The following is a 143,364-nucleotide window of genomic DNA, read 5'->3' as shown; positions in this document are numbered from 1 at the left end:
ATATTATTCTTCATTTTTGAGTAAACTGTCGGACTATACACATCTCTGTGTCCTGCGCCTCACTCTACCTTTCTCTATTCACCAACACCCTCACAGAATAACGCAACATCAAATGGAGTCAGCAGGTACAGCCAGCCCTCCTCTCCCAATGGAGGAGCGTGTTCAGCAGCATGCGACCATGTTACAGAGTCTGGGTACAGCCATGGATCGCGTGCTACAAACGATGGAACGATGGGAGAGAGTTGGTTTTCCGGTCAACCCATCAGCACCTCTCCAGCTCCCACAACAACCGACCCAGATGTCCACACCTCCTTCATCAGGATCTAGTGGGATTCGGCTCTCGCTCCCGGGAACGTATGATGGAACAGCTGCCGGGTGCCAGGGGTTCCTACTCCAGCTGGAACTCTACCTGGCTGCTATTCAGCCGGCCCACTCGGGACGCGAGAGAGTGAGCACCCTCATCTCTTGTCTGACTGGAAAAGCACTGGTCTGGGCCAACGCCATCTGGGGAAGAGAAGGCCCGACGTTGGACAACTACGAAGATTTCACCCGCCGCTTCCGGGCGGTTTCCGATGGGAGAGCGGCGGGGGAACGCTTGTTCCATTTAAGACAGGGAATGAGGAGCGCTCAAGAGTTCGCTCTGGACTTTAGAACTCTGGCCCTTCTTTCACCACTATATAAACCCGTTGATGAAAATTCAACTTTCTGTTCCGAGGACGTGAGGACAACGGTCCTACGTTAAAAGGGCTCAGATAATAACCTAACGATATTAGCATTGTGTTCAATGTGAAGGTGACGATCGACACGCCGAAAGGATGAATTTGGACTATACCAGCCAGAATATAGTACAAGCTTAAAAGTATGGCAACTTGGCATGAACTTTGAACTCTTATTCACCAAAGAAGTGATACCTCCTAGCCGTTGCGTTAGCAACAGCAGCTGTAAACGTGGGTTAGGAGAGGACGGACAGAGTATCCATTCTACCACGCTCCAGTTCACCACTAGACATTCTTCAGAGGGTAAGAGATTCATGCTGGACAACCCAGCCGTCCATCTACGACCAATCTACCGAAGCGCAGCTCAGAGTAAATATTTATTGCATTTTCCTTTTTCAAATGGCCGGTTATTTACAATGCATAAGATACTGTATTTACAATAGCATAGCTGCCTACGGCCCGATAGAGACACAAAATCTATTTGTGTCTCTATCGGGCCGTAGGCAAAATGTATGTATGATCCATTCTGTGTAGATGTAGTTCTGTGTGATTATTTAGGTATTTAGTAAATAAATAATGAAACCAAATTTTGTATTGCTGATTCAACTTGTTAGCCAGGGTTCTTGAAGATAACCAAGAATTTACAACTTTCAGATGAGACTGAAGAAAGTGACGATTAAATATTGACTGCTACTGATGTAAAAAGATTACTACTGTTAGTGTTCAAATACTGGAGAGTTGAGACCAAATCACGGACGCTGGACAGAGTGGATTTCAGTTGTAACAAAAGACAGTTTTAATGAGTCAGAGATATCTTGTCCCGCAGTTTTACGTGCACGGACCTAGTTCACATAACTCGGCAAGGAGCCAGGTGAAAAAGAGGCCTATACAATGGTTACACACATTTTTATACATAGAATAAAGTAGGTGGAGTCTTGTCGTTTCGGTCTTCTTGACTGGTCGGAGGGTTGGAGGCGGGCCTTGCTCTAGCCAGAGCGGGCCCCATTGGTGCACAGCAAAAGTTCTTTGCTCTTGGGACCGGCCAGTTAGAGGGAGATGAGATGTGTGTTTATATAAGGAAGAGGGGGTCAGTCTTCTGGCTGGGTGTATGTGTTCTTACGACGGAATGTCTTTGTTTATATGAGCTATGTGTATGAATATTTATATAACAAATCCCCCTCTTCACATCTATTAGACGTGAAAACTATAGCAGAAAGGTGGCGGTTGCAATCGTGGGTATACATAAGGTGGTGCTCCTAACCTTGTCTGATTTGCATGGTGGGTCTGTAGGTGTAGTGCTACGTTTGGGACGGGAGTGATTGGAGGGAGTGATATCAGGAAAGGAGTTAGGGACATGTGTAGGGGTTGGTGTATGTGATGTGGCAGGGTGAAATAGTTGTTCAATTAACCATGTGAAAGTCCTAGGGTTACTCCAAATATCAGTATGAATATCACAAATAAGGGACCAGATATCCCCAGCCTCACCCAGAGAGGGAGAAATTTCCCTCTAACTGGGCGAGGTTCCCTTCTCAGGGGAGGCGGAGTTTGATGCCGCATCACCTGAGGAAGGAGTGTCTTCATTTGGAATCGAATTTAGGCCGCTCAAATCAGCTCTGACTTCAGTCAGTGTTCTAGAAGGAATTGGGGCTGGGGTGCAATGTGTAAGGCGGTGCCAAGGTGTGCCTGATTTACCTTTGACCTGGACTGAGTGTGAAGTAACCTCCTTCACTTCGTACGGTCCAGTCCACCTGGGTTCCAGCCACTTTCTCTTGTGGACTGTAACCCTCACCCCGTCACCAACCTTTACCTTCAGTAGTGGCGTGTCCCCCGGCAGCTCCCCCTCCTGGACCTTGTGAACCTGGGTAGAGAGTGCTGCAGAGAGAACCGTCAGTTTTTTCACATAATTAGACATTACAATTTGTTGTACATCAAGGGCGGGCATATGACCTCCCTCCCTTGGTGGACCATGCATGACTCTACCAGTCATTATCCCATGAGGCACATACTTTAGCTATCTTAGCTTTTGCTTTTGGTTTGACGTTCCACCAGATTTTGGGATTGGGGCCTGTACACAGATCCAAATCTGTGGGTTATGCCAAATCTTTCTTCCACCTGTCTCAGGTGTTTGTTAAATGTGAGCCATTTGTCAAATTTGATTTGTCTTGGGATGCCATACCTGGGTATTAGTTTGGTTTGTAGCCACTTAAAAGACTGACCTAGCATCCTCCCCTTTTGTTAGTATTGCCTCTACCCATTTGGAGAACCTATCTACTATGACTAGGAGATAGAGTTTGCCTTTAGATACATTTTCGGGGCCCATGTCGGTGTAGTCTATCCTAATATCCTGAAAACATGCATTAGGTATTACGTATGAGCCCATTGGTGTTTGATATGGTTTCTTTGGGTTGTGTCTGTCACAACCATTGCATTCGTCACAAAATAAATCATCGTCATAAAATAAGTCAGTCATATTTTTTATGTGAGGGTGCCACCAGATGTGCGAGGCCTTTTTGGAGGGTCTTTAGTTTGCCTTCGTGTGTGGGGCCATGTGTTTCTCATAAAAGTTCTGGGTCCATCAGTGTGGCCTGCTTCATGGGCATGGGCTGAGTCTGTATAGATATTCAGTCTTTACTTTTCCTCTGATGAGGACCTGCGTCAATCCGATGATTTCAGCTAATTTGGCCGATGCTGGTTGAGGGATGATGGCTGATTGAAGGGTGACATCACGAGGTGAGCTGTTTTTTCAATAGCTTTTGCTACTGCAGCAACGTATCTGGAGCATGTTGACTGTCCTACCTCAATGTGGTCAAGTTTGAAGAGTAGTACATCAAGACCCTTCTCTCCCCCTCTTGTTTCTGGAATAGGACGGATGAGGTGAATCCTTCCCTTTCAGAAACATCCAAATGGAACTTGTTCTTGTAGTCAGGTGCAGTCAGAGCTGCTGCCGCTGATAGATCTGTTTTCAGGAATGCTATGGCTGTTGATGCTTCAGCCGTCCAGGCCAGGGGTGCATGGAGGTTCCTTGATCGTAGGATGACCGGTGCTGCCACCCCCTCTGGGCCACACCCAATGGTACAACACCTGATAGGTGGGGTCAGGTGCATCATGTCTTCGTCCCAGTCTGCAGTGTAGAGGCAGTCATCAGTTTCTGTTGCATTGAGTGTGCAATGGATCTCAGCTTGGGGAGTCTTATATGGGTGCAGAGTGTAGATTTGAGCTTTCAGTTGGTTGAACTTAAACTGGATGTGAGGGGTGGCAGGCCCTGTGGGTAGGCATTTTAGCCAGTACACTTCTTGGGCTTCAGACAGTGTGGTCATCGGCAGGAGTGGCATCCTCATCATTCTTACTGGGTGATCAGGTGTTGAAGTGGGAGGGTTGGTTGTAATCTTGCTGCTCCTGCTGCATGTGGCTAGATTCTGGGTGGTTGTATGCTGGCTGTTGCTGATGCATGGGTGTGGGTCCTGGTTGCTGATGTTGCAGAGGTGGGTTTCCCCCACTTCCTCTTGCTCTCCATTGCTGTTGCTGCGGGGAGAGTGGTTTCATGCAATCTCTGGCAAAATGACCGGTAATTCCGCAGTTAAAACACTGGTAATTTCCCCCTCTGTGTTGTCCAGTGTAGGGACCCCGTCGAGCCCATACTGGGTGTTGTTGTTGCAGGATATACTGCTGTGGGTGAGGGTATTGGGGTGGTGGGGCTGCCTGCTGTTGGATCATCTGAGAGACAGTCTGTGCCACGATTTGGGAGATGTCTGTTTTGGTTCCCGGCTCCTTCGTTTCTTCCGCCACCATCTGTTTCTTAGGTTTTTCTCCTTGTTGTGCTTCCTTCAATTGGAGTTTCAGGAGTTGTACCTGGAGGGACTGCACCTGGCTCTCAGCACCCCCTCTTTCCCTGTTGTGCTGGGTCACATGGTGGTGCACATGAGTGTTGAATTGGGTCAGAGGAAGTGCAAACAACCCTACCGTTCCTCTGAGTTTGGTTTTAACATCTCCTTCCACATACTGAGTGTGGTATCAGTGTGATCGAATGGTTCTTCGTGGACCGATCTCCATGTGGTCTTAGCCCTGTCCAGGTATGCTGCAGGTTGCTCACCTGGGTTGATTGTAAAGGAGGATAAGGTGGCATGGTTTCTTTCTGTAGGGTATGCTCTCCGTAGAACTTCCCATAATCTGGTACGGAAGTGGTCTATGGGCAGTGTTGGGGCCCGCCATCCAAGGTCAGCTGCTGTCATGAGGGCCTCCATGGTTCCGTGGTCGGTGGCTCTTGCTAGAAGTGCTTTCATGTCTCCTAGGCAGAGTTGCAGGCCTGACGTAAGTGTCTGCAGTTGAAGTAGCCACGCTGAAGCTCCTCCATGTAGGCTAGGCATCTGTCCCATCAGTGTTGTTAAATCAGTCATTTTCCAGGGCTGGTACTCCACAGTGTGTGCATCACCTGGTGTCGGTCGCAGGGGGTACTGTCCTGCCATCTCCTGCTCTCGCTCTCTTCTATCAGCAATTCTGGAGGACCGACGGAGTGTTTCGGACCCCATTGATTCGGTAACTTTGGTTACTGTTCCTCTCATTATGCCTTCCACACGGTAGGCTCCCTCTCTGTTGTTATCTTGGTTAGCTATTAGCTCCCTGAGTTCCTTAGCTCGAGCTATTGATGATTTCAGCAGCTCCTGCATCTTAGTCACGTTTGGAGCTCCCATCGGAGCTGGGGTAAGCACCATGTCAATTTCTTCTTCGTTTTCGATATCCATGTTCTGATGACAGTCCTCCCTATCCGTCTGATAGAAGTGGTTTGAATCTAATCTTGTTTGTAAGTGTCCTCTGGTTTCAGAGGTGAGAGAGTTCACAGAGGAGCATTGCGGCCTCCGTTCCTGGGGGGGGTCTCCTGCTCCTGGAATCCCAGTTTCGAACTGTTCACATACCATATGGCCAGCCGTTATCCCCAGGGTAATTTCCCCTTTTAACTCCCCTTGGTCTATTCTCAGAACTGGAGCCTGTATTGTGGGAGGTGCCCTGGGCAGGAATGGGTTGTGTGACGGGCTCCGGTGATTTTGTCCCTTTGAGTATGGCGGGGGCTGAACTGCCTCCATTGTCAATTGTGGATATAGTGAGGGAGAAACGGCCACAGGGGGAGCCGTGGGCAAGTTCTCAGGCGGAGCTTTAACATCCCCCGACGCCACAATAGCCACGCCCATCATGTCTGGTGTGTTTTTGGGCAGCACCCTCCTACTCTCCTGTATGGCCCATGTACCTATCTTGAGCTCCCCCTCTGCTCTCTCTCTCTCTCTTGTACCTACTTTTTTGAACCTGTGTATGTTGTTTCTCTCCGCCTCACTCGCTTTTGCATGCTCTACTGCGTCCTCTAATTCTGTCTGCATATCTTGGAGTTACCCCCCTGTAGGTGGTCCTCCGCTAAAATAACCTGCTTGTGTCCATCTTATCCGTAATCCTTTCCACACTTTCTCCACTTTCCCATACTGTTTTTTACCTCCCGCTCTATCAATCATACTCTGATCTAAATATTCATTGAATTTTAGTTTGGGCGTGGTAGCTGCAGACATTTTATCTAGTTCGTCTGATAATGTGTATACTGCGTTATTTAGGTATATTCAATCCTTACTATGTGGTGTTTATTTCTATCGTTGTATGCGTAGCCTGTCCCTGGTCGAGACAAAGGGGGTTATCAGTATGTGACGCCCGCCACGTGTGTATTTCACCGGTATTTTATTTGAATTTGTTCAGCGATTCGTTTAGGTATTTTCTATAAATGATTATGCGATTTCCTTTTGGAACAATATATCAGTGAATATATGCGGTTCTATAACAATTTTCAGAGTAATTCTAGCTCTTTAGGAAATATAGATAGAATGTCTAGACAACCAAGAGTTGTTCAGTGAATTATTTAAATACTTTCTGTAAACAATTCAGTAAATTCCTTTATGAACTTATATCAGTAAATTCGAGCGATTCTATAGCAATTGTCAGAATAATTATATATCTTTAGGAAATATGGATAGAATAGAAAAACCCAAAAATCAGTGTGTAGCTTTTAGCGTCTGTGAAACAAAGTCTGTACTAAGCTCGGCGGCTTATTTAAATACTTTCTAGAAACAATTCAGTAAGTTCCTTTATGAACTTATATCAGTAAATTCCAGCGATTCTATAGCAATTGTCAGAATAATTTTAAACTTTAGGCAATATCAACAGGAATGAAAAAAACGAAAATCAGTATTCCATTCGATACTAAGGTGGCTTTGTCTACCAGCACGTGTGCATAATAGCCCAGTTACGTATCCCAACCTACTCCGCGACAAACGTTTCTTTCAATTTAATTTCCCCCATCTCCAAATCATGGAATGTCAACTCTGGTTCATCTTATGTTTATTGTTTGATGTGCAATAGCCACATCATTCCCGATCTCTGTCTAGTGGAAGGCCAAACTTACATATCCTGTATCTACTCGACTACACCTCTTACAAAACCTATTAAATAATACACAGCTTTTTTAATAGGGCATTTTTCATGCAGATTCATTCAATCCAACCACACCTCCACAAGACCTATTCGATGTTATATGTATCAACAGGAGATTTTACTTGCAGATCCGGTTCATCTATCATTCAACTATAACCACACCTCCACAAGACCTTATTCGATAGTACAGAACGTATCAAAATAGGAAATTTTTACTTGCAGATTCGGTTCATCTATCATTAAACTATAACCACACCTCCACAAGACCTTACTTGCAGATTCGGTTCATCTATAACCACACCTCCACAAGACCTTACTTGCAGATTCGGTTCATCTATAACCACACCTCCACAAGACCTTACTTGCAGATTCGGTTCATCTATAACCACACCTCCACAAGACCTTACTTGCAGATTCGGTTCATCTATAATTCATTCATTCGTATGAAATTCTCATTGAATTTCCAACATCCATAATTGTGTCCATTACGTGTTAAAACACAGCCACTATTTAACGTCACCTCTATACACAACCCAATACATATATAATTAGGACAGTTTTCTATGCAGATTTCAGAACAAATAGGGTCCCTGGAGGAATTTAACACATTGGTCAATCACAATTCACACATTCCTATTAAAATAACTGAGTATAGGCCCATTAATAAGAATATATATCTATTTTTTTTTTTACAAAACAAGATATCTTTAATCAATGTCTTAGGTTCTTATGTAAAAAAATTTGGCACCGATTCATACTCACGCCCAGTACTTTCTGATCAAAATTTGGTTTAGACTATAATACAATATGCAGATTTCGATATAACGGGCTCTGCTCACCTTTATATAGAGCGCTCCGATCAGATTTCCTGAGGCAAGATGAATGGCTGGGGAAGTCACTCTTCCGTCTGATTTTTTTAGCCGTGATCAGTCTCGTCCTCTCACACTAACTTATAATAGATCGAATTCAAGAACAACCAAACTCTGCTACCAATTCTGTTAGTGTTCAAATACTGGAGAGTTGAGACCAAATCACGGACGCTGGACAGAGTGGATTTCAGTTGTAACAAAAGACAGTTTTAATGAGTCAGAGATATCTTGTCCCGCAGTTTTACGTGCACGGACCTAGTTCACATAACTCGGCAAGGAGCCAGGTGAAAAAGAGGCCTATACAATGGTTACACACATTTTTATACATAGAATAAAGTAGGTGGAGTCTTGTCGTTTCGGTCTTCTTGACTGGTCGGAGGGTTGGAGGCGGGCCTTGCTCTAGCCAGAGCGGGCCCCATTGGTGCACAGCAAAAGTTCTTTGCTCTTGGGACCGGCCAGTTAGAGGGAGATGAGATGTGTGTTTATATAAGGAAGAGGGGGTCAGTCTTCTGGCTGGGTGTATGTGTTCTTACGACGGAATGTCTTTGTTTATATGAGCTATGTGTATGAATATTTATATAACACTACCGTAATTTCCGGACTATAAGCCGCTACTTTCTTCCCACGCTTTGAACCTTGGCGGTTTATACAATGACGCAGCTAATTTATGGATTTTACCCGCTTTCACAAGATTCATGCCGCCAAAAAACTGAGCACCGTCACATAATGTGATGTAAATCGAGCGCGCTCAAACTTCCCATCTTTCTGATTACGGTAGTCATTTTGTCACCCTCATCATGGCAAAGACACAGTTGAAGGCTGTTGGAAAAGGAAATAGAGCTGCTGACAGCGTGGAGCATTGTCAAAAAATCCACTATCATCAACGGGTTTCGAAAGGCTGGACTGCTGCGTGTTGAAGAGGGCAGCGATCCAACATCAGATGAAACAATTCTGAAGCTATTCAACTCCGACACCGAAGGAGATGACTTCAGTGGTTTCAGTGCACAGGAGGAGGTAGATAGTGACCAATGACTTTCTTGGTAGGCTACTGTTTACTGCTATTTTTAAAATGTTTGTTACAAGCTGTATTTCGTTTAAAGGCTGTGTAAAGTTGATTTGTTTCAATGTACCGGTAGGCACCTGCGGCTTATAGACATGTGCATATTTATGTACAAAATACATATATTTTTTAAATTCAGTGGGTGCGGTTTATATTCAGGTGCGCTTAATAGTCCAGAAATTACGGTAGGTCTTTAAGAGTTTATTGAGAAGATAACAGCTCTATAAACATTATTTTGTGGTGCCCCGACTTTCTAGTTAATTCAAATCAAATCAAATCAAATTTATTTATATAGCCCTTCGTACATCAGCAAAGTGCTGTACAGAAACCCAGCCTAAAACCCCAAACAGCAAGCAATGCAGGTGTAGAAGCACGGTGGCTAGGAAAAACTCCCTAGAAAGGCCAAAACCTAGGAAGAAACCTAGAGAGGAACCAGGCTATGTGGGGTGGCCAGTCCTCTTCTGGCTGTGCCGGGTGGAGATTATAACAGAACATGGCCAAGATGTTCAAATGTTCATAAATGACCAGCATGGTCGAATAATAATAAGGCAGAACAGTTGAAACTGGAGCAGCAGCACGGTCAGGTGGACTGGGTACAGAAAGGAGTCATCATGTCAGGTAGTCCTGGGGCATGGTCCTAGGGCTCAGGTCAGTTGAAACTGGAGCAGCAGCACGGCCAGGTGGACTGGGGACAGCAAGGAGTCATCATGTCAGGTAGTCCTGGGGCATGGTCCTAGGGCTCAGGTCCTCCGAGAGAGAGAAAGAGAGAGAGAAGGAGAGAATTAGAGAACGCACACTTAGATTCACACAGGACACCGAATAGGACAGGAGAAGTACTCCAGATATAACAAACTGACCCTAGCCCCCCGACACATAAACTACTGCAGCATAAATACTGGAGGCTGAGACAGGAGGGGTCAGGAGACACTGTGGCCCCATCCGAGGACACCCCCGGACAGGGCCAAACAGGAAGGATATAACCCCACCCACTTTGCCAAAGCACAGCCCCCACACCACTAGAGGGATATCTTCAACCACCAACTTACCATCCTGAGACAAGGCTGAGTATAGCCCACAAAGACCTCCGCCACGGCACAACCCAGACAAATTAAATTTACCTGATAAGCTTAATCAGGTCATATTAATTACAGATAAATTATTTTATACAATAGCATGTCATATCACTTAATCCAGCATAGCGAAAGACACCACACTGGGGACTGAGACAGGGGTGTTGGGAGGCACTGTGGCCCTGTCCAATGTCAGCCCTGGACAGGACCAGCCAGGAAGGAGCTTACCCAATCACTCAGAGGCAGTGGTTGTGTGGCTAGCAGAGGCAGAGGTGTGCTTAGCAGATCCGAAAGAGAGGCATAACATTATTTGAATGAGAATTCAGTCCACTTGACAATTCAAACAGAATTCAGTATTCTTCATGCTGATGATTTGTACAACAGACAGATAGCAATAACGAGCAGATATATTAAAACATAATATGGAATGTAACACAGAAACAGATGATATGAATGAGGTGGTTTAAAATAATACAATTACTACAGCTGGCTAGCTCTATCCATGCTTTTCCTGTAAATGTTTATCTGATATTATAGCTAGCTCACTCAACGCTGGCTTTTGTCCTCTTCGCTGGTCTGCAGATGCATTACTACATGATCATGACTCTTTCATCTGTGTAGCAGTTAGCTCTCATCTCATCTGGGAACTGCATCAGCCAGATAAAGCAACTGCACATCTAATCTACTTCCCCATCCCATCTTGTCTTGATTCTACAGGGAGCTAGCCTGTTGTCCTTAAAACTTTATTAGCACGCTAGCTAACAGAGATCTCAACTTGCTAACTAGCAAAGTCAAGCAACTACACACCAAATATACATAGAGCCAACAGCTATTTTCTAAACAAATGTTAGTCTCTACCAAATGACAAGTACAGAGCTAGACCAAAAGTATTTCTCTGTTACACAACGTAAGAACCACTAACGACAGACTAGCCAGAAAGCTCTAATGCTAGCTAGCTAACGTTAGCTAACCAGCCATGTAATGTCAATAGATAAGAGGCTAGCTAGCTAGCATCAGCTTTGTAGCTGTTATGCTATGTGGAAACACTTTTTTAAATGATTCCCTTCATCTTCCTCACCAATGCCGTATTGTAGCTTTCAAATTCTGTGAATATCATTTAGCTAGCTAGTCATTTTTAAAATGTGCTTTCAGACCGGAACCCTGTGAAACATGAAAGCGCGTTCCAGAATGACAGCACCTCAGCTGATTGGTTGGAAGAAAAAGCCCTATCCATCAGAGCTTGTGTATTTCTCTGATGCTTGCTTGCATAATAGTTTTTTACAACTACAAAACATTTGGTTGAGGTTAAATTAGCTGAATTAGTGCCAAAACACTAGATTCACCAGTGCAAGTTTAGTAAATGAGTTGCATTCATTCTCAAATGTAGTTGCATGTTTGCATGCAAGCATTGTTATATTTATTCACACATCACCTTATGTGCTTGCAAGTGTTATTGCATTTATTATCAAAATATTTTTTGCAACTACAAGACTGATTATACAGGCGCAACTCATATTTTACATGTGCAAATCATACTTTAAATGCTTGTACACTTAAGGCACTATTTCACCTACATAAACTAGCTTGTCTAAACATCTTAGCTGGCCTGCAATAACTAAATGTACTGAATAAGACTTATATTCCTTTCAATCTTTTACCCAGATTTTAGCAGAGATGCAGACTAGCGTATTTAGTTTCTTTAAGGAAATAACCACCAGTCAGGAGGATACAGACAGCTCAAGAGATGTGTTTATAGATAGAGTATGTAGAAAAATAGGCAGATTTGTATTTACATAGAATTAAGCATAATTATTATGACTCTAGACTGCAAGATAAAGCTGTTTCAGGCGTTTGAAAAATGCAAAATTCGCCAACTCACATACTTTATGTCCCCTCAGATATTTGGGTTGTAGGACACCCCTGGTTGTGCCTCATTATTTGAAATATATCAATGTAGGAATGTGCAATCAGTAAACAAAAATACCTACAGATCATGAATCAACATGAGAACAATTAAAACAAAGAGATTCATATGAATCTCGTCATGACTTGTGTCGTGACGTTATATTAGTTCATATGACGACTGTTGCTCATCGAATGATTAAAAGTTTCTAATTGCGTGATTAACTGAATCAAGCAATTATTAACTCATTAACCTGGGGCACCATGGGAAAATACGTTTTTATTGAGTTTCTATTTTCCAAATTAACTCAAAGAATATCAGAATATTGATTTTACAATAGCCGCTAATTAATCAGTTACCTCTACTATCTCGTTCTGAACGTTGTATAATCCGGGAATCTGCACGGACCCGGGTCTTACCAATGAGTTCATACCACACCAATCTTAGTTTAATATTTATTTACTAGAAAGCTAAAATGATGATAAAAGATACACATACACAAGAAAACACATTCTAGGCTATTGATTAGAACTTAGTATAACAGGTCAACACACTATGGCGCTTGTTACCCAAAATGGGGATTTAAAAGAGAGAGAAAAAGAGAAAGTACACGAGAGAAATATACATTTGGGTGAATTTGTCAGCTATGCTTACTCTAACCCTAGCCTTGCCCCAAACTGCCGCTCTCATGGGTCAGAATATAATGATGTAATTACGTGGGGAAGGTCTCTGTGGAATCTCCGCGTGGACCGTTCAGGCTGCTCAATGACGTACTTCTTCAGACCGTCATTGTTCTAAACTCTTGACTACATTCACTACATTATATTCAATACTGGGAGCAACAGAGAAAATTCATACATGTACAGTAGCATAATAGTATTCGGATTAGTCAGTCCTGATTGAAATGTATACATAATTAGTCATCATTGATAAAAATTCCCTTAACACTAACTTCACATTTCATCTTTACCAAAACATTCTCTTTGATTTGGACTTTTTCCATACAACGTACAATGTATAAACATCAGATATATACTAGGTAAACTATTGACGTTACATTGTTTTCGTAATAACGTCATCTATTAACCTTTAATATCAAAACAAAAATGACTTATATTTTCATATTCCATCTATCGTCATGACCACCGTTGTGGCTGACGGAAACCATTGTTCCAAAGTCCCTTTATTTCATGTTTAATGTTCTGAGGCTGGTTCTCCATAGTAACAGGACAAAATTAATTTGTCTGTGGTCTAAGATTTACCAGGGGCGTGAGGGGTCATAAAACCCCCACATCTTCAGAGTCCTAGATCTCTCCTCCTCTGTTGGGGTTGAGAGATAATCTGTAGGGTTGTGGTCTCCTGTAACCTGACCTGATCAGGACAGTCAGACAATATTCTAGAGAGATTGAAGCCGTGAAACAAACATAATGACATTGCACATTAGCTTTGAATAGTGAACACAAATACCAGATTTCTGAGGACTATCACATCTCACCGAGAAAAAAAATGATAAACTCCACTGCATTGTCTGTTAATCAATAATGTATGTTATGTCCTTCATCCATCTAGATGGGTTCATTTGGAGAACAGTTTGGATGCTTATGATTTGACAGATTTATGATGCTAGGCAGTTCTTCGCCACCTGTTCAAACACCACACCTGCAATGATGTAATTTTATGTCATTATCAGATTGTAATCTGGATCTGTATTTCAGTTATTGTAATTTGTATCTATATTTCAGTTATCCATCACAATAATTGAGTGGCAAAGCATTATGTTTTCTTTCATCTGATATGGCTGCTGCTGTGTGAGTGAGTGACTATGATTGTGTGGTAAGAGTGTGTCTACTGTATGAGTGTGTGTGACTCAGAGGCACTAGCCAAAAGTGGTCCTGTATGGCTCAGTTTTGTAGAGCATGGCGCTTGCACTGCCAGAGTTCTAGGTTCGCTTCCCGCAGCCACCCAAACGTAAAAATGCATGTATGACTGTAAATTGCTTTGTATAAAAGCGTCTGCTAAATGGCATATATTCGTATAAGGAAACTGCATCTGGAAATATACAGTATGTAATAATGAGAGAAAGGAAGAAAGAATTTGTGATATAATGACAGACTTCTTGTAGTAGGAGGACAACGCACTAAGTGTGTTTTTGTATCAGAAACCTTTATATGGAATTTAATTTAATCTTGGCTATACTCTTGATAATCTTAGGTAGGCTTGACAATGAACAGCAGTTTTGTCTCTTCATATTCCACTGATTAGTAATTGGATCAAAACAATGTGCATTTTCATTTGCTTTTTAATTCATGGAATGTATGATGATGTCATGCGTTTTGTTGTTTTGTTTTTGTCAATTTTCAGACCAAATCATAGCTGCCAGTTAATTCAGTAGCACAGTCTCTCTCGCTCATTCATTTGTCACTCCAAAGTAATTATTTTTTGGTAAAGCATGATAAGATTGCAAGGTTGTTTCAAACAGTGTGTAATTTATTAAATGGAAAACAGAAAGCGTTATCAGACGGTAAGCTTATTAGTCTCTTATTTAGAGTGCCTTTTTGTCTCACGTGTGTGTGTGTGTGTGTCAGACCGAAGTGGGTGTGCATGTTGTTGGGAATTTTCAGATCCAGTTGTCAAGTGTAGAACCAGAGATGAGATCAGACAACAATGTAAAAGCAAAAGTTAAGATTTAATGTATGATAATGGAGAAAGTACATAGAACCAATATCTTTCAAGACAGCAGGGCTGAGTATACACAGCAGTCTACAGCATATTTTATTTGTCTCTGTCCCAAGACTGTAAATGTACCTTGCATTTATCACTGAAACCTATCAGTATTCTACAATGAAAGAGAAGACTGCTGCTGCCCCCAACAGACATCAAGGCAGTATTGCAGGAACGTTGTAGACCCCTGCTGAATCCTACGGAAGTCCAGAAAGGACATATGAATAAAAAAGCAATTCCCTTGTTATGTCGAGATCACATATTTATGTTCACTACATAATAAAGTTGTTTTGTTTAGATCACGAGAATTTTGACATGATCATGACATAACGAAATTTGTTTCTGTCAAGATTACGAAATAAACTCTATAAATAGGACTAGACGTATTGATGATAGATTGACAGTATGGCTGAGGCGGCAGAGCCCACGGTGGATCAGCACATGTGTTTTTATTGATTGCTACACTAAGGGATTCTACATTTCATGTTAACATCATGCTTTCATTCGTGTTTGGAGCTCATTATCAATCTATAAATTAGCCCTGAACGATCCCTGACAGGCAGCCCCGTCTCCCAGGATGTGTGCTACCCCAAAGACCAGTGCCAATTGCATGCAAGCAACAACACAACTAACTTGGCAAATATTGTAAGGTGCGAGCTAGCTAGTTAACTACATAGTCTTGTTATCCAAGCTGGTTGCTAGCTTGCATCTCTAATATGTGAATAATTTAAGGGACACTGATATTGACATTTACAGAGCGGGTGAGCTCGATTCCTGACAGGCCGATCAGATTCAATAGCAGCCTCAGATCAGTATTTACCTGGCTAAAAGAGAAGGAATATAATATCTATTGTTTACAGGAAACCCATTCAACAATTTTAGATTAAGTTTTGTGGAAAAAGGACTGAGGGATGAAGTATATTTCTCCCATGGGCAATGAAATTCAAAAGAGGTGATGGTTTTAATTAACAGTAATTTTGATCCAAATGTGCAAATTGTCCAAACAGATCATCAAGGGAGATGGATTATTTTAAATATGTTATTGGACAATAAACATTATTAACCTATATTATTAACCTATACGGTCCAAATAATGATGACCCAAGCTTCTTTGACAATATATATAAGAATGTATCAACTCTCTATCAACTCTTCAAGCAACACTAGACTTTAATACGGTCTTAAATACCTCTATGGACCGGAAAAGAAATCACACTACAAACTATCATCCTCAGGCACTTAAGGAAGTCATGAATGTCATGGATATATTGGAATTAGTGGATATATGGAGACTTAAATACCCTGATCTAGTAAGATATACATGGCGGAGGCTTAATCAAGCTAATCGTCTTGACTACTTTCTTATACCATTCTCCCTGGCACCAAAAGTTTAAAAAGTGTTGAATGCGGTCGGTTCATCACATAATTGGCATATATATTACTCTTACAGAATGTCCACGTGGGCGAGGATATTGGAAATTTAATCAAAGCCTACTAGATGATAAATTGGTTAGAGCTAGGACATGAGAATTTATAACAGACTTTTTCATACATAACATAGGTACAGCAGATCCCCTTATTGTATGGGACACTTTTAAGTGTGCCCTTAGAGGCCATTCAATTCAGTACTCATCTATAAAACAAAAGCAATTTAGATCAAAAGAGTCCATATTAACATAGGAAATTGATGGACCAACAGTACAGTTAGATAGCAATAAAAACGGTACTATAGAGGCACATAATAAGTTAGAGGAAAAACAAAAAGAAATGGAAGAACTTATTCAAGAAAGAGCCAGTGTAATATATTATAAAAATAAAGCGAACTGGATGGAATATGGGGGAAAATGCACCAAATTCTTTTTCAATCTTCAATATAGAAATGCTACCAACAAAATGTATTAAAAGTTGTTTCAAATTATGGAGTCGCATGATTCACATTATATTTTGAAAGAGGAAGTAAAGTACTTTAAGAATATGTTTTTGTTTCAGTCTCCTCCATCTCCACAAACTGAAACTAATTGTATGGATTTTTTTCCTAATAATAATGTAAAATTAACATCTGTACAGAAAGACTCATGTGAAGGCCAAATTACAGAGGAAGAACTTCTTGATGCAAATGGGGCCTTTAAGGATGGGAAAACTCCAGATCTGGATGGCATACCAGTGGAAGTATACAAAACTTTTTTTATATACTCAGAGGACCATTATTAGCATGTTTTAACCACTCCTATATAAATGGTAGATTATCAGACACGCAACAAGAAGATCTGATATCATTATTACTGAAACAGGACCCAAATGGTATACAGTGCCTTGCGAAAGTATTCGGCCCCCTTGAACTTTGCGACCTTTTGCCACATTCCAGGCTTCAAACATAAAGATATAAAACTGTATTTTTTTGTGAAGAATCAACAACAAGTGGGACACAATCATGAAGTGGAACGACATTTATTGGATATTTCAAACTTCTTTAACAAAATCAAAAACTGAAAAATTGGGCGTGCAAAATTATTCAGCCCCTTTACTTTCAGTGCAGCAAACTCTCTCCAGAAGTTCAGTGAGGATCTCTGAATGATCTAATGTTGACCTAAATGACTAATGATGATAAATACAATCCACCTGTGTGTAATCAAGTCTCCGTTTAAATGCACCTGCACTGTGATAGTCTCAGAGGTCCGTTAAAAGCGCAGAGAGCATCATGAAGAACAAGGAACACACCAGGCAGGTCCAAGATACTGTTGTGAAGAAGTTTAAAGCCGGATTTGGATACAAAAATATTTCCCAAGCTTTAAACATCCCAAGGAGCACTGTGCAAGCGATAATATTGAAATGGAAGGAGTATCAGACCACTGCAAATCTACCAAGACCTGGCCGTCCCTCTAAACTTTCAGCTCATACAAGGAGAAGACTGATCAGCCAAGAGGCCCATGATCACTCTGGATGAACTGCAGAGATCTACAGCTGAGGTGAGAGACTCTGTCCATAGGACAACAATCAGTCGTATATTGCACAAATCTGGCCTTTATGGAAGAGTGGCAAGAAGAAAGCCATTTCTTAAAGATATCCATAAAAAGTGTTGGTTAAAGTTTGCCACAAGCCACCTGGGAGACACACCAAACATGTGGAAGAAGGTGCTCTGGTCAGATGAAACCAAAATTGAACTTTTTGGCAACAATGCAAAACGTTATAGTTGGCGTAAAAGCGACACAGCTGAACACACCATCCCCACTGTCAAACATGGTGGTGGCAGCATCATGGTTTGGGCCTGCTTTTCTTCAGCAGGGACAGGGAAGATGGTTAAAATTGATGGGAAGATGGATGGAGCCAAATACAGGACCATTCTGGAAGAAAACCTGATGGAGTCTGCAAAAGACCTGAGACTGGGACGGAGATTTGTCTTCCAACAAGACAATGATCCAAAACATAAAGCAAAATCTACAATGGAATGGTTCAAAAATAAACATATCCAGGTGTTAGAATGGCCAAGTCAAAGTCCAGATCTGAATCCAATCGAGAATCTGTGGAAAGAACTGAAAACTGCTGTTCACAAATGCTCTCCATCCAACCTCACTGAGCTCGAGCTGTTTTGCAAGGAGGAATGGGAAAACATGTCAGTCTCTCGATGTGCAAAACTGATAGAGACATACCCCAAGCGACTTACAGCTGTAATCGCAGCAAAAGGTGGCGCTATAAAGTATTAACTTAAGGGGGCTGAATAATTTTGCACCCCCAATTTTCAGTTTTTGATTTGTTAAAAAAGTTTGAAATATCCAATAAATGTCGTTCCACTTCATGATTGTGTCCCACTTGTTGTTGATTCTTCACAAAAATAAGTACAGTTTTATATCTTTATGTTTGAAGCCTGAAATGTGGCAAAAAGTCAAAGTTCAAGGGGGCCGAATACTTTCGCAAGGCACTGTATATAAAACAATTGGAGACCTCTTACACTTCAGTGTTGTGATGCAAAAATCCTAGCAAAATGCTTGGCGCATAGAATTAAAACGTATTATTATATTATATATTTTATATTATTCATCCTAATCAGACAGGTTTTTTACATGGACGATACCTTGGAGATAATATAAGACAAGTACTGGAAACAATGAAATATCGGGGACACCAGGCCTGGTTTTCATAGCTGATTTTGAAGACTTTTGAGTACGACTGGAGTTTATATATAAATGCCTAGAATATTTTAATTTTGGGGAATCTCTTATAAAATGGGTTAAAATGATTTATATTAACCTTAGGTGTAAAATAGTAAATAATGGCTACATCTCAGAAAGTTTAAAACTATCTAGAGGAGTAAAACAAGGTTGTCTACTATCGGCATATCTATTTATTATTGCCATCGAAATGTTAGCTGTTAAAATTTGATTAAACAGTAATATTAAGGGATTATAAATCTGTGGCTTAAAAACTAAGGTGTCATTGTACGCTGATGTTTCATGTTTTCTTTTAAAACCACAATTAGAATTTCTCCACGGCCTCATAGAGGATCTAGATACTTTTGCTATCCTCTCTGGATTAAAACCAAATTATGATATTACGTATTAGATCACAAAAAAAATGCAAATTTTACATTACCATGTAGTTTACCAATTAAATGGTCTGACGGAGATGTGGACATACTCGGTATACAAATCTCAAAAGAAAGAAATGATCTCACTCCAATACATTTTTATAGAAATTTAGCAAAAATATATAAGATCTTGCTACCATGGAAAGGAAAATAACTGTTTATTTGTGGAAAAATCACCCTGATTAACTCTTTAGTCATATCACAGTTTACCTATTTGTTTATGGTTTTGCCTACACCTAGTGACCTGCTTTTAATATTATATGAACAAAAAATATTAAATTTGATTTGGAACGGCAAGCCAGACAAAATTAAAAGGGCCTATTTATATAACGAATATGAATTCGGAGGGCAGAAATGATTAAATATTAAAGCATTAGACCTCTCACTAAAGGGGTCAGTCATACAAAAGTTATTCTTAAATCCAAATTGGTTCTCTAGTAAATTGGTAAGAATGTCTCATCCTATGTTCAAGAAGGGCCTTTATCCCTTTATTCAGATTACACCTGCTCACTTTCGGTTGTTTGAAAAGGAAATAATCTCCAAAATATATATATTTTTTAAACAAGCCTTAGAAAGTTGGTTGCAAATTCAGTTTAATCCACCTGAAAAGACAAATAGGGAACAAATAAAACAACAAATACTGTGGTTAAACTCAAATATACTATTTTTTTTTTTAAATGTATTTTTCAAAGAATAAAAAAAAAAGGTATTTTAGTGAATGATATCATAAATAGGACTGGTGGAGTTATGTCACACATACAGCTAACACAGACATATGGAAATGTCTGCTCTACCCAAAGTTACAACCAAGTAATTGCATCCTGATTTATCAGCCTAGGTTACTTTTGACCCTGATTAGCCTAACAGGAATAGAGCCTACCCTCTCCGGATTATATGCATCAGCCTTTAAAGCTCTGACAGCTAATCTGCCTGCAAGGAGCCTTACCTATGAAACAGCCTACAAAGCAGCATACGGATTTATCAGCCTCTGAGGCTGACAGTTAATGTGATTATCCTGTCAGGAATGGAGTGACCCTTATAATTATACACATCAGTAATGCAAGCTAACAACCAACATAGATAACAAGCTAGTTTACAAGCTAGCTAGCCAACAAGACTACCTAGCTAACAATACTAGCCAAGTTAGCTGCTTTTGTTTCTTGTATGTGATTGGCTGTGGTCTTGGGGGTGGCACTCAGCCTGGGAGACAGGGCTACCTGTCAGGCATCGTTCAGGGCTTAAATGCCCCGCTTTGCAACGCAGCCACAGGGCTCCTTGATGAGGTGGTTATAATGCTTCTGAACAAATTAATGGATGATGCATGGTCATTTTGATTATCTCGTGATCTCAACAAAACAAATTTAGTTATGTAGTGATCATGAGATAAATAGGTCATGCCCTCAACATAACGAGGGAATATTTTTTAAAATTTAGAATGTCCTTTCAAAATTTCCGTAGAATCCGACATTCTCTCCACGTTCATTTTCGGCAACAACATGTGTGGCATTATACTACCACTAGATGGTATCAGCTGCCCAAAATGTTATCTAAGGGTTGTAGTCAAAAGTAGTTATTCAGTGCCTCTGTCCTCTGATTCTTCCTGTGCAAGGCCTTTCATATTCCCAGAATTCAGACAAAAACAAGAGAGTGTAGGAAGGGGGATATAGTTTCAGTTGTATGGCCTTTAGATTTCTTGCAGGTAGCTACAGTACATTGTTTATTATATTAAGATTTATAAACTGGGTGGTTCGAGCCCTGAATGCTGATTGGCTGACAGCTGTGGTATATCAAATTGTATACCACGGGTATGACAAAACATGTATTTTTACTGCTCTAATTACATTGGTTACCAGTTTATAAAAGAAGTAAGGCACCTCGGGTGCTTGTTGTATATTGTCAATATACCACGGCTAAGGGCCGTGCATAAGAACAGCCCTTACCCGTTGTATATTGGCCATATACCACACCCCCTCTGGCCTTATTGCTTAAATAACCAACAACAGTAACACTTTACTTGACAACCTGTGTCATAACACTGTCATGTAGACCTATTGTGACATATATAGCATTATTTTATGGCTGGTTATGACACCAACATAAGAGTGTCAAAACCCACAAAACCTACCAAGGTAGTTATTTTATGGCTGGTTATTACACCTACATAAGAGTGTCAAATACCACAAAACCTACCACACAAGGCAACACATTCCATTACACAATAGCCTACTTGTCAACAGTATGGTTATGTTATTTTAACATTTTCTGAAATTGACCATATTAAATTATAATTGTAATTGGGCACAAATTGATGACAGGCACATATCCCAATGCTCTGTTGCTGATGACTGGGATGAATGAAGGAGCAGATTTCAGGAGTAGTACAAGACACCCTCTTTGTGACTGAATGCTGACATGAGCATGTACTGCACGTGATAGACTTATCTGGTTTATATGATTATGATGGTCAAAATGCTTTTTGACAGTGTCATAAAGTGCATTTTCTGCAATTTATTTAAATTGTGATGAAGAAAAAAAACATGACTGTAAAGAATTCATTGCAACAACAACAACAAAGTACTTAAGAAACAAACTTTAAAACGAAAGGAAACTTCTTGGCAGGGAAGTTGTTTTATTTTTATATGTAGGTGCCATAACCAGCCATAACGCAATATATGTCACAACAGGTGTAAATATATGGGTGATGACAGTGCTATGACCATATTATTACAGGTTTTGACAAGTTATGTCAGCTGTTATGACATATTATGGCATGGATATGATGTTATGACGATGGGTGTCAAGTAAAGTGTTACCCAAAGTAGGACAATGTACTTAGAGAAGGACATGGGATGTTGGGACTGTGGGAGTGATGAGGACACATTCATTGCATTATGCTATGGGCACAATAACACAGTATTAGCAAGGGAACTAATACTAAGAATCTAATAAAAACATGAGATGTTCATAGCTGCTAGGAGAACAGGTAATCTAGGCACTGAAAGATCAATCTTCTCTCTGTTTTGATAGATTTGTTCAATGTCTCTCATATGGATTTCATGTAACGAAAACATGCACAGGGCAGACCACACACCAGTGGAGGATTTCACATCTAAGTACCATAGGGTTATCAGTAAACTCTCAAAATAATATCCAGGCCACTTCACCTGTGTTGGATCGAACTGTTGTTTTCTAATGCATGCTTTTAACCCTGCATTAACTGTGTCACAGGAGCCAAGCTTGTGAAAGTAATTTGGACAACATTCATTATAAATGCATGCTAGAGCAGATAGACATCTCTACAGCCCTGGGCCCCTTATTCAAGTGTAGGAGTGCTGATGTAGGATCAGGTCTCCCCTGTTCATGTAATCGTATTCATCATGATCTAAAAGACCAAATTGTTCCTAGATTAGCACTATGACGCTTTATGAATACAGGCCCTGGCACTGATCCTCTTTCACACAGCATCCATAAAGACAAACACATGCCTTGTCTTCTAAGACGTCGTATTACCAATGGATACAATAGCTCTAGTAAGATGTAAAGTATTCACAGAATATCTGAACTGTTCTTTATACAACAACCCCACACATGCTAGAGAAGAGCAAAGGTGATGACGTGTGGCACCATTATGGCTGACCAGTGAAACACTGGACAACTATGTGGTGAAACGAGGATGGGCTGATAAACCAGGATCTGGTGAGAGCACAGCACGGAAGTATGGTAATGACATCATATGACTAGTGATGATATCATAGGCTTGTAGTTGCAGTGACAAAGATTATTACGAAAATATATAGTATCACCTCTAATGACATAAAGATATATACCTCCTTGAGATAGATGCATCTACAATTTGATGGTAATAACATTATTACAGGCCGGTTGCATGATATCAGCTTCCCATTTCCTTTAAAGACTTACATGTGTTTGTGTGTATGCGTGCACGTTTATTTCTGTGTGTATGTGTATGTGAGAAACAGGCAGACTCCTCTAGTTCTCTGCCTCCCCAGATTAATATCAGGGCTGTACAAAGGGGCCCTCTATGCCACGCAGGACGACTCCCAGGACAATGAATCCACTGTCTGACAACACCATCGCTAACTCCTGTTAACTGATACATGTGCAAACCTCCCAGCTGAGATTACAGGGAATCTCATCCCCAAGTTGTACCTGTTCTTCCTGTGATAATAGTTATGACAACATTTATGATGATGGCGTGACCAAACCGTTCACTAGTGTAATTAATCAAATCGATTTGACAACAATACATAGACAATGTTTACTTTCTTTTTCACATGTATGACTTTTATTTTGTAGAAATAATAATGTGGAGGTTGAATAAAAGATGTACTGTGTTTTCTGTCAGAGATGACAAAAGAATTTGACTTTCCAGATAGACACATGAAAGCCTTTGTTATCGTCTCTATCTTACAATCTGCTCTGCTTGAACTTCAGCTACCTATTATGTTTAGACAAAATAATATATTTTTTTCTTAATTCAACAGCCATTCTGAAATCACAGTAGCTGTTGGAGAACGTGTGACTATAATAATTTTCTGCTCAGCAGCAGTAGCCTACACCTGAACAAAACATGAATTCAGAAAGTGTCAGTCTAGATCTCCCCTGTGTTGGTATCATCTCACAGCTCTGTAGTTTGATTTTAAATGTGTATTTTGCATACGTCTGTCAAAATGTTGAATAATGGTAGGCGTATACGAATAGCCCTATAGTTTATGTTTGACCTATTTTGAATAAAAAAGGTAGGAGGACCACGGACTACTGCGCATAGCGCACTATTTTACAGCAAATCCTTGTGATTCCGATTGGGCGGATTAATTCACGTGTCTATGGAGGCAGTGGCTTGTCACTCATTCTTTGAACGGTGTGCTGGCGCTGATCTTCTGCCGCTGCTACATCGATAATCAACCAATTTGCCATACGAAAAATAAATATCTAGCAATATGGGAATGTAATATTTTTGAAAATATTAAGAACAATATCAAAATATCAAGAACAACCACAACATTCTTCATTAAGACATTTGCGTGGTCTAATCAAGGAGTTGCGATGCTCCACGCAAAGGATATCCTCCTAGCCTTGCTTCTCGTGGGCTCTACAGGTAAGATAGTTAAGCTAATTTTACAGTTTTTCGTAATTACTTCTATTCAGGCCAGAGATTTGATAAAATACTCGAATCAGGAAAGTGTGCGTCCATGACAATCTGCATCCATTGAAGGACTGTGTACATGTCCCTCCTTCGACATCAGATGTCCCTCCTTTGTATCAGGTGAATGGATGTAAGATTGTCCAATTAAACGTTTTTCAGTGGGATGGTCTTTTCATGTAAATTGGCTGGCTAGCTGCTGCCATGTTGTTAACATATTCTGCCATGGTGTACACGAGTAAACATTTGCTTAGTTAATAATGCATTACTATATTTGATATATAGCTAGTTGTTTTTATCATATTCTGAGGGCAAATATAATTTTCACAAGTGTTAGCTAGCTAACCTTACCTACCTAGCCAGCATACCCATCAGCAAACCTGCTTATTCCATCAAGGCAATGCATTTAAATTATGTTACGACCATTGGCAAACACCTGTGATACGTTTAAGTTGCTCTCATTACATTAGGGTTTATCTTTTGTTGCCATATCACCAGTAATTGCATTAATATAGAATACAGTATGGATTTGTCTATTGAATGGATTGTTTGCAAAACAGTGCTTGCTTGCGTACATCAATGCGTTTGTTGCTACTAACTCCTCCTGGTCATCTCACCCAAACATCATGACTGTTTGCCAGCAACCTGAAATTTAGCTAACAATGTTTCTGAAATTGAGATTGAGCTACTTTCACAAGTGCAGCTACTTTCACTCGCTTGCAATTGTGTTAGCATCCATTCTACTATGGTCCAGGTCCACACCTAGGTGGTCCAGCCATATCATCACAGGGAAGGGAATTTGGAGGGGAATTATCGGCTCTATTGGGGAGAGGCATGCCACCCATGCGACTCATGGCTATTTAACAGTCGGATGGCCTTGAGATAGAAGCTGTTTTTTAGTCTCACGGTCTCAGCGTTGATGCACCTGTACTGACCTCGCCTTCAGGATGATAGAGGGGTGAATAGGTCGTGGCTCAGGTGGTTGCTGTCCTTGATGATCCTTTTGGCCTTCCTGTGACATTGATTGCTGCAAATCAATTACTTAAAAATCATACAAATGTGATTTTCTGGATTTTTGTTTTAGATTCCGTCTCTCACAGTTGAAGTGTACCTATGATAAAAAATTGTACTTTGTAAGTAGGAAAACCTGCAAAATCGGCAGTGTATCAAATACTTGTTCTCCCCCCTGTACGTAAATGCCAACAAAATAACTTTTTGGTCAGTGTGGTGTGTGTGACCTTTATTTAACTAGGGAAGTCAGTTAAGAACAATTTCTTATTTACAATGACGGCCCGGATGACACTGGGCCAATTGTGCGCTGCCCTATGGGACTCCCAATCACGGCCGAATGTGATACAACCTGGATTCAAACCAGGGACGTAGTGACGCCTCTTGCACTGAGATGCAGTGCTTTAGACCGCTGTGTCCATGTGTGTGTGTTAAATATTTAACTGTACTAGAATGCTTAAAAGGGCCGCTAAAATTTTAAATATCGGTATTGTTTTTTTTTGGCAAGGAAAATATCGGTATCGGACAAAAATGTCATATCGGTGCATCACTAGTTCAGACTAGAGGTCGACCGATTATGGTTTTTCAACGCCGATACCGATTATTGGATGGCCCCAAAAAAAAGCAGATACCGATTAATCAGCCGATTTTTTTTACATTTATTTGTAATAATGACAATTATAACAATACTGAATGAACACTTATTTTAACTTAATATAATACATCAATAAAAATCAATTTAGCCTCAAATAAATAATGAAACATGTTCAATTTGGTTTAAATAATGCAAAAACACAGTGTTGGAGAGGAAAGTAAAAGTGCAATATGTGCCATGTAAAAAAGCTAACGTTTAAGTTCCTTGCTCAGAACATGAGAACATATGAAAGCTGGTGTTCCTTTTAACATGAGTCTTCAATATTCCCAGGTAAGAAGTTTTAGGTTGTAGTTATAGTACTTATAGGACTATTTCTCTCTATACCATTTGTATTTCATATACCTTTGACTATTGGCTGTTCTTATAGGCACTTTAGTATTGCCAGTGTAACAGTATAGCTTCCGTCCCTATCCTCGCTCCTACCTGGGCTCGAACCAGGAACACATCGACAACAGCCACCCTCGAAGCAGCGTTACCTATGCAGAGCAAGGGGAACAACTACTCCAAGTTTCAGAGAGTGACGTTTGAAATGCTATTAGCGCGCTAACTAGCTAGCCATTTCACATCGGTTACACCATCCTAATCTCGGGAGTTGATAGGCTTGAAGTCATAAACAGCACAATGCTTGAAGCATTGCGAAGAGCTGTTGGCAGAACGCACAAAAGTGCTGTTTGAATTAATGCTTACGAGCCTACTGCTGCCTACCACCGCTCAGTCAGACTGCTCTATCAAATCATAGACTTAATTATAACATAATAACACACATAAATACGAGCCTTAGGTCATTAATATGGTAGAATCCGGAAACTATAATTTCGAAAACAAGACGTTTATTCTTTCAGTGAAATATGGAACCGTTCCGTATTTTATCTAACGGGTAGCATCCATAAGTCTAAATATACCTGTTACATTGCACAACCTTCAATGTTATGTCATAATTACGTAAAATTCTGGCAAATTAGGCGGCCCAAACTGTTGCATATACCCTGACTCTGCATGCAATGAACGCAAGAGAAGTGACAATTTCACCTGGTTAATATTGCCTGCTAACCTGGATTTCTTTTAGCTAAATTTGCAGAAATATATACTTCTGTGTATTGATTTTAAGAAAGGCATTGATGTTTATGGTTAGGTACACATTGGAGCAACAATACAAACCGCATCAATTATATGCAACACATACACGCTAGATAAACTAGTAATATCATCATCAACCAATATCATTAACTAGTGATTATGATTGATTGATTTTTTTCTTTACCTTTATTTAACTAGGCTAGTCAGTTAAGAACAAATTCTTATTTTCAATGACGGCCTAGGAACAGTGGGTTAACTGCCTTTTCAGGGGCAGAACGATAGATTTGTACCTTGTCAGCTCGGGGATTTGAATTTGTAACCTTTCAGTTACTAGTCCAATGCTCTAACCACTAGCCTACTCTGCCGCCCCATTGTTTTTTATAAGATAAGTTTAATGGTAGCTAGCAATTTACCTTGGCTTACTGCATTCGCATAACAGGCATTCTCCTTGTGGAGTGCAATGAGAGGCAGGTGGTTAGAGTGTTGGACTAGTAAACTGTAAGGATGCAAGATTGAATCTCCCAAGCTCACAAGGTAAAAATCTGTTGTTCTGCCCCTGAACGAGGCAGTTAACCCACTGTTCCTAGGCCGTCATTGAAAATAAGAATGTGTTCTTAACTGACTTGCCTAGTTCAATAAAGATTAAATAAAGGTGTAAAGAAAAAAAAAACAGCAATATCGGTGCCTAAAAATTCAGATTTCAAATTTTTATGAAAACTTGAAATCGGCCCTAATTAATCGGCCATTCCGATTAATCGGTCGACCTCTACACTCAAAGACATTCAGACACTTCTCCCGAAGCCACTCCTGTGTTGTCTTGGCTGTGTGCTTATGGTCATTGTCCTTTTGGAAGGTGAACCTTCGCCCCAGTCTGAGGTCCTGAGCGGTCTGGAGCAGGTTTTCATTAAGGATCTTTCTGTATTTTGCTCCATTCATCTTTTCCTCGATCCTGACTAGTCTCCCAGTCCCTGCTGCTGAAACACATCCCCACAGCATGATGCTGCCACCACCATGCTTCACCGTTGGGATGATGCCAGGTTTCCTCTAGACGTGACGCTTGGCATTCAAGCCAAAGAATTCAATCTTGGTTTCATCAGACCAGAGAATCTTGTTTCTCATGGTCTTAGAATCCTTTAGGTACCTTTTGGCAAACTCCAAGCGGGCTGTCATGTGCCTTCTACTGAGGAGTGCCTTCTGTCTCGCCACTCTACCATAGAGGCCTGATTGGTGGAGTGCTGCAGAGATCGTTGTCCTTCTGGAAGGTTATCCCATCTCCACAGAGGGACTCTGGAGCTCTGTCAGAGTGACCATCGGGTTCTTGGTCACCTCCCTGATCAAGGACCTTCTCCCCCGATTGCTCAGTTTGGCCGGGCGGCCAGCTCTAGGAAGAGTCTTGGTGGTTCCAAAATTCTTCCATTTAAGAATGATGGCGGCCACTGTCTTCTTGGAGACCTTCAATGCTGCAAACATTTTTTGGTAGCCTTCCGCAGATCTGTGCCTCGACTCAATCCTGTCTCGGAGCTCTACGGACAATTCCTCATGAATTGGTTTTTGCTCTGACATGCACTGTCAACTGTGGGACCTTATATAGACAGGCGTGTGCCTTTCCAAATAATTTCTATTCAATTGATTGGTGGACTCCAATCAAGTTGTAGAAACATCTCAAGGTTGATCAATTGAAACAGAATGCACCTGAGCTTAATTTCAAATCTCAAAACAATGGCTCTGAATACTTATGTAAATAAGGTATCTGTTTTTATTTGTAATAAATTAGCAAAACATGTATTTTCGCATTGTCATTATGGGGTGTTATGTGTAGATTGATGAGGAAAATGTTTAATTTTAGAATAAGGCTGTAATGTAAAAAAAATGTTTGGATGTCTACATACATATACAGGTTTTTGGAAATATACACACTAGAAACTGGTTCTATATAGTGCCAAATTAGGGTTATTGGGCTTGCAACCATAGCGGAACCCATTTATGTGCTATAGATAACCTTTTTTGAAGGATCTATAAAGATCCATGCTTATACGGTTCTTCATGGAACCTGTATGGTGCTATAAAGGTTCTATCCTAAGGTTCTATAAAGAACCATTTAAAAAAGTTTTGATGTAGCACCCATTATTATGGCTCTATGGAGAATGGTTCTATATCCTAGTCAAAAAATCCTTAGATAGTAGCTACTAAAACAATTGGATACCACGAAATTGGGGAGAAAAGGGGGTACAAAATTAATAAATAAATCCTTTCATGTTATAGGATTCCAATAAAATAGTCCAATAGAAAAATCCTGTAAGATTTTGGAACCAGTCCTATTGGATCCAGTGGGATTCTATGCTATTGGATTTTGTCTTATGGGTGTTATCCTGTAGAATTCCAATACAAGAATCCAATAGAATAATCCTATCAGATTTCGGAACCTATCCTATTGGACCAATTTTTCTATTGGATTCTTGTATTGGAATTATATAGGATAACACCCATTTAATGGGTTCAATTAAGAAAAATACTAATAAAATACCTATAAGATCCAAATGTATTACGTTTGATTTCCAAAAGGAAAAATGTGGTCCAATAGATTTCCAGTAGGATTCTGATACAGGTGACACAAAATCCTATAGGACTACAAGAATCCTATTGGAAAAATCACTAATCCTATTGGATTTTTTTGTAGAACCATACAGGGTTTTGTTAAAATTCCATAGTTTTTATATTTGTTTATTAACAAGTTGAATCAGGTTTGTTAGCTCTGGAATGGCTGGGGGAGGAGAGAATTGACAACTATTGACTTAGTCAACTGTTCTCAATTGACACAAGGCCATACCGTGAGTCTTTCACAAGACAGTCATATATAACATGTAATAGCGTAACACAGCAGCGTTCTTTGGATCAGGATGGTTCCACGTAGAACCATCACTCTTCAGTTTGAGTTTGCCATAAAATATCCTACAGTGGTTTTTCCATAAACGTAAATTGGGTATTTAGTGGGGTGAAATCTGTCCAAGTTAGTATACATATAGCCTTCCCAGTCTAATGATGGTGCACAGGTGCAGGAAACCAAGTGTTTCCCTACTTGATTACAAAACAAGGCCACTATTGTGTTGTGTTATCATAAAACATAGGTCTACGCTTCAATAAGTAGGCTACTTAGGTTGGACATCTGTGATTGCATCTCTCTTTGCATCTCACATAACATGATGTTTAAGATGTGCATACATGTAACTAGGTGTGCAAAGAATGCTTCATGAACATACTAGATCGTTACTGAAGGTTTTAGTGGTGATGCTCACTCAATTGCTAGCCTACACGCTGTGTGTGACTCATCTCTGTGATGTCACCTGATATGGTGACGAGTTGCGGTCCTCGAGCTCCAGCTGTGATGGAGGTTGCTGTGCCTGGTAATGCTGCGGTGTCATCATCATGGTAGCTTAGATAGAGGATGTAGCCTACCTGGTAATACCATGTCTTCTTTATCAGCTGTGATAAAAGGCTATTTTGGTTAAGGCTTATCTCCTGGCCATCTGTTGTTGTGATTGTGTTTGGTTTCATTCCTCCCAGGAGCAGAACACTGTGTTACCCCCCTGAGATCCTAAAGTAGCATGAGAAGGAGATGCTAATTGGCAATAAACCTTTGCTTATCATGTCAACAAGCAATGTTGTTGTTCCTCTTGATATATAAGCCATTTGAATATACATTTTGAATATTCTCAAATCCTGTTGACTTTACTTAATCGTAATGCTCCCTAAACTTGAAAGTAGACCTGGCCTATTGACTATTTTCTACGTCTGTTGATGGTTTTAATAGCAACCTGATATAAACTTAATAATTGGATAAATGTTGATTTTAGACCCATGAATTCTGCGTGGTTACATGGCTCGAGACTTCAAGCCCAGTGCTGCATTGTTGTTTTTTGTGAGCGCCGACAAAGGCATATATAGATGTCCTCAGGACCCTTTCAAACGTCAGAAATCAACGTCTCTTTCTTGTGACCAGCCTGTTTATACAGCCCAGCCTCGGCTATTTTAGGCGTATGGCAAGCTTTTTCAATAACCTTTGCGCTGCACACACCCTTGTTTGGTGAACCTGAATAGGCTTAGCTGATACAGAATGTGAGGCACAGATGTTCTTAACGCAGAAGGGCATGGAGAAGTGAACGTAGCTCTTCATCCGATGCGGGCAACCTGGGTATTCCTCAGAGACCAAACGAATGGAAGAGCGAATGGACTGGAAACCTTTCTGCGTGATGATCTAATGCAATTGCTCTGTTGCTCATTAGTAGAAGAAAAAAACATAGGATGTGAAGACGGAAACTGGAGAGAGAAGGTCGGAAAAGGCATGTCAGAGACAGCCAACACATAACCTAGCATCTGATTCATAATGCTGTTGGACTAATATCTCAATTTCGAGGTTTGTGGTTAGAAATATCAGCGGTATGGTAGTGAGGATATCAGGGCTGCACTTCTTGATGCTGGTTAGCCTACTCTCTATGAATGGTAACTTTGACTTCCAAGAAGTAATATCTCAAGGTATAATTTTGGCAGAGGCAGACACAGATGTTAGCTATGCCTCTCCATGGTCCATTTTAGTTCCTGCTGTGACTGTCTGCACAGTCTTATGAGTGGTGATTATGACAACAACCCTACAGCCAATCATGCAGGCCTAGGTCTATGCTTGTATTTCTGCTGGATCCTGTCATATGATGGTGTCGACCCCAGCCAATCATGTTAGTGGAGGTTTTTGCTGCAGGAGCAGTGTTTCAGTCTCAGTTGCCAGGTAATCATAGGGTAGTGTTCATTCAGATCAGATCATAGCTGATCACTTATCAGCATTATCTACTAAAGCTGTGTTTGTTTGTAAACCCACTGATATCAGGAGCAATTGCCTGTGCTCTTTCTTCATAGTGAACAGCATGGACATACCTGCAGTGAGCTTTCACCTAGGGGTCCTCCATTACAACCTGCTTTGAGAAGAATTGGCACATGTACAGAACATTACAACACACTTACTAGCCTACACTTAGTTGCTGGACTGCTATCTTTAGTTCAGCTGGTGTTTGAATAGCATATGTTGCTTAAGCTGTTTATGGGTGGGCTCCCTCCCAGATAAGCTGCTTGGCACCTTGGAGCTCTTAGCATGTACAGTGAAACTTCTATTTCAATGTGTGTTAAGTAAGGTTTAATATCCTATTTTATGTCTGTGTTACCAATCCAGCTTCATAACTGTATATTTGATGTGTTGTGGGCTAAGTAGTTGGATCAAGCCAAGAATCATGTTTGTCTTTTATCCTTAAAGCCCAGTTGGCATCCACATTTACTCAGACCTGTATGTGCAGCTGGCTGGCTGACTGACTGGCTGGCTGGCTGGCTGGCTGGCTGGCTGGCTGTCTGTCTGTCTGTGCGTTTCCGTGCATCTGAGGTGTGCATCTGGTGAGGCTGGCCAAATCATCCACAAGGAAATATTTCACAATGCAAGATGATGATGATTTCAGATTGACCACAAGACCAAACTGGGAACATGGGATGTTTCAATTCATCTTGGATGGACGAGCCACATGGATATGGATGGAGGATCTAGGAGGAATGTTTGGATGAAGGATCCAGTGAGACCAGAGTATGCACTGTTTGATATTCTGGGTAACCAGCAGAGCAGAGCCTCTCTCGGAGGCGTAGGATAGGACTGCTGCAGCCAACCTCAGCTTCCCCTTTGATGGTGAGTGGAGCAGACAGATCCAGGCCTCTGAGAGATGCTTGGCCCTAGGGGACTAAAAACATGACGTTACACATGCACACTAACACAGTGTTCTGTCTACACACAAAACAACACAGTGACTAGGGCTGTGACGGTCATGGAAGTTGGGATGACAGTTATTGGTCAGCCAAATGATCGTGGTCACTGTTATAACCATTAGATTTCTTTTTTAAAGACACATTTTCTCCTCTCCTTCGCTCCTGACTGCTTATGCTGGTGCTGCAGAGAGGGGGATGTTGCCTAGGCAACAAAATATTCATTTGCTACCTTGTTTAAGCAAGAAGCAATAAACTTTCATTGCGTTGTTGAGTCCATGTTACCGCAGAATCTGATATTATTTTTGACAATATTGCAATATAAATTTTGCGCTAGTCGGCTGTACCTGAACCAAAACTCCAGTATTTGTTTTCAGCTCTTTTATTTCCATGACTGATCAAAACTTGTTTTCTCATGGGTCTCTCTTGTCCCTCTGCAGAAGATATATGATAAGCAATATGTTTTGAACATCAAATCGCAAAAAAGTCACAGTATGGAATCGCAATACATATAAAAATGTGAGAATCATGAGAAACGTAATACATAATACTAACTATCGCGATAATATCGTATCGTGAGGTCCCTGGCAATTCCCAACCCTACCTCTCGGACACTATCAGAGGGACAACATCCGTCGCCCGTGGCTGTTGACTGCCACACAGTGCCTGCTGCTTTTGTCACTGATTAGAATACGACTTTATGCCCCTGCCCTTTTCATTAATAATATTGTACAACAAGTGTTGGTTTTCCATTCATCGGCAGCTATTAGAAATGCAGTTTCTTGTTATGCTGTTTTCTACATTTCTACATAGTTGTCTTGTTCCACAGTTTGCCCTCCAGGTTATAGGGAACATATATCAAAAGTTGGCTGACTTGGTCAACGTTTTGTCAAAGCAGCAGCTGGCTTACAGTACCTTGGCATTGGGAGATAATTTGGCATTAGATCAGGATTTCTAATAGCACTTGGCAATGGGGGGTAAACAACCTGTTTGAGTTGTTAAATTGGACAGTATTGTTATCTTGAGCATTTTATTTTTTTTATTTTACTAGGCAAGTCAGTTAAGAACAAATTCTTATTTTCAATGACGGCCTAGGAACAGTGGGTTAACTGCCTGTTCAGGGGCAGAACGACAGATTTTGTACCTTGTCAGCTCTGGGATTTGAACTTGCAACCTTTCGGTTACAAGTCCAATGCTCTAACCACTAGGCTACCCTGCCTTTGGGGTAGGGTCCACCACCAGCTCTTTCCTTTTGCGGCTTGTTTTGTTGAGAGCATCCCTTCCGGCCATGTTGCATAGTTGTATTGTAATGATGGTTGTTATAGAGGAGTAATTACAGAAGAATGTGTCATGATTAAGGACCCTATGTTCCAGTGTGGAGCTGGATTCACCCTCCACTGCATGTCCTAATCCTGGGGGCAACAGTTGTCTTCGGAACCTGACCAGCTCAACTCAACCTCCCCTGTCTGACTGACAGCCTCATAGGCAGGCCAGCTGAATGATGAGAACCACAAAGGTTAGACCATGATGATGAGGGGTAGCCTACTGTACACTCATGCTGGAAGGTGTACATTCATGCAGTACATTCATGCTGGAAGGTGTACATTCATGTTGGAAGGTGTACATTCATGCTGGAAGGTACATTCATGCTGGAAGGTGTACATTCATGCTGGAAGGTGTACATTCATGCTGTACATTCATGCTGAAAGGTGTACATTCATGCTGGAAGGTGTACATTCATGCTGGAAGGTACATTCATGCTGGAAGGTACATTCATGCTGGAAGGTGTACATTCATGCTGGAAGGTACATTCATGCTGGAAGGTACATTCATGCTGGAAGGTGTACATTCATGCTGTACATTCATGCTGGAAGGTGTACATTCATGCCGGAAGGTGTACATTCATGCCGTACATTCATGCTGGAAGGTGTACATTCATGCTGTACATTCATGCTGCAAGGTGTACATTCATGCTGTACATTCATGCTCTGACTGTCGGAGTCCAGTGACAGTCCAGTGACATCTCAAAGATTAAATACATTTTCTGGTACTTTGGCTACTAAGAAAGTATATTTTAAACCTCCCGCTTTGGCTTAATGTGTCAATGTGTAGTTCATACATCATAATCACTGAATTACTGTTTTACCTCAATTATACACTAAATCCCTAGTTTGAATGTGACTGTTTTCTTGAAGCTATGCCGTGCCATTTTCCCTACATTTACCCCCATGTGGGTCAGCCCCCTAGCAGTTCGAGTGACAGCTAGCAAGAGGCCTGCTCAGTTTATTCAACGAGGTTGCAGGACGTGCTCAACGGCTCAGTGGACACAGCAGATAGGGAGGGAGGGAGAGCAATGGCGTTGTGCACATATCTGCACATATGTGACATAGTACGCAATTTTTGGGGACCACTTTTGGCTCGTGAGTGATACCTTCATAACTCTTGGCTAAAAAGTATACAAAAGTACTGGAGAAAACCTTTAAGCCTACAACATCAGTTTCCCTTTGAGTCATCCAAAGATGTTCCACTAGGAGAGGGGAAGTCCAGTCCACATCTCAACATTTTTCAACAAAAACTTTCTCAGTTGCTTAGTTTCTCTCTGAGCTGACATAATAATGTGGGCTAATCTTCAGGTTGATGATGAGCTTTATGCATCATTTATTTGGTGCTAGGTAGAGGTGGGAATTGCCAGGGACCTCATGATATGATATAATCACGATACTTAGGTGCTGATACGTTATTCATTGCAATTTTCACTATTCTATATGTATTGTAGAGTTTTGATCAGTCGTGGAAATAAAAGTGCTGTAAACAAATTGGGTCCTTATTTAAAAAAGAAGATGGAGAACAAGCTATCGAGGAAAAATACTGGAGTGTTGGTGCAGGTACAGCTGACTACAGTCTTTGTGTTCATGCATCCATGCAGAATACGGTACATTTATTATTAAAACACTATGGAAGATAGTACTGCCAACCCAGCTGCCTGTACACAGGCAACATGAAGAATAGGGATCGTTCCCCCTCAGGTAGCAACATCCTACCCATCATCTAAAATTAAACTTTTAGTCAACCCTTGTCAATGTACATTTCCTTGCATATCGTATATATACTGTAAACTAGCCATGCTAAACATTTTCAGGGTTTTTCACAAGGCCTATGCTAAACCCTGATCATGTTTAGCATGACTAGTAAAAAGTGCATATTAAGTAAGGGAAAATAGTGTATTTGGGCAATGTTGGGCCCTAATAATTAGGGTTTATTAGAGCTGCTGGGGTCTGGGAAGGCCACAGACAGGACACTATCTCCAGAGGAGCGACAGTGTAGAGACTCTGCCCATCATTAAACATTAAAACGTAATTATCCTTCCACACGAGTCACTTCAGCTGAATCCTAAATGAGTGTAAAGCTTAATAACAAAATGCATTAACTTCTTGAGTGAAGGGGGCAGGATTTTCGTTTTTGGCTAAAAAACGTACCCAATTGAAACGGCCTATTTCTCAGGCCCAGAAACTATAATATGCATATAATTGTCAGATTAGGATAGAAAACACTCTAAAGTTTCCAAAACTGTCAAAATATTGTCTGTGAGTATAACAGAACTGATATTGCAGGTGAAAACCTGAGTAAAACCCAACAAGGAAGTGCTGTTTTTCCTGAAAGCTCTCTGTTCCATTGGATGCCTTGCCTCCATTTAAAGGGATATCAACTCCCTAAATTTTATCAGCATATCGATTGCGCAACCAGGGCTGGAAAAACCTTGGATCACTGCTATTCTAACTTCCGCGACGCATATAAGGCCCTGCCCCGCCCTCCTTTCGGAAAAGCTGACCACGACTCCATTTTGTTCATCCCTGCCTACAGACAGAAACTAAAACAAGAAGCTCCCGCGCTGAGGTCTGTTCAACGCTGGTCCGACCAATCTGACTCCACACTCCAAGACTGCTTCCATCACGTGGACTGGGATATGTTTCGTATTGCGTCAGACAACAACATTGACGAATACGCTGATTCAATGAGCGAGTTCATTAGAACGTGCGTTGAAGATGTCGTTCCCATAGCAACGATTAAAACATTCCCAAACCAGAAACCGTGGATTGATGGCAGCATTTGCGTGAAACTGAAAGCCCGAACCACTGCTTTTAATCAGGGAAAGGTGACCGGAAACATGACCGAATACAAACAGTGTAACTATTCCCTCCGCAAGGCAATCAAACAAGCTAAGTGTCAGTATAGAGACAAAGTAGAATCTCAATTCAACGGCTCAGACACAAGAGGTATGTGGCAGGGTCTACAGTCAATCACGGATTACAAAAAGAAAACTGTCCCCGTCACGGAGCAGGATGTCTTGCTCCCAGGCAGACTAAATAACTTTTTTGCCCGCTTTGAGGACAATACAGTGCCACTGACACGGCCCGCAACTAAAACATGCGGACTCTCCTTCACTGCAGCCGACGTGAGGAAAACATTTAAATGTGTCAACCCTCGCAAGGCTGCAGGCCCAGACGGCATCCCCAGCCGCGCACTCAGAGCATGCGCAGACCAGCTGGCTGGTGTGTTTACGGACATATTCAATCAATCCCTATCCCAGTCTGTTGTTCCCACATGCTTCAAGAGGGCCACCATTGTTCCTGTTCCCAAGAAAGCTAAGGTAACTGAGCTAAACGACTGCCCCGTAGCACTCACTTCCGTCATCATGAAGTGCTTTGAGAGACTAGTCAAGGACCATATCACCTCCACCCTACCTGACACCCTAGACCCACTCCAATTTGCTTACTGCCCAAATAGGTCCACAGACGATGCAATCTCAACCACACTGCACACTGCCCTAACCCATCTGGACAAGAGGAATACCTATGTGAGAATGCTGTTCATCGACTACAGCTCGGCATTTAACACCATAGTGCCCTCCAAGCTCGTCATCAAGCTCGAGACCCTGGGTCTCGACCCCGCCCTGTGCAACTGGGTACTGGACTTCCTGACGGGCCGCCCCCAGGTGGTGAGGGTAGGCAACAACATTACCACCCCGCTGATCCTCAACACTGGGGCCCCACAAGGGTGCGTTCTGAGCCCTCTCCTGTACTCCCTGTTCACCCACAACTGCGTGGCCACGCACGCCTCCAACTCAATCATCAAGTTTGCGGACGACACAACAGTGGTAGGCTTGATTACCAACAACGACGAGACGGCCTACAGGGAGGAGGTGAGGGCCCTCGGAGTGTGGTGTCAGGAAAATAACCTCACACTCAACGTCAACCAAACTAAGGAGATGATTGTGGACTTCAGGAAACAGCAGAGGGAACACCCCCCTATCCACATTGATGGAACAGTAGTGGAGAGGGTAGTAAGTTTTAAGTTCCTCGGCGTACACATTACAGACAAACTGAATTGGTCCACCCACACAGACAGCATCGTGAAGAAGGCGCAGCAGCGCCTCTTCAACCTCAGGAGGCTGAAGAAATTCGGCTTGTCACCAAAAGCACTCACAAACTTCTACAGATGCACAATCGAGAGCATCCTGTCGGGCTGTATCACCGCCTGGTACGGCAACTGCTCCGCCCACAACCTTAAAGGCTCTCCAGAGGGTAGTGAGGTCTGCACAACGCATCACCGGGGGCAAACTACCTGCCCTCCAGGACACCTACACCACCCGGCCATAAAGATCATCAAGGACAACAACCACCCGAGCCACTGCCTGTTCACCCCGCTATCATCCAGAAGGCGAGGTCAGTACAGGTGCATCAAAGCTGGGACCGAGAGACTGAAAAACAACTTCTATCTCAAGGCCATCAGACTGTTAAACAGCCACCACTAACATTGAGTGGCTGCTGCCAACACACTGACTCAACTCCAGCCACTTTAATAATGGGAATTGATGGGAAATGATGTAAAATATATCACTAGCCACTTTAAACAATGCTACCTAATATAATGTTTACATACCCTACATTATTCATCTCATATGTATATGTATATACTGTACTCTATATCATCTACTGCATCTTTATGTAATACATGTATCACTAGCCACTTTAACTATGCCACTTTGTTTACATACTCATCTCATATGTATATACTGCACTCAATACCATCTACTCTATCTTGCCTATGCCGCTCTGTACCATCACTCATTCATATATCTTTATGTACATATTCTTTATCCCCTTACACTTGTGTCTATAAGGTAGTAGTTTTGGAATTGTTAGCTAGATTACTTGTTGATTATTACTACATTGTCGGAACTAGAAGCACAAGCATTTCGCTACACTCGCATTAACATCTGCTAACCATGTGTATGTGACAAATAAAATTTGATTTGATTTGAACCATATTCCTTTTCCTATGGCTTCCTCAAGGTGTCAGTCTTTAGACATAGTTTCAGGCTTTTATTTTGAAAAATGAGCGAGAAAGATCACATCGTGGATAGCTGGGTGTTCGCAGAGTTTTGCTTGCACAACAGAGTGGGGCAGCCATTGTCTCTCCCTCTCCTATTGAAAAAGCTACAGTCCCGGTTGATATATTATCGATTATATATTTTAAAAACAACCTGAGGATTGATTATAAAAAAACGTTCGACATGTGTCTGTGGACATTACGGATACTATTTGAAATTTTCGTCTGCGATGTCATGACCGATTTCTGAACATAACGGGCAAAACAAATGGAGGTATTTTGGATAGAAAAATATATACTGTACTCTATATCATCTACTGCATCTTTATGTAATACATGTATCACTAGCCACTTTAACTATGCCACTTTGTTTACATACTCATCTCATATGTATATACTGCACTCAATACCATCTACTCTATCTTGCCTATGCCGCTCTGTACCATCACTCATTCATATATCTTTATGTACATATTCTTTATCCCCTTACACTTGTGTCTATAAGGTAGTAGTTTTGGAATTGTTAGCTAGATTACTTGTTGATTATTACTACATTGTCGGAACTAGAAGCACAAGCATTTCGCTACACTCGCATTAACATCTGCTAACCATGTGTATGTGACAAATAAAATTTGATTTGATTTGAACCATATTCCTTTTCCTATGGCTTCCTCAAGGTGTCAGTCTTTAGACATAGTTTCAGGCTTTTATTTTGAAAAATGAGCGAGAAAGATCACATCGTGGATAGCTGGGTGTTCGCAGAGTTTTGCTTGCACAACAGAGTGGGGCAGCCATTGTCTCTCCCTCTCCTATTGAAAAAGCTACAGTCCCGGTTGATATATTATCGATTATATATTTTAAAAACAACCTGAGGATTGATTATAAAAAAACGTTCGACATGTGTCTGTGGACATTACGGATACTATTTGAAATTTTCGTCTGCGATGTCATGACCGATTTCTGAACATAACGGGCAAAACAAATGGAGGTATTTTGGATAGAAAAATAATCTTTATGGAACAAAAGGAACATTTATTGTGCAACTGGGAGTCTCGTGAGTGCAAACATCCGAAGATCATCAAAGGTAAGCGATTTAATTTATTGCTTTTCTGACTTTCGTGACCAATCTACTTGGCTGCTAGTGTTTGTAATATTTTGTCTACTGAGAGAGATGTTCTTACATAAACGCTTGTTATGCTTTCGCCGAAAAGCTGTATTGAAATCTGACACGCCATGTGGATTAACAACAAGCAAAGCTGTGTTTTGCTATATTGCACTCATGAAAATGTAATGTTTGTAGTAATTTAATTTGAATTTGGCACGATGCAATTCAGCGGGTGTTGATGAAAATGATCCCACTAACTGCGTCAAGAAGTTTTTAACATTAAGCCTGGTGTCTTGGAGAGACTTGGCAACTAATAATCCTGAATGTTTTAGCAGGTCAACTCCTGATTTGACTCCATAATAGCAGTGAGATAAATGATTAGGCTAGGAAATAGTTTTTTTTAAATTACAGTAATTTATTCATAGTTTAATCATTCACACGTTTCAGTAAAACATTCTTCGGCATTTGGTCAAACCTCATCATGACATAACACAGCGCCACCATAGACCTTCAGGGTCCACTTTGCCCTATTTTGTTTCTAAAGCACAACCATGGCTGTTGTGTTCCCAATGAATAATGAATGACTAATGAAATGGGCATGGCCCTTCTCTCTCACCACCACCACCACTGTTTTCCTCTGTGCTTGACCACTCTGCAATGCTCAGGAGAAATACTGCTGTCACACTGAAACTGTAAGAAAGCCTTGTTGTTACTCACTGCTTGTTCATTTCTCATGCAAGCCAAGTGTGTGTATCAGCGTTTAATGCCCTTAAGAGAGTTGTGTAAAGCTAGGTGCCAGAGAATAACAAGGTCCCTCAAATAAATGGAATGTTACCTTGCAGCTGTACCTTGTGGCATTTCAGATTTGACCTTGCACACTCCATTAATGTTGAGGAGAAAGAACGGCTTTGAATAAATACAACTAACAAATGGAAAATATACTTTTTTCCTTCCGCACGAACATTGGATGTCCATTTGGATGCTGATGAAGTGTTCATATTTCTGATCCACACACACGTCTGGCTGCCTCAACCTTTCATTTGGCAGCTGAACCTCATGAATTATGAAGTGATGCTGGAAGCTCAGGGCAGCTAAATCAAAGGAGAAAGAGAAAGAGAGAGTGAGAGGGAGGGAGGCAGGGAGACAGAAATGGGGGAGAGGGAGAGATAGGGGAGAGAGATAGGAAGGAGAGAGAGCGATGGGGAGAGGGGATGCTCTTGTCTCAGAGGAGGATAAAGAAGTGGTAAGCCCTACACTGTTGTAGTAGCCTAGCCCTCAAAGTTGTTCCTAGCCAGCTAGCATGGAGTAGATCGATGGATCCAATCTTCTCAGACCTCTGATATCTGAACCAGAGTCTAGTATTCTAAACTAACATATGATGTTGTATATGCTTACAGTACTGTGGTTTGAGCGATACATTACACAGCATTTAATTCACAGGAAATGCACAGCATCTTTGAATGCCTTTTTAACTCTGAGAAATAGTTGTTTAGTTCTGGGTTGTGGGTTTTTGCTGTGTTGATGATAAACGCCTAAAGCATTTAAATCCTCATGCAAGAAGTGAAATGCCATCACTCTACTGAGTCATGCAGGGCCAATAAATGCTATCACTATCTTAAAGCTAAAGGCCAAAAATCTAACTTAACATTTACTTTACTTTCGTATGTAAATGTATTTGCTGGGTTCAACTCAAGTGTGAGTGCCCTGACAGGTATTTATAAGTTAATATTCAAGTCTAGAGTAGAGCATCAAAGCATCTATCCTATTAGTTATTCATGTTAGTAACACATCACACTGTTTGTTTCCATGCAGGCTTGTATGAACTGTAGTCCCCCAAAATAGAATAAAAAAGCTTTATCATGATGACCAAATGGATGTAACATTCTCTGTGACGACTAGGTTCCATAGACTTGAACTACAGCAGCCCAGTGGCTGAGATGATGTCTGAGAGGTTTTTAGTGTCACTGCTTGAGGGGCATTAAAGTAGGGTTCCCATTTTAAAATAGGTTTGCATGTACCCAGCTACTGTGGCCTGATTACAGATGATCTTTTTCAGAATTCTAGTTCCCTATTTAGCCCAAGTTTGTTTCTCTGTACAGCTGGCATATGTCTCTCTCTCTCTCTCTCTCTCTCTCTCTCTCTCTCTCTCTCTCTCTCTCTCTCTCTCTCTCTCTCTCTCTCTCTCTCTCTCTCTCTCTCTCTCTCTCTCTCTCTCTCTCTCTCTCTCTCTCTCTCTCTCTCTCTCTCTCTCTCTCTCTCTCTCTCTCTCTCTCTCTCTCTCTCTCTCTCTCTCTCTCTCTCTCTCTCTCTCTCTCTCTCTCTCTCTCTCTCTCTCTCTCTCTCTCTCTCTCTCTCTCTCTCTCTCTCTCTCAGCCTGAACGCACTCTTGCTCTCTTGGCCAACAGAAACAGGATGTGTCATGAACCCCATCGTTCTGCCTTTGCACGGATGCCACGGAGAGCAAGCGGGGCTGATGACAGCTGACAGCCAGGGCCATCTGAGGCCAATCAAACTATCTCACAGGCAGACAGTCACAGAGCAAGCGTCCACTGAGAGGGTCGCTGCCTTTTGTCTTAGATGAGTGGAGCTCAACACAGTGAGCCCTAGTGTTACTAAAGCACTCTGAGATATGCACTAAGTGGGAAAGTCTCCCACAATTTTGCAGAGTTTGCCCCTTTTTTTCTCCTTGCATCTTTTATCATGGAAGCAACTGCCTTCTGGGAGCTATAGGCTACAGTCACAAATGTGCCTCTTGGTCTGCAGCCAGTGTAGTAGGAAGCCCTTCCATTACGATCAATGGCCACCCGGAGATGTCTACATCCGCTGCCACTGGAGGTTCCTTGGTTTGTCAGGACCAACCCACATCCCCATCGAGACGCAGAGGGACAGGAAGTACCCACGTCAGTCCCTCCCTGGCCAGATCTAGCTGAGTACAGCAGTCACAGCACAGTGCTGTTCCTTCTGCCTTGCTGCCCAGACTAGTGCAAAGTGGAAACCTATTCTGCCTCACTGCCCAGACTAGTGTACAGTGGAAACCTATTCTGCCTCACTGCCCAGACTAGTGTATAGTGGAAACCTATTCTGCCTCACTGCCCAGACTAGTGTACAGTGGAAACCTATTCTGCCTCACTGCCCAGACTAGTGTACAGTGGAAACCTATTCTGACCGTACAGGGTCAACTTTCTGTTTCTTCGACCAGAGACTTGATCTGACAATTTAGTTAAAAATTGAATTAATAGTTAAAAATTGAATTAATTTAGTTAAAAATTGAAAAAAAAGGGAATATTGAATGATCCCAATGATCCATCGCATCTCCCAAAAACGTTTTCAAAATACATCTGTAAAATGATCATCTAGAAACTAAAGCTTTGGTTGTCTTCCTCTCAGTCTTCCATGTCTTCTCCCTGGACCTCCTCAACGTCCACCTCTTGAACATCAGACTTTGAGGCCTCATCTTCACTGTCACTTTCCAACCTGGTTGAGGATGGCTCATTGTCAGGCTCAAAAAGCCTCAAATTTGCCCGGATGGCCACCAACTTTTCAACCCTTGTATTGGTCAGCCTGTTGCGTGCTTTGGTGTGTGTGTTCCCAAACAAGGACCAGTTGCGCTCTGAGGTGGCTGATGTTGTAGGGATTTGGAGGATGATGGAGGCAACAGGGGAAAGAGCCTCAGATCCACAAAGTCCCTTCCACCAGATAGCTGATGAGATATGTTGGCACAACTGCCCTCATCCAGGCCAAGGTGGCGAGACACAGTAGTGATGACACCATAGGCCTTGTTGATCTCTGCACCAGACAGGATGCTCTTGCTAGCATATTTAGGGTCCACCATGTACGCTGCGGCGTGAATGGGCTTCAGGCAGAACTCTTTACGCTTTTTGATGTATTTCAGAACTGCAGTTTCCTCTGCGTGGAGCAACAGTGAAGTGGGCAGGGCGGTAAGGATTTATTCTCTTACATCTGCAAGCAGATTCTGAACATCAGACAGGATGGCATTTTCTCCCTCAATCCGTGCAATGGCTACTGTTATAGGTTTCAGGAGTTTCAGGCTGCTTACTACTCCCAAAATACATCATCCAGGAGGATTCTGTTGATGGGGCTGTACATATCGGCAGACTGTGATTTGGCCATTTCTTGGAGAGCCTCCTTCCCCTCCTGGAAACACCACCCCAACAGATGTTGCTGGGCAGCTTCAATGTGGTGCTTTTATTCTTCTCACTTTGCTTTGTGAGGTAGATTGCTGCTATAACTTGATGACCCTTCACATACCTAATCATTTCCTTAGTTCTCTTGTAGAGTGTATCCATTGTTATCAGTGCCATGATGTCCTTGAGGAGCAGATTCAATGCATGGGCAGCACAGCCAATGGGTGGGATGTGAGAGTAGGACTCTCCCACTTTAGACCAAGCAGCCTTCATGTTCGCAGCATTTTCTGTCAGCAGTGCAAATACCTTCTGTGGTCCAAGTTCAGTGATGACAGCCTTCAGCTCATCTGCAATGTAGAGACCGGTGTGTCTGTTGTCCCTTGTCTGTGCTCTTGTAGAATACTGGTTGAGGGGTGGAGATGATGTAGTTAATTATTCCTTGCTCACGAACATTCGACCACCCATCAGAGATGATTGCAATACAGTCTGCTTTCTCTATGATTTGCTTGACCTTCACTTGAACTCTGTTGAACTCTGCATCCAGCAAATGAGTAGATAAAGCATGCCTGGTTGGAGGGGTGTGTGCTAGGCGAAGAACATTCAGAAATCTCTTCCACTACACATTGCCTGTGAGCATCAGCGGTGAAGCAGTTATATACACAGCTCGAGCAAGACGTTCATCAGCATTTGTCTGACTATGTTCCTCCATTGAGTCAAAAAAACTTCTGATTTCAGGAGGACCATGAGCGGTTGCTATCGATAAGGAGTCTGATTCATAATTTTCTCCTCAAAGAGAAGTAGTGGGACTTTTGTCAGAGGATGCTTGTTGTGAGGGCGGAGGGAACTTTGTTGCATTCTTCACATATGATTTGGCACAGTATTTACAAATGTACACAGCTTTTCCTTCTACATTAGCTGCAGTGAAATGTCTCCACACATCAGATAGTGCCCATGGCATTTTCCTGTAAAGATGAGAAAAAAATGAGTAAGAAAAGCCCCAAAACAATTCCATGTACAGATAAATAGTTAACTTATCTAGAGTAGGGGGCAGCATTTGGAATTTTGGATGAAAAGCGTGCCCAAATTAAACTACCTTATACTCAGGATATGCATATAATTGGTAGATTTGGATAGAAAACTCTAAAGTTTCCAAAACTGTTAAAATAGTGTCTGTGACTATAACAGGACTGATTTGGCAGGCGAAAACCTGAGAAAAATCCATTCAGGAAGTAGGATATTTTTGTTTGTTTGTAGTTTTCTATTCAATGCTATTACAGTATCCATTGACTTAGGACTCAAAACGCAGTTCCTATGCCTTCCACTAGATGTCAAGAGTTTTTAGAAATTGTTTCAGGCTTGTATTCTGAAAAATGAGGGAGTAAGATCAGTCTGAATGAGTGGACCCTGCCGTGTCACAGGTTTTTCATGTGCGCGACCGAGAGAGTTCCTTTCTTGTTTACCTTTTATATTGACGATGTTATTGTCCGGTTGAAATAGTATCGGTTGAATTAAACATCGTTTGACTTTCTATGGACTTTACGGATAAAATTTGGATTTTCTGTCTGCCTGTTGTGACTGCGTTTGAGCCTGTTTACTGAAGAAAACTTGCGAACAAAACTCAGGTTTTTGGATATTACAAGAGACTTTATCAAAAGGAACATTTATTGAATAAAATAATGTCTTCTGAGTGCAACCATATGAAAATCATCAAAGGTAAGTGATTAATTTTATCTCTATTTCTGACTTGTGTAACTCTTCTACTTGGCTGGTTACTGTTTGTAATGATTTGTCTGCTGGGCTATTTTCTCAAATTATCGTAAGGTATGCTTTCTCCGTAAAGCATTTTTTAAATCTGACACCGTGGTTGGATTCACAAGAAGTTCATCTTTAAACCTATGTAAAATAGTTGTATCTTTTCTGAATTTTTATGAGTATTTCAGTATTTGAATTTCTCGCTCTGTAATCTCACTGGATGTTGGCCAGGTGGGACGCTAGCGTCCCACATACCCTAGAGGGTTTAAGCAGTTAGATTAAACAACTCCTTTGTAAGATAAATGTTTTGAAATGAAACATGCATGGAAACAGGTGAATTAACACTCATCAGTTAGCAGGCTCAAGTAAGCTAAAACCCACATGGTAGCAAAAACTAACTAGCAGAAATAGTTAACAAGTTAGAAATGATTTAAACACACTTTGCTGTAGGCTACTATTTGCTAGTTAACAAAAAATCATATACAGTGGGGAAAAAAAAGTATTTAGTCAGCCACCAATTGTGCAAGTTCTCCCACTTAAAAAGATGAGAGAGGCCTGTAATTTTCATTATAGGTACACTTCAACTATGACAGACAAAATTAGAAGAAAAATTGTAGGAATTTTAATGAATATATTTGCAAATCATGGTGGAAAATAAGTATTTGGTCAATAACAAAAGTTTCTCAATACTTTGTTATATATCCTTTGTTGGCAATGACAGAGGTCAAATGTTTTCTGTAAGTCTTCACAAGGTTTTCACACACTGTTGCTGGTATTTTGGCCCATTCCTCCATGCAGATCTCCTCTAGAGCAGTGATGTTTTGGGGCTGTTGCTGGGCAACACGTACTTTCAACTCCCTCCAAAGATTTTCTATGGGGTTGAGATCTGGAGACTGGCTAGGCCACTCCAGGACCTTGAAATGCTTCTTACGATGCCACTCCTTCGTTGCCCGCGCAGTGTGTTTGGAATTATTGTCATGCTGAAAGACCCAGCCACGTTTCATCTTCAATGCCCTTGCTGATGGAAGGAGGTTTTCACTCAAAATCTCACGATACATGGCCCCATTCATTCTTTCCTTTACATCATCAGTCGTCCTGGTCCCTTTGCATAAAAACAGCCCCAAAGCATGATGTTTCCACCCCCATGCTTCACAGTAGGTATGGTGTTCTTTGGATGCAACTCAGCATTCTTTGTCCTCCAAACACGACGAGTTGAGTTTTTACCAAAAAGTTATATTTTGGTTCCATCTGACCATATGACATTCTCCCAATCTTCTTCTGGATCATCCAAATGCTCTCTAGCAAACTTCAGATGGGCCTGGACATGTACTGGCTTAACCTGTTGGATCTCTAGGGGCGCTATTTCATTTTTGGATAAAAAACGTTCCCGTTTTTAGCGCGATATTTTGTCACGAAAAGATGCTTGACTATGCATATTCTTGACAGTTTTTGAAAGAAAACACTCTGAAGTTTCAGAATCTGCAAAGATATTGTCTGTAAGTGCCCCAGAACTCATTCTACAGGCGAAACCAAGATGATGCGTCAACCAGGAAATTAGCAGAATTTCTGAAGCTCTGTTTTCCATTGTCTCCTTATATGGCTGTGATTGCGCAAGGAATGAGCCTACACTTTCTGTCGTTCCCCCAAGGTCTTAGCAGCATTGTGACGTATTTGTAGGCATATCATTGGAAGATTGACCATAAGAGACTACATTTTCCAAGTGTCCGCCTGGTGTCCTGCGTGGAATTCGGTGCGCAATTGCCAGCTGCTTGTACTTTTCCATTTGATTGAGGGGAGAAACCATGCTTCCAAGAACGATATATCAATGAAGAGATATGTGAAAAACACCTTGAGGATTGATTCTAAACAACGTTTGCCATGTTTTCAGTCGATATTATGGAGTTAATTTGGAAAAAAGTTCGCGTTTTGAGGACTGAATTTTCGTTTTTTTTTGGTAGCCAAATGTGATGTATAAAACGGAGCTATTTCTAATACACAAAGAATCTTTTTGGAAAAACTTAGCATCTGCTATCTAACTGAGAGTATCCTCATTGAAAACATCAGAAGTTCTTCAAAGGTAAATGATTTTATTTGAAGGCTTTTATGTTTTTGTTGAAATGTTGCGTGCTGGATGCTAACGCTAATGCTAACGCTAAATGCTACGCTAGCTAGCTACTTTTACACAAATTATTGTTTTCCTATGGTTGAGAAGCATATTTTGAAAATCTGAGATGACAGTGTTGTTTACAAAAGGCTAAGCTTGAGAGATGGCATATTTATTTCATTTCATTTGCGATTTTCATGAATAGTTAACGTTGCGTTATGGTAATGAGCTTGAGTCTGTATTCCTGATACCGGATCCGGGATGGGGAGATCAGAGAGGTTAAGCAGGGGGACACGTCTGGCACTGCAGGATTTGAGTCCCTGGCGGCGTAGTGTGTTACTGATGGTAGGCTTTGTTACTTTGGCCCCAGCTCTCTGCAGGTCATTCACTAGGTCCCCCGTGTGGTTCTGGGATTTTTGCTCACCGTTCTTGTGATCATTTTGACCCCACGGGGTGAGATCTTGCGTGGAGCCCCAGATCGAGGGAGATTATCAGTGGTCTTGTATGTCTTCCATTTCCTAATAATTGCTCCCACAGTTGATTTCTTCAAACCAAGCTGCTTACCTATTGCAGATTCAGTCTTCCCAGCCTGGTGCAGGTCTACAATTTTGTTTCTGGTGTCCTTTGACAGCTCTTTGGTCTTGGCCATAATGGAGTTTGGAGTGTGACTGTTTGAGGTTGTGGACAGGTGTCTTTTATACTGATAACAAGTTCAAACAGGTGCCATTAATACAGGCAATGAGTGGAGGACAGAGGAGCCTCTTAAAGAAGAAGTTACAGGTCTGTGAGAGCCAGAAATCTTGCCTGTTTGTAGGTGACCAAATACTTATATTCCACCATAATTTGCAAATAAATTCATTAAAAATCCTACAATGTGATTTTCTGGATTTGTCTAATTTTGTCTGTTATAGTTGAAGTGTACCTATGATGAAAATTACAGGCCTCTCTCATCTTTTTAAGTGGGAGAGCTTGCACAATTGGTGGCTGACTAAATATTTTTTTTCCCCACTGTATGTGATATAAAATATATTCACAACACCCAGTATTGTAATCAAAACTTACCAGAAAACATGTAGTCCTTGGCTCAGACAGTGTAGTAGTGTAGGCTCAATAGCATCTCATTAGTGTGGAGAGCTTGAGAATCAGCTGTACATGTGATGGAAGAGTGCACTGTGCATGCCGGGGGTTGCAATTCCATTGAATTGGGGATAGTTTAACCAAAATATGCCACAAGATCTAGAATTGCCTTATGTGTATCCCACAAAAAAAGGTTCACTGTTATAAGCTAACGTTTTTGATGAATTTAAGCAAAATTCCCAGGCTTAACTTCCTATGGAAAATTTCCTATAAAAATTCTGGACATTTACAGAAAAGTTTCTGACCCTTTGCAACCCTAAGGGAGGATGCATTGTGTCTGTGATGTCGCTATTTATAAGTCTAGATGCATTTGGTCTTTATTAAATGCAATGAAAAACCCATGGCATCACAGCATGAATACATTTGAGGCAAATGCTTGAAACCAGAGCATATATTTATGGTTCTACTTGAGACTAGCTTATGTTGAGACTATCCTGCTGGGTAGATTCTCTTATGTATATGGAATATTGTCTAGATATGGGCCATTATTCAGCAACCGGACCCATGTGACATCCATTAGCCCAAAAGAAAAATGACCCTCCCAAGGCACCTCTCCTCTCCTGTATAGCAGCTGCCTGTCTGTGTAATGCAGTATGGTCATGATACATGGCACCATACTGGCAGGCTAAATGCCAAGATTTACTGAAGTACCATATAAGGACATTTCTGTACTGGTGCCCAGGTGCAATGCTGTGCCAATGTCGGAAGGCATTTAAAAGGATTCTCTCTTTGTGGCCCAGAGTCATGCTGACAGTTGCTGGGGATTCTAGGTTGGTCTTAAAAGGGTCTGTGAGGTGATTTTAGACTGCAGTTTGTTTGATGTGTGAGGACTCTGTATGAAGCTTCACATCAAAGTCAAAACAAAGTAGCAACCAAGAGAAATTGGGGAGGAAAAAACTGTTTAAATGAAAATCTTTTTACATGATGCGCTGGTTAGTTGTTGTTTTTCACAGCTGAATATGAAGACATGCTCTGAGAGCTGTTGTTTGATCGAGCCAATTACAATTGGGAAATATCACTTTTGAAATGGAACAGAACTTCAATTTCCAAACGTTGTGTTGGTGACTGAAGCCTCCTCATGTTTCTTTACCTTTTGATGTTCTTGTTTTTTAACATGCCACCCATGACTTTTTCCTTCCTTTCCCTCTTGCTGTAATGAGCTCAGAGTGTGTGCGTGCGTGTGTGCGCGTGCATACCGGGCATGCATGTGATCTCTGCTGTGGGCATCGTGTAATCCTCCTCCTCAGGCACATCATTTTCTTATTATGTTTGATCAGTTTATATTGGCTAGTTCCTACAATAAGCAGAGCAGACCCATACTTCTGCTTTGAATCCTAAGCCTGGCACAGTCTAATCCTGGGATAAAACCACCTCACAGACCTTCCCACTAAGACCTCCAATGTGTTAGTTGAGTCATCCCTCTGCTCTGTAGTAGACGCATTAGACTAATCAGTCAGTATTAGACTGAAGTGCAGCTCAAATGGCACCCTATTCCCTATGTAGTGTATTGCTTTTGAAAAGGGCCCATAGGGTTCTGGACAAAAATAGTGCAATATACAGGGAATAAGGTACCATATGGGATGCACCCTCAGACTTTTCAGTCAGTAAGTGGAGAGACAGTTGCAATTGATGTAGATCTGACTACAGACACAAGCTCAGTGGGACCTAGAGTGTAGCCAACAACTCTCTGGAGGGAAGCCTTGTTCCCATCACAGACTATTTTTAATCGCCCAGCTTCTGATTGGCCAGTAAGGTGTGTGTGGTTTATGTTGTGTGATGAGGTGCCTCTCTGCCATCTGTCGTCCTGCTCTCAGCCACACTAACAACAGACCACGCCTAGTCAGTCAGTCTCAGGCCTGCAGGGAGGGCAGGGCATCTTCTCGGGTTTCCTTTGTTACTGGTTACAGTCATTGTATTAAAAAGAGTGTAGAACAATTTAGTATTGTAACGTTCATCAATGGCAAGGTTTACGTAGCCTGAGTGACAGTCTGTTTGTGGTATCATGACAACCCCTGTCACTCAACATCATGCTATGTTTGGCTTGACAATAACATCAATGTACTGTAGTAAGCAAGAGCAGAACAATCTGGGACCAGGCCTATTATGCTTATTATTAGCCAACCTGAGGTTTGTTTGGCAGTGTATTACAAAGTCACGGTAGATGTCTTATTACAGTATATCTAATCCAGACAAGGAGAAACAAACCTCTTCTCAGGAGCACTGCATTCATCTTCAGGGTTACAGATGAAGTGGAGAGCAAGGTAGGCCATCAGTGCACTAACAACAGAGCAGGTCAATATGTCCCATGCTGCCATTTTGTACCTGCAAAGGGATTAGGAACCTTAACCCCAGCATGGCTTCACTGAATCTACTGTTGCATTCTAACCAGCAGATATGTAATCATTTTGCATTGCAGTCATTCTTATCCTATCCAGATCCAATTAGGGTTAAGTGCCTTGCTCAAGGGTATATTGACCAATTTTTCATCTAGTCAATTCAGGGATTTGAACCAGCAACCTCTCAAACCACTAGGCTACCTGCCACCCATACACAACACAGCAGATCTGTTGACCCTAGCTACCTACGATTAAAGGGATATTTCAGGATTTTGGCAATGAGGCCCTTTATGCAGTTTGCAGTCTCTGCATGCAGTTTGAAGGAAGTTGCTAACTAGTGCTAGTGCAATTGCTAACTAGCCTTAGCGCAATGACTGGAAGTCTATGGGTATCTGCTAGCATTCAGCATTGGCTCACAAAACTACTGCTAACTTCCTTCATACTGGACACAGAGACAAAAATTGGGCTGACTCTGGGAAAGTAGATAAAGGGCCTCATTGCCAAAATCCTCAAGTATCCCTTTAAAGGGGCAATCTGCAGTTGCTACATCCATTTTTGGACTTAAATGATTGATATGAACCCTAGGCTTGGACGGTATCCAGATGTTCATACTGTTTCTGTACCATACCGGGGTATACAGTATTACCGCAAGTATACACAAGGGCGCTATAAAAAAATTCAAAGAGTATTATCATTTTAATAAAAAAATGTACGCACAAAAAAATAGGTAATGGGGATCTTGATCCAGGAGGGGATTGAATGTCTCTGCTGTAACCAAGAAGCTTGATCTTGACATCTAGACTTAGTTAGCAACTGGGAAAACCTGAATTTGATATTTATTTGACATTTTAGATTTCTTATTGTTATACTTAACTTATAGTATAAGAAGTGGTGTAGCACGCACCCTCTGCATTTCAAAATACCTTCCTATATGGTAAAAATTGAATATGGCCCAAGCTTAATGTACACATTGATTCTTAAGAATGTACCTTATACATTGAGTATACTGCTCTTTCCGTGACATAGATTGACCAGGTGAATCCAGGTGAAAACTATGATCCCTTATTAATGTCACTTGTTAAATCCACTTCAATCAGCATAGATGAAGGGGAGTAGACAGGTTAAGAAGGATTTTCAAGCCTTGAGACAAGGATTGTGTATGTGTGCCATTTAGAGGGTGAATGGGCAAGACAGAAAATGTAAGCCTTTGAACAGGGTATGGTAGTAGGTACCAGGCACACCAGTTGTGTAAAGAACTGCAATGCTGCTGGGTTTTTCACGTTCAACAGTGTACTGTATTTTTTATCAAGGTGACTCTAGTGTCACTGGTGGCTAATCAGTCCGAGCTCAAGACATTTTTGAGGAGTATGACGAAGTGGCCCAAGAGCACACGTGGCATTAGCATAATGAGCTGTGGCGTGGATTATTGAGGGATGTCAAGGACAGGCTCGATTAACCCAGTGCAGGCAGAAGGCTAACAACAAGGTAACAAAGTACAAAATCACTAGAAGACATAGACATGAGCTGATTCATAGCACAGAATAGTGTAATAATCAATTGGTGTTAGCAGCAGGCTAACATGCTACAGTATCAAGTGGCATCATGTAATACAGTACATGTACAACAACACTAGGGTTGACCCCAATTAGTCAACTGATCAATTGTTTGGTCAATAGGCTTGTTGGTCGACCAAGATTTTTAGTTGAACAGTAGCCCCCCCAAAAAAAGAATTAAAAAAAATATATACAGTGGGGCAAAAAAGTATTTAGTCAGCCACCAATTGTGCAAGTTCTCCCACTTAAAAAGATGAGAGAGGCCTGTAATTTTCATCATAGGTGCACTTCAACTATGACAGACAAATGTTGTGGGGCTGTTGCTGGGCAACACAGACTTTCAACACCCTTCAAAGATTTTATATGGGGTTGAGATCTGGAGACTGGCTAGGCCACTCCAGGACCTTGAAATGCTTCTTACGAAGCCACTCCTTCGTTACCCGGGCGGTGTGTTTGGGATCATTGTCATGCTGAAAGACCCAGCCACGTTTCATCTTCAATGCCCTTGCTGATGGTAGGCTTTGTTACTTTGGTCCCAACTCTGTGCAGGTAAACCCTGTGTGGTTCTGGGATTTTTGCTCACCGTTCTTGTGATCATTTTGACCCCACGGGGTGAGATCTTGCGTGGAGCCCCAGATCGAGGGAGATTATCAGTGGTCTTGTATGTCTTCCATTTCCTAATAATTGCTCCCACAGTTGATTTCTTCAAACCAAGCTGCTTACCTATTGCAGATTCAGTCTTCCCAGCCTGGTGCAGGTCTACAATTTTGTTTCTGGTGTCCTTTGACAACTCTTTGGTCTTGGCCATAGTGGAGTTTGGAGTGTGACTGTTTGAGGTTGTGGACAGGTGTCTTTTATACTGATAACAAGTTCAAACAGGTGCCATTAATACAGGTAACGAGTGGAGGACAGAGGAGCCTCTTAAAGAAGAAGTTACAGGTCTGTGAGAGCCATAAATCTTGCTTGTTTGTAGGTGACCAAATACTTATTTTACACCATAATTTGCAAATAAATTAATTTAAAATCCTACAATGTGATTTTCTGGATTTTTTTTCTTCTAATTTTGTCTGTCATAGTTGACGTGTACCTATGATGAAATTTTTTTAAGTGGGAGAACTTGCACAATTGGTGGCTGACTAAATACTTTTTTGCCCCACTGTATATGGTATTGTGTAGAATGCAAACCCATACATCATCATCACAGCCAGCATGCTTCCTCCAATCAGTCTACATTATAGGGAGCATCAAGGAGCTTGCTGGCTACAGCACCAAGCCCTGTCCCTTCTGCTCCTGCCACAAGTGTTCATCTGCCCAAATATATTTGTGCAGGCATGGATGTGCCTGAGGGCCAAAAGTATATATATACATATACACACACACAGACATAGGCTATGGTCGTTCTCATACAAACAAACAGACCCTCACTCACAATGACTAGCTAACGTGTACTATCCATTTAATTACATCTTTATATATTGCAAATAAAATGTCAAAACAATCACAAATAATATTTTATATTAATTTCAAACAACGGCATTAGCATGAGAGCAACTTACCAGTCCAAAACAATGTCCTCTCCGTTCAAAAAATATGCCTCAGTTTCAGTCTTCAAAATGGAGTCTTCAAAAAGCAGATCTGTCTCACTTTCACAATTAATTTCTTCTAAAATTGTTTCTACATTCGTATATCTAGTCTTAGAATTAACTTTCCTTGACTTATTCGCCATGATGTTGGATAAATAAACAGCTGAAGATGCAAGTCACCGAAATACTGCTGTGCGTAATAAGCTTTGCTCCTTCACGGTTGAATTGGCAATGGCGAAAGAACGGTCCTTACGCCAGCGTTCAATGGAAAGGTTTGTCTTACAACAAAGAATCATGGGATATTGCCATTTACCTCTGCTCATTGGCTATCTACCCAGCTAGATTTCAAGACGATCAGTGGTCATTGGGTTAAAAGACAGTCAATCAACGAGACAGTGGTCATATAATTGGTGCACAATGGGCTCGTCACTTGTTGTCTTCCAATCGTTTTTTCCGGGTCAATACGTCCCGCAAAATGACCCATCAAGTTTGGTTGTGTTACAAACAAACAGTTGATTGCAAGGAAACCAAACATGACTGGATAAAGTCAGGGAAAGTCTGTCCATTTTACGTTGGATGTTACGTCGAAAATTGAATGACACGAAATTCAACGAGATAAGCGTTCACAAAATGTTTTGTGTTAGGCTATAAAAAATGGATTTAACCGAACAAAAGACCATTCATTGTTTAACAATGAGCCTTGGGATTGCAACCAGAGCAAGATCTTCAAAGGTAAATTATTTATTTCAATGCAATCTGTGATTTTGTTACGCAAGTGCTGGCTGAATAAGTAGTTTGATATGGGGGTCTGTGCTCAGATAATTGCAGCGTATTCTTTCGCAATAAATCATTTTTTAAATCTGACAACGCAGTTGGATTAGCAAGATTCTAGGCTTTCGAACTATGTGAGACATTTGTATTTTCATGAATGTTTAATATGACTATTTATGTAGCGATCACCGTATGTTGTCAAATTTAATCCCGCTAACGGGTTCGGATCCGGGATTCTATTTATAGACCTAAGCTCATTACCATAACGCAACGTTAACTATTCATGAAAATCGCAAATGAAATGAAATAAATATGCTATCTCTCAAGCTTAGCCTTTTGTTAACAACACTGTCATCTCAGATTTTCAAAATATGCTTTTCAACCATAGGAAAACAATAATTTGTGTAACAGTAGCTAGCTAGCGTAGCATTTAGCGTTAGCATTAGCGTTAGCATTTAGCAGGCAACTATCACAAAAACAAGTAAAGCCTTCAAATAAAATAACTTACCTTTGAAGAACTTCTGATGTTTTCAATGAGGAGACTCTCAGTTAGATAGCAGATGCTCAGTTTTTCCAAAAAGATTCTTTGTGTATTAGAAATAGCTCCGTTTTGTACATCACATTTGGGTACCAAAAAAAAAAAAAAAAAAAAAAAAAAAAAAAACGAAAATTCAGCCCTCAAAACGCGAACTTTTTTCCAAATTAACTCCATAATATCGACTGAAACATGGCAAACGTGGTTTAGAATCAATCCTCAAGGTGTTTTTCCACATATCTCTTCAATGATATATCCTTCCTGGAAGCCTGGTTTCTCCTTGCTCTCAAATGGAAAAATAATTGCACCTGGCTTTACGCTCCAATTTCGACGCAGGGACACCAGGCGGACACTTGGAAAATGTAGTCTCTTATGGTCAATCTTCCAATGATATGCCTACAAATACGTCACAATGCTGCTAACGCCTTGGGAGAACGACAGAAAGTGTAGGCTCATTCCTTGCGCAATCACAGCCATATAAGGAGACAATGGAAAACAGAGCTTCAGAAATCTGCTCATTTCCTGGTTGACGCATCATCTTGGTTTCGCCTGTAGAATGAGTTCTGGGGCACTTACAGACAATATCTTTGCAGATTCTGAAACTTCAGAGTGTTTTCTTTCAAAAACTGTCAAGAATATGCATAGTCGAGCATCTTTTCGTGACAAAATATCGCGCTTAAAACGGGAACGTTTTTTATCCAAAAATGAAATAGCGCCCCTAGAGATCAAAGAGGTTAAGGCTTGGTCGCAAATGGGTCTTCCAAATGGTCAATGACCCCAAGCATACTTCCAAGTTGTGGCAAAACAGCTTAAGGACAACAAAGTCAAGGTATTGGAGTGGCCATCACAAAAACCTGATCTCAATCCTATAGAACATTTGCGGGCAAATCTGAAAAAGTGCGAGCAAGGAGGCCCACAAACCTGACTCAGTTACACCAGCTCTGTCAGGAGGAATGGGCCAAAATTCACCAAATGTATTGTGGGAAGCTTGTGGAAGGCTACATGAAACGTTTGACCCAAGTTAAACAATTTAAAGGCAATGCTACCAAATACTAATTGAGTGTATGTACATTTCTGACCCACTGGGAATATGATGAAAGAAATTAAAGCTGAAATAAATAATTATCTCTTCTATTATTCTGACATTTCACTTTTTTAAACCTTTATTTAACTAGGCAAGTCAGAAACTTCTTGCTCCTACTTGAGACGCAGATGTCTCAAGTAGACACCTGGAAATGCAAATGCGCTACGCTAAATGCTAAATGTACTCGTTAAAACTCAAACGTTCATCAAAATTCACATGCAGGGTATTGAATTAAAGCTACACTCGTTGTGAACCTAGCCAACAAGTCAGATTTTTAAAATGCTTTTCGGCGAAAGCATGAGAAGCTATTATCTGATAGCATGCAACACCCCAAAATGCCTGAATGCGATGTAAACAAAGATTTAGCTTAGCCGGCGCTACACAAAACGCAGAAATAAAATATAAAACATTCATTACCTTTGACGAGCTTCTTTCTTGGCACTCCTATATGCCCCATAAACATCACTATTGGGTCTTTTTTTCGTTTAAATAGGTCCATATATACCCAAAATAGCTTTCTATGGAAGCTGTGTGATTCAGAAAAAAAACATTGTTTTAAAACGCTGCGTCATTTTTTTAAATTAAAAAAGTTGACGATAAACTTTCACAAAACACTTCGAAATACTTTTGTAATCCAACTTTAGGTATTAGTAAACGTTTATAATCTATCAAAATGATTACAGGGCGATGTATATTCAATAGCTCCTCGTCTTCAAATCAATGGCTGCCAATGTGCACATTCAAAACATCCTGGTGGAGACCGGAATAAATTGAATCCAGTTAGTTGGATTTACCAAGAAAAAAGTCCCTGGAAAATGACGACAATGGCGACATCGTGTGGAATCTGTAGGAATTGCATGCAGGTCGATAATTAATTTTGTGCCCTTTTAACAACCCATGTAAGTGACGCATGGAAATAATTGTTAGCTTTCAGAGAGCAGTTTTTCTTGCGCTTTTCGATGAAACACACGATCTGTTATAGTCACAGCCGTGATTTAACCAGTTTTAGAAACTTCAGAGTGTTTTCTATCCACACATACTAATCATATGCATATACTATATTCCTGGCATGAGTAGCAGGACGCTGAAAAGTTGCGCGATTTTTAACAGAATGTTCGAAAAAGGAAGGGGTAGACTTAAGAGGTTTTAAGAACAAATTCTTATTTTCAATGACGGCCTAGGAACAGTGGGTTAACTGCCTGTTCAGGGGCTGAACGACAGATTTGTACCTTGTCAGCTCGGGGATTTGCACTTGAAACCTTTCGGTTACTAGTCCAATGCTCTAACCACTAGGCTACCCTGCCGCCCCACATTCTTAAACTGAAGTGGTGATCCTAACTGACAGGAAATTTTTACTAGGATTAAATGTCAGGAATTGTGAAAAACTGAGTTTAAATGTACTTGGCTAAGGTGTAAACAACACAATGTAACTCCAAGTCAATCACACTTCTGTGAAATCAAACTGTCCACTTAGGAAGCAACACTGATTGACAATACATTTCACATGCTGTTGTGCAAATGGAATAGACAGATGGAAATTATAGGCAATTAGCAAGACACCACCAATAAAGGAGTGGTTCTGCAGGTGGTGACCACAGACCACTTCTCAGTTCCTATGCTTCCTGGCTGATGTTTTGGTCACTTTTGAATGCTGGCGGTGCTTTCACTCTAGTGGTAGCATGAGACGGAGTCTACAACCCACACAAGTGGCTCAGGTAGTGCAGCTCATCCAGGATGGCACATCAATGCGAGCTGTGGCAAGAAGGTTTGCTGTGTCTGTCAGCGTAGTGTCCAGAGCATGGAGGCGCTACCAGGAGACAGGCCAGTACATCAGGAGACGTGGAGGAGGCCGTAGAAGGGCAACAACCCAGCAGCAGGACCGCTACCTCCGCCTTTGTGCAAGGAGAAGCAGGAGGAGCACTGCCAGAGCCCTGCAAAATTACCTCCAGCAGGCCACAAATGTGCATGTGTCTGCTCAAATGGTCAGAAACGGACTCCATGAGGGTGGTATGAGGGCCCGACGTCCACAGGTGGGAGTTGTGCTTACAGCCCAACACCGTGCAGGACGTTTGGCATTTGCCAGAGAACACTAAGATTGGCAAATTCGCCACTGGTGCCCTGTGCTCTTCACAGATGAAAGCAGGTTCACACTGAGCATATGTGACAGACGTGACAGAGTCTGGAGACGCCGTGGAGAACGTTCTGCTGCCTGCAACATCCTCCAGCATGACCGGTTTGGCGGTGGGTCAGTCATGGTGTGGGGTGGCATTTCTTTGGGGGGCAGCACAGCCCTCCATGTGCTCGCTAGAGGTAGCCTGACTGCCATTAGGTACCGAGATGAGATCCTCAGACCCCTTGTGAGACCATATGCTGGTGCGGTTGGCCCTGGGTTCCTCCTAATGCAAGACAATGCTAGACCTCATGTGGCTGGAGTGTGTCAGCAGTTCCTGCAAGAGGAAGGCATTGATGCTATGGACTGGCCCGCCCGTTCCCCAGACCTGAATCCAATTGAGCACATCTGGGACATCATGTCTCGCTCCATCCACCAACGCCACGTTGCACCACAGACTGTCCAGGAGTTGGCGGATGCTTTAGTCCAGGTCTGGGAGGAGATCCCTCAGGAGACCATCCGCCACCTCATCAGGAGCATGCCCAGGCGTTGTAGGGAGGTCATACAGGCACGTGGAGGCCACACACACTACTGAGCCTCATTTTGACTTGTTTTAAGGACATTACATCAAAGTTGGATCAGCCTGTAGTGTGGTTTTCCACTTTAATTTTGAGTGTGACTCCAAATCCAGACCTCCATGGGTTGATCAATTTGATTTCCGTTGATAATTTTGTGTGATTTTGTTGTCAGCACATTCAACTATGTAAAGAAAAAGTAGGATGTGTTATTTTAGTGTTCCCTTTATTTTTTTGAGCAGTGTATTTACAATATCATATGGAGACAGAAACAAACTTTTTACCTTATCATGAGTAGACATAATTGAAAATGATTAAATCCTTCCAATAGAAAAAAAACACTTTCGTTAAAAATTGAACTTTAATTAATTGAGTCGACTCTTCATATGGGATGATTTCACTGAACAACGAAAGGGAATATTAAATGATCCCAATGATCCATCGCATTTTCCAAAAACATTTTCAAAATACATCTGTAAAATGATCATCTAGAAACTAATGCTTTGGTTGTCTTCCTCTCAGTCTTCCATGTCTTCTCCCTGGACCTCCTCAATGTCCACCTCTTGAACATCAGACTCTGAGGCCTCATCTTCACTGTCACTTTCCAACCTTGAGGATGGCTCGTTGTCAGGCTCAAAAAGCCTCAAATTTGCCCGGATGGCCACCAACTTTTCAACCCTTGTATTGGTCAGCCTGTTGCCTGCTTTGGTGTGTGTGTTCCCAAACAAGGACCAGTTGCGCTCTGAAGCGGCTGATGCTGGAGGGATTTGGAGGATGATGGAGGCAACAGGGGAAAGAGCCTCAGATCCACAAAGTCCCTTCCACCAAATGGCTGATGAGATATGTTGGCACAACTGCCCTCATCCAGACAAAGTAGTGATGACACCACAGGCCTTGTTGATCTCTGCACCAGACAGGATGCTCTTGCTAGCATATTTAGGGTCCACCATGTACGCTGCGGCGTGAATGGGCTTCAGGCAGAACTCTTTACGCTTTTTGATGTATTTCAGAACTGCAGTTTCCTCTGCGTGGAGCAACAGTGAAGTGGGCAGGGCGGTAAGGATTTATTCTCTTACATCTGCAAGCAGATTCTGAACATCAGACAGGATGGCATTCTCTCCCTCAACCCGTGCAATGGCTACTGCTATAGGTTTCAGGAGTTTCAGGCTGCTTACCACTCTCTCCCAAAATACATAATCCAGGAGGATCCTGTTGATGGGGCTGTCCATATCGGCAGACTGTGATTTGGCCATTTCTTGGAGAGACTCCTTCCTTCCTTCCTTCCCTTTCAGGAGACTGTCAAACTTGATGACAACGACACCCCAATGGGTGTTGCTGGGCAGCTTGAATGTGGTGCTCTTATTCTTCTCACTTTTCTTGGTGAGGTAGATTGCTGCTATAACTTGATGACCCTTCACCTACCAATCCATTTCCTTCGTTCTCTTGTAGAGTGTTGTAGAGTGTTGTAGAGTGTATCCATTTTTTTCAGTGCCATGATGTCCTTGAGGAGCAGATTCAATGCATGAGCAGCACAGCCAATGGGTGGGATGTGAGAGTAGGACTCCTCCACTTTCGACCAAGCAGCCTTCATGTTCGCAGCATTTTCTGTCACCAGTGCAAATACCTTCTGTGGTCCAAGGTTATTGATGACTGCCTTCAGCTCATCTGCAATGTAGAGACTGGTGTGTCTGTTGTCCCTTGTGTCTGTGTTCTTGTAGAATACTGGTTGAGGGGTGGAGATGATGTAGTTAATTATTCCTTGCTCACGAACATTCGACCACCCATCAGAGATGATTGCAATACAGTCTGCTTTCTCTATGATTTGCTTGACCTTCACTTGAACTCTGTTGAACTCTGCATCCAACAAATTAGTAGATAAAGCATGTCTGGTTGGAGGGGTGTATACTGGGCGAAGAACATTCAGAAATCTCTCTTTGCAAGTGGTCACCTGATGCTCCCAGAGAAATTCTTGTGTAAAATACAGAGGTAGCCATTATTCCAATCACTTCTACTGAGAAACCAATTGTCCCGGTTGATATATTATCGAATAGATATTTGAAAAACACCTTAAGGAATGATTATGAACAACGTTTGCCATGTTTCTGTCAATATTATGGAGCTAATTTGGAATATTTTTCGCCGTTGTCGTGACCGCAATTTCCGGTAGATTTCTCAGTCAAACGTGAAGAACAAACGGAGCTATTTCGCCTACAAAAATAATATTTTGGGAAAAAATGAACTTTGGCTATCTACCTGGGAGTCTTGTGAGTGAAAACATCCGAAGTTCATCAAAGGTAAACGATTTAATTTGATTGCTTTTCTGATTTTTGTGACAAGGTTGCCTTCTGCTAGCAAGGCATAATGCTATGCTAGGCTATCGATAAACTTACACAAATGCTTGTCTAGCTTTGGCTGTAAAGCATATTTTGAAAATCTGAGATGACAGGGTGATTAACAAAAGGCTAAGCTGTGTTCCAATATATTTCACTTGTGATTTTCATGAATAGGAAGATTTTCTAGGAAGATTTATGTCCATTGCATTATGTTAATTAGTGTCAGATGATGACAACGGTCCCGTTCACGGAATGTGGTGTCACTAGAGGTTAATCAAAATATGCCACAAGATCTAGAATTGCCTTATGTGTATCCCACAAAAAGATTCACTGTTATAATCTAACATTTTGATGAATTTATTTAACATTCCCTGTATTCCCAGGCATAATTAACCTCTCTGGGATATGTGGGTAGCGTCCCACCTGGCCAAAAGCCAATGAAAATGCAGAGCGCCAAATTCAAATAAATTACTATAAAAATCCCTGTAAGATACCAAATTAAAGCTACACTTGTGAATCCAGCCAACATGTCAGATTTCAAAAAGGTTTTTCGGCGAAAGCAAACGATGCTATTATCTGAGGATAGCACCTCCGTAAACAAAGAGAGAAGCATATTTCAACCCTGCAGGCACGACACAAAATGCAGAAATACAAATTATAAAACATGCCTTACCTTTGACGAGCTTCTTTTGTTGGCACTCCAGTATGTCCCATAAACATCACAAATGGTCCTTTTGTTCGATTAATTCTGTCCATATATATCCAAAATGTCAATTTATTTGGCGCATTTGATCCAGAAAAACACCGGTTCCAACTTGCGCAACGTGACAACAAAATATCTCAAAAGTTACCTGTAAACTTTGCCAAAACATTTCAAACTACTTTTGTAATAAAACTTTAGGTATTTTTTTATGTAAATAATCGATCAAATTGAAGACGGGATGATCTGTGTTCAATACAGGAGGAAAACAAACTGTAGCATGCTATCTGGTCACGCACCTCTATCTAACAGTGCACTTCTAGTTACCCTCGTTCAAGATGGCCGTACTTCTTCATTACACAAAGGAAAAACCTCAACCAATTTCTAAAGACCGTTGACATCCAGTGGAAGTGATAGGAACTGCAAGAAGGTCCCTTAGAAATCTGGATTCCCAATGAAAACCCATTGAAAAGAGAGTGACCTCAAACTCAACAAAAAAAATATCTGAATGGTTTGTCCTTGGGGTTTGGCCTGCTAAATAAGTTCTGTAATACTCACAGACATGATTAAAGCAGTTTTTAGAAACTTCCGAGTGTTTTCTATCCAATCAACTAATCTTCTGGGGGATGAGTAGCAGGCTGTTGAATTTTGGCATGCATTTCATCCGGATGTGAAAATACTGCCCTCTGTCACCAAGAAGTTAAGGATAGCACCGTTTTGTATCCATTTTCGCCTAAATGACATACCCAAATCTAACTGCCTGTAGTTCAGGCCCTGAAGCAAGGATATGCATATTATTGATACCATTTGAATGAAAGGAAACACTTTGAAGTTTGTGGAAATGTGAATTGAATGTATGAGAATATAACACAATAGATCTGGTAGAAGAAAATACAAAGAAAAAAACCATCCAGTCTTTTTCTTCCACCATCTTTGAAATGCAAGAGAAAGGTCAAAGTTGTAGCCATCACTCTGGTTGTAATTCCGATGTCCACAATATGGCAGCAGTGTATGTGCAAAGTTTCAGATGGATAACTTGAAATATGAGTGGACAACAAGACTTTTAGTGTGAAGTCCCCAGGTACATTTGGGCAAATCGTGAAGCAGACATTCACATTCATATTCCATTTTTCTGCAAGAATATCATCAAATCTGTATGCCTGGACTTTGATTTAGCTTTCCAAGTATTAGTAGCCATATTAAAAGTTCAACATTTGAAATACAACCAGTAACTTCATAACTCTGAATATCCTTATAATTTTTGTCCAAATTGAAAAGGCATACTGTCGTACAGTACATTTTACGACATATATATGGTTTCCGGATACTCCCGTAAAGCCCAGCTCATTGGCTATCTAGCTAGCTTTGTTTGACCCCAATTGGTGCTTATTTGACAAAGGTACAGTTGTTCAAGTGATGGCCGCCCATGTCATCGGCGTCCATGAAGGTGTCGCTCTCTGACTATAGGATATACTACACCCCTAATGAAATAGTGAAGTCTTGTTACCTTCTAGGATCTCTGAGGAATAGATACAAATGTCATTTGACCCGTTCAAACAACGTTTAGGATGAGATTATCACAGATTTATTTGTTTGCAAATTGATCAAGTGGAAATACAAAATCAATCGTGCGTGCTGTATGGACCTTTTTAGGATATGAAAAAGGATTTTATCTAACAAAACGACATGTTATCTCTGGGACCCTTTGCATGATAAATCAGAGCAAGATTTCAGAATGTAAGTACACATTTCACCTTCAGAGGTGAATTTATCAAACCTATCGCGTTGAAAAAAGTGTTTTGTTGTTAGGAGCTCTCCTCGAACAATAGCATGGCATTTTTCGCAGTAATACTGTAAATTGGACATTACAGTTATATTAATAACAAGAATTTAAGTTTTCAGATGATATAGGACACTTATGTACCAACATTTGTTGTTACTCTTAAATCTGCGATCTTGATATAATGCACTGCATGATTTACAACTGTCCCATTGACGGAACGCCAATTCTTAATTAACTTCCCATGGAACATTTCTGGAAAAATTCCTGGAAATTTACCAGAAAGTTTCCGACCCTTTGCAGGCCCATACTGTATAGGGCTATATAGAGTTTTTACCTGGTTAGGTCTCGTGTGTAGCTAGGAACAATTAAGACCCTGTAAAATTCTGCATGAAGATATATCCTAGACTGTACAAAACTGTCCTATCATTCCTTCGACAGCTCATTTAACGATTAGCTTTTTATTGTGTGTAAATCTAATGGAAGCTCTGTTTTAATGGCGGAAGAGATGAGCCCAATTTGAGATGATCAGAGGAAATATGAGGCCAGTGTGTGGTACTGTGGTACAGTGAGACTCAGTGTGCTTCCCAAATGGCATCATATTCCCTATTAAGTGCACTACTTTTGACCGGGACCCATAGGGCTCTATGGGGAGATTCTCTGATCCGCTCTGCCTGGGGTGAGACTATATCATTGGCCCTCAACCACTGGCAGAGGAAATGCAGCATCTCTGCCTCAGAGACGGGGTGTCAAATCTAAAATCTATATCAAACATTTATCTCTAGCAGTTGGCCATGAAGCGAACAGATATAACACATCAAATGACCTCATATTGCCGGGGTTGACGTGTGGTTATGAAGATTGATTACTGACTAAGTAGGATAAATACCCTGCTGTGGCTCAGTTGGGTTTTACTATGTTTGTCTTTCTCTCTCAAATTGCACCACAGAGAATGCACATGCCAGACAGGACACGTAGCCTCTGTTCCTGCTCCCTCTTCTCTCTCGTCTGAAATCCAAACACGGCAGATGGTTCTCCCTTTGATTTTGATTGCCAATCTGCTGACCTCCATCAAAATCAATGGCTGTGTTTGCAGTGGATGAGTCACAGTATTAATGATACACTGAGTTTACAAAATGTTAGGAACACCTGCTCTTTCCATGACAGACTGACCAGGTGAATCCACAACAGGTGAACGCTAAGATCTCTTATTGATGTCACTTGTTAAATCCACTTCAATCAGTGTAGATGAATGGGAGGAGACAGGTTAAATAAGGATTTTTAAGCCTTGAGACAGTTGAGACATGGATTGTGTATGTGTGCCATTCAAAGGGTGAATGGGCAACGCAAAATATATAAGTGCCTTTGAGCGGGGTATTGTAGTAGGTGCTGGGCTACCAGTTTTAATGTGTCAAGAACTGCAACGCTGCTGGGTTTTTAACGCTCAACAGTTTGCTGTGTGTAGCAAGAATGGTTCACCACCCTGTGGAACGCTTTCGACACCTTGTAAAGTCCATGCCCCAACGAATTGAGGCTGTTCAAATAGCAAAAGGGGGTGCAACTCAATGTTGTATTTAGCCAGAGTGCTCTGCTCTGATAGATCTGACCTTTAAGATGGTTCTCTTCAGTGCCTCATGTTCTTCTTCGCTCCTTGAATAAGGTATTATCTTTGCTCTACAGTTAACTACCTAAGTGGCATTTAATGATTCACCAATGACTGCTTGCAATCAATCATCTTTCACCACAATTGAAGCACTGAATAGGACTAATATAAAAGTATGGCAGAGAAGCAGCAGACTTGAACTTAACTTTTGTTCTAAGGCAGACTGTTCTGTTGTTCTAGGGCAGACTGTTTTGTTGTTCTAGGGCAGACTGTTCTGTTGTTCTAGGGCCATCATACACATGTTGTCTATCCCCACCAGACACGATCAGAACATGCAGGTTGAAATTTAAAAACAACTCTGAACCAACTATATTAATTTGGGGACAGGTCGAAACACATATGAAACATTCAAGGACATTTAGCTAGCTAGTTTGCTGTTGCTAGCTAATTTGTCCTGGGATATAAACATTGGGTTGTTTTACCTGAATCAAACAGGTTCTTTGAATAATTTTTACCCATTTTGAGTCACACAATCATGTGTTCTCTACTCCGACAATTAATCCACAGATAAAAGGGGAAACCTAGTTAGTTTCTAGTAATCTCTCCTGGTTCAGTCTTCTTCTTCTGTTGATTTTATATGGAGGTTGGCAACCACCTTTAAGGTGCATTACTGCAACCAACTGGACTGGACATCTTTCAATCAACCACGTGGGGATATGTTCCTAAAAACCAATGTGGAAATGAGCGAGGCAGTACTTGCAGCGTGTCTGGCTATGCAGACACTCATTGACACATGCGTGCAGTTTGGATGAAATGGTTGAATGACATGTATGCGTAGATTTATTAGGGCTGAACCCATTTAGTCGACTGGTAGATTGTTTAGTCTTTAGGCTGTTTTTCGCCCAAGATTTATTTAGTTTAGCAGTGGCAAATATACACTACTGGTCAAAAGTTTTAGAACACCTACTCATTGAAGGGGTTTCTTTATTTTTACTATTTTCTACATTGTAGAATAATAGTGAAGTCATCAAAATTATGAAATAACACATATGGAATCACATAGTAATCAAAAAAGTGTTAAACAAATCAAAATATGTTTTATGTTTGAGATTCTTCAAATAACCACCCTTTGCCTTGATGACAGCTTTGCACACTCTTGGCGTTCTCTCAATCAGCTTCACCTGAAATACTTTTCCAACAGTCTTGAAGGAGTTCCCACATATGCTGAGCACTTGTTGGCTGCTTTTCCTTCACTCTGCGATCCGACTCATCCCAAACCATCTCAATTTGGTTGAGGTCAGGTCATCTGATGCAGCACTTCATCACTCTCCTTCTTAGGAAAATAGCCCTTACACAGCCTGGAGGTGTGTTGGGTCATTGTCCTGTTGAAAAACAAATGATAGTCCCACTAAGCCCTAACCAGATGGGGTAGCGTATCGTTGCAGAATGCTGTGGTAGCAATGCTGGTTAAGTGTGCCTTGAATTCTAAATAAATCACAGACAGTGTTACCAGCAAAGCACCCCCACACCATAACACCTCCTCCTCCATGCTTTACGGTGAGAAATATACATGCAGAGATCAACCGTTCACCCACTTCACGTCTCACAAAGACACGGCGGTTGGAACCAAAAATCTCACATTTGGACGCATCAGACCAAAGGACACATTTACACCGGTCTAATGTCCATTGCTCGTGTTTCTTGGCCCAAGCAAGTCTTTTCTTCTTATTGGTGTCCTTTAGTAGTGGTTTCTTTGCAGCAATTTGACCATGAAGGCCTGATTCAAACAAAACACAGACATGAAACAGAAACAATATCACCTGGGGAAGGAACCAAAGGGAGTGACATATATAGGGCAGGTAATCTGGGAAGTGATGGAGTCCAGGTGAGTCTGATGATGCGCAGGTGCGCTTAACGATGGTGACAGGTGTGTGCCATAATGAGCAGCCTGGGACCTAGAGGCCGGAGAAGGATCACACGTGACACGTGGACTGACCAAGTTAATAGTTTATATAATGTTTCAAGTTCCTTGCAGACAGACCATGCGTAGCCAATTTGATTAATAGGATATGTATTTTTATCAGGATATTTTCTACCTGCTGGCAGCAAAGTTTTTATTTTATTTTTTGGCTTTATGTAGGATTTTTTTTACATATTCACAATGGCAATAGAAGTTACTTTTAGATTTGTATCATTTTCATTTAGATAGGATTTTGATTAACAACATGACATTGATTTTGAGATATGAAGACTATTATAAATTAAAAGAAACGATTCCACGAAAATTGTGCATATGAAAATCATAACTGGCACGCATATCAGTATAAATGGTACGATAACTTGGCACTCCAAATGGAAAAGGTTTCAGACCGCTGGTGTATCTTATTTATAGCAACTTCAGGAGCATAAAGGCAGGAGGAGGAGGGTCGGCAACAGGGTTTTTTCTTCTGTTTAGTCTATATTGATCTCTGATTCCTTTTTAGTAATTTTTGTCTTCATTTTTAATCGCAGTGCTTAAAGCATCGGGCAAGCTCAGTAGCCTACATATAGTTGATTTTATTCAAACACAGGGTGTGTCTATATATGGAAAAATACATGTTTTAAAATAGGTAGAAAGAACAGGCGACTCTTAGTCGGCCAATTCTTCTTTTTGTCTGGGACAGCTCTAAAAATTGATTTTGCAACACTCGCACATGCAACGCGGCCGGTGTGGTCAGCATCTAAGGCAGTCTGTGCTGTTGGTCTAATGCAGACTGTGCTGTTGGTCTAAGGCATACTGTTCTGTTGTTCTAAGGCATATTGTTCTGTTGTATTGCAGGCCGTTCTCTTGTTCTAAGGCAGCGTAGAGCATCAACAGCAGCCAAAGGGGAGAGTGTGTCATGCTCCACCCCATAATGAGTGCTCAAGTGCTCCACTGCATTCCCATTCCCTCCCCAGTTCCCTCCCTGCCCGCCTCAGTGTGTCTGTCTTTCTGTCTGGCTACATCTGAATCAGTGCTTCCCCTCCTATTGATCCTTTCTCTGGTGGACTCCCAGGCTGGCTTAGCCGACACACCTCAGCCTCCAGCTTCCCTGCCTGCCTGCTCAATGGACACCCAGAGAGCCATGTTTTGCTTCCCAAATGGTACCCTGTTTACTACATAGTGCACTACGTTTGACCAGAGCCATGGTCAAACGTAGTGCACTATGTAGGGACTAGGGTGCCATTTGGGACACAGGCATGAATGTGTGCCAGGGCTGGGGCTTTGGTCGCAGCAAGGCAGCTTGTAGCTGAGTGGTCATTGTCCTTTCTCTCCCTCTCTCTGTCTTTTTGTTACAGTCACCAGAGGTACAATCAAAACTGGTCAGTCTGTAGAGCCTGAATGGCTACCTTGTTGCTAGAGAGAAGGACAACTGCTGCGTGGGCTCGTTGTTTTGCCCATGTGAGTGTGTCGTGACTCGTGAAGAGGGAATGAAATGGAGGACCACGTTGATTAAAGGGATGATTCAGGATTTTGACAATAGAGTCAAATGAACTCGTTGATACCATTTATATGTCTGCGTGCAGTTTGAAAGAAGTTGCTGATTTGCGTTAGTGCAATTGCTACCTAGCGATAGCGCAGTGACAAAGTCTTTAGTAACTACTAGTATGCTAGCAGATACCATAAACTTCAAGTCATTGCGCTAACGCTAGTTAGCATTGGTTCGTGCTAGTTAGCAACTTCGTTCAACTACCACTAACTTTCTTCATACGGGGTGCAGAGACATAAATATGTTATATATTAGTTTATGGTAAAGACTGATAAAGTAGATACAGGGCTTCATAGACAAAATCCCGAAGTATCCCTTTAAGCCTCAGAATGACTCATCTTCTGTTGCCAGAACAGATTTGGTCATTTAAGGAGTTCACAGAAACATGATGACACATCTCAATTTCTGTAAAATGTCACAGAAAAGTCCATCTATATTTGTGAGATGCAGGTGCCACACAGACAGAATGAGAAAGCTGCAAACTGATTTTTCATCAGAACTTGAAGCCATTCCCTCCATAGTCCTACAGCTTCACTTCACGTCTTTTTAAGGCACAGCAAGCTCCCTCTTTTTGTAAAACACTGGTTTTTAATCCCACTGCACATTGTGCATCTGACAAAAGAAGACTGGGGGGGCTTGCTTCAGTTTTTGCTAGAGAGCACCCAGTTCCTAATCTAAAAGTGAACACTAAAATCAGGTAATAATATGGGCCTCTGAAGTTGGGAAGTTCAGAGAGTTGAGCTTCATTAATAGTAGTTCCCTGACTCCCTGTTCTGTGTTTAGCTGTAGCAGCCGGGGAGGATGGAAGAATAGGCTAGTTGGGGGATGGGATAGGAAGGTGGCGTTATGAGTCGGCAGATAGCCTAGCAGTTAAGAGAGTTGGGCCATTAACCAAAAGGCCGCTGGTTTGCATCCCTGAGCTGGCAAGGTGAAACAATCTGCTGTTATGCACTAGAGCAAGGCAGTTAACCCCCAACAACAACTACTCCCTGGGCACCGATGATGTGGATGTTGATTAAGGCAGCTGCCTCATTTCTAGTGAATGCATTCAGTTGTGCAACTGACTAGGTATTTCCTTTCAGGAGTTGTTTATCTCTATTGGAGGTCGACCGATTATGATTTTTCAACGCCGCCGATACCGATTATTGGAGGACCAAAAAAGCAGATACCGATTAATCGGCCGATTTAAAAAAAATATATATATATATATTTTTTTTAAGTATTTGTAATAATAACAATTACAACAATGCTGAATTAACACTTATTTTAACTTAATATAATACATCAATCAAATCAATTCAGCCTCAAGTAGATAATGAAACATGTTCAATTTGGTTTAAATAATGCAAATACAAAGTGTTGGAGAAGAACGTAAAAGTGCAATATGTGCTATGTAAGAAAGCTAACGTTTAAGTTCCTTTCTCAGAACATGGTGGTTCCTTTTAACATGAGTCTTCAATATTCCCAGGTAAGAAGTTTTTGGTTGTAGTTATTATAGGACTATTTCCCTCTATACCATTTGTATTTCATTAACCTTTGACTATTGGAAGTTCTTATAGGCACTTTAGTATTGCCAGTGTAACAGTATAGCTTCTGTCACTCTCCTCGCTCCTCCCTGGGCTCGAACCAGCAACACAACGACAACTGCCACCACATCGAAGCGTTACCCATGCAGAGCAAGGGAAACAACCAACCCAAGGCTCAGAGCGAATTAAGTTTGAAACGCTATTAGCGCGCGCTAACTAGCCAGCCATTTCACTTCGGTCACACCAGCCTCATTTCGGGAGTTGATAGGTTTGAAGTCATAAACAGTGCAATGCTTGATGCACAACAAAGAGCTGCTGGCAAAACGCACGAAAGTACTGTTTGAATTAATATTTACGCCCCTGCTTCTGCCTACCACCACTCAGTCAGATACTTAGATACTTGTATGCTTGTATGCTCAGTCAGATTATATGCAACACAGGACACGCTAGATAATATCTAGTAATATCATCAACCATGTGTAGTTAATAACTAGTGATTATGATTGATTGTTTTTTATAAGATAAGTTTAATGCTAGCTAGCAACTTACCTTGGCTTACTGCATTTGCTTAACAGGCAGTCAGTCTCCTTGTGGAGTGCAACGAGAGAGAGGCAGGTCATTATTGCGTTGGTTAACTGTTGGTTAAATAGTTAACTGTAAGGTTGCAAGATTGGTTCCCCGAGCTGACAAGGTGAAAATCTGTCTTTCTGCCGCTGAACGAAGCAGTTAACCCACAGTTCCTAGGCCGTCATTGAAAATAAGAATGTGTTCTTAACTGACTTGCCTAGTTAAATAAAGATTAAATAAAGGTGTAAAAATATATATATATATATATATATATATATATATATATAAAAATCGTCAAATCGGCGCCCAAAAATACCGATTTCCGATTGTTATGAAAACTTGAAATCGTCCCTAATTAATCGGCCATTCCGATTAATCGGTCGACCTCTAATCTCTATCTCTCTCTATCTCTCTTGCCTGCCTAGCCTACTTTAACTGCATTTTCCTCTGGCCCTATCCTCTGGCCCTGTCCTGGCCTGAATTCAGCCTACTAAATGCTGTCTCATTACAGAAGAGCTCAGCGTGCCATGATGGGCCACAGACGCTCTGCTCTCTTCCTACTCTCGCCCTGTTCTCTCCCTGCTCTATGCCTCCCTAGGCTTTTGTTGCGCTGTGCACAGCTGCTGCAGATGCTGAGGGGCACTCACACTAAATTGTCTGATTATGGGTGAATCTCATTGGCTACAGGCAGCAGCTCACAGGGCAGGCATCGCCCATGAGCTGCTTATTGAGTCACGGCTAATCTTCAACAATGAGGAGAAAAATAACCTGGCAATTTTTCGGAGACTGAGGCTAGCTCAGATTTCTGTCTGTTTATTTGAACCTGGTCCGGCTCATGATATACACTGCTCATAATGTACATATAGTATTCAGAAAGTATTCACACTCCTTGACTTTTTTCACATTGTCTTGGAAATTCTACACATGGGATACTTGCAGTCAATCTTAAATTAATAATTGTTCATTAACAGCAAACTGGAGAGGTCACAATCAAACGTAGCCATGGATTACAGGTTAGTTCCACCGGGGCAGTCACGTTAGTTATCTTATATACTTACACAGACAACTTATATTTGCATGAACATTCTTCATGAACCAAAATCAACATTTTGGTTCATGCATGTGACAGACCTATACCTCACAAGGCTTCTTTTCTCCAAGCTGAGACCTTGAAACTGAGATACAGTGCCTTGCGAAAGTATTCGGCCCCCTTGAACTTTGCGACCTTTTGCCACATTTCAGGCTTCAAACATAAAGATATAAAACTGTATTTTTTTGTGAAGAATCAACAACAAGTGGGACACAATCATGAAGTGGAACGACATTTCTTGGATATTTCAAACTTTTTTAACAAATCAAAAACTGAAAAATTGGGTGTGCAAAATTATTCAGCCCCTTTACTTTCAGTGCAGCAAACTCTCTCCAGAAGTTCAGTGAGGATCTCTGAATGATCCAATGTTGACCTAAATGACTAATGATGATAAATACAATCCACCTGTGTGTAATCAAGTCTCCGTATAAATGCACCTGCACTGTGATAGTCTCAGAGGTCCGTTAAAAGCGCAGAGAGCATCATGAAGAACAAGGAACACACCAGGCAGGTCCGAGATACTGTTGTGAAGAAGTTTAAAGCCGTATTTGGATACAAAATGATTTCCCAAGCTTTAAACATCCAAAGGAGCACTGTGCAAGCGATAATATTGAAATGTAAGGAGTATCAGACCACTGCAAATCTACCAAGACCTGGCCGTCCCTCTAAACTTTCAGCTCATACAAGGAGAAGACTGATCAGAGATGCAGCCAAGAGGCCCATGATCACTCTGGATGAACTGCAGAGATCTACAGCTGAGGTGGGAGACTCTGTCCATAGGACAACAATCAGTCGTATATTGCACAAATCTGGCCTTTATGGAAGAGTGGCAAGAAGAAAGCCATTTCTTAAAGATATCCATAAAAAGTGTTGTTTAAAGTTTGCCATAAGCCACCTGGGAGACACACCAAACATGTGGAAGAAGGTGCTCTGGTCAGATGAAACCAAAATTGAACTTTTTGGCAACAATGCAAAACGTTATGTTTGGCGTAAAAGCAACACAGCTGAACACACCATCCCCACTGTCAAACATGGTGGTGGCAGCATCATGGTTTGGGCCTGCTTTTCTTCAGCAGGGACAGGGAAGATGGTTAAAATTGATGGGAAGATGGATGGAGCCAAAAACAGGATCATTCTGGAAGAAAACCTGATGGAGTCTGCAAAAGACCTGAGACTGGGACGGAGATTTGTCTTCCAACAAGACAATGATCCAAAACATAAAGCAAAATCTACAATGGAATGGTTCAAAAATAAACATATCCAGGTGTTAGAATGGCCAAGTCAAAGTCCAGACCTGAATCCAATCGAGAATCTGTGGAAAGAACTGAAAACTGCTGTTCACAAATGCTCTCCATCCAACCTCACTGAGCTCGAGCTGTTTTGCAAGGAGGAATGGGAAAAAATGTCAGTCTCTCGATGTGCAAAACTGATAGAGACATACCCCAAGCGACTTACAGCTGTAATCGCAGCAAAAGGTGGCGCTACAAAGTATTAACTTAAGGGGGCTGAATAATTTTGCACGCCCAATTTTTCAGTTTTTGATTTGTTAAAAAAGTTTGAAATATCCAATAAATGTCGTTCCACTTCATGATTGTGTCCCACTTGTTGTTGATTCTTCACAAAAAAATACAGTTTTATATCTTTATGTTTGAAGCCTGAAATGTGGCAAAAGGTCGCAAAGTTCAAGGGGGCCGAATACTTTCGCAAGGCACTGTATTCTTTCATTCTCAAAACAAGGTTGTGTGCGTACTGCCAAATTGCAGATACGGATAGTGAGGACTCGTTCAATCAGTCACTTGCATGAACACAGAAATCAGTTATTAGAAAGGCACAAACATAACATTTTTCATCACAACATTTTGTTGCGTTACAGCCTGAATTTAAAATGGATTCAATTGAGATGTTTTTTCACTGGCCTACACAATACCCCATAATGTCAAAGTGGAATTATGTTTTTAGAAATTTTTACAAATTTATAAACATTTAAAGGCTGAAATGTCTTGAGTCAATAAGTATTCAACCTCTTTGTTAAGCTTAAATAAGTTCAGGAGTAAAAATGTATAAATAAGTTCAGGAGTAAAAATGTAATATAATACACTATTATTGCATTAGTCCATGCAATGTATTATGTCACATGCGCCGAATACAACAGTTGTAGGTTTTACAGTGACATGCTTACTTACAAGCCCTGAAACAACAAACTGTAATATCTTCTGTTTCACCGAGTCGTGGCTGAACGACGACATGAATAACATACAGTTGGCGGGTTTTACGCTGCATCGGAAAGATAGGACAGCCACCTCCAGTAAGACAAGGGGTGGTGGTCTGTGTATATTTGTAAACAACAGCTGGTGCACAAAATCTAATAGTAAGGAAGTCTCAAGGTTTTGCTTGCCTGAGGTAGAGTATCTCATGATAAGCTGTAGACCACACTATTTACCAAGATAGTTTTCATCTATATTCTTCGTAGCAGTCTATTTACCACCACAAACTGATGCTGGCAGTAAGACCGCACTCAATGAGCTGTACACGGCCATAAGCAAACAGGAAAACGCTCAACCAGAAGCTGCGCTTCTAGTGTCCGGGAAAACCAGAGGGAAAACAACTCTAGACCACCTTTACTCCACACACAGAGACACATACAAAGCCCACCCTCCATTTAGCAAATCTGACCATAATTCTATTTTCCTGATTCCGGCAGACAAGCAAAAACTAAAGCAGGAAGCACCAGTGACTCGGTCAATAAAGAAGTGGTCAGATGAAGCAGATGCTATTCTACAGGACTGTTTTTCTAGCAAAGACTGGAATATGTTCTGCGATTCCTCTGATGGCATTGAGGAGTACACCACATCAGTCATTGGCTTCATCAATAAGTGCATGGATGACGTCGTTCCCACAGTGACTGTGCGTACATACTGTACCCCAACCAGAAGCCATGGATTACAGGCAACATCCGCACTAGGCTAAAGGCTAGAGCTGCCGCTTTCAAGGTGCGGTACTCTAACCCGGAAGCTTATAAGAAATCCCGCTATGCCCTCCGACGAACAATCAAACAGGCAAAGCGTCAATACAGGACTAAGATCGAATCGTACTGCCACATCCGACAGACTACAAAGGGAAGCACAGCCAAGAGCTGCCCAGTGACACGAGCCTACCAGACGAGCTAAACTTTTTCAATGCTCGCTTCAAGGCAAATAACATTGAAACATGCATGAGAGCACCAGTTGTTTCAGACGACTGTGTGATCACGCTGTGTGATCCGCAGCCGATGTGAGAAAGACCTTGAAACAGGTCAACATTCACAAGGCCGCAGTGCCAGAAAGATTACCAGGATGTGTACTGCTATAATGCGCTGACCAACTGGCAAGTGTCTTCACTGACATTTTCAACCTCTCCCGGTCCGAGTCTGTAATACCAACATGTTTTAAGCAGACCACCATAGTCCCTGTGACCAAGAACACTAAGGTAACCTGCCTAAATGACTACCGACCCGTAGCACTCACGTCTGTAGTCATGAAGTGCTTTGAAAGGCTGGTCATGGCTCACAACACCATTATCCCAGAAACCCTAGCCCCACACCAATTTGCATTCTGCCATAACAAATCCACAGATGATGCAATCTCTATTTCACGCCACACTATATCCCACATGGACAAAAGGAACAGCTATGTGAGAATGCTATTCACTGACTACAACTCAGCGTTCAACACCATAGTGCCCTCAAAGCTCATCAATAAGCTAAGGACCCTGGGACTAAACACCTCCCACTGCAACTGGATCCTGGATTCCTGACGGACCACCCCCAGGTGGTTTTTTTATTTATTTCACCTATATTTAACCAGGTAGGCTAGTTGAGAACAAGTTCACATTTACAACTGCGACCTGGCCAAGATAAAGCATAGCAGTGTGAACAGACAACAACACAGAGTTACACATGGAGTAAACAATAAACAAGTCAATAGCACAGAAGAAAAAAAGAAAGAAAAAAAAGAGTCTATATACATTGTGTGCAAAAGGCATGAGGAGGTAGGCAAATAATTACAATTTAGCAGATTAACACTGGAGTGATAAATGATCAGATGGTCATGTGCAGGTAGAGATACTGGTGTGCAAAAGAGCAGAAAAGTAAATAAATAAAAACAGTAAGGGGATGAGGTAGATAAATTGGGTGGGCTATTTACCGATGGATTATGTACAGCTGCAGCGATCGGTTAGCTGCTCAGATAGCAGATGTTTAAAGTTGGTGAAGGAGATAAAAGTCTCCAACTTCAACGATTTTTGCAATTCGTTCCAGTCACAGGCAGCAGAGAACTGGAAGGAAAGTCGTCCAAATGAGGTGTTGGCTTTAGGGATGATCAGTGAGATACACCTGCTGGAGCGCGTGCTACGGGTGGGTGTTGCCATCGTGACCAGTGAACTGAGATAAGGCAGAGCTTTACCTAGCATGGACTTGTAGATGACCTGTAACCAGTGGGTCTGGCGACGAATATGTAGCGAGGGCCAGCCGACTAGAGCATACAGGTCGCAGTGGTGGGTGGTATAAGGTGCTTTAGTAACAAAACTGATGGCACTGTGATAAACTGCATCCAGTTTGCTGAGTAGAGTATTGGAAGCTATTTTGTAGATGACATCGCCGAAGTGGAGGATCGGTAGGATAGTCAGTTTTTCTAGGGTAAGTTTGGCGGCGTGAGTGAAGGAGGCTTTGTTGCGAAATAGAAAGCCGACTCTAGATTTGATTTTAGATTGGAGATGTTTGATATGAGTCAGGAAGGAGAGTTTACAGTCTAGCCAGACACCTAGGTACTTATAGATGTCCACATATTCTAGGTCGGAACCATCCAGAGTGGTGATGCTAGTTGGGCGTGCGGGTGCAGGCAGCGAATGGTTGAAAAGCATGTAGTTTTACTAGCATTTAAGAGCAGTTGGAGGCCACGGAAGGAGTGTTGTATGGCATTGAAGCTCGTTTGGAGGTTAGATAGCACAGTGTCCAAGCAAGGGCCAGAAGTATACAGAATGGTGTCGTCTGCGTAGAGGTGGATCAGGGAATCGCCCGCAACAAGAGCAACATCATTGATATATACAGAGAAAAGAGTCGGCCCGAGAATTGAACCCTGTGGCACCCCCATAGAAACTGCCAGAGGACCGGACAACATGCCCTCCGATTTGACACACTGAACTCTATCTGCAAAGTAGTTGGTGAACCACGCAAGGCTTTCATTAGAAAAACCGAGGCTACTGAGTCTGCCGATAAGAATATGGTGATTGACAGAGTCGAAAGCCTTGGCCAGGTCGATGAAGACGGCTGCACAGTACTGTCTTTTATCGATGGCGGTTATGATATCGTTTAGTACCTTGAGCGTGGTAAGGGTAGGTAACAACACATCCTCCACCCTGATCATCAACACGAGGGCTCCTCAGGGGTGCATGCTCAGTCCCCTCCTGTACTCCTTGTTCACTAATGACTGCATGGCCAGGCACGACTCCAACACCATCAACACCAACGATGAGACAGCCTATAGGGAGGAGGTCAGAGACCTGGCTGTGTGGTGCCAGGATAACAACCTCTCCCTCAACGTGAACAAGACAAAGGAGATGATTGTGGACTACAAGATAAAGAAGACTGAGCATGCCCCCATTCTCAGCGATGGGGCTGTAGTGGAGCAGGTTGAGAGCTTCAAGTTCCTTAGTGTCCACATCACCAACAAACTATCATGGTCCAAACACATCACTACAAGCTGACCATAAACAGTAGAACTGGATTTAGCCTATTTGGGATGAAACATAGAATATATTGGGGATTTTACTGAGAAGGAATGGCAATACAAATCAAATAGACACTCCTAAACATAGATAGGGATCAAAATTGTCCACTTTGGGGCAGAGCAGTGCATGGTTTTGATGCTATTTTCCTTATTCTAATGCACTGTTACATAACCTATAAAAATGCTGCCCTGTTATGTGTTTCAAGTGTTGTTTTTATGCTCTATTTCACTTACATGCAACATCTGGCTGCAACTGCAAACAAAATTTGTGGTCTGCTGATGATTGTAGTAGAAAATAATGACTCTGAATTTTGTATTTTCTTGTGTAAATATAATATTCATTATATTATATAATATTTATTATATTAATTTTTTATGAAAATTGATTTACTGTTAACAAATAACGTCTTCCTGGAATGAGCAGGCTGGGAAGCCTTGGGCTGTGACTTTTAGCTGTAATAGAATATGGGATGCATTTGTTCTCTATGTAGAGAATATTCCTGTTTACAGCCTACATTTTGGCATGAAGCATTTCTCTCTCTCTCTAATTTTCAAGAATGACTTGTCATATTTGATATTTTGATTTTGTTTATCTTGTTAAGATATCATCCTAAACGTTATCCTCAAATAGTAACCAGACACAGTAGATAATCCAAGTAAGCAGTTGCACTACAATAGCATGTAACCAATCGCTGTCTTTGACTGACTACCTTGCTTTGATGGATTATACACACAGTAATGCCTAGGGCTGTGATGGTCATGGAATTTTGGAATAAGTGGTCAGCCAAATTAAAGTGTCACCGTAATAACCGTTCGAATAGGAAAATGTTTTATAAACTCAGCAAAAAAAGAAAAGTCCTCTCTGTCAACTGCGTTTATTTTCAGAAAACTTGTGTAAATATTTGCATGAACACAACAAGATTCATCAAATGATACATAAACTGAACAAGTGGTGGCATTGTCATGCTGGAGGGTCATGTCAGGAGGAGCCTGCAGGAAGGGTACCACATGAGGGAGGAGGATGTCTTCCCTGTAACGCACAGCGTTGAGATTTCCTGCAATGACAACAAGCTCAGTCCAATGATTCTGTGACACACCGCCCCAGACCATGATGGACCCTCCACCTCCAAATCGATCCCGCTCCAGAGTACAGGCCTCGGTGTAACGCTCATTCCTTCAACAATAAACGCGAATCCGACCATCAACCCTGGTGAGACAAAACCGCAACTTGTCAGTAAAGAGCACTTTTTGCAAGTCCTGTCTGGTGTAGTGGCGGTGGGTTTGTGACCCATAAGCTATGTTGTTGCTGATGATATTTGGTGAGGACCTGCCTTACAACATGCCTACAAGCCCTCAGTCCAGCTTCTCTCAGCCTATTGCGGACAGTCTGAGCACTGATGCAGGGATTGTGCATTCCTGGTGTAAATCGGGCAGTTGTTGGAGCTATCCTGTACCTGTCCCGCAGGTGTGCTGTTCGGATATACTGATCCTGTGCAGGTGTTGTTACACTTGGTCTGCCACTGCAAGGACGATCCGATGTCCGTCCTGTCTCCATGTAGCGCTGTCGTAGGCGTCTCACAGTACGGACATTGCAATTTATTGTCCTGGCCACATCTGCAGTCCTCATGCCTCCTAGCAGCATGCCTAAGACGCCCAGGGTCCCTGCTCATCTGCGTGTCTTTCTTTTGGTGTTTTTCAGAGTCAGTAGAAAGGCCTCTTTAGTGTCCTAAATTTTCATAACTATGACCTTAATTGCCTATCATCTGTAAGCGTCTTAACGACCGTTCCTTAGGTGCATGTTCGTTAATTTTTAAATTGAACCTTTATTTAGCTACACAAGTCAGTTAAGAACAAATTCTTATTTACAATGACAGCCTAGGAACAGTGGGTTAACTGCCTTATTCAGGTGCAGAACTAGAGATTTTTAACTTGTCAGCTCGGGGATTCGATCTAGCAACCTTTCAGTTACTGGCCCAACGCTCTATCCACTAGGCTACACAGTATGTATATACATATACCTATATTTACCGTTCAAGTCGGATGTTTACATACACCTTAGCCAAATACATTTAAACTCAGTTTTTCACAATTCCTGACATTTAGTCGTAGTAAAAATTCCCTGTCTTAAGTGGATCACCACTTCAGCTTAAGAATGTGAAAGAATGTGAAATGTCAGAATAATAGTAGAGAGAATGATTTATTTCATCTTTAATTTCTTTCATCACATTCCCAGTGGGTCAGAAGTTTACATACTAACAAATACTAACAAATACTTAGCATTGTTTAACTGGTGTCAAACGTTTCGGGTAGCCTTCCACAAGTTGGGGGAATTATGGCCAATTCCTCCTGACAGAGCTGGTGTAACTGAGTCAGGTTTGTATTAGAGGTCGACCGATTAATCGGAATGGGCGAGTAATTCGGGCCGATAACAAGTTTTCATAACAATTGGAAATCGGTATTTTTGGGCGCCAATTTTTTTTTATTTCTATTTTTTTTAATATACCTTTATTTAACTAGGCAAGTCAGTTAAGAACACGTTCTTATTTTCAATGACGGCCTAGGAACGGTGGGTTAACTGCCTTGTTCAGGGGCAGAACGACAGATTTTCACCTTGTCAGCTCGGGGGATTCAATCTTGCAACCTTACAGTTAACTAGTCCAACGCTCTAACCACCTGCCTCTCATTGCACTCCACGAGGAGCCTGCCTGTTACGCGAATGCAGTAGAAGCCAAGGTAAGTTGCTAGCTAGCATTAAACTTATCTTATAAAAAACAATCAATCAATCATAATCACTAGTTAACTACACATGGTTGATGATATTCCTAGTTTATCTAGCATGTCCTGCATTGCATATAATCGATGCAACGCTGGGGGATGATTTAACAAAAGCGCATTTGCGAAAAAAGCACAATCGTTGGACTTTCTTAAAATCAATACACAGAAGTATATATTTTTAAACCTGCATATTTAGCTAAAAGAAATCCAGGTTAGCAGGCAATATTAACCAGGTGAAATTGTGTAATTTCTCTTGCGTTCATTGCACGCAGAGGGAGGGTATATGCAACAGTTTGGGCAGCCTGACTCATTGCGAACTAATTTGCCAGAATTTTACGTAATTATGACATAACGTTGAAAGTTGTGCAATGTAACAAGAATTTTTAGACTTAGGGATGCCACCCATTAGATAAAATACAGAACGGTTCCGTATTTCACTGAAATAATACATTTCGAAATTATAGTTTCCGGATTCGACTATATTAATGACCAAAGGCTCATATTTCTGTGTGTTATTATGTTATAATTAAGTCTATGATTTGATAGAGCAGTCTGACTGAGCGATGGCAGGCAGCAGCAGGCTCGTAAGCATTCATTCAAACAGCACTTTAGTGCGTTTTGCCAGCAGCTTTTCGCAAGCACAGCGCTGTTTATGACTTCAAGCCTATCAGACTAATGGCTCGTGTAACCGATGTGAAATAGCTAGCTAGCTAGCTAGCTGGGTGTGCACTAATAGCGTTTCAAAAGTCACTCGCTCTGAGACTTGGAGTAGTTATTCCCCTTGCTCTGCAAGGGCCGTGGCTTTTGTGGAGCGATGGGTAACGCTGCTTCGAGTGTGGCTGTTGTCGGTGTGTTCCTGGTTCGAGCCCAGGTAGGGGCGAGGAGAGGGATGGAAGCTATACTGTTACACTGCCAATACTATAGTGCCTATAAGAACATCCAATAGTCAAAGGTATATGAAATACAAATTGTATAGAGAGAAATAGTCCTATTAATACTATATTAACTACAACCTAAAACCTCTTACCATGGAATATTTAAGTCTCATGTTAAAAGGAACCACCAACTTTCAAATGTTCTCATGTTCTGAGCAAGGACCTCAAACTTTTTTACATGGCACATATTGCACGTTTACTTCTCCAAGATTTTGTTTTTGCATTATTTAAAACAAATTGAACATGTTTCATTATTTATTTGAGGCTAAATTGCTTTTTATTGATGTAGTATATTAAGTTAAAATAAGTGTTCATTCAGTATTGTTGTAATTGTCATTATTACAAATAAAAAATCATCCGATTTAATCGGTATTGGCTTTTTTGGTCCTCCAATAATCGGTATCGGCGTTGAAAAATCATAATCGGTCGACCTCTAGTTTGTAGGCCTCCTTGCTCGCACACGCTTTTTCAGTTCTGCCCACAAATTGTCTATGGGATTGAGGTCAGGGCTTTGTGATGGCCACTCCAATACCTTGACTTTGTTGTCATTAAGCCATTTTGCCACAACTTTGGAAGTATGCTTGGGGTCATTGTCCATTTGGAAACCATTTGCGACCAAGCTTTAACTTCCTGACCTATGTCTTGAGATGTTGCTTTAATATATGCACATAATTTCCCCTTCCTCATGTTGCCATCTTTTTTGTGAAGTGCACCAGTCCCTCCTGCAGCAAAGTACCACCACAACATGATGCTGCCACCCCCGTGCTTCACGGTTGGGATGGTGTCCTTCGGCTTGCCAGCCTCCCCCTTTTTCCTCCAAACATAACAATGGTAATTATGGCCAAACAGTGCTATTTTTGTTTAATCAGACCAGGGGACATTTCTCCAAAAAGTACGATCTTTGTCCCCATGTGCAGTTCCAAACCGTAGTCTGGCTTTTTTATGGCGGTTTTGGAGCAGTGGCTTCTTCCTTGCTGAGCGGCCTTTCATAACCTGAAAGGTTATATAGGACTCGTTTTACTGTGGATATATATATACTTTTGTACCTGTTTCCTCCAGCATCTTCACAAGGTCATTTGCTGTTGTTCTGGGATTGATTTGCACTTTCGCACCAAACGCGTCTCTTTCCTGAGCGGTATGATGGTTGCGTGGTCCCATGGTGTTTATACTTGTGTACTATTGTTTGTACAGATGAACGTGGTACCTTCAGGCATTTGGAAATTGCTCCCAAGAATGACTTGTGGAGGTCTACAATTTTTCTGAGGTCTTGGCTGATTTCTTTGGATTTTTCCATGATGTCAAGCAAAGAGGCACTGAGTTTGAAGGTAGGCCTTTAAATACATTTGCAGGTACACCTCCAATTGACTCAAATTATGTCAATTAGCCTATCAGAAGCTTCTATAGCCATGACATAATTTTCTGGAATTTTCCAAGCTGTTTAAAGGCATAGTCAATTTAGTGTATGAAAACTTCTGACTCATTGGAATTGTGATACAGTGAATTATAAGTGAAATAATCTGTCTGTAAACAATTATTGAAAAAATTACTTGTGCCATGCACAATGTAGATGTCGTAACCGACTTGCCAAAACTATAGTTTGTTAACAAAAGATGTGTGGAATGGTTGAAAAACGAGTTTTAATGACTAAACTTCAAACTTTAATGTAAACTTCAACTGTGTACAGTGCCAGTCAAAACCTTGGACACACCTCTTCATTCCAGGGTTTTTCTTTATTTTTTAAACTATTTTCTACATTGTAGAATCAGAGTGAAAACATCAAAACTATGACAACACGCTGGTTGACTTGAAAACATACAAGACGAACTGGCACAGAGAGTCAGGAGACACAGTGATAAATACACTGGGGAACATCAGCGACACCTGAAGGGTGTGGAGACAATCACATGAACAGGTGAAACTGATCAGGGCGTAACACCAAAAAGTGTATAGTATGTGTGAGAACACCTTCAAGACTGTTGGAAAAGCATTCCAGGTGAAGCTGGTTGAGAGGATTCCAGCTGTCGTCAAGGGGTGGCTGCTTTGAAGAATCTAAAAGATATTTTGAATTGTGTATCACTGTTTTGGTTACTACATGACTCCATATAGTATGTGTTGTTTCATATTTTAGATGTCTTCGCTATTATTCTACAATGTAGAAAATAGTAAAAATAAAGAAAAACCCTTGAATGAGTCGGTGTGTCCAAACTTTGGACTGGCATTGTATATTTATTTTATTTAAGACACACATATCCTCCTCTACTTTCTCTTCCCCTCTGACTGCATGTGCTGCTGCTGCAAGGAGGGAGGCGTTGCCTAGGCAAAGTTACATCACCTTGTGGACTCCACGTTACAGCAGAAACGGACTCAACTGCACATATGCCCAGCCGTCCAGTCTTTAGTCAGCTGTCGGTTACTCGGTTATACGATAATTGTGCCAGCCCTAGTAATGCTTCTTATATTAAAAACCCAGTAATATGTTCCATCCTGCCTTCTGTTGTTTCACTTCTGTTCTTGGCTAAGTGTAATACACAAATGAAATGCCCTGGCTGTGTTTTGACCATAGAAGATATGGATGCCTGTGATTTGATCTGAAGGGCACAGTATGGCTTGACAACTCCAGCTGAGCCTCAAATAATACATACAATATTTCACTTAAATCATGTGATTCCTAAGCGTATCGCACCCAGGTTACATGTTCTTCAGTGTGATAGACCAGTGTGTTTTCTCCTGATCAACTTGTTCAGATGTTGGACCATGAATCAACCCTGTGCCCCATGATGTTCACTGTATGACTGTGTGTGACTGTGTTTGAGTGTGTGCAGTATCTACTAACACCCTGGCCATGTTAATGTTAATTCACCTCCTTGGAGGCCGTGCCCTTGAATCCAATCAGACAGAGCCATGGAGTGAAAGGGAGGAGTGAAGGTTGATGAGAAGAGCAAGCAGGGAAACATGTTTCCATAGCAACTGGTAGCAGTGAGTATAACTGTGTTAGAGAGGCATGAGCAGCAAGCAAATTCCCATCCACTGGCTCCCTCCCTAACTGACCCTTTTTGATGTAGCCAACTAACTGCACTGTCAGATTAGCTTTGGGAGGCTAATGTTTATTTTAAACCTGTGAGAGATCAGTGCAGTGGTTTGATTATTTTGTTAAAAAATGAAACCATTTGTAAAATTCTGTAGAGTTCACTTCAAACACTAGCGATATTGTTTCTTTGCTGGTTTGCAGTGACAAATGAAAGTCAGTAGCTACAAGCTTATATAACACTGAGTTGTTTGCTGCACAGCTAAGTAACATAATTGCCCCAAAAAACTGTTGAATGGATCATCATCCACACAATTTCAATTGGTGTCTTGTTAATTGATTTGTTTGAAAAGCCACCCAGAGGGAGGTTTCATCCTCCTCGCCCTGCTGCTTTGTGATGAGTTGTGTCCCAAATGGCACCCTGTTCCCTATATAGTGCACTACCTTTGACCCGAGCCCAATGGGTGCCATTTGGAACGCAGCCATGGAGTTCTGTGGATTAGAGTTTGTTTGCCAGACCAGTCCTACAGACTGAAGATACTGTCCGGTGAATCTGTCTGTCCCTGTCCCTGACCTGTATGTGTAAAAGGAGGCAGTGAGGCACATAGATAATATGATTAAACCCAGAGCACACACCGCTAGTGGAACAGGACGGGAGGAGAGCTCAGTGCAGAATCGTAATAACAACATAACTAGGGCCTGTATTCATGAAGCGTCTCAGAGTAGTAGTGCTGAATCTGATCTGGGATTAGTTTTTGTCACGTGTGCTACCTCTCTGGCCTCTAGGTCACCAGGCTGCACGTTAAGGCGCACACCTGTCACCATCATTATGCGCATTAGCGGAATATGACACCTGGACTCCATCACCTCCTTGATTACCTGCCCTTTTTATGTCACTCCCCTGCGACATACTTTCCCCAGGTGTCATTGTTTCTGTTTCTTGTCTGTGCGTTGTTCGTGGTTCTTGTTTTGGTTTATGTTGTGGTTTTCCATTAAAACACTCACTCCCTGAACTTGCTTCCTGATTCTCAGCGCACACCGTTACAGAATGACGCCTCACCAAAGGGAAGCATCAGGGAGTTTTTTTGTATATATTTCATTATATTTCAATCTCTTTTTTTCATTTTGGAATTAAATATACAATGCAACCCGCTTCACCCAATGTGGTACGAATCTGCTATTCTTTTAGACCTTATAACTGGAACCTCCATCAGAAGCTAGCCAGCTAATTAGCTACTAGCTATTTAGTCATTGTTAGCCACTGCTAGCTGTCTTTACCTTTAGCTCAGACTCTAGCTGCTTTAGCCCGGATAATACCTGCCAGTCTGCACAGCGCGATATCAGTCTTGAGCATTTTGGACTGCTTTTTTCCCCCACTACATCACCGGATTCCTGCCGCAAGCTCTGGACCATTACACCGGATCCTCGCAGCTAGCTAGTTGCTACCGAGTGGCTATTGTGGCTAACGCCCTTGCACCAGTTATCCTCAAGCTAGGCCCATCCCTCGGCTAGCAAACGAAGTACACCAACTACAATACCTCTCTTGCCAATTGGCCTGGACCCTTTGTCGACACGGAGCCCTGCCGATCCATCACTGCTGGTCTACTGACATAGTTCGGTTGATGTGCTCTCAACCGGCCTCTGCGTTGTGGATGTTGGTGATGATCCATCTGCTAGCCCCGGCCCGCTAGCTTCCTGAACGCCGTGTCTCCCGCTCGCCTAGCATAGTAATCGACTACCGAACGGCTCCCTGTTTCATCTATTGCTGCTCATTGGACCCTATGATCACTCGGCTACACAGCTGATGCCTGCTGGACTGTTCATTAACACGGTATTTTGTTTCTGTCGGCCCCAGCCTCGTACTCAGGCCCTGTGTATAGCTAACTGACCTTCTCTGCCCATTAATCTTGATTTAACCGTTGTTGTTGTCCTAGCTGTTTACCCGTTGTCCCAATCAACACCTGTGATTGCTTTATGCCTTTCTCTAATGTCAATATGCCTTGTATACTGTTTAGGGCAGCTCTCATTGTTTTATTTTACTGCGGAGCCCCTAGTCCTGCTCAACATGCCTCAGATAGCCCCCTTGTCCCACCCACTACACATGCGGAGACCGTACCTAGCTTAACTGGCACCTCCAGAGATGCAACCTCTCTCATTGTCACTCAATGCCTAGGTTTACCCCCCACTGTACTCACACCCTACCATACCCTTGTCTGTACACAATGCCCTGACTCCGCGCCCAGAAATCTGCTCCTTTTATTCTCTGTTCCCAAAGCACTAGACGACCAGTTCTTATAGCCTTTAGCCGTACCCTCATCCTACTCCTCTGTTCCTCTGGTGATGTGAAGGTTAACCCACGCCCTGTGTGTCCCCAGGCGCTCTCATTTGTTGACTTCTGCAACCGTAAAAGCCTTCGGTTCATGCATGTTAACATTAGAACCCTCCTCCCTAAGTTTGCTTTATTCACTGCTTTAGCACACTCTGCCAACTCTGATGTATTACCCGTGTCTGAATCCTGGCTTAGGAAGGCCACCAAAAATTCTGAAATGTACATCCCCAATTACATCATTTTCCGTCAAGACGGAACTGCAAAAGGGGGCGGAATTGCAATCTACTGTAGAGATTGACAGAACTCTGCAGGCTTACTATCCATGTCTATGCCCAAACAGTTCAAAATCCATCTCTCCAGAAATAAATCCCTCACTGAATTGATTGCCTCCCATCTATCGTCAGAGTTCGTACTGCTAGGTAGGTGACCTAAATTGGGATATGCTCAACACCCCAGCCGTCCTACAATCTAAGCTAGATGCCCTCAATCTCACACAAATTATCAAGGAACCTACCTGGTACAACCCCAAATCCGTAAACATGGGCACCCTCATAGATATCATCCTGACCAGCTTGCCATCTAAATACAGCTCTGCTGTTTTTAACCAGGATCTCAGAGATCATTGCCTCATTGCCTGCGTCCGTTATGGGTCTGTGGTCAAACCCCCACCCCTCATCACTGTCAAACGCTCCCTAAAACACTTCAGCAAGCAGGCCTTTCTAATCGACTTGGCACGGATATCCTGGAAGGATACTGACCTCATCCCGTCAGTAGAGGATGCCTGGTTGTTCTATAAAAGTGCTTTCCTCACCATCTTAAATAAGCATGCCCCATTCAATAAAAATAAAAAACAAGAACAGATATAGCCCTTGGTTCTCTCCAGACTTGACTGCCCTAGACCAGCACAAAAACACCCTGTGGCCTACTGCACTAGCTTCGACTAGCCAACGCGATTTGCAACTTTTCAGGGAAGTTAGGAACCAATACACATAGTCCGTTAGGAAAGCAAAGGCAATCTTTTTCAAACAGAAATTTACATCCTGCAGCACTAATTCCAAAAAGTTTTGGGGCACTAAAGTCCATGGAGAATAAGAGTATCTCCTCCCAGCTGCCCACTGCACTGAGACTAGAAAACACTGTCACCACTGATACATCCACGATAATTGAGAATTATAATAAGCATTTCACTACGGCTGGCCATGCTTTCCACCTGGCTACCCCAACCCCGGCCAACAGCTCTGCACCCCCCGCAGAAACTTAGCCCAAGCCTGCTTCTCCTTCACCCAAATCCAGACAGCTGATGTTCTGGAAGAGCGGTAAAATCTGGATCCCAACAAATCAGTTGGGCTATACAATCTGGACCCTCTCGTTTGTCCCTCCCCAAAAAATATATTTAAAAAAGAAAAGTGAAATAATTATCCCGCGACCCAACTGAACCCCTGCTGTGACCCGCAAGTGAGTCCTGACACACAGTTTGGAAACCACTGGCCTAGACTTTCTTCCTAGTACTAAATACTGAAGTTTATGGGCCTCTCAAAGAGGACAAACACCATGGTAATCATTAGATCATTTCCATTCTCTATAGGTTATATTTATATTATATACACACACACACACACAAACAGGATGCCACCATCCTATGCTGCTGCTAAGTAACAGAGGGATCCGTAAGGGAATGTGGGATCTTGGAGCGGGGCATCAAGGAACTTGCCCTTGAGAAATAGAAAGAGGAAAGAAACCCTTGGGCTACTTTACTCCCTCCTCAGTTCCTAGTATGAAGGAGGGACACTGTGCCAGTGAATTGATCAGCCACTGCTGCAGAAACCTTTTGCAGAGCTCATTGTTTCAGTATAACAGGATACAAAGTAATATATTTATTAATTTTCTGATATAAACTAATCCCTCCTCTTTCTAATATAGGATGGAAATGCATGTAGGGCTTATTAGGAATGGAGATGCATTTTTTCATAGAGCCCTACATTATTACAGACTGCCAGCTGTAAACTATGGGCTGTATGATCAGGCTGGATCCAAATGTGTCAATCCCCATAGCTATTGTGATATGTCACACTGCCAAGTCATCTTGTGTTGGGATTCTTCCCATGTTACTGTTTTACAGTGTCTCTGTTCTGTACCTGAAAAAAGCTCTTACTGTACTTTGCCTAGATTTCCCTGAAGGCTATGAAGCTTAGCCAAGCCATCACTGTTAACAATCTACTACATCTCCACATTCTCAGAGTCTGTGGACATGGGTCAATAGAACAAGTCTTAATTTGTTGTCTGGGAGAGCAGGACTAGAATTGTTGATGATAGGCTAGATCTCCAAAAATGTGTATGCTACCCATGGGTTTGTATACTAGATTACATTATGAACACAGTTATATCCATAACAATGCTAATCGGTTATACATGTCTCAAAGATCACGCACTCCTTTTTCCTCACTCCTCTCTCCTTACTACTCTCTCCTCACTCTTCTCTCCTTACTACTCTCTCCTTACTACTCTCTCCTTACTACTCTCCTCACTCCTCTCTCCTTACTACTCTCTCCTCACTCCTCTCTCCTCACTCCTCTCTCCTTACTACTCTCTCCTCACTCCTTTCTCCTTACTACTCTCTCCTCACTCCTCTCTCCTTACTACTCTCTCCTCACTCCTCTCTCCTTACTACTCTCTCCTCACTCCTCTCTCCTCACTCCTCTCTCCTTACTACTCTCTCCTCACTCCTCTCTCCTTACTACTCTCTCCTCACTCCTCTCTCCTCACTACTCTCTCCTCACTACTCTCTCCTCACTACTCTCTCCTCACTCCTCTCTCCTTACTACTCTCTCCTCACTCCTCTCTCCTCACTCCTCTCTCCTTACTACTCTCTGCTTACTACTCTCTCCTCACTCCTCTCTCCTCACTACTCTCTCCTTACTACTCTCTCCTCACTCCTCTCTCCTTACTACTCTCTCCTCACTCCTCCTTCTCATCACGCCTCTCTCTCCATCTCTCTCTCTTTTCCCCTCTATTTCTCTCTCTGATGGGAAAGGCTCTCCTGATTTACAGCGATGAAAGGCTTTTCAATTTGAAGGAAATCTTAGATCAGCCAGGCAGACAGTATTTTCAGTGCAGTCAGTGAGGACTCACTGGGATGGTTTTATCTTTTTAATCATCCATTTCTTGGTATGGCCCTAATACAAGCCTCTTGTTTTATATGGAAGGGGGGTTCCTATTAAAGGGATAGTTTGGGATTTTGGCGATGAGGCCCTTTATCTACTTCCCCAGAGTCAGATGAACTTGTGGATACCATTTTTATGGATGTGCGTAGTTTGAAGGAAGTTGCTAACTAGCATTAGCACAATGACTGGAGGTCTGTAGACTTTAATTTATTTGAACTGTTGGTAGGAAAACAATTAGTATGCCCTCAATTCAGCGATCTCTATGTAGTGGAGCTACTGTAAACTGAGAACTCAAATCAAATTTTATTTGTCACATACACATGGTTAGCAGATGCTAATGCGAGTGTAGCGAAATGCTTGTGCTTCTAGGTCCGACAATGCAGTAATAACCCACGAGTAATCTAACCTAACAATTCCACAACAACTACATTATACACACAAGTGTAAAGGGATGAAGAATATGTACATAAAGATATATGAATGAGTGATGGTACAGAACGGCATAGGCAAGATGCAGTAGATGGTATAGAGTACAGTATATACTAATGAGATGAGTAATGTAGGGTATGTAAACATAAAAGTGGCATTGTTTAAAGTGGCTAGTGATACATGTATTACATAAAGATGGCAAGATGCAGTAGATGTTATAGAGTACAGTATATACATATAAGATGAGTAATGTAGGGTATGTAAACATTGTATTAAGTGGCATTGTTTAAAGTGGCTAGTGATACATTTTTGTCCTTGATGATCTTTATGGCCTTCCTGTGACATCGGGTGGTGTAGGTGTACTGGAGGGCAGGTAGTTTGCCCCCGGTGATGCGTTGTGCAGACCTCACTACCCTCTGGAGAGCCTTACGGTTGTGGGCGGAGAAGTTGCCGTACCAGGCGGGTGATACAGCCCGACAGGATGCTCTCGATTGTGCATCTGTAGAAGTTTGTGAGTGCTTTTGGTGACAAGCCAAATTTCTTCAGCCTCCTGGGGTTGAAGAGGCGCTGCTGCACCTTCTTCACCACGCTGTCTGTGTGGGTGAACCAATTCAGTTTGTCCGTGATGTGTACACCGAGGAACTTAAAACTTACTACCCTCTCCACTACTGTCCCGTCGATGTGGATAGGGGGGTGCTTATTAGAGTTTGCAGTTTAGAAGTATTTAAATGTGTGAGAAATCACAACTCTGGGTAGACGACAGCAGTGTTTCTGTACATCTATTAGTGCGATGGGGAATTGGGGGTGGTACTATGTGCAGTGTAGTGGTACTATGTGCAGTGTAGTGTTGCACGTTATACCAGTACCACGGTAATATCACAATACTAAAACATCATGATACTTATAATACCAACATTTTAGAATACCATAGTACTGTTTCTACTGATCTAAAGAACCTGCTGGTGCCTGTTATAAAATGTTTATAAAGTCAGTTTTGTTTATAAATTCCGTTGAATTTAAGCAACAGCCACTAGTTTATTATATGCGCAGGCTCAATAATATCCACTTCAATTTTATTTGCATATCATGTCATGTGTGGCAGCTGTAATCAGCCAGCTGCATTCCCTACCAGCCCTCACTCACCTGCATCTCTCTGTCCGGTCTTCATGCACATCTATTCCTCCATCATTTCCAAAAAAAGTAATTTAGCGTGAAGGCAAGCAGGGATACAGACCCAGATGAGTCTTCTGTTGTTGGAATTATACATGTTACATTGCTCGGTCTGCGCATTGCTCCAATGTTGATACATTCAATCTCCTATTATAGGATCACAGGCCAGTCTGAGTAGACTTTGCAAGTTCACTGTCATGCAGCCTCTAAGTGCCAGAGAGGGAAAATGGAGCACCAATTTGATATAATTTCACAAACCATGTCGCGGGCCATTTTAAACTAATCCTGGGTTGCTAATTATTGGTTTGATAATAAAACAACGTTGTTCAGTAATGTCACCTAGCTAGCTAACAACCTGGTAACTTGACAATAGGTTTAGGAAAATGTGATTGGCACAGGAAGAAAGGAAAAAAGTCTGCTACTCATGAGATGTGCTTCAACCGTAGGATTCATACAGGCCAAATGTAAGCCTAAACTATATAAAATATACATTTATTTCTGGTGCTTCTTAAATTCTGTTTGGTGCCTAACATTTTAAAATTTGGGAGCAGTGTGTATATGTGTGGGAGAGGGAGTGGTGTATGTGTGTGTGTGTGAGTGTGTTTGAGACAGAGAGTGTAAGGAAGTGAGGAAGAGTGTATGTGTGTCTGTGTTAACTCAAGAGTAAAGAAGGTTTAATGCAGTGTTTTTCCCCTTACTGACAGTGTTTTCTCCTTACTGCCACAATGACATGCAGATCATTATGCAGTGTTTTCTTCTTACTGCCACAATGACATGCAGATCATTATGCAGTGTTCCCCCCTTACTGCCACAATGACATGCAGATCATTATGCAGTGTTTTCTTCTTACTGCCATATTGACATGCAGATCATTATGCAGTGTTCCCCCCTTACTGCCACAATGACATGCAGATCATTATGCAGTTTTCCCCCTTACTGCCACAATGACATGCAGATCATTATGCAGTGTTTTCTTCTTACTGCCACAATGACATGCAGATCATTATGCAGTGTTCCCCCCTTACTGCCACAATGACATGCAGATCATTATGCAGTGTTCCCCCCTTACTGCCACAATGACATGCAGATCATTATGCAGTGTTCCCCCCTTACTGCCACAATGACATGCAGATCATTATGCAGTTTTCCACCTTACTGCCACAATGACATGCAGATCATTATGCAGTGTTTTCTTCTTACTGCCACAATGACATGCAGATCATTATGCAGTGTTTTCTTCTTACTGCCACAATGACATGCAGATCATTATGCAGTGTTTTCTTCTTACTGCCATATTGACATGCAGATCATTATGCAGTGTTCCCCCCTTACTGCCACAATGACATGCAGATCATTATGCAGTTTTCCCCCTTACTGCCACAATGACATGCAGATCATTATGCAGTGTTTTCTTCTTACTGCCATATTGACATGCAGATCATTATGCAGTGTTCCCCCCTTACTGCCACATTGACATGCAGATCATTATGCAGTGTTCCCCCCTTACTGCCACAATGACATGCAGATCATTATGCAGTTTTCCCCCTTACTGCCACAATGACATGCAGATCATTATGCAGTGTTTTCTTCTTACTGCCACAATGACATGCAGATCATTATGCAGTGTTTTCTTCTTACTGCCATATTGACATGCAGATCATTATGCAGTGTTCCCCCCTTACTGCCACAATGACATGCAGATCATTATGCAGTGTTCCCCCCTTACTGGCACAATGACATGCAGATCATTATGCAGTTTTCCCCCTTACTGCCACAATGACATGCAGATCATTATGCAGTGTTTTCTTCTTACTGCCACAATGACATGCAGATCATTATGCAGTGTTTTCTTCTTACTGCCATATTGACATGCAGATCATTATGCAGTGTTCCCCCCTTACTGCCACAATGACATGCAGATCATTATGCAGTGTTCCCCCCTTACTGCCACAATGACATGCAGATCATTATGCAGTTTTCCCCCTTACTGCCACAATGACATGCAGATCATTATGCAGTGTTTTACCCTTACTGGCACAATGACACGCAGATCATTATGCAGTGTTTTCCCCTTACTGCCACAATGACATGCAGATCATTATGCAGTGTTTTCTTCTTACTGCCATATTGACATGCAGATCATTATGCAGTGTTCCCCCCTTACTGGCACAATGACATGCAGATCATTATGCAGTTTTCCCCCTTACTGCCACAATGACATGCAGATCATTATGCAGTGTTTTACCCTTACTGGCACAATGACATGCAGATCATTATGCAGTGTTCCCCCCTTACTGCCACAATGACATGCAGATCATTATGCAGTGTTCCCCCCTTACTGCCACATTGACATGCAGATCATTATGCAGTGTTTTCCCCTTACTGCCACAATGACATGCAGATCATTATGCAGTTTTCCCCCTTACTGCCACAATGACATGCAGATCATTATGCAGTGTTTTACCCTTACTGGCACAATGACACGCAGATCATTATGCAGTGTTTTCCCCTTACTGCCACATTGACATGCAGATCATGTCACGCCCTGACCATAGTTTGCTTTGTATATTTGTTTGGTCAGGGTGTGATCTGAGGGGGCATTCTATGTTGTATGTCTAGTTTGTCTGTTTCTGTGTTTGGCCTGATATGGAGGCAGGTGTTAGTCATTGTCTCTGATTGGGAACCATATTTAGGTAGCCTGTTTTGTCAATGTGGGTGATTGTCTATGTTAGTTGCTTGTGTCAGCACATTTTGTATATAGCTTCACGGTCGTTATTAGTTTATTGTTTTGTATAGTAATGGGAATCAGCAGCGATGTCAGGATTTCTGGACATGGGAGCGAGATCTGGACTGTGTCACTACTTGGGAGGAGATAGACAGGTGGGCGGTCGACCCAGGGAGAGTGCCGGAGGCCGCCTGGGATTCTCTGGAGCAGTGTGAGGAGGTATACCGGCGAATGGAGTCAGCACTGCGGCGCGGTAGGAAGCCCGAGAGGAAGCCCCAAAAATTTATTGGAGGGGGCAGACAGGGAGTGTGGCGAAACAAGGTAGGAGACCTGCGCCAACTTCCTGTGCTAACCGGAGAGCGAGAGAGACCGGGCAGGCACCGTGTTATTCTGTGGAGCGCACGGTGTCCCCGGTGCGGGTGCATAGCCCTGTGCGGTACATTCCAGCTCCTCGTATCGGCCCGGGCTAGAGTGGGCATCGAGCCAGGTGCCATGAAGCCGACTCTACGCATCTGGTCTCCAGTGCGTCTCCTTGGGCCGGCTTACATGTCTCCCGTCTGTCCAGAGCTGCTAGAGTCTCCCGTCTCTCCGGAGCTGCTAGAGTCTCCCGTCTCTCCGGAGCTGCTAGAGTCTCCCGTCTGTCCGGAGCTGCTAGAGTCTCCCGTCTGTCCGGAGCTGCTAGAGTCTCCCGTCTGTCCGGAGCTGCTAGAGTCTCCCGTCTGTCCGGAGCTGCTAGAGTCTCCCGTCTGTCCGGAGCTGCTAGAGTCTCCCGTCTGTCCGGAGCTGCTAGAGTCTCCCGTCTGTCCGGAGCTGCTAGAGTCTCCCGTCTGTCCGGAGCTGCTAGAGTCTCCCGTCTGTCCGGAGCTGCTAGAGTCTCCCGTATGTCTGGAGCTGCTAGAGTCTCCCGTCTGTCCGGAGCTGCCAGAGCCGCCAGTCAGCCAGGAGCTGCCAGAGCCGCCAATCAGCCAGAGCCGCCAGTCAGCCAGGGGCTGCCAGAGCCGCCAGTCAGCCAGGGGCTGCCAGAGCCGCCAGCCAGCCAGGGGCTGCCAGAGCCGCCAGCCAGCCAGGGGCTGTCAGAGCCGCCAGCCAGCCAGGAGCTACCCTTCAGTCCTGAGCTACCCTTCAGTCCTGAGCTACCCTTCAGTCCTGAGCTCACCCTCAGACCCTCAGTCCGGAGCTCACCCTCAGTCTGCCCCTCAGTCCGGAGCTGCCCCTCAGTCCGGAGCTGCCCCTCAGTCCAGTGGGGCCCTTTAGTAGGGTTGCCAGTCCTAGGTTGGAGGCGAGTGTCGCCGTTCCTAGGAGGCCACAGAAGCGGACTAAGACTATGGTGGAGTGGGGTCCATGTCCAGCTTCAGAGCCGCCACCGCGGACAGATGCCCACCCAGACCCTCCCCTATAGGTTCAGGTTTTGCGGCCGGAGTCCGCACCTTGGGGAGGGGTACTGTCACGCCCTAACCATAGTTTGCTTTGTATGTTTATAGGTTTTGTTTGGTCAGGGTGTGATCTGAGTGGGCATTCTATGTTGTATGTCTAGTTTGTCTGTTTCTGTGTTTAGCCTGATATGATTCTCAATCATAGGCAGGTGTTAGTCGTTGTCTCTGATTGGGAACCATATTTAGGTAGCCTGTTTTGTCATTGTGGGTTGTGTGAGATTGTCTATGTTAGTTGCTTGTGTCAGCACATTGCGTATATAGCTTCACGGTCGTTGTTCATTTATTGTTTTGTTCAGTTTACTTCGTGTTTTCGTCATCCATTAAAATGAAGCATTCACACCACGCTGCGCTTTGGTCCGCTTCTTACGACGATCGTGACAGATCATTATGCAGTGTTTTCTACTTACTGCCACAATGACATGCATATCATTATGCTGTGTTTTTCCCCTTACTGCCACAGTTACATGCAGATCATTATGCAGTGTTTTCTCCTTACTTCCACAATGACATACAGATCATTATGCAGTGTTTTACCCTTACTGGCACAATGACATGCAGATCATTATGCAGTGTGTTCCCCTTACTGCCACAATGACATGCAGATCATTATGCAGTGTTTTCCCCTTGCTGCCACAATGACATGCAGATCATTATGCAGTGTTCTCCTTTTTGCCACAATGACATGCAGATCATTATGCAATGCGTTCCCCTTACTGCCACAATGACATGCAGATCATTATGCATTTTCCCCCTTCCTGCCACAATGACATGCAGATCATTATGCAGTGTTTTACCCTTACTGCCACAATGACATGCAGATCATTATGCAGTTTTTTCTCCCTTACTACCACAATGACATGCAGATCATTATGCAGTGTTTTACCCTTACTGGCACAATGACATGCAGATCATTATGCAGTTTTCCCCCTTACTGCCACATTGACATGCAGATCATTATCCAGTGTTTTCTCCTTACTGCCACAATGACATGCAGATCATTATCCAGTGTTTTCTCCTTACTGCCAGAATGACATGCAGATCACTATGCTTTTCCCCCCTTACTGCCACAATGACATGCAGATCATTATGCAGTGTTTTTCCCCTTACTGCCACAATGACATGCAGATCTTTATCCAGTGTTTTTCCCCTTACTGCCACAGTGACATGCAGATCATTTTGCATTTACTGTATATTCCTTCCTCCAGTCAAATCACAGGTAGGCCTTTACAAACATGAGCAAATCAGCTATTCTCTGCAGTATTCTATTGTCTACTGAATAATGTGAAGTTAAATTCAATGTGTTGTATTCAATGTGAATTTCAGCGATAGGTTTTTTAGTAGCACATGCATAGAACGTTTAGAAAATGGGAAACGCGTCCTCGGGACGGGGCAAACAGGACGCTACGCCGCTGATCCGCCTCCCTTCGTGGTATCGCTAAACTACTCGGTATCGGGATATTTGGCCTGGTATCGTATCATTTTTTAAATGTTGGTATCGTGACAGCACTAGTGCTATGTGGAGGAAAAATATTTTGGGACTCTCATTATTCTGTCGTCGCCGTGTGTTTGCCATGTAGTCCATGCATCAGGAGACGAAAAGTGTTGTCATGCATGAATAATCTTAACAGTTGCTTTTAGTAGATTGATAATGTTGAGGCAGAGCGCTATCATGCTATTTCCATGTTGGCAGTTTGGACAAGCTTCTCTGCTCCACTCCAGTGGTATTTCCTTACAGTAGTGAAAGGGAGGGAAGCTGCTAATGGATTATTGAGCATACACATAACCATTGGCAGTATCCATAACCAAAACTATACACTGCCCTGTTGTGAAGGGGATGAATTTCTTGCAAGTGTCAAGGCCGTCGTCGGAATGAGACCAAGGTGCAGCGTGGTCAGCGTACATTTTATTTTATTTGTAATGTCGCCAACAAAAACAAGAAAACAAAACGACGTGAAGCTTACAATGGCATTAGTGCCCCTAACAAAGACAATTTCCTACAAAGACAAAAGGGAAAAAGGCTGCCTAAGTATGATTCCCAATCAGAGAGACAACAATAGACAGCTGTCCCTGATTGAGAACCATACCCGGACAAAACATAGAAATACAAAATCATAGAAACCAGAACATAGAATACCCACCCCAATCACACCCTGACCAAACCAAATAGAGACATAAAAAGGTTCTCTAAGGTCAGGGCGTGACAGCAAGTGGACTTTTTGTTTTTGTTTAAATCACATGGAGTTATTGTATCACACTGTAGGCTGACAGGCATCATTGATTTCTTGGAGCAAAAAAACCGAACATATTTTTTTCAGACTCCAGTGGTTACCTTCTTTAGGTTAAAGTCTGCTGTGTTGTTGATCATTGCTGCTGGGCTGACCTTATTTCTATACAAAAACAATGCTAGCAAAACAGAGAGGAGATATGCTTGTCTGGGCCATTCATAATGGGACTCACTGGCACTGCTGAAGCAGTCCATCTCTTGTGTTCTCTCTCTCTCTCTCTCTCTCTCTCTCTCTCTCTCTCTCTCACACACACACCCCTCCATCTCTTGTTCTCGCCCTCTCTCTCTCTCACACACACCTCTCCATCTCTTGTTCTCTTGTTCTCTCTCTCTCGCTCTCTCTCTCTCTCTCTCTCTCTCACACACACACCCCTCCATCTCTTGTTCTCTCTCTCTCTCACTCCCCCCCTCTCTCACACTTTCTTATCCCTGTCTTTCTCTCTCTCTCTTTCTCAACCCATTTCTATCTCTCTCTTTCTCAACCCGTTCTCTCTCTCTCTGTGTGGGTTTGTGAAATAACATGTATCTACTGGCCACTGTGCTCAGGGATTGACTGTATACTGTATTTGGATCTAGTCTTAAAGCCCCCTATCTACTGTAAACTATAAATTGCTCTCCTCTTTCAATCTTTCATTGGTTTCAAGTTCCCATGGTCAGAGCAGGCTTTATGATAACTTACAGTATCTAGAGCCTATCTTTTGTCATGTATTAGAGACTGATCCCATCTCTCTCAGAAATCTGATTCTTCCCTTGTGGGGTGCCTCAGCAAATTGACTCCCCCTAATCCAGTCTACTGCAGCCTAGACAGCCTGACAGTCAGTTCCTTAATATCACCCATCTGGTAATAATACCCTCCGCAATTAGGCTTATTTACATTTCAAAAGCAAGCTAATCTTGCATGCACAAATGGATAACCTCCATGATACCTACCTACCGTTGTTTTTGTTTTGATGGGACATTCCGTGCTATGTGCTTATACTGGATGACCTAATCTTACTGAACATCTGTAGCTAATACTCTGCTGGTCATATGAAGCTCAGATGTTTGCACACAGAGATACAGTATGTATCACAAGGGCAAGGATTACGTGTCTCACTCTCCATCAGAAACCAACCGGACATGCATAGTTAATCTACTGCTTGGTACTTGAGGTTAGTTTTGCTTGGTTTATGACGTTTATGCTTGCCCTATATTGGAAATGACTACTTCCAGAACTCGCTATTCTTGGCGGTGGAGACCCCATTATAGCCATGCATCTTCCATATGGGCTGGCACAGACAGAGGCTCCTCAGAGAAAACTAGCTAATGCAGGAGCCCTTTTGATAGGTCAGGGCTGAGTCCCAAATGGCAGCCTATTCCCTATATAGTGCACTACTGTTGAACAGGGCCCATAGGGAATAGGGGGCTATTTGGGACGCAGACATGGTCTCATATTGGCCCTCTCACCAGGCTCCTCACAGCATCACTCGTGATAACCAGACAAAAGGCTGGTGAATGAGCCTGGTCTCGGAGGGCTGTCTTCTCCAGTCAGAAGTGGGTGGTGCTGATGGTGTGTGGGAGAAAGCTGAACGTATGAATCTATCCTGTGAAGTGGAATGAAGACAGACATTTGTTATGAGTATACTTTCTGGTGTGATGCTGTTTATTTCCAAACAGCTCTATGTAAATTTGATTTTGATCAAATCAAATGTATTTATATAGGCCTTCTTACGTCAGCTGATATATCAAAGTGCTGTACAGAAAGCCAGCCTAAAAACCCAAACAGCAAGCAATACAGGTGTAGAAGCACGGTGGCTAGGAAAAACTCCCTAGAAAGGCCAAAACCTAGGGAGAACCTACAGAGGAACCAGGCTATGAGGGGTGGCCAGAGAGAATTAGAGAGAGCATACTTAAATTCACACAGGACACCAGATAAGACAGGAGAAATACTCCAGATATAACAGACTGACCCTAGCCCCCCGACACAAACTACTGCAGCATAAATACTGGAGGCTGAGACAGGAGGGGTCAGGAGACACTGTGGCCCCATCTGACGAATCCCTGGACAGGGCCAAACAGGCAGGATATAAACCCACCCACTTTGCCAAAGCACAGCCCCCACACAAGTAGAGGGATATCTTCAACCACCAACTTACCACCCTGAGACAAGGCCGAGTATAGCCCACAAAGATCTCCGCCACGGCACAACCCAAGGGGGGGCGCCAACCCGGACAGGAAGACCACGTCAATGACTCAACCCATTCAAGTGACGCACCCCTCCTAGGGACGGCATGGAAGAGCACCAGTAAGCCAGTGACTCAGCCCCTGTAATAGGGTTAGAGGCAGAGAATTCCAGTGGAGAGAGGGGAACCGGCCAGGCAGAGACAGCAAGGGCGGTTCGTTTTTCCAGTGCCTTTCCGTTTACCTTCACACTCCTGGGCCAGACTACACTCAATCATAGGACCTACTGAAGAGATGAGTCTTCAATAAAGACTTGAAGGTTGAGACCGAGTCTGTCTCTCACATGGGTAGGCAGACCATTCCATAAAAATGGAGCTCTATAGGAGAAAGCCCCGCCTCTAGCTGTTTGCTTAGAAATTCTAGGGACAATTAGGAGACCTGCGTCTTGTGACCGTAGCGTACGTGTAGGTATGTACGGCAGGACCAAGTCAGAGAGATAGGTAGGAGCAAGCCCATGTAATACTTTGTAGGTTAGCAGTAAAACCTTGAAATCAGCCCTTGCCTTAACAGGAAGCCAGTGTAGGCAGGCTAGCACTCTAGTAATATGATCAGAATTTTTTGGTTCAAGTCAGGATTCTAGCAGCCGTATTTAGCACTAACTGAAGTTTATTTAGTGCTTTATCCGGGTCGCAGGAAAGTAGAGCATTGCAGTAGTCTAACCTAGAAGTGACAAAAGCATGGATACATTTTTCTGCATCATTTTTGGACAGAAAATGTCTGATTTTTACAATGTAACGTAAATGGAAAAAAGCTGTCCTTGAAACAGTCTTGATATGTTTGTCAAAAGAGAGATCAGGGTCCAGAGTAACGCAGAGGTCTTTCACAGTTTTATTTGAGACGACTGTACAACCATCAAGATTAATTTTCAGATTCAACAGAAGATCTCTTTGTTTCTTGGGACCTAGAACAAACATCTCCGAGTTTAAAAGTAGCAAAACAAAAATTGTCAGAGATTAAAAGCCTGACAGCCATCCATTTCCTTATGTCTGAAACACAGGCTTCCAGCGAGGGCACTCTTGGGGCTTCACCGTGTTTCATTGAAATGTACATCCGGTGTCATCCGCATAGCAGTAAAAGTTAACATTATGTTTTCGAATGACATCCCCAAGAGGTAAAATATATAGTGAAAACAATAGTAGTCCTAAAACGGAACCTCGAGGAACACAGAAATGTACAGTTGTTTTGTCAGAGGACAAACCATTCACAGAGACAAACTGATATCTTTCTGACAGATAAGATCTAAACCAGGCCATAACTTGTCCGTGTAGACCAATTTGGGTTTCCAATCTCTCCAAGAGAATGTGGGGATATATGGTATCAAAAGCAGCACTAAGGTCTAGGAGCACGTGGACAGATGCAGAGCCTCGGTCTGATGCCATTAAAAGGTAATTTACCACCTTCACAAGTGCATTCTCAGTGCTATGATGGGGTCTAAAACCAGACTGAAACATTTAGTATACATTGTTTGTCTTCTGGAAGGCAGTGAGTTGCTGCACAATAGCTTTTTCAAAAGAAAAGCACAGCTATCCTCGGCGTAAGGCGATCGTTCTCCTGTATATTAGGAGTACAGCGACTGCAATTAGATGGCATCATGTTAATGTTACTACTTAGCTTCGGCTGGTGGAGGTCCTGACGAGTGAAGAAGTGAAGAAGTTGAATGAAAAAACATTTGAGTGAGGGAAAAACTAAAAATATAAATGGTAATTAAAAAGTAAAAAACGTAAAGTTGTCAGGTAGCAAAGTAAGGTTAGCAACACAACGCACAGCAGAACGTCAACAAGTCTGTAAAACACACATTTTTATGTGTCTTAAGTTATTCTTCCAAGTGTGTGAATTACCCATGGGATTCATCATAATTAAAGCTGCGTTATAAGTAGGGTGTTTTCCCCATAGAATTGATATGAAGTTGATTGGCACAAGGTTCTTCCAAGGGTAGGCTACACAGTTTGTGTAACCATTTTGCTTTTATGCTGCTTGTTGTCTTAACGATTCCACGATACTTTGTGATAACTAGCCCAATCTGATGATGTATGGTTCTTCGCTATCTAGAGGTCTATAAATCTGAAATCAGAGCTGAGTTGACAGTGTTACAAATTAGAAGTGCCATTTCCAGAATGTTATTTCTCTGGGTTGATGAATTTGGATTATATGGTTGGTAGATAACATCTCACATCAATCACCTCTGATGCAATCAGATATTTTATAGGAAATGTCCAACAAATACAGATTGATATCCAGGCTGTATCACATCCGGACGTGATTGGGAGACCCATAGGGCGGCGCACAATTGGCCCAGCGTCGTCCAGGTTTGTAAATAATAATTTGTTCTTAACTGACTTGCCTAGTTAAATAAAGGTTAAAAAAATGATGAAATATGCCGCAGTCCTACAGTAAGGGGTTTGCCCACTCTTCTTAGCACATTACTATCACTAGGGAGATGGTTGATCTGTATTCCCTTGTCTTTAATAAAGCCTTGTTCACACTACAGGCCTTAATGCTCAAATCAGTTTTGTTTTTCAAATCTGTTCTGGTATTCTGACTGTTCAAACAGCAAGTTACAAGTGACTAAATCGGATTTATGTGTTCAGACTGACATGGCTACTGTCACGTTCTGACCATCGTTCGTGTGTGTTTTCCTTGTTTTAGTGTTGGTCAGGACGTGAACTGGGTGGGCATTCTATGTTGGATGTCTTGTTTGTCTATTTCTACGTCTGGCCTGATATGGTTCTCAATCAGAGGCAGGTGTTAGTCATTGTCTCTGATTGGGAACCATATTTAGGTAGCCTGGGTTTCACTGTGTGTTTGTGGGTGATTGTCCTTAGTGTCCTGATGTCATTGTTCTGTGTTAGGTTTCACAAGTATAGGCTGTTTCGGTTTTCGTTAAGTTTATTGTTTTGGTAGTGTTTGTGTTTAGTTTGTTTCTTCATTAAACATGGATTGCAATAGACACGCTGCATTTTGGTCCGACTCTCCTTCACATACAGAAAACCGTTACAGAATCACCCACCACCAACGGACAGGCAGCAACAGCAGCGTAAAGAGGAATGGACATGGGAGGACGTTTTGGATGGCAAGGGCTGTTACACTTGGGAGGAGATACTGGCTGGAAGAGATCGCCTCCCATGGGAACAGGTGGAGGCACTTAGGAGAGCAGAGGCAGCCGGAGAGAGGAGCCGGCGATATGAGGGAACACGGCTGGCAAGGAAGCCCGAGAGGCAGCCCCAAAAATTTCTTGGGGGGGGGGGGATAACAGGGAGTATGGCTACGCCAGGTAGGAGACCTGCGCAAACTCCCTGTGCTTACCGGGGGGCTAGAGAGACCGGACAGGCACCGTGTTATGCAGTGGTGCGCACGGTGTCTCCAGTGCGGGTGCATAGCCCGGTGCGGTATATTCCAGCTCTGCGTGTCGGCCGGGCTAGATTGAGCGTCGAGCCTAATGCCATGAAGCCGGCTCTACGCAGCTGGTCCCCAGTGCGTCTCCTTGGGCCGGCTTACATGGCACCAGCCTTGCGCTCGGTGTCTCCGGTTCGCCTGCATAGCCCAGTGCGGGCTATTCCACCTCGCCGCACTGGCAGGGCGACCGTGAGCATTCAACCAGGTAAGGTTGGGCAGGCTCGGTGCTCAAGAGCTCCAGTGCGCCTGCACGGTCCGGTCTTTCCAGTACCACCTCCACACCCCAGCCCTCCGGTAGCAGCTCCCCGCACCAGGCTTCCTGTGCGTGTCCTTGGCCCAGTACCACCAGTGCCAGCACCACGCATCAGGCCTACAGTGCGCCTCGCCTGTCCAGCGCTGTCGGAGCCCTCCTCTCCAGCGCTGTCGGAGTCTCCCGCCTGTTTAGCGCTGTCAGAGCTTTCCGCCTCTACAGCGCTGCCGGAGTCTCCCGCCTGTTCAGAACTGCCAGTCTGCAAGGAGCTGCCAGTCTGCAAGGAGCTGCCAGTCTGCAAGGAGCTGCCAGTCTGCAAGGAGCTGCCAGTCTGCAAGGAGCTGCCAGTCTGCAAGGAGCTGCCAGTCTGCAAGGAGCTGCCAGAGCTGCCAGTCAGCATGGAGCAGCCAGGGCCGCCAGTCAGCATGGAGCAGCCAGGGCCGCCAGTCAGCATGGAGCAGCCAGGGCCGCCAGTCAGCATGGAGCAGCCAGGGCCGCCAGTCAGCATGGAGCAGCCAGGGCCGCCAGTCAGCATGGAGCAGCCAGGGCCGCCAGTCAGCATGGAGCAGCCAGGGCCGCCAGTCAGCATAGAGCAGCCAGGGCCGCCAGTCAGCATGGAGCAGCCAGGGCCGCCAGTCAGCATGGAGCAGCCAGTCAGCATGGAGCAGCCAGAGCAGCCAGTCAGCATGGAGCAGCCAGTCAGCATGGAGCAGCCAGAGCTGCCAGTCAGCATGGAGCAGCCAGTCAGCATGGAGCAGCCAGAGCTGCCAGTCAACCAGACTCTTCCAGATCTGCCAGACAACCAGACTCTTCCAGATCTGCCAGTCTACCAGACTCTTCCAGATCTGCCAGTCTACCAGACTCTTCCAGATCTGCCAGTCTACCAGACTCTTCCAGATCTGCCGGTCTACCAGACTCTTCCAGATCTGCCAGTCTACCAGACTCTTCCAGATCCGCCAGTCGACCAGACTCTTCCAGATCCGCCAGTCGACCAGACTCTTCCAGATCCGCCAGTCGACCAGACTCTTCCAGATCCGCCAGTCGACCAGACTCTTCCAGATCCGCCAGTCGACCAGACTCTTCCAGATCCGCCAGTCGACCAGACTCTTCCAGATCCGCCAGTCGACCAGACTCTTCCAGATCCGCCAGTCGACCAGACTCTTCCAGATCCGCCAGTCGACCAGACTCTTCCAGATCCGCCAGTCGACCAGACTCTTCCAGATCCGCCAGTCGACCAGACTCTTCCAGATCCGCCAGTCGACCAGACTCTTCCAGATCCTCCAGTCGACCAGACTCTTCCAGATCCTCCAGTCGACCAGACTCTTCCAGATCCTCCAGTCGACCAGACTCTTCCAGATCCGCCAGTCGACCAGACTCTTCCAGATCCGCCAGTCGACCAGACTCTTCCAGATCCGCCAGTCGACCAGACTCTTCCAGATCCGCCAGTCGACCAGACTCTTCCAGATCCGCCAGTCGACCAGACTCTTCCAGATCCGCCAGTCGACCAGACTCTTCCAGATCCGCCAGTCGACCAGACTCTTCCAGATCCGCCAGTCGACCAGACTCTTCCAGATCCGCCAGTCGACCAGACTCTTCCAGATCCGCCAGTCGGCCAGACTCTTCCAGATCCGCCAGTCGGCCAGACTCTTCCAGATCCGCCAGTCGGCCAGACTCTTCCAGATCCGCCAGTCGGCCAGGATCTTCCAGATCCGCCAGTCGGCCAGGATCTTCCAGATCCGCCAGTCGGCCAGGATCTTCCAGATCCGCCAGTCGGCCAGGATCTTCCAGATCCGCCAGTCGGCCAGGATCTTCCAGATCCGCCAGTCGGCCAGGATCTTCCAGATCCGCCAGTCGGCCAGGATCTTCCAGATCCGCCAGTCGGCCAGGATCTTCCAGATCCGCCAGTCGGCCAGGATCTTCCAGATCCGCCAGTCGGCCAGGATCTTCCAGATCCGCCAGTCGGCCAGGATCTTCCAGATCCGCCAGTCGGCCAGGATCTTCCAGATCCGCCAGTCGGCCAGGATCTTCCAGATCCGCCAGTCGGCCAGGATCTTCCAGATCCGCCAGTCGGCCAGGATCTTCCAGATCCGCCAGCCGGCCAGGATCTTCCAGATCCGCCAGCCGGCCAGGATCTTCCAGATCCGCCAGCCGGCCAGGATCTTCCAGATCCGCCAGCCGGCCAGGATCTGCCGGATCCAACTACCTGCCTGAGCTTCCTCTCAGTGCTGAGCTTCCTCTCAGTGCTGAGCTTCCTCTCAGTGCTGAGCTTCCTCTCAGTGCTGAGCTACCCATCAGTCCCGAGCTACCTCTGTCCCGAGCTGTCTCTTAGGAGGGTCACCTATCTAGGGACGCTAAGGAGGTGGACAAAGACTATTATGGAGTGGGGTCCACGTCCAGCGCCAGAGCCGCCACCGCGGACAGATGCCCACCCACACCCTCCCCTATAGGTTTAAGTTGTGCGTCCGGAGTCCGCACCTTGGAGGGGGGGTACTGTCACGTTCTGACCATCGTTCGTGTGTGTTTTCCTTGTTTTAGTGTTGGTCAGGACGTGAACTGGGTGGGCATTCTATGTTGGATGTCTTGTTTGTCTATTTCTATGTCTGGCCTGATATGGTTCTCAATCAGAGGCAGGTGTTAGTCATTGTCTCTGATTGGGAACCATATTTAGGTAGCCTGGGTTTCACTGTGTGTTTGTGGGTGATTGTCCTTAGTGTCCTGATGTCATTGTTCTGTGTTAGGTTTCACAAGTATAGGCTGTTTCGGTTTTCGTTAAGTTTATTGTTTTGGTAGTGTTTGTGTTTAGTTCGTTTCTTTATTAAACATGGATTGCAATAGACACGCTGCATTTTGGTCCGACTCTCCTTCACATACAGAAAACCGTTACAGCTACGCTAGTTGACATAGTAGTGGCGAGTTTGTGTGCACTCAGAAGTTGTAGTGTAGCATCTAGCAAGCTAAGGTGACAACAATGCCTGCCATGGAAGTCTCCCTGTTGCTTTGAATGTTCAAAATCATAGTGTAAGAACATTTTTAAAGCCTCAAAGATACTCCAACTTTCAAAACGAGTCGGTTTTGGTTAGCCACAGCAGTTAACTAGCTTACTAGGTAGCTGTTTAGCCTGCCATTACATTCCCTCATTGTTTGTAAACAATTAACAAGCTAGTTAGCTACCACATGTTCTTGTCAAATTGTCAACAGTGTAGCTACAAAGCAACAAGATATACCAAATAACAGTCTAGATATCACTTAAGGGCAGATAAATCAGATATGACCATTCAGACACGACCATTCAGACACAGGTCACTTGGCCAGGAATCTGATTTATATCTAATTTCAAACCACCTAGGAAGGTGGTTTGAAACATCTGATTCCATGTGCTTTTTGCCTATTTAGACTGCAGGAAAAATATGAGATTCTAATAAGAAAATGGATTTGAGTCACTTCAAACTACCTCTGTGAACAAGGCTTTACTCTGCAGGTGTCAGCCAAGTGCATAGTCTTACCGTGGTCTTACCAGTCAATAAAATAAAGTCTCAATCGATCTGCCAGAGGTGCTTCTCTGAGGCCTGAGCCATGGCTTGGAATAGATTTCTGTGTTGAAACGATTGATTTTGTTTCTCCCCCTTGGCTCCTCCACTGTCAATAAGAGCAGTAGAACTTACCTACCTGCATGCTAACTTACCTACCTACCTGCATGCTGAGATGGAGGCTACTGTATCACCTTAGGCATGGACAAAGTACTTTCTCTCTCTCTGCAGCCAGTTCTCTCTTTGCTGTGTTTTGTTTACCATTTTATGTTTTCTACTGGTTCATCCGAGCATGGTGTACAGTAGGATGTTGCTGGTGTGGAGGCGTGGAGGCGTCCAGGCCAGCCTCCCAAATGGCACCCTATTCCCTATATAGTGCACTACTTTTGACCAGAGCTACTAGCCCTGGTCAAAAGGTGCTATCTAGAACCTAAAAGGGTTCTTCGGCTGTTCCCATAGGAGAACCCTTTTTGGTTACAGGTAGAACAGCGCTGCAGACATAAGCTTTAATATCATATGTCATTAATGAAATGTTCTCTCTACACATACACATGCACACACACACACGCACACAGGCACACACACACACACACACACACACACACACACACAAACTTAACACTGCTTTCATGTTCTCCTCTGTCCCTATTTTGTTCTCTTTTCAGTTTGTCTGGAAGTGGAGATCACTCCCACCCAGGGAGAGATCAGTGTCGGAGAGTCCAAGTTCTTTCTGTGTGAAAGTAAGCTTGCCCCTCTATCATTATACTGTAGTAGACTACTGCCTCTTGGAAATGTTTGGATCCCATTGTGCAGTACTGATTATACACTGTGACCTTTTGTGTCCTGTCCTGATATGCTGTGTGTAGACCACAGTTGTCAAGCCACTAGACAGGAACAAGGTAGCTGTAACCTTCTCTAGGATAACGGAGTACTAATACCTAATAAGGTGTATAGGTTGTTTCCTAGGTTGATAGCCTTCTATTTGGCTCTTTATTTGTCTCATTTAGAGATTCAACATTGTGATAGCGAAATGTTTAATCCTAATGATTCTAGTTAGATACAAAAACAAACACATGTCTCATGTCTCTGTGCAGTTGTTGGGGTAGCAAAGGAGATTGACTGGTATTCTCCGAGCGGGGAGAGGATAGAGCCCAACAAACCAGAGATCACCGTAACCCGAAACGACGAGTCCTCGTCCACACTCACGCTCTACAAGGCCGGGGTGGACAGCGCTGGGACCTACAAGTGTCTGGCCACCAACGGAGACCAGTCAGCAGAAGCCACCGTCAACGTCAAGTTCTACCGTAAACTGCTCCTCCTTCTTTATTCTCTAGGGATGTGTCCAAAGGGGCAACCTAATCCCTCCCTATAAGGTTCACTACTTTTGACCAGAGTCCCATTGGCCCTGGTCTAAAGTAGTGTATTATTTAGGGAATAGGGTGCCATTTGGTACGCAGGCTAGATGTCCAGTTCAAAACCAGTGTGTGTTTGTATTATGACATAGTATAAAAACTCATAGGGATGTCCTGATCACAGAGCGTTAAATTGTTATATTAAGAACCCTAAGCTGAAATGTTCTTAACCTTCAGTATAGTTATGAAGGAAAAGCTCTAACTTTTTATTGAGGGCTTGAGGGACAAATATCTTTATTTTCTGTTTTTCAGCTGGAGATGGATTTTTCATCAGTTCAATAAACCCCTCCAAAGCCCATTAAGACCAGGCCTAATGTCTGTTGTGCATGTCTTTTGACTAATGGTTTCTATAGCTAAACACTGCCAAGCATCAGCAGTCCATCATCTAAACCCTTTATGGTTTCCCACTAGGCACAACATGCTAATGTGTTTAGAATAAAGGCAGTTAAGAGGCTGAGGTGTAGGGGGAAACAGTTAAATGAACCCATTGCTACGTCTCAAATAGCACCCTATTCTCTATGTAAGTGCACCCTATGGGCCCTGGTCAAAGCTAGTACACCACGTAGGGAATAGGGTGCCATTTGAGACACCCCCATTATGTTCTTCATGGTTTTAAATGGTTGACTAACATTCTTGTATTTTGTCTTGTAGAAAGGATCACCTTCAAGAACGCCCCCTCCCCCCAAGAGTTCAATGAAGGGGACAACGCCAACATTGTCTGTGACGTCATCAGCTCCCCTCCCCCCACCATCATCTGGAAACACAAAGGAGTGAAGATTCAGATGGAGAAGGATGGTGAGATAGATGCCATTTAGCCTGGAGTAGGGTTGCACAATTCCAGTAACTCACAGGTGGAAAACCTGTGAATTTTGGTAAAGTTATCAGAATTGTATAATGCTAAAGGGTTCCTATATTTTTGCTGTTTCCTTTTTCCACCCCCCCCTCCCCCCCCCACACACTCTTTGACTGTCAGCCTTGTCACCCGTTGTTACTCAACCATGTCAGAAAAGTCCCTATCCAGCTGTCAGACAATGTTCCATTTGAGCAATTCTTTGACAAATGTTATAACTGGTGGGTATGAAACTGTTTAAACACTTTAATTAAAGAATTTACATAGAAAGTGAGATTTTGAGTTAAGGGGTCTCCGTCTGAAAAGCCCTTTCTTATCCCTCAATCGGAATACTCATACATTACAATTTAATTCTGATTTGATCCTCCTCTCAGTCCGCTTTAAGATCCTGCACAACAACCACCTGCAGATCCGAGGCATCAAGAAGACAGACGAGGGGTCGTACACCTGCGAGGGCCGCCTCATGGCCCGGGGAGAGATTGACCTCAAGATCATTAGGGTCATCGTCAACGGTCAGCCCACTTCTTCTTCCCGCTCTATTCCCTTGTCACTTTATTCATGGTTTTGACACCATTTTGTGGTGTTAAGCCATCTATCAACATCCTAGACAGAAGATGACTGTGGGCTGGATTTCAGCTGTAATAACTTGGTCTCAGGTGTGTTAATGTCCCTCCCTCAGTGCTCCCTACCATCCGGGTGTGGCAGTCTGAGGTGAATGCCACAGCAGGCGTGGGCCAGTCTGCCATGTTGACCTGTGCTGCTGATGGATACCCAGAGCCCATGGTGACCTGGGCACGGTAAGACTGGAGCACATACTCTCTCTTACGCGCACACGCACACACTCAAGGCTGGTAGACTGATATACCACTAACCAGTGTTTTGCAGATGTCCATCTAACCATGGAACTCATAGGCTACCAACAGTCCCCTGCCCTTGGTTTTCTGTTGGCAGTGTAGTGTATTTCTCTCACCTTCTTAGAAGAGTTAGAGGAGCTGTTTCCCTTGTTGCTAGGTGAGGGAAAGGACTGGTGTGAACTCCATGTGACACTTGTCTTTGGGGTTGAGTCTTAGGTAAATGGGGAAGAGCTATTTTAACTCATCAGTCAAGGTGATAAGCTTTGAGCCTAGGAGTCATTGTCAGTGCCAATAAATAAATGGCTCTCCGGTATAGACTATAGAGATCATGATTGAAGACTGGTTTAAAAATATTAATTGTCATTAAATCGGAAATAGCGATTCAATGTCACACTGAAACATTACTTTGATAAACAATGAATTGAGATAATTTGAATGAAGTCTGTTTGACCTACTTCACAGAGGGAAAAATACTTATTTATTTATTAGATAAAAATTCTCATCAAGCGTAGTTAGCAGCATACTTATTTTAGTTGTGTTGTCAAATCCGATTCTCTTCGTTTCACAAAAGCTGATTGTAATCAGAATAGTGTGTGTGTGTGTGCGCGTGTGTGTGTGTGTGTGTGCGCGTGTGTGTGTGTGCGTGCGTGTGTGTGTGTGTGTGTGTGTGTGTGTGTGTGTGTGTGTTCCCTTTCTCTCCCCCAGAGCCGGTGTTCTTCTGGAGTCAGGAGACAAGTACAGCTTTAATAAGGACGGTTCAGAGATGACCATCATGGAGGTAGCCAAGCTGGATGAGGGAGAGTACACCTGCATCGCTAAGAACAAGGCTGGGGAGAGCGAACAGGAAGTCAGCCTTAGAGTGTTTGGTGAGGGACTCCTCTCACTTGGTGCTGACAGATGATTGACTATGTGACGGGTTTGTGATGGTTAATCATGGTTTGTCTATATTTATTCACAGTGGGAGGATTTTAACATTGGATTATTTTGGGGGTTATGTTGTGATTATAACTTTAGGTTTTAAGTACTATCATCAGATCTGGCAGGTGATTGATGTCACTATGGGATTGCATACTGTGAATGTAGCTATACTGTAGGTCATACAGGTGAGTGTCACTGCAGGTTGGTTATAATGGCTCTGTGTGTGTCTGCCTTTGCTACAGTGAAACCTAAGATCACCTTCCTGCTGAACCAGAGCACGTCTGAGATGGCTGAGCAAGTGACTCTGACCTGTGAGGCGTCAGGGGACCCCACCCCCACCATCAACTGGAGCTTTGGCCTGCGCCCCTTCACTGAGGGAGAGCAGGTATAGTAGAGGCAGCCCATAGAGAGAGGCCAGCCTGGGGCTGTGTCCCCACTGCAGAGGGACACTCAGGGGATGTGTTTCACTTAAACATGGCAAGGCTCCCTTAGCCAGGTTCATCTCTGCTGATTAAGTATGACCCCAAAGCTGCAGCTAGCTAATAGAAGTTCATATTACTACCTAGTAGCTACCTAGTTACCATCCCACCTTAGACGTCGTCCCTATAGCAGCTTAGGCCTATTTCCCTATACATGTAGCAGCTTAGACCTATTTCCCTATACATGTAGCAGCTTAGGCCTACTTCCCTATACATGTAGCAGCTTAGACCTATGTCCCTATAGCAGCTTAGGCCTATTTCCCTATACATGTAGCAGCTTAGACCTATGTCCCTATAGCAGCTTAGACCTATGTCCCTATAGCAGCTTAGACCTATGTCCCTATAGCAGCTTAGACCTATGTTCCCTATACCAGCTTAGACCTATGTCCCTATAGCAGCTTAGACCTATGTCCCTATAGCAGCTTAGACCTATGTCCATATAGCAGCTTAGACCTATGTTCCCTATAGCAGTTTAGACCTATGTCCCTATAGCAGCTTAGACCTATGTCCCAATAGCAGCTTAGACCTATGTCCCAATAGCAGCTTAGACCTATGTCCCAATAGCAGCTTAGACCTATGTCCCTATAGCAGCTTAGATCTATGTCCCAATAGCAGCTTAGACCTATGTCCCAATAGCAACTTAGACCTATGTCCCTATAGCAGCTTAGACCTATGTCCCAATAGCAGCTTAGACCTATGTCCCAATAGCAGCTTAGACCTATTTTCCTATAGCAGTTTAGACCTATGTCCCTATAGCAGCTTAGACCTATATCCCAATAGCAGCTTAGACCTATGTCCTTACAGCAGCTTAGACCTATGTTCCCTATAGCAGCTTAGACCTATGTCCCTATAGCAGCCTCTGCTAGTCCCCTGCAGATTGCTACATACAGTCATCTATGGATCTTGTATTTTCATACAATGCCACATAGTCCATATACGGTGCCTTCGGAAAGTATTCAGACCCTTTGACTTTTCCCACATTTTGTTAATTTACAGCCTTATTCTAAAATTGATTACATTTTTCGCTCATCATTCCACACAAAATATCCCATAATAACAAAGCAAAAACAGTTTTTTAGAAATGTTTGCTAATTTATAGAAAAAAACGGAAATATTACCTTTACATAAGTATTCAGACCTTTTACTAAGTACTTTGTTGAAGCACCTTTAGCAGCGATTACAACCTCGAGTCTTCTTGGGTATGACACTACAAGCTTGGCACACCTGTATTTAGGGAGTTTCTCCCATTCTTTGCAGATCCTCTCAAGCTCTGTCAGGTTGGATGTGTGAGCGTCGCTGCACAGCTATTTTCAGGTGTCTCCACAGCTATTTTCAGGTCTCTCCAGAGATGTTTGATCAGGTTTAAGTCTGGGCTCTGGCTGGGCCACTCAAGGACATTCAGAGACTTGTCCCAAGCCACTCCTGTGTTGTCTTGGCTGTGTGCTTAGGGTCGTTATCCTGTTGGAAGGTGAACCTTTGCCCCAGTCTGAGGTCCTGAGAGCTCTGGAGCAGGTTTCCATCAAGGATCTCTCTGTACTTTGCTCTGTTCATCTTTGCCTCGATCCTGACTAGTCTCCGAGTCCCTGCCGCTGAAAAACATCCCCACAGCATGATTCTGCCACCACCATGCTTCACCATAGGGATGGAGTAAGGTTTCCTCCAGAGGTGACGCTTGGCTTTCAGGCCAAAAAGTTAAATCTTGGTTTCATCAGACCAGAGAATCTTGTTTCTCATGGTCTGTGAGTCTTTAGGTGCCTTTTGTCAAACTCCAAGGGGCTGTCATGTGCCTTTTACTGAGAAGTAAATAACAATAAAGGTCTGATTGGTGGAGTGCTGCAGAGATGGTTGTCCTTCTGGAAGGTTCTCCCATCTCCACAGAAGAACTCTAGAGCTCTGTCAGAGTGACCATTGGGTTCTTGGTCACCTCCCTGACCAAGGCCCTTCTCCCCCGATTGCTCAGTTTGGCCAGGCAGCCAGCTCTAGGAAGAGTCTTGGTGGTTCCAAACTTCTTCCTTTTAAGGATGGAGGCCACTGTGTTCTTGGGGACCTTTAATGCTACAGAAATGTTTTGATACCCTTTCCTAGATCTGTGCCTCAACACAATCCTTTCTCGGCTCTCTACGGACAATTCCTTCGACCTCTTGGCTTGGTTTTTGCTTTGACATGCACTGTCTACTGTGAGACCTTATATAGACAGGTGTGTGCCTTTACAAATCATGTTCAATCAATTGAATTTACCACAGCTGGACTCCAATCAAGTTGTAGAAACATCTCAAGGATGGTCAATGAAAACAGGATGCACCTGAGCTCAATTTCAAGTCTCATAGCAAGGGTCTGAATACTTGTGCAAATAAGGTATTTCTGTTTTAAAAAAATCTAAAAACCTGTTTTTGCTTTGTCATTATGTGTGTAGATTTTTGAGGATCCTTTAAAAAAAGTTATTTTAGGATAAGGCTGTAACTTAACAAAATGTGGAAAAAGTCAAGGGGTCTGAATACTTTCCGAAGGCACTGTAGCTACTTCCCTGTAGTACCAATGATCTCATCTAGTCCAATAGACAGGTAATGGGTGGGGCCATTTAATCAGAGACACGCTGTAGGTACCTGTACAGGATAGGAGGAGTGCGGATAGGCGGAGCCCACGGGAAGGTCCGTTTACTTCGCTACATTCTCTCCCCTGCAGGCACATCTAAACAGGATCTATCAGGTATGAAATCCGTGTGGCACAGAAATGGAACAAAATCAGTTGATAGAACAAATTGCGTATGGGGTATGAGATTCGACAAAAACCCTGATAGGATCAAATAAGTATTTTTATGGAATTTTCTTGTCTGCTCTTCAGGCAATATTCCTTGAAAATCCTCAAGCTATGATATTATCAGGGTTTATGAAATCGATTCAAAACTGGCATGTTTTCCAAATATAGCCTGACTTTTTCGTTGCACGGGTCCTTACATAAGAGTGGTTCTGGGTGTTTGAACTTTGGGGGTTTCCTCTGCCTTGTCAACTGAGGTCAAAAGAGAAAACGGTTACCGTAATGACCTTAAAAAGAGAACCTCCTCATTTCTGTGTTGCCATTCCCGGTCCGATCATCTCCGTCTCTATGCATCGGGGCAGCTCCGTGCCATACTGCTGCTCAGTCTGTGTCCCTCTCTGTCCTCTCATGTAGACGATCTGTCTCATTGCATATCTGTCATCAATCATTCTGTCAAGGTTGAAGCCAAAAGCAAAATGCCTGAGTTTGCACCTGTGTTGTACTGGTATAGCCATCTCTCCATGGTGGTGGGTGAAGAAATGATTAGCAGCCTGCATTGAATTATCATTAGGAACATATTTAAAAACAGGAGCATTAAGGTGTGGCCTTCACAGCTGTGGCCTGGCACTGTGGGTCTTGTGGGCAATGGTCCCGGAGGGAATGTCTTCTTTACAAGACGCCAGGATAGCGTGATTTGGAAAATGGCTGCTAATTGTTTTTGAACCTGGCTGTCCCACATCTCTGCCGTGCTAGCAACACTTATCATAGCGGCTGTGGTTCAAATAGGTTGGTAGACAGGTGAAAGGGGAAGCTAATGATCAACTCTCACATGAAATATGTGCCACAGTCATCTATCCAGCTATTATGGTGAATTGTTCATATAGGCCTATTATTTTAAATCCGTGTTGTTGTATTTGCTTATTGACTATCAGCATGACAATTGTGGTTTTGTTTTTCCTGTGTGGAATTGGTGTTGAGGGATATTTGTGAGAAACGTGTCTGTGTTACAAGTGTGTGCATGTGCATGCTGTGGTGTGCTATTCACTAGTGTGTCATGCTACATATATCTTTGCCACCTCTCTCAGTGCTTTAACGTCCTTTACATTGCAGTCTGCTGACTGTTGTACTCATAGACATGGTGTAAAGAGGTGCTGGATTACCATTATCCCTGTTGACATGGCGTTAAAGTTTATTATTCCCTCAGATAGCTTCCACTCATCCACTCGAGTCTGACTGTTGTCTTAGGTAATGTACAGTGCCTTGCGAAAGTATTCGGCCCCCTTGAACTTTGCGACCTTTTGCCACATTTCAGGCTTCAAACATAAAGATATAAAACTGTATTTTTTTGTGAAGAATCAACAACAAGTGAGACACAATCATGAAGTGGAACGACATTTATTGGATATTTCAAACTTTTTTAACAAATCAAACACTGGAAAATTGGGCGTGCAAAATTATTCAGCCCCCTTAAGTTAATACTTTGTAGCGCCACCTTTTGCTGCGATTATAGCTGTAAGTCGCTTGGGGTATGTCTCTATCAGTTTTGCACATCGAGAGACTGAAATTTTCCCATTCCTCCTTGCAAAAAAGCTCGAGCTCAGTGAGGTTGGATGGAGAGCATTTGTGAACAGCAGTTTTCAGTTCTTTCCACAGATTCTCGATTGGATTCAGGTCTGGACTTTGACTTGGCCATTCTAACACCTGGATATGTTTATTTTTGAACCATTCCATTGTAGATTTTGCTTTATGTTTTGGATCGTCGTCTTGTTGGAAGACAAATCTCCGTCCCAGTCTCAGGTCTTTTGCAGACTCCATCAGGTTTTCTTCCAGAATGGTCCTGTATTTGGCACCATCCATCTTCCCATCATTTTTAACCATCTTCCCTGTCCCTGCTGAAGAAAAGCAGGCCCAAACCATGATGCTGCCACCACCATGTTTGACAGTGGGGATGGTGTGTTCAGCTGTGTTGCTTTTACGCCAAACATAACGTTTTGTATTGTTGCCAAAAAGTTCAATTTTGGTTTCATCTGACCAGAGCACCTTCTTCCACATGTTTGGTGTGTCTCCCAGGTGGCTTGTGGCAAACTTTAAACAACACTTTTTATGGATATTTTTAAGAAATGGCTTTCTTCTTGCCACTCTTCCATAAAGGCCAGATTTGTGCAATATACGACTGATTGTTGTCCTATGGACAGAGTCTCCCACCTCAGCTGTAGATCTCTGCAGTTCATCCAGAGTGATCATGGGCCTCTTGGCTGCATCTCTGATCAGTCTTCTCCTTGTATGAGCTGAAAGTTTAGAGGGACGGCCAGGTCTTGGTAGATTTGCAGTGGTCTGATACTCCTTCCATTTCAATATTATCGCTTGCACAGTGCTCCTTGGGATGTTTAAAGCTTGGGAAATCTTTTTGTATCCAAATCCAGCTTTAAACTTCTTCACAACAGTATCTCGGACCTGCCTGGTGTGTTCCTTGTTCTTCATGATGCTCTCTGCGCTTTTAACGGACCTCTGAGACTATCACAGTGCAGATGCATTTATACGGAGACTTGATTACACACAGGTGGATTGTATTTATCATCATTAGTCATTTAGGTCAACATTGGATCATTCAGAGCTCCTCACTGAACTTCTGGAGAGAGTTTGCTGAACTGAAAGTAAAGGGGCTGAATAATTTTGCACGCCCAATTTTTCAGTTTTTGATTTGTTAAAAAAGTTTGAAATATCCAATAAATGTCGTTCCACTTCATGATTGTGTCCCACTTGTTGTTGATTCTTCACAAAAAAATACAGTTTTATATCTTTATGTTTGAAGCCTGAAATGTGGCAAAAGGTCGCAAAGTTCAAGGGGGCCCGAATACTTTCGCAAGGCACTGTATGTATTGACTAATAACTATAGCCTAAGAGGCTTTACTTTATAAAGTTAATGTTTTATTTTTTATTCTACACAGCATATTCTCTCCTTACACATTTACGATAGTGATGGCAGACAAATTCACATCGTCACGTTTGTATATCTACATAGACATTGAAATGGCAGTTGAGATGATCAGATTGGCAAAAGGTTTGAACCCATAGAATAGCCTAAATGTGGGTCACACATGCCATGGTAACGTTGTCTTCCAAGAAGATACTGTATGTTTTAGCTATTACATAAACAAGTTTAACCCAGCTTACTGTTCTATTCTAGTGCTCTCATACTCATTTGTTTTGGAATTACGTCGTTGTTTCAACCCCCTTATTTGAAAGCACTTGTTGTAACAATTGTTAATAGCTCAAATGTAATTGAAGTGTTTATGCATGATTTGGATATTATCTCTCAAACTGAAAGGCTGGGTTATATGAATATACAGTATATTAAACATTATACTTGATTTACAAAGTTTGCAGGCTGCAATTATCTGAGAACATTCAGGCTCTGGAAAGGAGGAGCAAACTCCCTTGAAAATGTGTTTCTTCAAAGCTCATTAGAGCTCAAACTTGGTACAGATGACCAGATATTGAATATTTCAGATTACTGTGTATTAAATCTTACTGGAGCTGCCTAATTTATGATAATGCGCTCCATGGAAACACAATGAGATCGGTCTGGTATTCAGATAGTTGAGAGTTGTAAAGAGAGTAGGAAAGTAGCTATTAACTCTTGGGAATGAGCATTTGAAGGTGAAATGTTCTGAATGATCAGAGAGCTCAATCATGTGGTGCTGCTGTTGGTTGCTGTTGGCTGCTGCACTATAACATGATTGGTTCAGGGAGCGTAGTTGAAAAAGAAGAATGCTTTCAATCCAAGGGCCTGCTTTACTAAGCACTGGTACAGTAGGGTGAGACTGTAGAGAGGCTGTTGTTCTCTAGCTACACTTCTAACACAACGCTCATTTATGTGCCTGTCTGGTCAGTGGTGGTACAATGTGGTTCTCTGGACATTCAGTGGCAGTTTGTTCTTATGGTATGACAGTTGGAATGCTGCTAGCCAGGATAAATGATGGAGAGCTTCTTAACTGATCCCAGTCAGGATGGGGAAAAAACACTTCCCCAGCCCAGTCCTGTAACCATACCCTACTGTAGGGCTGTTTATGACTATAGAGAGGATGCCTTTTGTGTGGTGCCGGGTGAGATAGTTATGTGAGTGTTTCTTCTGTAGAATCTCCTCTACAACAGTGCCTCTCTTCCTCCCCCCTCCCCCACCTTCAGTGATGTGATCATACATCACAGCTGAGAGAGAGACGCTCGCTGCTCACTGCTTACCCAGGGGATGAGGAGCGCTGCTTGGAAATTAGATTTGTCTTGGGGGGATGTTATTTAGTGCTGGTTTGCACTAAACTGATTAGATGCTATGGTGTTTACAGCTCTCACCATCAGCTAGTAATTTGCTTTTGGTCCATATCCCATTGTTTAAACAAACATAAAACATGGGTCTGACAATGATATGTGTCAACTCAATTCCATACCTCACAGTTCTGTGTCAGACCAGCCACGACCAGGGGTGCTGTTAGTTATGCGTCCTGTAATAATGAGCAGCAGCACCGGTATTACGGAGCTAATTGAGCAGCAGCTCCTCCTCTGCGCTGTGGGGTCTGGAGCCAAACTGTTTTTCTGACATAGGTGTTAAATGGGCCTGTCTTGCTGTGTGTGTCTCTCCTGTCTCGCCACACCCCAGTGGACCGTAAAGAATAGTGATATCATATTACCAACACACTCACTATCTACATTAGCCTCATACCATGGCTCAATATACAGTACATGCAAAGATGTTCATCTGGACCCTCCCTACTTAGGATGAGTCTTCACTCAGTGTCTTTAACTTGACATACTGTATTGTTGGTCTGGTTTATTCATGTGTGTGGTTCTGCCCTGCAGTGTGAGTAAAGCTTTCCCTGTGTTAACTAGTCTCTTGATGTGTGTGTTGTGTTTCTCTATGACAGGCAGTGAGTCTACAGTGGTATAGGCTAGCCCGTATTAAAGATAGATGCCAGAATAGAAGCCAGATGAATTCACTCATTATTCACTCATTATTCACTCATCTGTGAGTGATTGGAAGGCGTCCAGCTCTAAATGAGAGAGGATGGTCTGGAAGGAATGTTAAGATTGACTGTATTAATAATGAATTGAGTTCTGGGCCTTTTTGCCTGCAGTACGTTTCAGCAGATGGGACACTTGGTTGTTTTCTACGTCTGATGGAAAGCTGTTTACCATTTTGCTTGTCGTCTGGCTTCCATACTCCTTTCCATTCATCACTACGCCGTCGTCCATTATCAATCATCTCTCCTTCATGCCTCTTGTTTCTCCTTAACATTAGGAAACCCATAAAGCATGTTCTATTACAGTACCTGAATGGCAGAATTCAGAGAAAAGTAAAAACTTTTTTAATCACGTTTGATTATGTTTTGTCGTGCTGAATTGTGTGTTAAGTTTTGTGTTGATTATATAACTTCATATTACATGTGGATTCATCATGATTGATAATCATAAACAATTCTTAATAATTAGATTTTGAAGATGATATATGGAGAAATGTTGTATGATTTGTTTCTTCCAGCATCCCTCCATGCTAGCTCCAATGTAGTGTATATTATTTACACATGAACATGTACCCAGCAGGCTAAACTGGTTGAAATGATGTCATTACACCATTTTAGCCCGCTGGCTAGGCTTTTTCTGGTTTGATGCTGAGTAGTTTAATACAACTGAGGAGTGTGAAGGTTGATGAGTCTAATTGTTTTAACGTTTTAGCGTTAGCCCTTTTCACTGGACTACAGCAGGTAAACGTTTGGGTATATGGGCAGTGTTGTTGAGTTGCATGCTCGTCTAGTGTTGTTTGTCCTAGCTGTGAGGTACTGGATGAGGATTCCTGTCTATGGATTGCTTTGCTTTTTGTTGTTTTATTCTGTCTGTGTCCTCTACAGGCCTCTTGGACTCGGCCCGAACAACACAAGGTATAGCTTCTATACTATACCCAATACCCATCACAATCTACCAAATACCATGCCCATGTATCCTCTTTCACCATATTGATTTTCTGCTTTACAGTTCTCTTCAACACTGTTTTCTATTGCTGCCGTAGTCATGGAAACTGATGGAGAAACTCTTATCAGTCCTCTTTGGTTTATTAGTATGGCTTCACTCAGCCTGAAAAATTGTCCTTGAAACCTGTAGCCAGGTATCAGACAACTGGTGAAGGATGTTTGTTCTCATTCTTTCCAGGGAATAAGATCTAGGGTACACCAATGATCGAGCTGAGCTAAAATTGCTTGATGTTTCCAATAGGCAACACCACCCTGCATTATTAATAAACTCTCTGTTGTTGAAACCCATAGTTATGAAACTTTAATGAATCTATGTTCTCACGTTGCATATGAACAGAAGGAGATGCTCTCCCTTTGGACACAGATTGAGATTGTGTATCATGGTCTGGTCTGCCATGTGGTTGTCCAGTCTTTGGCCACGATGATGAGTTGTTGTTGACCCTCTTTGACCTCACAGTACAACCCAAAAATGGAATGTTCTATCTACACTACACCAATATCTTATTAATGTACCTGGCACGTGGACTACATCGCTTCACCAAGAACCACAATAAGACCTGCCTGTACATAAGGGGTGGCATATGTGAGTGCAGCACAAGGCTGGCGGGACACTGTCACACTCTCTGGCCACCCTTTCAGCTCTGATGTAATTATCCTTGTCAGTGTTTGGAGAAGGTGGGGGATGGAGGGAGGAGGTGGAGGAGGCGGGTGGGGTTGGAATGAAAAGCGGACTGACTGCCTTGCCTGTGTTATGTAAGCATTTCCTCAGGCATACTTAATGCCCCAGACATGCTGCTTCTGTTGAATTTGAATACAGAACTAATGAGCACTATTCTTCTCTTAGTTAGTTTCCCAAATCACATATAGTAGACTATTTTTGACTAGTGCCTATAGGGCTCTGGTCAAAAGTAGTTCACTATGTAGGGAATAGGGTGCCTTTTGAGCCACTGCCTTAGTTAGTTTGTCCCCCAGACTGGTCCCTACTGTAGCTAATTGAACAACACAGAGGCATTCATGGGATGGTTCACATACAATGTGTGGGTGTTGAACTTCAAAGCCATGCAAAATAAAATGCAGAGGTCGCCAGGAGTCCAGCTCTTCTACGACACCTAAAATGAGTTTAACAGTGGTTTGGACTGGCGTGAGAGTTCCAGACCCAGACTGTTCAGTGTCAACAACAACATCAAGAGTAGCAGACCCAGACTGTTCAGTGTCAACAACAACATCAAGAGTAGCAGACCCAGACTGTTCAGTGTCAACAACAACATCAAGAGTAGCAGACCCAGACTGTTCAGTGTCAACAACAACATCAAGAGTAGCAGACCCAGACTGTTCAGTGTCAACAACAACATCAAGAGTAGCAGACCCAGACTGTTCAGTGTCAACAACAAGAGTTCCAGACCCAGACTGTTCAGTGTCAACAACAAGAGTTCCAGACCCAGACTGTTCAGTGTCAACAACAAGAGTTCCAGACCCAGACTGTTCAGTGTCAACAACAACATCAAGAGTAGCAGACCCAGACTGTTCAGTGTCAACAACAAGAGTTCCAGACCCAGACTGTTCAGTGTCAACAACAACATCAAGAGTTCCAGACCCAGACTGTTCAGTGTCAACAACAACATCAAGAGTTCCAGACCCAGACTGTTCAGTGTCAACAACAAGAGTTCCAGACCCAGACTGTTCAGTGTCAACAACAAGAGTAGCAGACCGAGACTGTTCAGTGTCAACAACAACATCAAGAGTTCCAGGCCCAGACTGTTCAGTGTCAACAACAAGAGTTCCAGACCCAGACTGTTCAGTGTCAACATCAAGAGTAGCCGACCCCGACGCTAAAGGTTACGTACATGGCTGTTTATTTAGACCTTGTGAATCTGGTGTTAATGAAGTCAGGTAGTGTATCTTGAGACAAACGTCAATCCTGTTAGCTATTAGCAGGGTTTCTGCTATAGTTTTAATTGGCAAGGTCTTGAATGTATTGGCACACTGTGTTCTTGTCCTCTTCCCTATGTCACATGCGTTGGTTCTACTTCTGAAGCTGGAGTCTTAACCACCATTTCATTTAGTCAGCATGGTGTTGCTCTAGTTTAGAATTACAGAGACCATTCACAGTTGGCACTCCACTGACTAGGTAGCTAGTTAATTCTATGGAATAGAAGCACCTCAATGAGTTGATGTACTGTACATTCATTTCATGGATCAACGTGTGGTCTAGAATGCCTCCCCTATAATATGTATACAGTAGATGTATAAACTGTACATCAGACAGTATGTTGCTGTTGGGAAAGTAAACAAATAATTCAATACTAAACAATTCAACACTGAATTTCACACGATAATGTGATCCACACAGCAGGCTGTGTGTAAAAATGCAAGCTAGGCATGTTATCCTGTCCACAGGAACCATTACTATACACCAGTAGCGTTTAACAGGCTGAGACCTAAATAGCCTGCTGTAACTGATTTCAGCCTCCTCACTCTACAGCCATTGTGTGAAAAGCTCTTGATGGCTCCATCCATACTGCTTCTTCTACCATTAGTGATGTGCTCTGCTACTGTACACATCTCTACTGTACAATACAGAGGGTTTTGATCTTTACTCTATCTCTGTCTCTCTTAAGTGTGTAGTGTCATCACCTTTTGCTGTTACAGCCATAGGAAAAGCACTCAATGCTACAATGGTTTGTCTCCAGGCTCAGAGTTCAATATTACTATGATATAACTACAGAGTGTAATGTATGGGTTCTCAATAATGCATGGATCACAATAGGATAGGAGGTTAACATTGATGTACTGCAAACAGAGGTCCTTTTGTTGCTTGCTACCCTGTGATGTCCTGCCCTATAGAGTCTGGATGGGAACGTCGTAGTGAGGAGTGATGCTCGTGTGTCCTCCCTCACGCTGAAGTACGCCAAGTTCACCGACGCTGGCCAGTACCTCTGCTCTGCACGCAACGCCATCGGAGTGGATTCTCAACCCGCCTACCTGGAAGTCCGCTGTAAGAGCTCTACATGTCACAGGGCTGCATCTGAAATGGCATCCTATTCACCATAGTGCACTACTTTTGACCAGAGCCCTACACCCTATAGTTCACTACTTTTGCCAGGGCCCATAGGTTCCCAAAAGTAGTGCACTATATAGGGAATAAGGACACAGCCACTGTCTCTAGTGCTTAAAGTCTTAGTCAGGCCTGGCTGGCATACTGCCTGCAGCTTCTAATGTTTGTGCCAAAGCCCACTCTTTTAAATATTTAAGAGAAAAGACAGAAATCTCTTATTCACGTTGCTGGCTCATTCCTCCATAGATGCTCCTAAGATCCAGGGCTCAGTGACAGTGTATACCTGGGAGGGGAATGCAGCTAACATCAGCTGTGAGGTCCTGGCCCACCCCAGTGACGTGTCCATGCTCTGGCTGAGGGACGGGTTTCAGCTTCCCAACGCTAACGTCACCAAAGCCAAGGTTTTCCAGAGCCCCACAGCCAGCTACCTGGAGGTAGAGACCCGCAGATACACACACACATGCATGAGCACACAGACACACACGAATACACACACACACACACTAAATTAAGAACACTCCACATGTCATAAAGATTTAATGTGTGACAGCTAGTATTTGCAGGGTTCTCCCCCAGTTCCACTGTGGGGAGACTGAGTGTGTTTTCATTATTCAGTAGAGGGAAGCACAGAGACAGAGGACTAAAATAGGCATCTCTAATGGACAAACAACAGTGGAACAAACTGACTCAAGCATCTAGTCACCTTATGTTTGTAATACTTTGCTGCCCTGAGTTTCTTTCATTGCATCGATTCTCTCCTCTGTTCCAGGTCACTCCAGAGTCTGAGAATGACTTCGGGAGCTACAACTGTACTGCTGCCAATGAGATGGGCACAGAATCCAAGGAGTTTCTCCTCATTCAGGCTGGTCAGTCATAATCACAATCTGTAGCTAATTATCCAAAATCATCATGCTTCTATATTGTGAATCTAATATTTAATGTTGGCATCAAATGAAATATACTGTTCTTAAATGAGTACTTTTATGTGTGATTCCTCTCCTCTCTAGATGTCCCGTCAGCCCCGTCCCTCGGGGAGGTGGAGCCGTTCTCCAGCTCAGCCAGGGTGGAGTTCCAGGAGCCTGACGCCACCGGGGGTGTACCCGTCCTCCGGTACCGGGCTGAATGGAAGACTGTGGGCAGGGGCAGCTGGGTGCAGATGGTCTATGACGTCCAAGGAGGTGAGTACAGGGGCAGGGAGGGGGACTACAAGGATAAAGAGAGTATGTGAGGGGATAACAAAATTAAATTTGTTTATTTTTCTCAATCATTGGCCTTTTTTAATGAAACATCCATCCAATATAATAATTCAGCTGGTTTTATTTATCCTCAAATGAGAATAAAATAAAAAGTTGTCTGTAATAATTGCATCCTTGTTACTTGTCAAATCAAATCAAACTTTATTTGTCACATGCGCCGAATACAACAAATGTAGACCTTACAGTGAAATGCTTACTTACAAGCCCTTAACCAACAGTGCAGTTCAAGAAAAGAGAAGAAAATATTTACCAAATACACAAAAGTAAAAAAAATAGTAAAAAGTAACACAATAAAACAACAATAACGAGGCTAAATACAGGGGTGTACTGATACCGAGTCAATGTGCGGGGGTACAGGTTAGTCGAGGTAATTTGTACATGTTGGTAGGGGTGAAGTGACTATGAATAGATAATAAACAGCGAGTAGCAGCAGTGTACAAAACAAATGGAGGGGATCAATGTAAATAGTCCGGTAGCCATTGGATTAATTGTTCAGCAGTCTTATGGCTTGGAGGTAGAAGCTGTTGAGGAGCCTTTTGGTTCTAGACTTGGCACTCCAGGAAACGTTTGCCGTGCAGTAGCAGAGAAAACAGTCTATGACTTGGGTGACTGGCGTCTCTGACAATTTCTGTCTGAATGCAGAGTCGGTTGTGGATGTGTCAGTATTTGTACTTCTCAATTGTATCCTCAGGAGCTCTGAGTGAAGTAACCATCACAGGCCTGAAGCCTGAGACCAACTATGAGGTGAAGATGTCAGCCATCAATGGCAAGGGAGAGGGTGAAACTAGCCCCGCTGTGGTCTTCAAGACAGAGCCTGTCCGTAAGTCACTCACTCTCACACACACACACACACACACACACAAACTTCACACCTCTTTTCTCACTTCCACAACACCCCTTTTACCTCACCTTGCCACCACCCATTGCACCTCCCCATTAGAATGAATCAGCCATGTTTGTACAGCCTGTTTGCCAGCTCCACCATAGACATATTGGTCAGCACTGGCTTAGAACCTTTAGATCAGACATATTTGCCCTATGCTGTGCTTGAAAATCTATGACAAGGCTTGTACTGCACAATTGGCTTGAATTCTCACTGCTTGGATGATGACAACCATTGTTTTAACTCTCTCCCTCACTCTCTCCGGCTCTCTCGCTCTTTACCATTGAGTGCCCCCTGCTGGTTGCAAATTTGATTTGATTTGTCATGTGACTGGAAGTGGAATGTCTGCCCCTTACTAACTCAGGAATATTATGCATGTGTAGAGTTGAACTGATAGTTTGGTATCCGAGGACATTCTGATTATTATTTGCTGTTTGATGCTGCTATCACAAAGCCTGGCTAGTTTCATTTCTTTCGTTTTTCTCTTGTGTCATACTCTTGTTGTGTAGTTTTTTGTTTATTCATTTTTCTCGTCTGTTTTTCTGTTGGACCGCTCAGGTTATTCTTACGCAAGTAAGTGCCTCATCATTATACACACTCACTCTGAATATTAGTTTGAACTTTGAACTTGTTTTCAAAACAGTCTTGCTCCAGTGTTTTATGTATACAGTCATTGGATTTGCTGCGGCTTTATGGTCGCTCTGCCTTACGCATCTTTTCCATTGAGATTTGGCAGTCATGAAATATTTCTTTATGTTTATTTTCCTTTCTGTTCTCTTATCAATCTAACCTAAATAGTTGCATAACTTTCATCGGCAGGAATATTATATTGCTGATAACAGATTTGTACAGAATTACTAGCTATGTGTAAAGCCTTTGTTTTTGCCTGATATCTCTTATTTTATATGATTTCTTAGATGGCATTTTTCATTTTTTCACTGAGGACTCAGGTTTGTTATGTGGTTATTGGGGAGTAGATAGTTATTAGGAGTAGTTAGCATGTGACTTAGACACTGTTATACCAAGACAAATAGCATATAACACCCCCTATTACCTGCTGCTCTTCTTACTGAACAGTACCTACAGTAAGAAGCTATGGTCATTTACTGATGTCATTTACTGTTATGTCATGTGTTGGTTGTACATGTACAACTGATACTACAGTGTCCATCAGTATTGGCAATACTAAGTAGTATTAGGAATACGTCTGTATTTCTGTCTCCTTTTTCAATGCTGCTGTTTTCTGTCAGTATTTCCAGTATGTCTTCAGCGTTTCCTCTGTTGTCAATCATTTTGTCTTGCAGGAGAAGGATAGTTTGGGATGTAGCCTTTTCCATTTATTACCATATTTTGAAAGTTATTTTATTTATATAAATCTAGAACATAAGCTGCAGTAGCAGGTCATAGTTTCTCTCAGAGGAAAGCCTGTCATTTGTCCCTGCTTGTCTATTCAGTGTTGTCAAAAGTTCACTGTTGTTTTGTGTTACTCTTCAGTTTCTGTTTTGTTTAATTTTGTCTTCAAGTCTTATACCTGTGTTTTTCCTGTCCATGTTGACATTGTCTATTTTTATATCTTTCATGTTTCCACTTTCCTTTCAACCAATCACACGCGTGCGTTTCATGTGACTGTCATCATGTGGCTTGCATGGTGCTGATGATGTCGTCAACTCCGCAGAAGGTAACTTTTCAGTCCCAATTTTCACAAGAAGAATCTTAATTTTACTGGAGAGTCATTCATAACATAAATACTAAATGTACAAATTCAAACGTTTCCCTTTATTTCCATGTATTTTCCGTCTTGTTAACCCATCATATGTAGCCAGTCACCTTCTCTGGACTGATTGGAGCTCCCTGGAACTCTTACAGTCCTTTAGCAAGGAAGTGTTCCTTCCCTGTCTGATCTAATATAACGTGGGATTTATTCTAACAATTTCACTGATTTATCGCATTGTGATAACTTTTTTGTGCTAACTGTCATTTGTCTCAAGTAGTTTACTGTGCCCAAACACCCCCCTCTAGTGGCTGGGTCCGATCCAATCATGTGTAATTGCTGTTTAAATACTACTTTCATTTTAGCACTCCACAGTAGTCTAACAGCTTGTTCATGAGGGCTTTTATATGGAGAGGCAGACAAGTGCCTCTAGCACAACAGTATGGAGGAATGGTGCCATCTGGAGAACACTAGCATACAGAATATTAACAGCTTTCTCCACATCTTTGAAACAGGTTTAGGAGAAGCCGGTTTAAGGTTTCACAACAGCTGCTGACCAGCCGTAACACATTCTACATCTTCTGAATGACTGCTTCAGCTCACTAACTAACCTTGATATCTCCGGTGTGTCTGTTTAGGTGAACCTGAACCGCCTAAGCTGGAGGGAACACTCCAAACAAAAGGCAACTCCCTCAAAGTCAACTGGCTCAAGCAGGATGATGGAGGCTCACCCATCACACACTACCTAGTCCGCTATAAACCAGTGAGTATTCACACTACCTAGTCCGCTATAAACCTGTGAGTACTGCTACTACCTAGTCCGCTATAAACCAGTGAGTATTCTCACTACCTAGTCAGCTATAAACCAGTGAGTATTGTCACTACTTAGTCAGCTATAAACCAGTGAGTATTCTCACTACCTAGTCAGATATAAACCAGTGAGTACTGCTACTACCTAGTCCGCTATAAACCAGTGAGTATTCTCACTACCTAGTCAGCTATAAAACAGTGAGTATTCATTCACACTACCTTGTCAGATATAAACCAGTGAGTACTGCTACTACCTAGTCCGCTATAAACCAGTGAGTACTCACAATACCTAGTTCGCTATAAACCAGTGGATTTGGGGCACTGTAGACAGCTGTAGACAAACAATGTGCATTCTCATGTGCAAAAAATGTGTGCTAATGTACCCATGCCCTTTCAAGGAATACATTCCTAAAAAAGACTGTCAGGTACTGTATTGTATCATTAAGTTGACCTTGGCCTATTTTGTGTGTCCTTTAGAAGCATCAGGCCGACTGGAAGCCAGAGATCCGGCTGCCCGGTGGCAGTGAGTATGTGGTTCTGAGCGGACTGGAGTGGAACACGGAGTACGATGTATTTGTGGTGGCAGAGAACCAGCAGGGGAAGTCCCAACCTGGGACCCTGACCATCAGAATCTCTCCAGAACCCGCTGCCATCCCAGGTACCCCACCATGCACCAGGCACCCGGCACCAGGCACTCACACTGGCACTGCCACGCACAGCTGAGACAGCAAACTCAAACATGTCCCAAACAGGAGCCTTTTTGGTTCTCACAACCACATAAATCTGACAGTACACTTAATAGGAATTTGACGTCTAGATGTTTTCAGCAAGCAAAATTAAGAATATAGAAGAACAAGCCAGCTGTTGGTCAGAGCTGTTCATGGGTGTTCACTCTGCAGCAGAAAATATTAAATATTTCTAACTAGAACTCTCCACTGTCTGTCTGAGAGGGTATGTGAAGAGGGTGTTGTCTGTCTGAGAGGGTATGTGAAGAGGGTATTGTCTGTCTGAGAGGGTATGTGAAGGGGGTATTGTCTGTCTGAGAGGGTATGTGAAGAGGGTATTGTCTGTCTGAGAGGGTATGTGAAGAGGGTATTGTCTGTCTGAGAGGGTATGTCAAGAGGGTATTGTCTGTCTGAGAGGGTATGTGAAGGGGGTATTGTCTGTCTGAGAGCGTATGTGAAGAGGGTATTGTCTGTCTGAGAGGGTATGTGAAGGGGGTATTGTCTGTCTGAGAGCGTATGTGAAGAGGGTATTGTCTGCGAGGACCACCCAAACGAACACTTCTTTTTGAAGTGCCCAGAGTTTGTTTTTTACAGTTCGTTTTTTTGTGATGATGACAGACATCGCACAATTGTTTTCCAATTTTGAATCTGTTAGAATTAAACTTCTACACCGAAGCTGTGAGTGACACTCTATGAGTTTGCTATCTCAGTGTTACAACAGGCTGCCTCCGCTATGGACAAAGGCTATCCTACTACAGTGATGGGTACAGTATGTAGATGGGTACAGTATGTAGATGGATGGTCTCTCCTACTACAGTGATGGGTACAGTATGTAGATGGATGGTCTATCCTACTACAGTGATGGGTACAGTATGTAGATGGATGGTCTATCCTACTACTGTGATGGGTAAAGTATGTAGATGGATGGTCTCTCCTACTACAGTGATGGGTACAGTATGTAGATGGATGGTCTATCCTACTACTGTGATGGGTACAGTATGTAGATGGATGGTCTATCCTGCTACAGTGATGGGTACAGTATGTAGATGGATGGTCTATCCTGCTACAGTGATGGGTACAGTATGTAGATAGATGGATGGTCTCTCCTACTACAGTGATGGGTACAGTATGTAGATAGATGGATGGTCTCTCCTACTACAGTGATGGGTACAGTATGTAGATGGATGGTCTCTCCTACTACAGTGATGGGTACAGTATGTAGATGGACGGTCTTTCCTACTACAGTGATGGGTACAGTATGTAGATGGACGGTCTTTCCTACTACAGTGATGGGTACAGTATGTAGATGGATGGTCTCTCCTACTACAGTGATGGGTAAAGTATATAGATGGATGGTCTATCCTGCTACAGTGATGGGTACAGTATGTAGATGGATGGTCTCTCCTACTACAGTGATGGGTACAGTATGTAGATGGATGGTCTATCCTGCTACAGTGATGGGTACAGTATGTAGATGGATGGTCTCTCCTACTACAGTGATGGGTACAGTATGTAGATGGATGGTCTCTCCTACTACAGTGATGGGTACAGTATGTAGATGGATGGTCTCTCCTACTACAGTGATGGGTACAGTATGTAGATGGATGGTCTATCCTACTACAGTGATGGGTACAGTATGTAGATGGATGGTCTCTCCTACTACAGTGATGGGTACAGTATGTAGATGGATGGTCTCTCCTACTACAGTGATGGGTACAGTATGTAGATGGATGGTCTATCCTACTACAGTGATGGGTACAGTATGTAGATGGATGGTCTCTCCTACTACAGTGATGGGTACAGTATGTAGATGGATGGTCTCTCCTACTACAGTGATGGGTACAGTATGTAGATGGATGGTCTATCCTACTACAGTGATGGGTACAGTATGTAGATGGATGGTCTCTCCTACTACAGTGATGGGTACAGTATGTAGATGGATGGTCTATCCTGCTACAGTGATGGGTACAGTATGTAGATGGATGGTCTCTCCTACTACAGTGATGGGTACAGTATGTAGATGGATGGTCTCTCCTACTACAGTGATGGGTACAGTATGTAGATGGATGGTCTCTCCTACTACAGTGATGGGTACAGTATGTAGATGGATGGTCTATCCTACTACAGTGATGGGTACAGTATGTAGATGGATGGTCTATCCTACTACAGTGATGGGTACAGTATGTAGATGGGTACAGTATGTAGATGGATGGTCTCTCCTACTACAGTGATGGGTACAGTATGTAGATGGATGGTCTATCCTACTACAGTGATGGGTACGGTATGTAGATGGATGGTCTCTCCTACTACAGTGATGGGTACAGTATGTAGATGGATGGTCTCTCCTACTACAGTGATGGGTACAGTATGTAGATGGATGGTCTCTCCTACTACAGTGATGGGTACAGTATGTAGATGGATAGTCTCTCCTACTACAGTGATGGGTACAGTATGTAGATGGATGGTCTATCCTACTACAGTGATGGGTACAGTATGTAGATGGATGGTCTATCCTACTACAGTGATGGGTACAGTATGTAGATGGATGGTCTATCCTACTACAGTGATGGGTACAGTATGTAGATGGGTACAGTATGTAGATGGATGGTCTCTCCTACTACAGTGATGGGTACAGTATGTAGATGGATGGTCTATCCTACTACAGTGATGGGTACGGTATGTAGATGGATGGTCTCTCCTACTACAGTGATGGGTACAGTATGTAGATGGATAGTCTCTCCTACTACAGTGATGGGTACAGTATGTAGATGGATGGTCTATCCTACTACAGTGATGGGTACAGTATGTAGATGGATGGTCTATCCTACTACAGTGATGGGTACAGTATGTAGATGGATGGTCTCTCCTACTACAGTGATGGGTACAGTATGTAGATGGATGGTCTCTCCTACTACAGTGATGGGTACAGTATGTAGATGGATGGTCTCTCCTACTACAGTGATGGGTACAGTATGTAGATGGATGGTCTCTCCTACTACAGTGATGGGTACAGTATGTAGATGGATGGTCTATCCTACTACTGTGATGGGTAAAGTATGTAGATGGATGGTCTCTCCTACTACAGTGATGGGTACAGTATATAGATGGATGGTCTATCCTGCTACAGTGATGGGTACAGTATGTAGATGGATGGTCTCTCCTACTACAGTGATGGGTACAGTATGTAGATGGATGGTCTCTCCTACTACAGTGATGGGTACAGTATGTAGATGGATGGTCTCTCCTACTACAGTGATGGGTACAGTATGTAGATGGATGGTCTCTCCTACTACAGTGATGGGTACAGTATGTAGATGGATGGTCTCTCCTACTACAGTGATGGGTACAGTATGTAGATGGATGGTCTTTGTCCGTGTGTGTGGATGCAGTCTGTTTCTATATAGTTTGGCCTTAACTGGTACAGCAGCGTTCCTGTACCATAGCAGGTCTTAGCTAGCTGAAACTGACTGCTTTTACTGACACCCACAGACACCTGTGTTGCAACACTACACAGCTAGGCTGCGACAAACCCCTACCAGGCCTCAGGCGATGCAGAGTGCTTTACTGAAACATAGCAGGACTTATCCCTCCTCCTCACTTCTCCTGTTTGTTCTTTCCCTTCTAACCCACCTCCCAGATAAACACGCGTCCCATTCACAACCATTCAACCCCCAGTTTTCTTACTCATGGTTTGTGGCGTAGTCCTCTCTCACATGCTGTGCTTTTGCTTTAACTTGCTTTTTAAAGCTAGAATCCTTAGTTGCTACATAAATGTTTTGACTTATACATTAATGATATATACCAATTGATTCTTGAAGAATATAACTTATAAATGCCTCATGAGCTTAGTTTAACAGTCGTACCCCATCAGAAACCAAAATAGAAGCTTTTTTTTACTATGTTTGTAAACAACGTAAACAAACACTGTATACCCTTAAAACATGGTTAAACTATAATTTTGATTCAATGGATGGTCAATAAAAATGGATGCATCCATAGGGCTGTCTATGAATTTGAGAGTGGTTCAATTTTTCTCGGCCCAGCCCTCTCTAGGCCCCCTTTTTGCCCAAACAGAAGGGGTGACGGCATTGTTATTGTTTGCGGATTCTAGATTTAACTCCTTGTCAGTTTAAAACTACTTTTAATTTTTTTATTTTGTTCTCTATTCAGTTTTGTTTACAAACTTGACATATTTTCTCTTCTCTCTCCTCTCCTCCCTCTCTTCCCATTTTCCCACCCTTCTGTCCATTTCCACTCTGTTTCCCTCTCTTCATTTCTCTGCCCCTTCCCCCCTCTCTTTATCTCTCTCCCTATGTCTCTGCCCCTTCCCCCCTCTCTTTATCTCTCTCCCTATGTCTCTGCCCTTTCCCCTCCTCTCTTTATCTCTTTCCCTATGTCTGCCCCTTCCCCTCCTCTCTTTATCTCTCTCCCTATGTCTCTGCCCCTTCCCCCCTCTCTCTATCTCTCTCCCTATGTCTCTGCCCCTTCCCCCCCTCTCTCTATCTCTCTCCCTATGTCTCTGCCCCTTCCCCCCCTCTCTCTATCTCTCTCCCTATGTCTCTGCCCCTTCCCCCCCTCTCTCTATCTCTCTCCCTATGTCTCTGCCCCTTCCCCCCCTCTCTCTATCTCTCTAACTATGTCTCTGCCCCTTCCCCCCTCTCTCTATCTCTCTCCCTATGTCTCTGCACTCTTGCCTGGTTTTGGACCCTGGTGGACGTCACTACATGAACACTCTCCTCATTACGTATGACTCTTTTCTGAATCTGTGTGTCTCATCTTTCCATTGGTTTTGACAATATTTTGGTTTGAGCAGCGACCCAAGGCTGTTCGTCTGTGACATACACTCTGATCTCCCTCGTCATGTCCATAGTAACTGTGTTGCTGCTCTCATAGCTAGTTATATGAGGCGATGCTGGTCTCTCTCTCACACACACATAGAGGAAAGAAAGCTATCCTTTCTCTGCCATGGCTGGTTGTCTCTCTGGATGGTTGCCTAGACAGACACATGTCTCTCAGTGGGTGGGGAGTAACTACAGAATAGAGCAGCCTGATTGACTGAACTGAACCAAAGGCACTGGTATCAGTTTAGCTTGGTTCCAGATCGGTTTGTGCAGTATAGCTAATTCCTATGGTCGTTGACAACAACCATAGTAAGGAGTTAGCTATACAGCACAAACATATATAGGACTAGGCTAGTATCAGACTAGGCTAGTATCCTACAAGTCAGTGCTGTACCACTCCGCTCAGCAACATAGCACAGCTAGTAGCAGCACTCTGAACTAGAGAACTGATTGGAGCTCCAGTTTACATTAATGAACACTAGGGTATTGAATGAGTGGTAATGCTATTTTGAATACTGTGGTAGAGTACTGAGTGAATGGTGGTGAGTACCAGACAGTTTACATAAAGGATGTATATTATTTTTCCACTTACTATATTGTATGTACTGTAAAGATTTTTAATAACATTCATTTTTACATGGACATTTAATTAACAAAGTACCAAATTATAATATGCTAATATTAATATTGTTGTATTATGACACACTGTTGACATACATATAAGCATTATGGATACAGTTGGAAACTGCAGCAGTCAATTGTGTGTTATTGATTCCTGAAGAACTACAAATGTCATTTAAAAACTAGCAATACATTCTTTTATACTATTAAGTTGTGATTATTTTGTTTCACAACTGCATTACAAATAGACCCTGAAGTCAATACTGAATTGTTAATACTATTTTTAGTAAGTGAATCAGAAGTCCCGAGGAGCTGATATTCAGGGTGCTCTCTTTAGAATGGGAACTGGACAGATAATGCTAGAGATCATGTATTGTGTGTGGTACAGTAGTCACTAGCTAGCCACACATACATGGTTGTTTACAAAATATCTCTTGAAGCACATTATGCATTTTCTTCGGGTGTTTTTGGTTATGACTAATATCAAATAAAGTTGATTTAATACATATTAATGGGTTTGCATTTATTAGAGGGCAGGTGATTTAGATAGATGCCTTTACTGTTCCAAAGACAAGGTACAAGTCACGTGTGATGTTTGTTTGAGCCTTGTCAGGGAGACATTGATCTCCCAATTTGAGCACATCAAGGTACCAGTATGAAGTTAACGTCTACAAAACATCTGGTTAGAAGCTGTGATCTCTTCTCACTATGTCAATGTGCATGACAGGTGAGTTGTCTGTGTTTTATGAAACCATTATGTAGAAAACAGATGGTTCCATATTCTAACAGTATGTCCACATTCATTCAGCTGTCTAACTGTGGTGCTATATGTTCCTAGTGAGTCATGCTGTGTCTGTACTGTAGATATAGACGGGGAGTCTGCCCTCTCCACGGGCATCATGGCAGGGATCCTCATCTTGGCCTTCGTCCTGCTGCTCCTGGCTGTGGACATCACCTGCTACTTCACCAACAAGTGTGGCCTCATCATGTGTCTGTGTTGCAAGCCAGGCAGCGGGGCCAAGGGACACAACCTAGAACAGGGCAAGGCTGCATTCATGTGAGTGTCTACTGTCTCAATATGTGCGTCCCAAATGGCACCCTGTTCTCTATCTAGTGTACTTCTTTGGACCAGGGCCCATAGGGAATAAGGTGCCATTTGTGACACTGACACAGACTGAAAAAGGAGTCTCTGCATACTTGCAATTTAGATGCAATTTCACAGTTCTCATTTGCTAAGCTTTGGGTACGTGATGACCTTCGTCTGAGAATGTCTGGTTCAAGCATTTAATCATCCTCATTATGCTGTAGTTCTGTGTTACTGAGGTCCTGGAGTCTGTTGCCGTGGTGCCTATGTAGCAATCAGAATCCTCTGTGTCCACAGAAAGGATGAGTCCAAAGAACCGATAGTGGAGGTGAGGACAGAGGATGAGTGCACAGCCAATCACAACGCAGGAGGACCCACGGAACCCAGTGAGACCACACCCCTTACAGAGCCAGAGTGAGTATACCTTGACATACAGACACACACACATGTGGGTGCACACATACACACACATATCACACACACACACACACACACACACACACACACACACACACACACACACACACACACAGATATCGTCGTTGGGCTAAAGCACAGTACATTCCTCTTGTAAGAATCCCAATATTCCTGCACAGTTTTGAGTACATTGTAATTAATGGAATGTTGATGACTTTTTGAGCATAAGCAGTTAGTTTATACATATGTCTGTGATTCCTATAAGCAGATAGCACCGTCGTGTGCTCATGCTTTTATACTTTTTGTTGAAACGTCTCTATAGTCACATTCACACTGCACTTAGCCCAGGGTTAACAAATGCTTGCGTGAAAAGAGGGTTAGCTAACCCTAAACTAGTTTTAACCCAGCATTAAGGATAGCCCTGGTCTAACAACATGTGGTGTGAAAAACCCTTGTGTGTGTTGTAGTTTCTTGTGCGTTTGTTTTGGGGAGGGGAGGGGTGTTTATTTCTTTGCTGCCACAATAGTTTTTTCTCAGGATATTTCTTGGGAGATTCATCTTTTTGATATCACGGTTGAATCGCTACCAGTCAAAGACGTGGATAGATCCACTGTGGTTTTTTCCTGTATATGGTGAACTTGATGAAACCCACCTAAAAACTGAGACATTAAAAACGGGAGTCACATGAGATGAGTGTCTGTTACAATTCAACCCTTCAGGTGGTTGTGTGTAGTGATCCTTTCCATTAGAAATACCTGTTTTTAGTTCATTAGACCCTACATGTTCTCCATGTTAGTCTGTGCATGGACAGTGTCCTTTGTTATTTGATGTGCCTCACTGCATGGAACCCCCTTGTGTGTCCTTTCTCTCTGGTTGATGTTGTCTGCTCAGTGTGTGTGATATCTAACTGCATGCCTCCCCTAACCGAACCTCCTGCTTGCTCCTCCTCTCCACCCCTCCTCCCCAGTCCCCACGTCGGGTCCCAGTCACCTCACTGTCTAGTGTGTGTGTCTCTGCTCTCTCCCTGCTCTCTCTCCCAGGCTGGCCGCTCACACTGCTGCCCTGGCTCTGGATACCCTCTCGTCTGTAGCCACCATCTCTGACACAGCCAACACAACCTATGACCCCGCCCAGGACAGCCCCTCTAGTGAGAGCACCGCTCTCACCTGTAGCCTGTCTGCCCTCGCCCCAGCACCCACCCCAGAGTCCAACACAGCCCCCCCAACCCCCTTCATCTCCACCTCTGACATCACAGCTAGAGTAGCCCCCCTGTTAGACCTTCTAGGAGACAGCTCTCCTAGAGCAGAGGACAAAATGTATACCACTGCTGTTAGTGCTACAGATTGCCCTACATCTCCTAAAAATTCCCCTATTCCAATACCACCTAGGCGTCGAAACTCTAACAGACCTGCTTCTTCTCCTCCCACTCCCAAGAGCCCCACACCTACCCACTCCACCACCATGGCCCCCAGGAAATCTGCCCCGGAAAGTCCCTCTCTTGCCCCCTCCACTGCCTCTCCTAGTCCAAACACCAGGAAAGCTGCTCCTATTGCCCCAGACAGCCCCTCTCCTGCTCCTATGGCATTCACTTTCCCAGCCTCTGACACCTCCACCTCTAAACTTGCTCCTACTGCCACCAGCACTGCTAAACCTGTCCCTGTTACCCCTGTCCCTCTTACCCCTGTTCCTGTTACCCCTACTGTCCTGGGCTCTAGTACACCAGTCCCTGACCCTGACAAACCTGACTCTACTACCAAAGACACTCCCACTCCTGCCCCTAATATAGACCCCACTCCCACTACCACATCTGTCCCTAATACTCCTACTACTGCCTTCAATGCTGACATAACTGCTGCTATCGTTCACGAGGACACAATCAAATGTGCCCCTGTTTTCCCAGACATTCTCACTAGTATTCCAGTTCCCACAAGTGCCCCCACCACACCTGCCCCTAATGCTTCCACTGCCCCGAGCTTTGCCACACCTGCTGCCCCCACAGTCACTATCACACTGGCTTCTACTATCTACGACACCCCAACACCCACCCTGACCCCCCACATGCCCACCACCACAGCACCCCAAGCCCCAGAGATAGAGTTAGAGTTGACCAATGGGGTGGAGACTGAGAGCCCCTCCATGCCCCCAGCAGAGCCCACTAGGTTTCAGAGTAGTCCCACTCGCTCCCCTGCCCCTGGCCTTTCCTCATCCTCCTCCCCCCTGGCTAACGGAAACGGGTTTGGGGCAGACCTCCAGGCCTCAAGCCCCCCAGCTCTGGAGGAGTTAGACAGTCTGGCCAAGGCTGCTCCACTCAACGACGAGTATGGCTCCCTCTAGAGGTTTATACGTGTCAATGTTTTTGTGTTCCCAGTCGTCTACTATTCTATTATCACTCAGTCTCCACCTTTCCATGTGTCTTGTGAAGTAAAGTGAAATTGTAGTAGTCAATTGTGGTAACAGTGGTGATAATTGTTAATTAATGAGACCTGTGTAATGGTGACAAGTGCTGTAGTCATTGCCATGGTAGTGGATGTGTGTGTGTGTGTGTGTGTGTGTGTGTGTGTGTGTGTGTGTGTGTGTGTGTGTGTAGAGTAGTAAAGTACTGTGTAGTAGTATGGTTCCCCTTGTAGAGTGTGTTGTGGAAGTTGTGGAAGTCTTGTAATAACAGTGCCGGGCATTAGTACTGCTCTTAGGCTGGGGATAGGGCCAGAAGACTAGATCTTTCACTCACCCCGCCTAATGTCTATTCAATGGTAGGGCAGACACTGCAACAGACAATCAGTACTGCTCTATCACTTTGACTCAGAGGTGCTCTGTAATTATATTACTTGTGTTGGTATCAATCGTCTAACAATTACTACCTATGGCTATTGTCTAAATATATATTGGAAAAGTAGCGGTTAAGAGCGTTGGACCAGCAACCGAAAGGTTGATGGTTCAAATCCCAGAGCCAACTAGGTGAACGATCTGTTGATGTGCCCTTGAGCAAGGCACTTAACCCTAATGTATCCTGTAAGTCACTCTGGATAAGAGCGTCTGATAGAATGTAAATGTCTATATTTGGGGTGTTTTTTGTTTGAACGCAGCAGTTGTGGTTTTCTTAGGAATGTTGTTGTTTTTCTATTACATTGCAGGTAGACTGTTCATTTCTAACATTTTCTCCATTGCAGGAAGATATTTGGAGGTGAGAAAAGTAAAGCGGAGGAGGCTGAGGTGAAGACAGCCCTGTCAGAGGTGACCACAGAACACAACAATGTCACACAGAGAAACGCCAGCGACAACAAAGCATGATTGGGCAGCCTCAGCCCATCCAAGATGGCGGCGGCAGCAACACTCATTACAGTCTGCAGCAGTTTTTCTTTCCAGTGCCCTTACTGCATTTCCAGAACAGCAACATGTGTCTGTGTAATAGAGTTCATTAGAGCACGATCTGATTGTGCAAACATTTTTATTCTCACGTATGATGTGTTTCCCTACACACATGGAACACTAAAGAATTCCATTTGAGTGATTTCAAGTGGTATAGGAGACAAAATTCTAGTTTTTACAACTACTCAGAGTTATAATTGTTTTCAGTGAGGATAAACAATGGATTATTCAGGAACATAACACTGAGTGTACAAAACATTAGGAATATCTTCCTAATATTTAGTTACACCCCACTTTTCCCTCAGAATAGCCTCAATTCATCGGGGCATGGACTCAACAAGGTGTCGAAAGCGTTCCACAGGGATGCTGGCCCATGTTGACTCCTGCAGTTGTGTCAAGTTGGTTGGATGTCCTTTGGGTGTTGGACCATTCTTGATACACACGGGAAACTGTTGAGTGTGAAAACCCAACAACATTGCGGTTCTTGACACACGGTGCGCCTGGTACCTACTGCCATACTCCGTTCAAAGGCACTTAAATATTTTGTCTTGCCTATTCACCATCTGAATGACACACATACACAATCCATGTCTCAATTGTCTCAAGGCTTAAAAATCCTTCTTTAACCTGTCTCCTCCTGTTCATTTACACTGATTGGAGTGGATTTAACAAGTGACATCAAAAGGGATCATAGCTTTCTTCTGGATTCACCTGATCAGCCTGTCATGGAAAGAGAATAATGTTTTGTACACTCAGTCTATATATACTGAAGAGATTGACCATGTAGACATTATTTTATTATTTCCATGTTACATTGTTCAAATGTTTGATGGCTAGTCTCATCGAATAGTTTGTTTGCATGTCTGATTTGCAAATGGTTCTTAATGTTTTGTTTGAAACATTTGACTGTTTTACTCTTTATGTCTGTATTAGAGTGGGTTATCATACAGATTGTTTTCATGTTTCAAACAGAAGTTCATTGATTTGGTTAACACCACTTCCCCATGCTCCAAGGCAAGCTCTGAGTGACAGAGACAGACAGAAAGGAAGATAGGGTTATTTCTAGCTAGCAGCCCACAGTGCTGGGAATGCTTGGGTTTCAGAGAAAGCCATATTATCATAGATATGTATCAGAAGTTATCATATGAGATGTCTTCAACTCGCCTTACCTGGGGGTTCAGGAAATGAATACTGTATTGTGCTAAATGCAGAAGTACGTATTGAGCGAATATTGTACCGGTATTCACAATGGAACACAAGATCGAGCCATGTGCAACCGATCCAGTGGTTCTCACAGAGAAAGGTTGTAGGGAATAACGTTTAGTGATCTAAGTGAATGTCTCATCATGACCCAAGCACCACCACCTCCTTGTTTTAACATCAACTATGATGAGTATCTTATCATATTCACAAGAAAACAAAGAAAATGCCTGACATTTATCATTTAGAATCGTGTTTTTGAAGCAAAAATCTTTTAAAGCAGTTTTTGTACTCTATATGGAAAGGTTTCTTTTCCACTCCTGACTGCGAGCTTGTGCACTGTGACTGTGTCAGTGGATTGTCTTGTCACTTTCAATAATATCTGCATAGCTTTGTCGTGAAAGGTTTACCTGTATATTCTTTTTATATTGTATCTATGAAAACAGTACAGCAAATGTATATAGTATAGAGTTGTTGATATGTCCCATCACACAGAGGTCTAGTGCAGTCTGTAACACAGCCTGGGGAGATATGTTGAGTTTTGGGCATGATGAATACAAACGGTACTTTATAAAATATGTGTAACAGAAACCCAAACAGACGTGCCTAATGTTTGTTTAGGCAATGCGAGTTTCATATTGAGTTATGTGAGGGAGTTATCAGAATGAGGTCTGTTCAGGCCTATAAAACGCTTTATTTTAGTCTCCAGTTGTTGTTCAAGTGTTCTGTAATGTTGTCTTTGAATTGATTTTGTTTTTGTACAATAGCAGGCATCATGAGCTTGCTGCCTGTTGAATTTATAATACCAGAGACGGAGGGCAGGGTGGTAATTTGACAACAGAAGAAAACAACACTCCAAAATGTTAATACTGTATGTTGTTCTGCCACTTTCATGTAAACAATCATTCCCCTCAGTACATCAGTGGAATAGGACAGTCATGCCAGAACCTGTACAATACAACCCTCTGCTGTTGTCATCCTCCCACCCCGTCCCCTATCTCTGGAGCCTCTTGGTTTTACTGGGTCAAACACAGTTGACCGTTCTGCTCTCAGCGGTCTACAGTCAGAGTACTAACCCATTTACAAAATAAAACAAGGTTTTGGAACCTCACGCTGTTTACCATTGTTTTTATGGCAAGTCATTGTTTTCTACAATGATATTATATTATTAGTGTGCCCTTTTCCTTCTAATGGGAGTTTGTAGATGTAATATACAATAGTGAGCACTAGATGGCATGAAGTGACAATTTACAAATGTAATATATTTAGCAAGATTATATGAATGTCCTTGTTGATGATAAGGTAATATATCAAATAACTCCTTGATT

The 143,364-nt window shown here is 42.8% G+C and overlaps 1 protein-coding gene across 7 annotated transcripts; it reads left to right on the top strand.

Annotated features, from left to right (window-relative positions):
* The first annotated feature begins 24,242 nt into the window (after nt 1–24,242).
* On the top strand, nt 24,243–143,147 carry LOC139382193 (neural cell adhesion molecule 1-like). Of its 7 annotated transcripts, none has more exons than XM_071126059.1 (22): nt 24,263–24,502; nt 109,446–109,520; nt 109,875–110,084; nt 110,844–110,987; nt 111,417–111,554; nt 111,722–111,839; nt 112,602–112,762; nt 113,057–113,199; nt 115,976–115,999; nt 121,948–121,977; nt 124,912–125,062; nt 125,369–125,556; nt 125,892–125,988; nt 126,130–126,300; nt 127,070–127,198; nt 127,820–127,834; nt 129,611–129,735; nt 130,260–130,440; nt 136,834–137,026; nt 137,351–137,467; nt 138,511–139,788; nt 140,638–141,214. In XM_071126059.1, the coding sequence occupies exons 1-22, from the start codon at nt 24,451–24,453 to the stop codon at nt 140,756–140,758; spliced, it is 3,861 nt and encodes a 1,286-aa protein (XP_070982160.1). In that variant the 5' UTR covers nt 24,263–24,450; the 3' UTR covers nt 140,759–141,214. The 7 variants fall into 7 exon arrangements, with proteins under 7 accessions (XP_070982167.1, XP_070982160.1, XP_070982163.1 ...); XM_071126062.1 differs by having other exon boundaries at nt 138,511–139,806; nt 140,638–140,704; XM_071126060.1 differs by lacking the exon at nt 127,820–127,834 and having other exon boundaries at nt 140,638–143,147.
* Nucleotides 143,148–143,364: the final 217 nt, after the last annotated feature.

This window comes from Oncorhynchus clarkii, chromosome 24 (genome assembly GCF_045791955.1).
Source record: "Oncorhynchus clarkii lewisi isolate Uvic-CL-2024 chromosome 24, UVic_Ocla_1.0, whole genome shotgun sequence".
NCBI classification, from domain to species: domain Eukaryota; kingdom Metazoa; phylum Chordata; class Actinopteri; order Salmoniformes; family Salmonidae; genus Oncorhynchus; species Oncorhynchus clarkii.
This window is presented reverse-complemented; position numbering and strand designations above follow the sequence as displayed.

Excerpts from the sequence above, each read along its gene's own strand:
- LOC139382193 (XM_071126059.1), top strand. The coding sequence starts at position 24,451 with ATGCTCCACGCAAAGGATATCCTCCTAGCCTTGCTTCTCGTGGGCTCT. Across the intron at positions 111,840-112,601 it reads CCCATGGTGACCTGGGCACG|AGCCGGTGTTCTTCTGGAGT; the intron begins GTAAGACTGGAG and ends TCTCTCCCCCAG. Across the intron at positions 125,989-126,129 it reads GTTTCTCCTCATTCAGGCTG|ATGTCCCGTCAGCCCCGTCC; the intron begins GTCAGTCATAAT and ends TCTCCTCTCTAG.